Source organism: Fistularia commersonii, chromosome 3 (genome assembly GCF_037954325.1).
Source record: "Fistularia commersonii isolate RoL2024-O1a breed Wild chromosome 3, RoL_Fcom_v1.0, whole genome shotgun sequence".
Lineage (NCBI taxonomy): Eukaryota > Metazoa > Chordata > Actinopteri > Syngnathiformes > Fistulariidae > Fistularia > Fistularia commersonii.
The window spans coordinates 14,648,047-14,769,942 of NC_141286.1; the positions used below are offsets into that span (position 1 = coordinate 14,648,047).

Genomic DNA, 121,896 nt, shown 5'->3' on the forward strand with positions numbered 1-121,896 from the left:
ACTGCAGAAAACCCCACTTCACAAAGGTGTTGGACGGTGCTCGGTCTCCATGTGTGGAAGCGGTTTTGAGGGTTTCATGGCTTAATTCCCTGGCTGGTCTCCATGTATCAACCATGTAATATGTAGAATGGGTGTGAAGCATATTAAACACCTGTTGCGATGAACCCACAGTTTAAGTGGGACTCTTTGCATTTACTATTGAATGCCGCTTTCTTTTTGCTGGCACACTGAGACCCCTCTGTCGTCTCATCATTGGCTCTTTTGACATTTGTTTGTGGGCCATTTTAACGAGAGTTACCTTGCAGACTTGCTGATGCGTGGAAAAACCTTACAACCGAGCCAAGTGCAGAAGTGACATGCTGGTGGAAGTGGCAATATTTCAACATAAAAGACAAATTAATTTAAAATATATGTAATTTTGAGCAACTTTATTCTTATTTGCATCCTGATGATGGGCCGCTACTGGTCTGCAGCCAGGTAGCAGGGGACCTGTGATGTAAACAACTACCTGGTCTAAGCATTCACACCTAAAATCATGCACACACTCACACACACACACACACACACACACACACACACACACACACACACTCACGCACACATGCAGAGTGCATACAGTCGTGTGCTCACAAACTTGAACCGCAAAGGAGAAGCTGTCGGTCGATTGAAACATGGTTGGGTGGTTGCATTATATGCATTATATTTTCTGAAGAATTTTACGGTGTGAGACAAGCTCATTACACAGGGTTTCAGATTGAGACCGCGAACAGTTGACAGAAAAACTTGAAGAGAAATACAGAACTGACAATGCAGTGTGAAGATATCTGGAACGTAACAGAGAAGGAAGCAAAAAATAGGATGTGTAAAAATTTATCTCCAAAATAATATTGAACTAGCCAGAGATTTCGCTCCTGTATGATGTATTAAAGCATTCTACAGTTTCATTTCATTTCTGACCCCATCAGAAATGAAATGAAACTGTAGAACGCTTAAATACATCACATAGGAGCCAAATTTCTCCTTTACGTTTTACTTTCCATGGGATTTTTCTGGCTTTACAATTTATCTGCTGCTTGTTTCACATTTTAAAGTAGTAGTTATCAAAGTGCAGTGCAAATTGTTGCTTATTTTTACATTTAATTTCTGACCCTATAAGACTCCAATCACATGAAAAGTAGTGAAAACCTCACATCACTGAAAATTAGCATTTGCAACATTTCTATCAAAAATTGTTATTTGAGAGGCACATTTATTTGGTCATCTAATTGACAGATATTAGAAAGTGACTTTTAGAATTGCATTTACTCTATCTTTCTGCATCAAGTTAACCATTACAACACGTGAATCTGAAAAAAAAAATCCCTTTGAAAAGTTATAAAATTGTGGAATGTTGACGTTTATCTGCTGAATGCGACTGTGATGAAATGAGTTACACAAACGCTTTCAGAGACATTTCTTGCACAAACGGAGAGAAACACCTGAGTGGCGGTGTATGGCGGCGGCAGTAATGAAGGAAGTCCAGTGTGGTGAGATGTTATCAGCGGCTGCAGATGCTGAGCAGGAAACCACCAATCCAGCCGGGAGGCCAGACAAGATGAGCAGGAAGAGACGCTCGGTAACTGAAGCGACTTCCTGCAGGAGGCTGACGTCGCCTTATCTGCCTTACATAAGGACCGCAAACCCACACACGCACACACACACACACACACACACACGCGCGCACACACACCTGAATGCATCAAGTGAAACTGCTCCCTCTCTTTCTTACAGTTGCACAACTATTATCAGACTGGTCTTCATCTAAAGACTCAAAACAAACAGATGACCCCCCCCCCCCCCACACACACACACACACACACAAAAAGAAGTTGAATTCACTTGAATCCACTTTGAATCAATCAGATGGATGGAGAGGTTTCTCTATTTTTTTTTTAAATTACATAGCTGTTAATTTCTGGTTGAGTTTCTATTATTTTCAACATATTTTGTTGACCACTTTGACCGACTAACCCGAGAATTCCCGGGTTAGTTATTGAAAACATCTTGCAGATTTGTTGTTTATTTCATGTTAATGTTGTGGCAGTGTTGTACATAACTTCTTTCATACATTCTTTTACTTCTTTAGTACATCAATTTATAATTTTACTCAAAGGAATAGTGGGGCGGCACAGCGGTGCAGTGCTCGGCGCAAGAAGGTCCCTGATTCGGTTCAGAGAGGGGCCCTATCGGTGCAGCATGTTCTTTCTGTATCTGCACAGGTTTTCTCGGGATTTACCCCACAAATGCAGGTTAAGTAAAGACTAAGTTACCAAGACGTATGAATGAGAGTGTATGGTGGTATGTCTCTTTATATTATACACTTTTATTAACTAGGTGTACGCAGCCTCTCTCCTGATAGCAGCTGGGATTGGCTCCATCCCCCTGCAACCTTGAGCAAAGGATACACAGTACAGATAGTGAATAACTGAATGAATAATGTATATTTATCTTAGATGTTGCTTAATTTGTTGTCAACGGTTATTTTAAGAGATTCTTGCTTAAATCTGAGAACCTTTAAAGTTGACATGATTTCTTGGAAATGTTTTAGTGGTATTAAGGAACATCTCTTCATTTTGTTGCTAATCTCTTGCTGAAATTGTCTTCATTTTCTTTTTTGGTTATCCTGTACTCAAAGTTGGAGCTGGATCCTATCCCAGCTGTCTTTGGGTGAGAGGCAGGATTCAGCCTGGGACGGTCAGCCGCAACCATGCTCTTACTCATTCACACATCTAGGATATTACAGATCTTCAGTTATTCTACTGTGGGTTTTTTGGGGCTGTTGGAGGTACTCTGAGAACCCAGAGGACCCCTGCAGACACAAGAAGAACATGGAGACTCCTCACAGAAAGGGCCCCTGTCAGACTTGAACCAGGGACCATTTCGGTGTGAGTTGGAAGCCTTTACATAAAGACATTACCAAAAAAATTATATAAAATAAACTCATTTTCAGTTTTTGGACAACAATCACTTGTTGTATTCTTGCTTGAAAGAGAGAGCCTTGCATTATAACAATAAAAGTATGAAATCAGCTCTTTGATTCATATCAATATGTAGAATAAAACATTGCCGGCTTCGTTAAAAATCTAACAGAAAGACCCTTTAAAAGCAGCCAATATAGACAGAATGTATACTATCTGCTGGTGTTTCTCTGAAGCACCTTTAACTGTCTGTCTGAGCTTTAAGTGACCTCCAGAGCTGATGTTTGACCTTCAAGGTTGCAGTCATTGTACAGAGTTCGCCGTTGAACTGACAAAAAACATTCATGTAACATCCAGAGTCAAATGACATTTGGGAGAAAATAGTTGAATCCGGTCTATGAGTAAACAGGGAGGGAAAGGAAAGTGAAAAAACAGCAACAAACAGGCAGCAGGCGGAGAACTGAGATCCAGTAAAAACAAAGAGAAACAAAAGAGGAGAAACACAGCCAGACAAATAAGAAACAGAATGAGACAAAGGTGACATCATCAGACGACAAAGGTAACCGGACAGGCAGAAGACACACAGAAACAAAAGGAAAAACACAGTGTGGTTTGGAGTCATTTTTACTCTCGGTAACTGTTGTGGCATTGTGTTGTTGTAAATTGTAAATAGAGTGTATTTATATGTTTCCTAGCTGACCAAAGGATCAAAACACACTCACACATACGCACTAAGACACAAACGAACATGCACACGCACACATTTAACTAAGACACAAACTCAAAAATACACACTCATACACACACACACAAGCAGACACATACACATCGATATACAAACACATACACGCACCAAAACCAACACACACACACACGGACACAAACACTCAAACAATAACACACGGAAACACAGTGCACACATATGCACTGTACAGGCACATACATGTCAACACAATTGCAAACACAAATTCACACACTTACATACACACACGCACGCACATAAGTAGACAAATACACACAAACACACACGCGCACACTCATACACACAAACACATAAACACACTCATACAAAGCAACACACACACACACACACACAAATCAAACACACACACATTTCACATACACACACAACAAGACACATTCATGCCACATCCATACACACTCATATTATCTATTATCTACTATTATCTATTACTGTTATGTTTTTGCTTGAAACTCCGGCACAACGGTTCGGGATAAATAAAGTTGTTCTCATTCTCTCATATACACACAAACACAGATAAATACACTCCAACACTCACACAACCTCACACACTTCGGCAGACACACACAAGCCAACACACACATGTAAGCAACACACATGCAGACATATTCATACACTCTCACTCTTATTCAAATTGGTGCAAATCTGATCCCACATGAATGAAAAAAAACAGATGCAGATGTGCACAATATTTTAGAAAATGCTTTTTTTGACATTTTGATCAGCTGAGTCTCCTGACATTCTGACCAACTTCCTGTCGGAGTCACAGATGTGATTCTCGGGATGTTATGGACCAATACATGGCAGCGTTTGTGGGGCAACCACATAGGTGAGGAGTAGAAGGTGTGTTTTAAGGTGAAATTGCGCAGGATCTGTTCAACCCTGTCATGATGGAGAGACACAGAAACAGAAATAGGATCATACACCTGCACTACCGGCATAGCGATAGCGCAATGCGCGTTTGGTCTCGAAGCGCCACTAGGTTTCCATGCTGTTAGCGAGCAGCGCTCTGGTTGATCAGTTACAGGCGGGTAAAGTCCGCTGTGATAAATCTGCTTATGGAGACGCTGGACTTTCGTCCTGCTGGGCCCGACATCTTACATAAAACCTGAATAGATCTTTTCTTCTCTTACATAAGCGGCGCTCAGCTGCAAAGCCTGAAGCAGGAAGGTCAAGAGAGGTTGTGTCTTCCAACATGGTGGAAACGTTTTCTGAATGAATCCTTTTTACAGACCGCAGCATCTTTTTGATCTTAAACTTAGCAGCTCTGCACACTTTGTTTATTCACAGGTCAAGGGTCAAGAGAGGATCAAGAATGCGTTCGAGTCTGAGGGCCAAAGTCTCAGTCTTGTTTGTTTTCTCAGCAAATCCACTTAATTTGTCTCCAGAAAATGAAATGGGAGTCCAAAATCCTCTTGAAACATTCTGCCTGAAATCCCCCTTAGATGTGCGAGAAACCACCTGATAATTACAATTTCGCAGATAATTGGTCAATCAGCTCCAAATTTGTCAGCCACCATAAAAAAGTTAACAATACTTTACAGCAATATTACAATCTGAAACTCAGTAACAACTCGGAAGGCAAAAAATGACCTGAAATTTGAAAGCTGTAAGAAATCAGAAGGAATTAAACCAGGAAAAAGGACATAATCTGAAAATTCCAAGAATGAAACAATGAGGAAAACCTACTACAGACATTGAAACTCTGTATCTAAATGTTATATGAGACGTTATCAAGTTTTGCTTTTACGCTTCTCTATTCTTTTTTTAAAATAGCTACTTGAACTGTCTGCTGTTGCACTGCAAGGTCACTTGAGGTCTCGAGGAAAATGCCATGAAAGAAGTTGCTGAGCCTTTGACTGGAAATGTATCTTTAAAATGTAACAGAAAAAGATAAAGAAAGTTGGGTTGTGAATGTGGATAATTGAGAACCTTGTATGGCTTGCCTTGTATTTGGAATTATTGAAACAGTCCTTTCAACTTTCTTGACCCTACAAGTTTGGGACAGACGTCTGAAAGACGCTGCATTTAAATCAAAGTAACAATTAAACTTGTCATCTTTTTCAATGAGGGACCATGAAACATAAAACCTGGCTGTGATGGTTTCAGACTCCAGCCGAACAACAAGTCGACCTGCTCCTTTCCGCGTCTCAGTTGTTTCCTTCTGGACAAACTGGAGCCTGAAATGAGACCCAGAACCACAGCGTCCCGCCGGCTCCTCCACGCTGTGTACATCCCACATAAATACACCACCGCTCTAAATACACGCCCGAGAAAACACAGACGCACTCGCAGACACACAAACAAATACACACACAACACTCTGATTTCCAGGAAAAATAAATGTGGCATCAGTTGATTCTAAATATGTTGCGAGTTTAAGTGGAAGTAGAAGTGAGTGCTTTCAGGTAAATACTTGCTGTCACTGCTTTGCAGTATGTGACGCCACACACACATTATGGGACATTATATATGATAACATATCATATTTTAGAGTATATAACTGAGAGTGCACTGGAAATTGGATTTACTAATCAGTTTGATCCCAAATTAAATCTCAAGACTCCAAAGTTTCATATCAAATACTTAACCCTCATATTATGTTAAGGGTCAATTTGACCCATTGGGTCAATGGGTGAAATGGGTCAAATTGACCCTTAACATAATATGAGGGTTAATCTAAATAATAAAAGTGTCTTTTATCTGTAGTTTGATCTGAAGGGGACCTTAATGTCCCTGAATTATCCATCCATCCATCCATCTTCTGCCGCTTAACCTGCATTCAGGTTCGCGAGGAGCCCATCCCAGCTGTCATCGGGCAAGAGGTGGGGTACACCATGGACTGACCGCCAGTTAATCGCAAGGCCGCATATATAGACAGACAACCATTCATTCACTCACTCATTTGGGTCAATTTTCCCAATTTTTTTCCATTTAACCAGGGTTCTTCGTGCTGTGAGGTCGAAGCGCAAACCACTGCGCGCCCTCCTGAATTATGTTGCTGGCAAATATCTTGTTGTATAATTGTAAAAGCAGAGGTCCGGCTCAGGTTAAGATCATGAGTCACACACTAACTTTTAGTTTATGGTGGATCTATGTTTTTTTTTATAATCAGATAATAGATACAAAGTATTACACATTGAGTCAGGATTATTTGATAAAAAAATGGAAAATAAATGAAATGCCATTTTATATGAGATCAAAAGTTTTTAGCTTTTTTAGCGATATTTCAAAAATGTTTGAACTAATGCTTTACCGGCTGACATTGTGAGATTAAACGTCAACAATTTACACAGCACTCATTTACAGTGAATTCGTGAGCAGATTATTACATATTTCCACTTTTATTTCTTCTTATGTGAAATCCAAATAATTATCCAGATGATGAAGTGGTTGGTCTGAGTGTCACGATGAGGGAACGTGCTTTTCAAGCTTTTGAAACTCATCAGAAAACCAAAACAAATAGAAAGAACACAGGAAGTTGCTGCCGATTCCAGAATCATTCATTCCATCTGTGTCCAATCTTATCAGCAGAGCCAGTCTCCACCCGAAACACCCAGCCACCTCCTGCTGGTTCTGTGGTCAGTTAGCCCGACAACCACCCCTCTTCTCCCCCCTCCAAGGCACAAAGTGACCTTATCATTCCTCCAAGATGCAAGTTTCTAAGATGACAGAGGATTCTGTGGAAGCTCTTGCTCCAGGTTAGTGTCTGCCCAGCTGTTAGTACGGGGGAACCAACTGCCATGTCATAGGTTCAAACATGCCGTGTTACTTTTCGTGTTCATTGTTACAAAAAGCTAGTCTTTTTAGTTTCTTTTTAAGGTGCATATAGGATTTAATTTTCACAGTATAACCTTCTAGACATCATATCTTCTTTCATTTTGGGTTAATCCATTCAGTGTAATCTGATGACAGTGTTTTCGTTATTTTTCCCACAGGATGTCCCATCTGACACACAATATACGTCACACTGAAACCTACATAATGTATTGTTTTTGTAGCGTTACACGCAGAATGCACGTTACTTTCCAGATCACCTGTTGAATCAATCTTCAATTTCACAATCGAACTCACAAAACGTGCCTCTTTTTTTCTTAAATTGCAGCACAGCAATAACTTTATGAACACAGTATCTAATCGTTTACGGTTAGGTTGTTTGCCATGTTCTTCAATGAACCCTCCAATGGTTTCCACGGCAATGGCGCCGTCACACCACATGACTGAGTCATCAAACTGCTGACTGGAAAACATGGAAACATCTGGTCGCTTTCACTTCTGGTTTTAACCATCTGTGGAGGACAGACTCGCATGGCAGAGAGGAACGTGCCAGTCAGCGAAAAATATATGAGCAACGCTTTCTATTAATGAGAGGTCAACCATGTGTACCTGCTAACCAGGACTTAACCACTTTGTCCCTGTCTAACCTGAAGTGCCACTCGGTGGCCTGTGAGAGGGAGATTGTTGGTCAGCCGATGGCGACGGCAACATCAACATCATGGAGTCATCTGCGAATACGATTGTCTCTATTTCAACAGATACCAGTATCGTTACATGAATCGGAAATTCAATGCAGAACAATTAAGAAGATATTCCCCTTTAGATTGCTTTGTGTCCAGACATTGCATACATGACATAATCATGACATCATCCTTCTGTCACTTTCTAGACACAGACACCCATAGATGTGCGAGTGAGTATTATCTTGATTCCTTCCCCTTGAAAAGGGGCAAGAAACTACTGCTATCAGAAATTGGTCAAAAAATTATGTAAGCAATGTGCAAGACGGTTCAAAAGTAAGTGAGGACTCATCCAACAAACAACATAATACATCTTAAAATGAGTTTGAAATGAAGTATGAGACTGAAAAAAAAATGAAAAAAAAATCTTGGGGCAAAAGAATTTTAAAAAACCTTGCATTTACAACAATAAAAGGGGGTGAAACCGGCTGAACTTGTACTCTTCTTGTCCACACCTTGAAGCGTGATTGTAATGAACCGCTGGTCATTGGGACTAACTATTCTTCTGTGTTTTCTTTGCACTCATCCCTCCACACATTTTGGGATCCTTTCATCGGCCCCCACCCTGCAGCCTCACAAACACACTGTGAAATCAAGAAAACCACACACACTTCAACATTCCTGCCTCTGTTGACTGTCTGATACTTTTGTCATAGAAAGATACACAAACTTGTGGTTAGACCTCTTGACTGACACGCACAAACGTCTGCAAACACACACATCATAAACACAGCTACTTCATAGACACACACACATACACTCACATAAATCACTGCCAAACACACACAGCTGATAAAACACTTCTCATATCAAGATAAGAGTTTTATTTACATTAATCTGTCTCACTCAACACACACACACGCAGACATGCACGCACACATACACACACTAAAGTCACTGTGTATCCACACAGCGATAGCTAGAAAGTTCCAGCTGGCTAGAAAGTTCTATCAAAATAAAAGTCCTAATATTCACTCACTTCGAGTTTCATCAAGCCTCCGAAAATCTGGAAACTTCTGTTCATCCGTTCATTTCCTCTTATTTCGACTCCATATTGGAATGTACTGGCCTCTTTCCTGGTTGACGGTGAGCGGAGATGTGAACCCTCCTGTACATGAATCCATGGTTAAGCCCTGTTTAGTTTGGTCAATTCTTTGTTTTTGGTGATCTTTTTCACCTCAGTTTAAGGAAATTTGTACATTTTTTTGTTACTTTCCTGATATGGCCTCGATTAGATGATTTCTTCCAGATGTTTGGTAACTCTTGTAGTCACTTTAAGGCATTACTTGTACATTCTAGGTAGTGCTTGTTTGTTGGTTTTGTGACATCTGGTGAATTTTCTGGTGGTTTGTTTTCAATTGGTGAGGGTTTGGTGGCTACATGAACTCATGAAGTGATCAGTCTTGCAATTGTTTTTTTTTTTTTGTTTGTTTTTCTTGGGAAATATTCAAACCAATCTGGATACAATCTAGATACAATGGCCGTATCCCACCTCTGCAACCAAACCTTCTCAAACCAACAACGATGTGTCCTGCTCGTCAGCTTAGTTCAACCAGCTGTTAAAATGACAATTTTCTGAATGAACTTCTGAGACAATCGGACGCAAGAAGTTTGATATGGCTTCCTCTTCCCCTTCTGGCTTTTCCCTCCAGGGGATGCCACAGCGAATCAACCTTCCCGATCTAACCGTAATCTCTGTATCCTCCTCTCTCACACCAACTACTTTCACATCCTCTCTCAGTACATCCATAAATCTTCTCTTTGGTCTTCCTCTAGACCTCCTGCCTGGCAGCTCCAATTCCAGCATCCGTCTACCAATATTTTGCAATTTTTTTGTGAGTCACTTTGGATAAAAGCGTCTGTAAATGATTGTAATGTAATGTAATGTAATGTAATGTAATATATTGACTATCTCTCCTCTATACATGACCCAACCTTCTCAGTCTGGCTTTTCTGACCTTCTCTCCAAAACATCTAACATGTGCTGTTCCTCCAAAAAAATTTGATATGGCACTGATCCTAATTTCTCCACCAAGTTAAACTTGTTGAGTCACATTACAAAAGCTGGCATATGTTCTATTAATTTTACCCATTGCAGTTCATTTCCTGCCTCAAACAGTGGATTGAAACTTTGGTCCTCCCAAAGATGTTAAAACAGCACATAAATATAGAAACACACATATTTGTAGCTCCATCTATGATATAACTCATCATCCCTCTGCCTTGTCCTGAAGTGAACCACACACACACACACTAACACTCACACAAACACACACGAACACACACACACACAGAAACACATGCACACACTCACGCACACAAATGCAGTTGTTCATTCTCCCAGATCTTCATCATAGTTTCTATGGTTCACAGAGAGTTTACAGCTGGAGGTAAAAAAAGTACCTCCCCCCTCTTCCTCACACTCCTTTTCAATCTCCAGCCCCCATAGACCCCCCCCCCACACACACACACACACGTACACAAGTGCTTCACCTCCTCCTCTTTGTCAGGCATCAGCTCATCATCCATCACCAGCTCAAACACCTTCAAACTTACCTGACTGTGACCATAAATTCAATATTGTTGTCAAGCGACAACTGAGTGTTTGCATGTGTGGTGTGTGTCAGAATCTCTGTATGTCTGTGTGTGTGTTTGCCTGTGTGTGTCTGCACACACACAAATATAACAGACTCACAGACTGCCCTATTGCAGTCAATGCGAGGACATTGACTGACTGCAGATCCTCAAACAGAACTGGAACTGATCTGCACTGAATTCACCATATTGAATTTGAGTTATGTAAACTCATTCTGAATTGGGATCAAACCAGGATCTGACCTGGATTTTAATCTTGAAAAAAGGGAACATGATCCGTTCTCATGTGTTTTCACTAATCATTTACCAAATGTTTTGAAAAATTGCAAACTGCCACGCTTTCAGGTTCAGCGTGTTGTTAGAGTGCCAATAAGGACCTTGGTTTTCCTCCCTGCCTGGGTTCTCTCTAGGTTTTCTCTCTTCTTTTTCACAGTCTGCAAAGTCATTTTGTTAATTTAAGACTAAATTGTTAGTGGGTTACAGTGAGCTCAGTTAATGGCGGCACTGTGATTGAGCAAGCTAAGATCGATATGGCTAAGATCGGTCACCTGTCAAAGTCAGTATAGATTTGCTCCAGCAACCATCAATGTAATTTGTGATTTTTGTTTTGTCAACCTGGATGACGTAAATATCACAGAAGTTGAAAAACGCAAAATAATTGACTGATGTCTGTTGATGCAGCACAACAGAGGAGGAAAGGGCAAAGATAACTGCCTACTCAAACAGATTTAATTAAATGAAGCCTCTTATCATGATAGAGACACACACTAAATGGGGAACAATTATATCAGAGTCTAATATTTGGACCATCCTGAACATCCTGGCTGTTTCCTGAGCTGGGTAGAAGGGATTTCAACCTATCAGAGGGTAAGGACCTCTGACAACAGAGCGGCCTCCCTTCTGCTCGTGCAAGGATACAGTTTTTTTTTCCCCGAGTAGCCTGATTCCTGGAACGTCTTCTTAAAGCGAAGAGGAATAGACCGACAGTTGAGACCGCCCCCACCTTATTTGCATGAGATTAAGAATAATACACAAAATCTGAATGCATCAGATTTCCCCACTCCTCCAGACCTGCGAACTGCCAGACTTTACACTGATAGAGATACTTTTAAAAACAATAACACTTCTAAGATACAACAAAAATACAAAGTTGACACCGATAGACCTGTTGAACAATTTCTTACCTTTTTTATACACTTGAAAACGACACTTTTTAAATCTTTGAAATTATTCATTGGTATATTTCCTTAATTATTTTCCCAATTTTCATAGTTTTTGTAAAACTAAAAAGTTGTGTAATTGTTTTTTTTTGTCAGTTTCCAAGATATTTCTTTGCACTTTTTTGACAGTTATCAGTGGAAAAAAATATGAAATTGAATCCTGTGTTGATTTGATAAAAGATTGAGATTTTTCTTGATTGTCAGAAAGAGCCTCCAAAACTGAGGTTCTCTATAGACGACAGCGGCTCTAGATGGGCTCTGAGCCTGCAGACCGTGGCTCTGGTCCTGGTCTGAAGTCCTCGGGAGGAAGCCTCTAGAGAGAGACGGCGTCTCCTGCTTCACTCCAAGTCAAATAGCGTCTCTGGTTTCGACGAGCCTCCAACACAAACCATCTGCTCTATTTTTACTCTGGAACTATTTATAGTGTCTGAGGCGGCAGGGATGGCCGCACAAATGCACACACACAGGCATGCATGCATATACACAAACACACGCGCACGCATACAGCGGTCTGCCGGCCGGCCTGTGGTGGGACGCCGGCAGCTGATGACAGACCGCAGACTGATCCTGCTGCTGGCAGATGTGATACAGAGGAAGGAACACAGACTGGACCTACTTGTCAAGAAAGCTAAGTACATTTTTACTCAAGAAATTAACCAAAAGTTGTTTGGAAACTTGTAATCGGCATGTAATGCATCCAAACACTCACAGATAATTGATCGTTTTTTAAATCAGCTAGTTACTAAAAAAATATGACCAGGAACTTACTTACAATCGGGGGGGGGGGGATTTAAATGTTTGGATGTTCAAAAGAAAATAATAGAAATAAGAAACTTTATAATGACAAGGAAAGTATATTTCTCTCAGTTGAAAATTACCTATTTAAAGGTCAGACCAGCAATTCTCTGTAAGAGTCATTCACTTCAAATTCAATCTCGAAACGGTCCCTCTTTAATGCTGCCATTGATATGTCCAGCTGCTATAGTTGAAAGCTGCACAGGAAGTTGGATGAACATTATGACAACAGTCCCTTGACCCGTTCAGCTCCAACACAAGATGTCACTTATTCACAAGGTTGGCCATCATCTGACTTTCCAACCTCATGGAGATTCATCGATCAATCCAGGACCAAGTCCGTCAGCCAAGACAGTCCAACTTAAGTCTGTGTAACCAGCCATAGTTGTCGTTCTTAGTTTATATTCCTGAGGCTTTAAAAGCAAGCGACTGAAATAGGATGAGGCGGTGCTTTGTATTTTTTTCATTTTTATCAGCAACTCCTTGAACATTAATTCCGTTGATATTTGTGTATGTTTTTCTTTTTTCTATATTTCAGTTTCACAACAGATGTATGACCATTGAACATATGATTGTGACTGCTCATGTGTACGATATGCAGATTCTGCAGCTTTTTTTCCAAGATTCTTTTTTTTGTAAAGTGCTATCCTTGTTCCCCTCCATACTTTTAAGCAACAAGTTCAGTAGACACCTTTCCATTATCTGTGAGAAAATAACTAGAAATATGCTGAAAGGGAGAAATTACCTGAAAAATTAGTAAGGATTCACTCCGAAAATCAGGAGGAAACTAAATGAGAAAAATAGTGTTCCCAAATAACAAATATATTAGATCAGTTATTATCAGATAAGTTTATCAGATATGTGACAAATTGCCTTAAAGTGGGAAATTAGCCATCGGGGGGTGGTTAATAAATCGAAACTCAGAAAATACTATGTTATCAAGGGGAAATCAACAGCTTTTGTGTTGTAAAGGAATCTTCTCAGCTAGTTATCTGCGTAATTATTAAAGGGATCCCTGGTTACCAGGACGTTATTGTCCTGTTTGTCAGAACATATCAATATTTGTACCAGCTACATAAAAACAATATTAGAATCTCTCCGCAAATCTTAGTTTGAATAAAAAATTGTAAAAAAAAACTTTTCACTCATAGGTAACCATGGTTGTTTACGTCGCAATGCTATCTGGGTAGTGACTTGATGGGGTTACATTGGTCTCGTCCCCATTCATTTTACCCGACGATACGAAAACAAGTCATCTGTGCAACCCCCCAAGGAGGATAACGCTGAAGACAGAAGTCAAAATAAGCTTCAAGTTGAAGACTAACAAAGAAGAACCAAGAGTCTGCCAAAGTCGCTGGTGCTTGTGCCGGGGCAGCAACTGCATTGCTATGCCAAAAAAGAACGAGCAAAGGTTGGACGGAATTCAAATTTTTGTCAATGGCTGTACACTGTAGCATTATGAACTGCTGTGTTGACTGACCAGGTGACTCCGTGATTGTGCCAATGCCTGGTCTTTCATCATCGGATGCTACTCCTGCAGTGGCAGGCTGTTGACATCCTTATAGGAGAACATCCAGCATCTCTTGCTTGTGACATTTCTTCGAGAGGGCTTCACTTGATTCCAGAGGACCTTTTGTATGCCCGTGAAAGAAAACCGTAGGCGCAGAGTTTGCCTTTAGTGTCTGTTTAAAACTAGCAGCACCCGTGAGCGCTTTCAGCCGCTTAGCTCTGCTAAACGTAATCAAACGCATCCGGAAAGAACCGGCAAGAACACAGCTGTGGGTCCTTAGGAAGTTGTGTACATTCACAAGCAATTTCCCATTCTTTTCTTTTCGTCTTGTCCCTTGGAAAGCTGTGTAGAAGAACATCACTCCCTTTGTTTCCTTTGCTTTGGACTGAAATTTACTCCCAAAATCAGCAAAATGTAGCATTATTACCGTATACATCGTACTGTACCAAGTGAATCTTAACAGAATGGAACCGGTTTGCATCATCAACCCAGCATGCATTGTGCCAGTAAAACAATGGCTGCAGCCATAGGTTGAAATATGCATTGTAAATTGCAATTTTTAAATAAATAACTCTTTGTGCTTTTGTAACACTACAGTCTAGTAAGAGATGAACATTAAAGCATATTTAAGAAACCCCCCTGGGAGGGGCTCCCTTTAAAATGAAAACTAACAATATTTGATGCAATAATTAGAGTTTCATGACAGTTGTAAGTTAGTATTTTAGTCCCCAAACAATCTGTTTAATCTGTTCTCAGAACTGTCTGACTGAAGTTGTAACATTTGCAGAAAGAGAGTTCATGCAAATACACAACTCAACACCTGTCAAAGCTTCGAGATACTCCATTGTCCAGCAATGGACTTCGAGATAGTCCATTGCTGGAAAGGAGACAAGGTTTATATAGTCACTTTTATTCCAGCTCAAGTAAAAGCTATCAGTCCAAGCCAGTGGGGAGGGGGGCAGTATAATGTGAAAGAAAAGTTTAACCTTTGACCTTCAATCCCATCCCGTTGCTGAATGTCTGTTCAGTGTTGTGACTGAATTCGGATCCAAAGTATTGTTGCACGTCCTCTATGTGCAATTACAGTAGGACAGTCATTTTTGGGGCAAGGTCTGTGGTCTTTATGTCTGTGCATGTGTCACTGTGCGTGCATGCGTGCGTGCATGTGTGTATGTGTGAGTGTAAAGAGTAAGGTTAGTGTAAGTATAAATAAGAAACCTTGAAACATTGTACAAGGAGACTATGGCTCGGAGCCAGGTAATATGTATTTGTATAGTGAGTTATTACCGTGTGCATACACATCTGTGTGTGTGCGCACGCATGCCTGCATAACAATGACTCTCCCTGTTAAGAATGTAAACGCATCGCGGTAAGGTGTGTTTACACCCACGTTCAGGTGCCCAGCCCACCCCAGGTAACACTTGAAGTGTTTACAGATACACACACAAACACACATGCACCCTGTCATTCACGGTTATGAACATTATGTGAAGAATGTGTGAGTGTGTTTTGTGTGTGTGTTTGTGTGTGTGTGTGTGTGTGTGTGTTGGGGAGGGTCTTTATATTAATGTTTTGGCGTTTATGAGTACAGTTTGGACTGAATACCCACATTATTATCTGTCTGGAACAGATCCAGGCTGATCCAGATCTGGTCCAAACCAGACTTATTTATCTCAATCCTGTCTTTTTCAGATTGTTCGAAATCAATCTATTCTAATCCTGGAAGATAAATTTAGATTTAACAGGTCATTATTAACTGTGATGAGCCCAATACATTGATCAAATCTGATGGTTCCAGAATGGCCCAGACTGATCTCACTCATCATAAAAAAAACCATTGTATCATGCCATTATAAGAATATGAAATATTTTCAAAGAATAAATGCATTTTTCAAGTTGTTTTTTTTTTTTGGGGGGGGGGGGGGGGGGGGGGCTGAGGGACATTTGCATTTCAGCAGAATCAACAGATATATCACAGTTTCCATTTTGAAAAGAGCTAAGCTATGATTTGCAGGGAATTAACAATAAATATGGATGTAATTCCTCAGTGGTTGCAAAAAAAACCACCAAGTTATCATGAAAAGTGATTCCTTTTAAAATGACAAGATAACTACTTTTTTTGTGCATAAGATAAATGCGTTTGACTGTCAGATTCATTTTGTCAAGAGCAAGAATTTAAACAAGAGGGATTTTAGACTTCTCTGTCAACACAGTAAAGGAGGGAAAGATGTTAATCATTAGTGAACCTCATCTGCGTGGGAGGATGTAAACCAAAACACTTGATGGTATAAAGACAATGTGCTGAGAAGCTGATCTGTAATCCCTAAATAAACCTGCTTCAGACATGTTTAATCTGGCGTCCTATTCTCCACCATGACGCTTGCAAAACAAATCTGAGTGCAGTGAGGCGGCGTCCTGCTGCAGGTATCAGTGTGTGTTACTGTAAACACTCGGTGGGAGGAAGGTGTTGGTGATAAGTTTACAACACGTCCCGTCACGTTCTGTGCAGTTGTGTGTTTGTGGGTGTGTGTGTGTGTGTGTGTGTGTGTGACAGCAGAATGGCACGCAGCCAGGACGACTCAGCAGAGCAGCCAAAAACACTTTACAATGCTCACAGAAACATTCCAGCTCTCAAACCTCCCTATCAGAGTCATCCAGTTCAACAGCAACCTCATGTTTGTATTAGCTTAGCATCTTTAGCACCGGAAGGAGCCCAGACAACAAGACAGTGAATGAGCTGTCCTTGCTTTCAGTTTTTTTTAAGTCTGAACACATCAAGAAAGCCTGAACTAGTATGGTAAGAAAAGAGTAAAAGTGACATTTAAATTGAAGAAAATAAAAACTGACAAAAAAATTACAAGCTTACTAGAAAAGTTCAACCTTGATTTGTATGAAAAATTGAAAACAATAGAATAAGAGTAAGTATTTACCTTAACATAGCTTTATCAGGAAGCTCCTCAAAATTGTTTGGAGGAAAGGATCCTAAAAAGGGGAATGCAATACCTCAACATTTGGAACAAATAAAATTCTTCAATGAAAAAGTTGAGAGAAATGACCTGAACCCTTGCCTCCATAGCATCATCCTCACAAGCATTATCAACTTGTGAAATATAGTTTTTAAAAAACGACCAAAAAAAAAAAAATTGAAATGAGTAAGTGTGAAAATATGCCAGGAAGAATTTGACTAGAATTTATCAAAGTAATACCTCTGAAAATCTGAAAAGAAAAAAATCCTTCAATTAACACGCAACTCAAAGTGAGGTCAAATGTAACGACTTTCCGTGCTGCCCAGGATGCACTCCGGAGATTCATTTGCACTGATCAAAAACAAAAAGGACAGTAGGAGTTCTTTTTAAGCCCCTGGTGGTCAGAGGTCACTGGCTGCATTAATTTATATGTTCCTTTTAAATGGCCAAATATTGCTAACAGGGAGGTGAACCCAGTAATCGGGGAGATAATTTCCCAAAGGTCATTTGTTTTCCCTCTTCTGTTCACTGACTTGAAACCGTCCAGATGCTGTTGGTCTTCCCCACTTGGAGACTGCAAGAGTTTATTCCCTCGTGCTTGTCAAACAAGAGGCTGCTCGCGGGTCATCTTCATCCAGCGATGTTTATGCAGGAGAAGAATACTCGTCGGGGATGATCCGCCTCAGACAGGGAGCGTGTTTGGTCTGCACGGTCAGGAGGTCAGCGACCTCACATAGGAGGTCAGCGCAATAACAGTGATGTCAAGCAGACAATGACAAGATACAAGGATGTAAGGTAATCATGACAAGAGATTAGGGGTTAATAATGACATTTTTAAAAGACAACAGTATAATAAGGGCAGCGAGCAAAAGATGGCAGCAGGCTAAAATAGGCAATGAGACAATGAGGCCAAAGAGACCTTAAAAGGGCAATATAATCATGAAGGGGACAAGATGCTTAAGCTAACACATTGCAGTAATCAAGGTGTTAATGTAGACAATGGGATAATGAAAGCGACAAGATAATGACAGCAACGTGATAATAACATCAATGAGACGATGACAAGGTGATGACACCGGTTCTTACATAATGACACTCACGGTATAATGGAACCAACACGATAAAGAAGCGAAAGGAGATAAGGGGGGGCCAACGAGATCCCACTGCTCTTCGGCAGTTTCTCTTTCGTTCACCGCCGAAAAATCGGACTTTGAAATAAGCAGCGGTGACATTCGACCTTGAAAGGGAGACGCGGAGCAGTAAGTTTGTCAGCTCGGAGTTGTTGAAATGTCTTGTTGTTCCGTTGCCGCGCAACCCGGTGGCTCGTCTGACATGCGACTCGGGGGGGGGGGGATCAGTCTTAAGGAGGATCAGGCTGAATGAGGAACGCCTCGCCGGTCCAGACCGAGGGCGGGATCTTAATCCACCAATTATCCCTCTGCCTCCAATTAGATTGTCTACACGCACACACACACGCACACAAAAACACACAGGTATGCTGCATTACTGTGGGGGCGGCAGCGTTTTTGTTGATCTTATTTATCTCCTCAGTCTGGTTTCATGTTTTTTCAGGCAACGGCTCATGACATCATCACAGTTTATACCTGTGCAGTGACGGAGATGCGCCCAGTCACATGACAAGTCAGGAATCTTCCCCTCGGAGTTGAACCGTGAAACTGCAGTTTCTCAGCTTCCTGTTTCCTTCTACAAATCTTTATTTTACTCAGCCCACTGGTGTTCCTAGCCACTCATTAATGCCTTATTTTCATTAACCTTATCTTTTTATTATCTTTTCCCTCATCATCGTCAAATCTTTTGTCCTTTCTTATCTCCTCTATTGTTTTCTCTCATTTATCACCTTGCATTCATAACCCCATTCTATCATATTTTTTGCTACTCATTGCCTTTTTTAACTCAGTATTAATTTTCTTTCTTCAGTATCAGTTTTCCAACTTTCCAACTTTCCAACTTCCAACTGAGACTCTTGCAAATTTCTCATGTGATTCACTTTACAATCATCTTCCTGTGACTGCCTTCATGACCTATGTATCCATCTAGTCGGCTTTCGTTTTGTACCTCCTTCTTCATTTCGCCATCTTTATTGACATCTGGTTGTCCTCTTCCCTTGCTGTTATCAAAGGGTTCTTCCTTCAGTGCCTGAATCCTGTCACTTTCTTCTCACCTTCTTTGGAAGATGTGTATTTTTGCGGCGGCTCCGTCGTGGTCCGTCGATGGAGAAGGTGTCTCCAGAACCTTCTGGATTAGAGGCTTCATCTCAGGAACATTCAGGTCTGATAGTAAAAACATAAACTTTAATTACAGCGTATTCTAACATTTCAGAAACATTCATCATTGGTTCTGTCTGTGTCTTGTGTACCGGAGGTGGGAAAACGTTCCCATCCATCAGCGGGACGAAGCAGAGCTGCAAAAACATGCCTCTTCCCTCCGGGGGCCGTGGCGCTGGTTGAAGCTGATGAGGCCCCCGGGGGCCACGCTCGCCATGCGGTGGACCACCAGTCAAGGCCCACGGCGCCGTGCTCTCACTAAACTCTCCCTGTGGCTTCACGGCTGAGGGGGGTTGGGGTGGGTAACAATATCAGAAATCCTGTGGTCGAGGGGAGAGCGCAAGGGGGGGCTGCAGGTCCGAGGGAGGCCCCGAACATCTTGTAGGAATAACAGAGGAGGCCTGGACAAGTGCCATGTTTGTGTTCTTTATTTTCCTGCTCGGTCCCCTGACTGTGGGGGGGGAGCGGAGCGGAGGAGTGGAGGGGGGGCACGGTGCTGCGATTGGCAGGGAGGGCAGAGGGGGTGAGCTTCGGTGGGGGTATGTCCTTTGGACATGGTGCAGCTTGGCAAGAGGACTAACCCCAGCAGGACCATATCAGCTACTCCATCACTTACTAAACACAAGCTTGCTTTGTTGTGCTGCTTCATCCTCCCTCCTCCTCCTCCTGCTCTCTTGCTTTTTTTCCATTCACTCTCTTCCTCAGCTCCTCATCATACTTAACCACTTCTTCTTCTTCCTCCTTTCCTTTCTCCCTGTCCCCTTTCTTCTCCTCTTCCTCCACTCTCACCTCCTCTTGTTCTCCTCCTCACCCCCTTCTCCGCCTCCTCGACATTTTCCTCCTCCTCACTCGCCCCCCCCCTTCCTCCTTCCTCACCGTGTTTTCCTAACAATCTCCTCGCCAAGCAGAAACAATAGCAAATCTCTCCCCGGATTTAAACACGGCCATCAATCACAGAGCAGCAAGTTTAACTCTTCATTGCCTGAGAGGCAGCGATGTCTGAGTGGAAATACAGAGGCTAAGCCTGTGAGTCGTAGCGGGATGAATTATCACACACCATCAGAGCCAAGGAGCTGGACTCTCCCCAAATACTCTTTTAAAGCATTTCCTCATGGCTGCATCCCTTGGGGCTTGTGTGTGTGTGTGTGTGTGTGTGTGTGTTTCTGTTTATGTGTATGCTTGTGTGTTCAAACTTTATAGGATGAAGCAGATTGTTTATTAATCTATTTTCTATCAAATTTATGTTTAACCTCTAGGGTCCTCAGAAGAAATGAACAGGTCACAAGGAGGTCATCCAGAAGAAGTGCTTGATTAAACTTTGCACACACGTGTGCTTAATGCAGGTCACAGGTTGGAGGGGAAAATTTTAATGCTAGCAGTGATGTTTTTTTTCCTGAAGTATCTTCATCTGTCTAATATCTGTTGATCCTGGGGTTAAAGGTGATGTAAGGGAATCAAAGTTATCAGCGACCGATGACATAATTGGGAATCATTGCATGGAGTCAGGTGACCTGCTGACATGCTGAAGGACTTCAGCTCAGCCACCATGGTGCCCCCAAATTTCATATTTGTCTCCCAAACCTGCCAACGTCGAGCCCAGGGGTCGGGAACCTTTTTGACTGGAAGAGCCATAAAAGCCAAATTTTTCTGAATATATTTCATTAAGAGCTGTATAGTATTTTTTTCGTTTTATAAATTAAATATGTCTTGCGTTTCATCGATGCAATTTTATCGTAGCATGTTAGACATACCGCAGATCCAAATGCAAATTCCTCCGTCCACGCAGCCTGGAATGCACAGTAATCATCGTCTTTTTTTCTTTTCGCCATCTTTTCCGTTATGGGAGTTGACGCGGATAAACTAGTTGGCTATCTGATGAAATAAATTTTTTCACCTCCACAATGATCCGGACGTGCTCGGAAGCCAATGGCTCCCGACCCGACAGACGGGTAACCCGTGAAATTTATCTTCAAAACTAATTTCTGTTTACTTTAAAATGACACAGTATTATGAAGAAATATCACAAGGATTTAAAATCAGTTCCAAACTGATTTTTTCTTTTTCAACTCAAAGTTGTCTGGGAGCCATATGCCGTCACCGGAAGAGCCATATAAGGCTCGCGAACCATAGGTTCCCGACTGCTGGCCAATGACAGCTATATCCTACCATTTCCCTTATTTTGTTTTTACATTACATTACATTACATTGCATTTGGCATTTTATCCAAAGCGACTTACAATAGAGGACATAGGGACTGCAAATACACTTGCAAATACACGATACACAGGAAATATACAGAATAGTAAGCTTGGGTTAGTGTTTTTTTTTTTTTTTGTTTTTTTTTTGGGACAGAGACACACAAACGTACACACACACACACACACACACACACACACACACACACTGCATAGCCTAGCAACCTAGCTAGTTTTTCCAGCAACAAGGTGAAGTGACACAGTGATTTCACTTTAAACATTGATGTCACGTTTTGTTTCATGAACACATAAAAATAAACTCTTCCTCGTGAATGGTTTTGCCCAAACTTGTGTCAATGATTTTATCTTATTCTGATTTCCTTCTGAACTTTAGCTTTGACCCCGACCCCACCCCCAACCGACCCCACTGTGTGGTCATTAGGCCCCGCCCAGGTCAGCGGGTCGCAGTGGCTGGACTCTGCCCCGCAGCCCCCTATCGGGACAAGCAAACAGACACTCCTCGCCAATGACTCGCTCTGATGTCAGGACTTTAACCCCGCAGGGGCTTAAAAAGAGCCCCCTCCCTGTGTCAACTCAACATGTAAACTCTGGTCATCACACACACACACACAAACACACTTACTGACACACACGCGTCAGATCTCAGACTCTGGAAAGAACCTGAATTTATGGAGTAAAATAAATGCTAAATTATGTTTATCGAATGTGTGAAAGATGCCAAAAGAATGAATATACAAGTACACATGTTACATTTGCTTGTGCCTGAATTGCTGAATTTAAACTTACATCAAAGTTAAAAGCTATCTTTAATTCATTTGACAGTTGTTTGTGTTTAAAAATTAGGACAGGGATCAAATATTTAGATATTTTTCTATTTAGCCATTTCCTCATTTTCTGGAAAGTTTTGAGTGAGTAGTTCTTTAAACTCAAATGTAAATGGGGAGCTTGCAGAGAACATCTGGAAGTTACTTGACGCGTCACATCACAATTTCCTAAATTTTGAAAAGCAACAAATAAATTTAAATACAAATTGTAATTAGTATCTACACAAACAAAAAGTATTGAGTTACTTCATAAATATATTACATAGAGTACATGTGCCATGGTTACAAACAACAAATGACTTTCACTTTTATGGGACAAGGACTAATCTCTCCTGATTTATACAACATTCCAAAAAAAATAAAAGAAAAGAAAAAATAAATAAAAATAAAATAAAATAAAATAAAATAAAATAAATAAAATAAAATAAAATAAAATAAAATAAAATAAAACATATTCACTGAAAAATAGTTTAAAATCAATTAACCACGACAGAAAAGGTGGAAGAGTAGAACAACTTGGTTTGTCGATTTTTATTCCTGGAAAGTGACTCCTGTTTTCAGTTTAGTGGATTTAAGCTCATGTTCTTATGAAATATTCAGTGTCGTGAGGCAGGGGGCTCCGAGTGTGGTCACTGGGTAGGGATCAAACTGTGCTCAAGCCAACATGTGACTCAGAGACCCCACGTCCCGTCACTCTCTGACAGCGACTCCATCCTTCACAGTTCACCCTCTTCTTCTTCTGTGGTTTTGGACCGACCGCTCAACGTCAGACTCCGTCACACATAATGGCATAAAACGAGAGCGAGCAGCAACAAAAACCAACGTCTGTTTCTATTCCCGCTGGCAGGGTATGAAATGACAAATGATGCTCCGACATGTCGAAACTTCAACTTTTAAGTCTTTGCTGGAACCAAAGGTGTTTCATTTCTTCTGCATCAGAAAAGAAGAGTCTTTCTTCTCAAGTGTTGACACCTCGTTTCACCAACAACCTCACAAACCACACTGTTAGCTCAGTAAGAACGCTTCAAGCTTAGCTCGGAGGCTAATATGAGGAACCCATAAACTACCTACTCTGTATCTCTGACTTCTAGCGGGTTATTTGTAAAAGATCCCATAATTTCAAATATATTTGAATGTGAAGTGTTTTGGGAGGGTTTTTCAATTATAGGCAATTTCTGCAAGATTTTACAGAAAATCAAGGGAATTCAGTTAGTTAGTTGTATAAGACTACTTAACAAAGCTGATACTTGTTTTTCTTAGTGTTATTGTTACCATATAATGGGTGAGAAAAATCTACTCAACTACACCTATGAACACAAATGACTGACTTAAAAATTCTGTAAAGACTTGAATTACAGTCAGAGAATTATCTAAAGACGCCCCCTTTTATGTGTCTCGTGACCCCTGCCCGAAGAGCCCCTGCATCAGATAATATCAGGTCAGCAAATCACCAAAAGCAGACTGAAAGTATTAATCAAGTGTAAAGGAGTAACTTTGTCTTGGCGATGAATTAAGCAGGATTGATTGAGAAAATTTATATATAAGTGAAGTTTCGTTTTTATTTTTTCTCCAAAAACATCTCGTTCCGAAAGGTGTCGATGATTTTGAGGTCAAAGGTCGAGCGTCTCTCACGTCATAATAAATCAGATGAGGTTCCTTCAGCCAAACACAACACACATTTGATGCAGAGGAATCCGACCAGTGTATTAATATCGCCGTATCTCCGTGCCAACTTGGCGTCATGCTGGCGTGGGGGGGGGCAGCTCTCAGCAGCCTGCTGGCAAGGGGCTGCTGGCAGGGGGGCCAAGTGCTGTGGTCCAAACTTTACTGTAAACACTGATAAGATAAAAACCCCTGAGGAAAATTCCTCTCTTTCATTTCTCAGGCAGTTTAACTTGCACACAGTCTCTCCGCTGTTAACCATGAACGTGAAACATGGCTGCCAGTCTCACTGAGGGTGACCTCTGACCCCTGGCCAAGGGATGAGTATGGGGGGTGGGCGAGTTGGATTTAGGGGCATTCACCCAAGAAGAGGAAGACATTTTTCTTGTTTTCCTGGTACTAGCAGAACCACAGGTCTGTGTTTGTACGAGATTTTGATCTATCAACTAAATTTCAACCTGCTGGTGGATGCTGAGAAAAAGGAAAGTTGACTTTTGTTAAAGTGAGTAAAGACAATAAATGGGACTGACTTATTCAACTTAAAATTCTCATGATTGGAACCAAGGACTGCATAAAGTTTCTCATATCTCAGTTTGCAGTTGTGATCTTTTTAAGTATTTATTGTCAAGATGGTCTTGTCAGTGATATTGGATCAAACATGATGGTAAACCCTCATAAACAACATAAACAAGAAAGAAAAAAACATGTGAAGCTACAATGTATGAAAATATCGCTTAAATAAAATCGCTTATCACAAAAAAGTGACCTAAAATTTAAACAAATATAGAAAAATCAGAGGGGAGACTGAACTTAGCACCTAAACCAAGTGGTTATTTGAAATTGTGCAAAAAAATGATGTTAAAATCCATAAACATAATAAAATATGAGGGCTATAAATCCACAAAATATAGACAAGACTTGCTGCAAGAAATTAGTCATTAGCAAGAGGGACAGTTCTGAGGAAATAATAACTATGAAGATAAATTAGAATAAAATCAGAAAATGAAAAGTTGTTCATTTCAAGCACCAGAGTGAAACGTTATGAGTCTGCAAGCGTTTTTCCACCAGAGCAATCTTTGTGTTGGACTGGATGAAAAGAGCCAGTTAATTTTTAAACCCAAGTCAATACAAAAAGTGGATGGTCAAACAGACACACACACTAAGACACGCACAGGTCCACAAACACACACTCAGAAACACACAGGACGCACATGATGCAAAGTGAAGTTCTTTATTCCTCACATTCTGTCCAGAATCAGAGTTAATTGATTCAATGGAGATTTTATTTACTCTGAAAGTGATCAGGAGGAACAAATACTCTTATCTCACACCGACCTTTGACCTTCAGGGCCTCCACAGCTGGGATCTGACAAGTAGATCTATTTCAAATTCAACCATTTTTCTATTCAAAACACAGGCTGGAGCGAGGATTTAAAAAAAAAGGCTCTGGCATTTTTGCACTGGATGAACCTCTTGCGACCAACTCAGCGCCAGCCAGTGATTCATCCTCCCAGTGCTCCCCCTCAAATCTTCGACAATGTTTCTCCGAACAGACTGATATCGTGCAAGTGTTCTTCATTTTTCATTCCTTAAAACCTTCAAAACCTGCCCTTTTCAGCAAAGTGAATGTGATATAGACCTTCAGTATCTAAAAACACAACTGTTTTACACTGAAACATTCAACTGTAGTAAAATGAAGAAAAATAAATACATTTGTGAGTGTGTGTCGGTGTGTGTGTGTGTTTGTGTATGTGTGTGGGAGGGGGTCTCAATGATATAATGATATAATCAGGCAGCTCCAGAATTGTGAGATTCCCAGATAAGGAGACAATATACTGCACTGCCAAAAAAAATAACTCAATGCAAGTAACGGACAAATTGTATTTTTCAAATTCAAATGCATGCATGTCTATGTTTAATATCACACATAAACATGGAGGGAGTTTGAGCTGAAAGTCGTCAGCTGCAGACACAAGAAAGTTACATCTAATAAGATGTCATGGATTTGTTGCCAAGCTCCTCTTCCATGGAACCATCTTCCACAGAACCCTGTCTTTGTTCAAGGCTAGGCTTAAAATCTTGCTCTTTGAGAAATGTTAAAATTAGTGCTAGGCTAGTCCTGTTATGCTGCTATAAGCGTACTTTGCTGAGGGATATCCCATCATGCACCTCTCATTCCTCCGTCTCTTTCAATCCTGTCTGCACTCACGCCCCTTCATCAATGCAGGAAACTAACCTCTTGTCTTTTCCAGAGTCCTTGGGCTCGCTCATTTCACAAGTTCCCTGGGGACACGGCTTAGTTTACTGCTGTGGTCCTGCCAGGCGTCCACCATTGTTACTTCTAAAAATGAATATTAAAGCTATTATTGTATCATTTAACCTATTACCGCGAAACTGTCAGCGCTACCGTTATTAGTAATATGAGATCATTTGTGCCTGTTCCTCCCAGCCCTTACTCCCCCTAAGTCTTTATCACAGTCTTGCTTTCTATCTCCGTTTCTGTCTCTCTGTCTATATTTTAACTCATTCTTTGAGTTCCTTGTCAGGTCGTTTTAAGCTATGTAAATAATATGCAGCTTTGCCAATAGTCTTCACCATTTCAGTTTTCAATGCTAAGTTAGGCTAATATAAATGAAGGCATACCACCAGTTCGGACCTTTTTTCCTTTCCGCAGTTTCAAGACTTTATGCTATGCTAGGCTAACAGTTTCTTTCCGGCTCCAGTCTAAGAACCAGGCCGGGATGGCAATATGAAGGTGGGCTAACATTTTCCCCTCTATTTCCAGTCTATGTGCTGAGCTGAGTATTCCTTCAACCCTATAAGGTTCCTTCCTTACACAGGTAATCTATCGGGAAGTTCAAATGAATCATAGCAGTTCAGCAGAGTATTTGGGTTCTTCCACAGGTCAAAGGTCATTGATCAGACCTGGGGTTTTAACATGGATCCTTGAATCAAGCCACTGAATAAAGATCTTTTCTACGAAGCCAACATTCTATATTTTTTAACGGCAGTAAAGATGACATGCAGTATTTTGCGAGGCTGTACCTGATGGTTTAGAAATACGTATTTTTCACTGTTTGACATTTCTCTGGCATGATTTTAAGAATTTCATCGTTCATATTTATCATATTCTTCTAAAATTTGCAAGAGGATACCTAAAAAATTGCAAAAAGATAGCTGAAAGTACCTTTTTGAAAAAATCAAAAAATGTTCTTTGAAATAAGAAGAAAAACCATAAAGTTTAAAGCTTCCTGATACTTGCAGCACTTTAATAGTGTCATTTTTTTCTAAATCTTTTTTCGTCTTCTTTCCTCTTAGAGACTTTGTATTCACTTTTATTTCCTCAGAAATCACAAAGAGGTTTTGACTTATGAATTTTGTATTTCTATATACATTTTCGCAAGTGCAAATTACAGGAGCGCCACTGCTTTGGAGAGGAACCATGACATCACAATCATGACAAACCACTGACTTTGATAAAAGAAGATCTTTTATTATAATAATTCTGACATGTTTGTTTTTTAATATATATATATATATATTTTACAAGGTTAACTTTGACAAACATCCGTTTGTAGAAAAAAAAAGACAAAGTGCTACCTCTGTCCTCGCCAATAGTCTTGCTCCACAGGGCGACGAGGAGGTCAAAGGTCGTGGAAGGGATAGAAGGCACTAGTATTTGGCGGATGTTTGTATGTGTGTCTGTGTGTGTGAGTGTGTGTGTGTGTACTGCACCCTTGCTTGTGAGTATTTGCATTGAAAAGATTCTTTGCCATCAAACGTGTAATGGGACAATACATGTACCACAGGAGGTTTGTTTGTGTGTGTTTGTGTATTTGTATGTGTGTGTGTGTGTGTGTGTGTGTGTGTGTGTGCGTGCGCACATGTCTCATCACTGGTTGAAACAGGTTGGAAGAGGAAGAGAAAAAACCTGCATGGGTAACACATTTCCAGGACTTTCTTATAACATTTCAAAATTATTCCATAACATTTCCAGGCCATTTCCAGAATTATACAGTGCTTTCATAGCATTTATGGGTCTTTTACATCACATTTACAGGTCTTTTCCAGGAATTGTTTCATAATCAGTCTGAAACATCTTGAAACAAAATGCAAATGTTTAGTTGGTAGGTTTGATGATAGAATCTTCTCATATATCTGAACTTAGCAAAAGATATTGTTTACATATATGAAGCAAAATTCCAGTAACCACACAGCCCGTGATACCAGTTGACTTGTGAAAAAATAGCATGAAGATCCTTGTCAGACCTTTTTAGAGGGAAATATTATATATATATATGATATATTACCGAAATGACGGATCTGAACCGAAACTAATATGGCTTGGGGAATATCTTAAGAAAGTTTTCAGGATTTTGGAGTTAATTTTCAATGTTATACATTCTGTTTTCCTTGTGAAGAACAGGAAACAAAAGTACCACAGAATATGATGCAGGATATCTAATTAAAATTAATGACAAACTGGGTCATTTGATGAAAACATATATTTATTTTTAAATAAGATTTTCTTGTACGTACCAAAAATATAGTTCAGATGCGTCAAGAAAATGTATTCCATGATTCTTCCAGTTTTGGGGAGTTTCGTATGTGTTTGAGTGCTTATGTGCATGTGAGTGTGCATATGAGAGTGTGTTTGTGTGCGTGTGAGGGTGTATGTGTGCGCAAGTGCACGTGTGTATCGTTAAATGCAACTCCGTCGAGGAGATACAAGATTTTTCGACCATGACTGAATAAATTAGTTGCCTTTTTTTTTTTTTTGTACGAGTAAAAAATAAACTTGTAGGTCACGTGACCTCCTCCTTGTTGACATGAAGAGTTTTGTCCCATCGAGATTCCGTACCATCAGCTGGACTGTACCGGTAGAGACTCATGGATGCAAAGATCGTCTCTACAGTAAGATGTGTGTCTCTGCAGGAGAATGAGTGTCTCTGCGGGAGGATGAAGATAGAGACTAGAGTTCCAGGCGACTCCACCTTTAGCTGCACTGAGATGTGACATGAAGGCACAGGACGGTCCTCGTCTGCCGGAGCTTATCAGCCTTAACAATGTCTGTTTTGTTTTGTTTTTCTTTAAAAAAGGCACACGAATGTAAAAACATTTTGTTTCATTGGAATAAAATGTTCTGCGGTTGTTTTGTATATTTTGTTGTTGTTTTTTTTTTTTTGCTTTTGTTATTTGCTTTTTTACACAAACGCTAGTGACAGGAAAGAGTAAATTCCGTGAACACTTGCGTGGAGTTTCTCACAGTCCCGGGTGCGTGTTTTTATCTCCTGAAAGCTGCAGCGATTGACTACTGACCTCCTTCTACTTATCTATTTGTTTAAATGGTTGATGGAAGTCTGTTGCACATGTCAAGCAAGAAATCCGATGCAGCATTTCGCATTGTGATAACACGGTTTTTTTTTTGTATTTTGGACGACGTGTACTCACGAACATCCGATTTCTTGCTTGTTTTGGTTAATTTCTGGCCAATATATCGGCAAATTCTAAATTATTTGCCTCTTTTCGTACTGGCATTTGGTTTACCTGTGGTAGATGTGATTTCTCCCCGATCTCTGGGGCGGGGGGGGGGCATTTTTGCCGTTGATTTGAAAGCGAACCAATGAATTGGAATGGGAAGATTTGCAAGAGAAATGCAAATTGGAAATGACATCTTTATGAGGCTGGATCAGATTCCATGTGGTTGAATGAGGGTGGGAATGGGGCCCCCCCCGGGGGGGGAGACTTGGGGGAGAAGTGAGAACGTTTTTTTTTTTGTTTTGTTTTGTTTTTCTGACTAAATCTGCAAGTCGTTCTTTCACATAGTTTAAAGCGCGTTCGCGTGGAAGTCCTTGCCCGCGGCTCGGCGCGCAACCTGTAAATCCAGTCCGGCTCCAGCTTGGGTTCCGGGTCTCAGCTGGGCTTGAAGGAGCCGTCGGGCAGCTGCCTGAAGATGCCGCGCAGCGTGTCCAGCTCCCGCGTCAGGTGCTCCACGCGTCGCCTCAGTCTGTCGTTGTCAGTGGTCAGCTCCACCACCTTCTGCTGCGTCTCCAAGTTGCGCATCTTGGCCTTGTCCCGGCTCTTACGCACCGCGACGTTGTTGCGCTCCCGCCGCAGCCGGTACTCCGGGCTGCTTTTGTCCACATGCTTCTTGGTCTTCCCGCCGCCGCGCTGCGCGTCCAACAGCTTCAGCCCGCCGTGCTGCTGCGCGTGTTGGTGGTGTGCGTGCTGGTGCGGGCTCGGCACCGGGGTTGGCGGCGGGGTCGGGTGTCCCGGCTGGAGGTGCATGGTGGTTTGCGCGCAATGCGCTATCTGGTACTGGAGGTGCGGCGGTTGCTGCTGCTGCTGCGGCGGCGGCAGCGGCGCTTGGTGCGCGTATGGCTGCGGGTGGTGTCCGTGGAAGGCCGGCGGAAGCGCGGGCTGCAGGTCCTCGTCGTCCCGCGGCTCCTGCTTGATGGCAACCGGCCGGAGGCGCTGCGGGCTGTGCTCGTACAGCGGCTCCAGCTTGGACTCCATGTAGTTGGACATGTACAGCTGCTGGGGTCCCGGGCCCCCGCCGCACGGACCCGACTCGTACTCCCCGTTCATGATGCGCAGCTTGTCCTGCCGGGAGCCGTGGTGGAGCAGGTCGGCCAGGAAGTCGTCGTTGAACGCGGCCGGGTCGATGTACGCGCTCAGATCGATGGACGTCTCGTTGTCGCCGATGTCACCGCCGAAGTCCGCCGGGTCTCTGTATCCGGACAGGGGCTGCTGGCCGTGGGGGTAACTGCTCATCAGGGGCCGCGGCGCCACCTCGTACAGGTTCGACAGCTCCATGGAGAACCTAAACCCGGGCAGGCATGGCGAGGTGCTCCGGGAATCCAGCGTGCAGTCCTCGGCGAGGGAGGAGAGGCGGCAGCGGGGGGGAAGGCGGGGGTCAGAACCTTGCGAACTCGCACCGAGAGCCGCCGCGATAAAAAAGCTGATGAGTCGACCGGCAGGTTGTGTGTGGGTATGTGTGTGTGTATGTGTGTGTGCGTGCGTGTGTGTGCGTGTGTGTGTGTGTGTTTGGCGCTTCGCGGTGACGCGGATGAGTCCGCTTCTTCCTGCTCAGTAAAGTGCTAGCTGTCAAAATGAGGTTATATAGGAGCACCAGGCAGTGGGCGGGGGTACCGTACACGCGTGCACGCCCGCGCACGGACTCACACACACACACACACACACACACACAAAAACCTGGCTCACTACTACTGCTGCAAAAAAAAAGAAAAAAGAATTTCATGGAACGCGGACTTTTTTTCACTGCAGCTTTTCAACCACATCGCGTTTCAAAAATAAACCGAATTACCTTTTAATTTTCCTCTTATACCAACAAAACGCACAAATCGGTCGGGCACTTTTCATGAGGAGACGTCAGTAAGGGAATCGGCCAAGACAAAGTCATAAATCATCAATCCCCCCCACCCCCAACACACACACACACACACACACACACACACACACACACACACACACACACACACAATTTTAACTCGTAAATTGCGGATTTTCAACCTCGCAACCGCACCCCTCACCCCTCACCCTCGGGACGAAACATGACGGGATCGGAGTAAAGTTTTACCGCGCTGACGAATATCCACGTTAAACATAAGCCACACACTTTCAAATATACCCTTCTCCCCCCGTTTTTTTTTAAACTGACGTAAAACCGCCCGGTTTCCGGTCGGAGTTTGGCATCAACTCTCAAGGCTTGAATGGATCAATAATCCGGATAAGTGTTCAAACCGAGCAGGGAACTGTCATTACCCTGCCAGTTGATGTCATTTCATTCATTGTGAGCCTGAATTTGTGGAACCTGAAGTTCTCTGAACGACTTTCTTATCAACTGGCACAACAATTTCCTTCGGGATTAATAAAGTTGTTCTCATCTCTCATCATTTAGTTCTGTCAATAATCAGGTAAATAACTTGCTATTGATTATTCAACTTGGGTTGTATGTTAGCAGAAGGATTAATCGTTTCACTGCCAACTAGTGGTTTTATTCTTATTTGATTCAAATCACAGCTATGGATTGATCTGTAATCTGCGCTGTGCACGGTGCACGTGGAAAACTCGGGGGGGGAGAAGAAGCGCTCATTCTGGATGTCACTCGGGATGGGATCAGAGTAGAAGTTTAACTAGAGCGCCCTCTGTCGGCCATTCTGCGTGCGCCTGTGTGTGTGTGTGTGTGTGTGTGTGTGTGTGTGTGTGTGTACACGCGCGGGGCCGTCTGTGAACGCTTTTGACGATTTCTGGCAATTCTTTCGTAATCTTGTGTAAAACTACTCGTATTTTCAACTTTCTATTTCCACTTCTCCAAATAGCAAAAAAACTATTTCAAAAATAAATAACAGAAATAAGGAGAAGAATCGTAACTATATTGTACTATGGGGATTTAATAGAAAGTAACTCGACTTTTACCAAATACTGTGCAAAAAGAACAATAAAGACAAAAAAGGGATTTCCAACATTGTGAAAAAAGCTTCTAATTAAGAAGAATATGAGGCTACTGTATATCAAAATGCCAGATGGGATGTGAGATGTGATTTCTTGTTTTGCAATCCTTCAGAATGATTAAGAAAGACAGAAAAGAAGCTTAAATGTTTATTTCACCAGAAATAAATATTTCTGGTGAAATGCAGTTCACTAGAAACAATGCAAACTTGGCTTTTTAAAAATTTCATTGTATCAATATAGTTGTCTTCCCCCTGTGTGGGCTTTCATCAGCCATGACAAGTGATTGCAGATGACCAGGAGAGGTGGAGAAGCGACGCATATATATACATATATCTATGACCACACATAAATATATGTATATAGATAAAGATAATTTGGTCGTCATCCTAACAAATAATGTTTACGTGGGTTTGTTGCTGAAACAGTTGGTTTTCTAAAGCAGCAAATCTTAATACCTTAACAAATGTCTTGATGAAATCATCTGAATTAATTTGCTGCTGAAAACAAAAGTGTTCTTCACTAAAACGTTGCTCAGGGTCTGATGCCTCTAAACAATGCAATCTAAATATTTGCAATTTCACAACCCCCGCCTGATGCTCTGTATGATTAGATATTCAAGGAACTTAGAATAGAATGAGTGGTTAATACAACAGGAAACAAACTGACTTAGTCCAATGACACTGAGCTAGATGAAAAAAGCAGAGCAAATCAGCAAAAATGAAAATTAGAAAATGAGCAAAAATGGTGCAAAATATGACGACAAAGTACCTAAAGGAAACAATCAGTAAAACATTGGAAAAAAAATGCAAAATGATAGTTTAATTGTTGTAGTGATAGTCACAATAATCATTATAATCATTACAATAAGGTGAAAAAAAAATCTCAAACGAGCTGGAATCTATGGAAATGAATGATGTAGTGAAAAATTGACAGAACAGGCAGAAGCTGAATCTTCAGCTTTTAGCAAATGTGAGCTTTTTAGAGAAATCAAAAAAAAAGAAAAAACATCAGATCAAAAACTTAATGGTTAAACAGCGTAAGCTTCCTAAATGCTTACAAAAAATTCTCAAAATATTATCTCTATATTTTGAAAAATTGAATGGCTTGAAATTTATCGTAAAATTACCTGAAAATGAGCCAGACATTGTTTGATGAAGAATGTATTGTTTAGCAAATATTTAAATTAAAATAACATGTTAAAATGTAAACCCTGTGTCCATTTTACTTTGAGCCATGTGGGAGATCTGAAGGCTCTGCAGGCTCAGAATCTGACACTTTGATCAGTGGATGTAAAAACACACTACACAAACTCTTTGGACACAGTGAAGCTGGAGAAAGAATATTCAAACCCTTTGGCATAAGTATCGAAAACAGCAAACGAGTGGCATCATGTGTTTGTCCTTCTCAAAACAGTGCAAAGATTTCAATTTCCTTTGCTTGTGTTTTTCATCCTTTTTTATTCATGTATAATCAGTACCTAACTTGTGATATAAAATTAATTTTGCTAAATGTGTTCTTTTTTTTCCCACTTAAATGTTAGTTGGGATGACTTTCGTAAGTCGCTTTGGATAAAAGCGTCTGCTGAATGACTGTAATGTAATGTAATGTAATGAAAAGCAAAGTGATGAGTAACAAGAAGAGTTAAACAGTTCCCATTGGAGATCAAAATCACGCTAATGAACGCTAACAACATAGCTGGAATCTGTACAGAATCTACATTGTTGTAAATGTTATCTTGTGGCTCCACTTTGGTGTTCTTATATTTATTTTTTCAATGTTTAAGGGTTAAACAGGATGATGTAACCAGTGCATGACTTTTACGTACATATACCTTATTTGTGTGTGACGATTTAATATAATTCAAGTTATTTTCTTCGATTCCTTTCATTATTAGATTGTTTTGGGCAAATATTGGGATAAAATATTGGTGCTTGTAATATTTAATAGTTGAGATCTCCGTTTTGAAATGAAGTCATGCATGTTTGAACTCATTAAACCAACCCAACATTACATAAACCAAGCGGGCAAAAAACGCCGTCTACCATTGGTCGAAATACCCGTCAATCGTCTCATGTATTGCATCACTTACGGCTAACTCAAGTGTGATTGGTCGTTTCCTCGCTTCGCTGAGTCGTTCGCGATTCTGAATGGTCGGTCCGGGACACTGCCGTACATGGTAAAAAGATTTCGCAATCGGCTCCTCTCCGTGTTCCAAACAAAAACAGTCGCAGCGCCACGGACGAGTTTTAAGCCGAACTTTTGGTTGGAACTTTCTTCAGGTTTACGGCTGGTTACGTCGCCCGCCGCTAAGCGGAGGTGAGTTGTAGTTTCGTCTGTTTGCGGCCCTGGGGTTTTGTGGTAATACTGTTACCACTCGTTAGCATAGGAGGCTAACTAGCTGGCTAGCTGCCTAACTGAACGGACAGGGTGTTAGGAAAGAAAAACGAAAACATACCGTCTTTGGTGGTAAGAGGGTATAACAGTACACAACACTGGTTGATGTCAGAATTCAGGGCGCTAATATTACATTTCAAGGTAATTAGTCGTCCTGTCGAAGCTTCAAATGCAAGGGAAAGTTGTATAAACTAGCCGGAAATTCCTAAATTCCCCCACTCGGAGCTGCTTGTGTGGTTACGTCAGCCTCAGCGGGACAAATGTATTAAATATATATATTTTTAAATGTATTTGAAACCGTTTCACGTAGTAGTGAAACTGTAGTTTCAGCGTAGCCCCGCATGACTCCGGAGTTCCCCTCTCTCGGCACAAAGACGGCCGATGGTGATGATGCAACAGCAAGCAACGGCCGGAGCTGCTGGTTTTCACCCGGAGCGCTTTTGCCTGAGCACAGCTGACTGGATGCATAGCAACCGTCCGGCCAATCAGGGGTGCGCTGCTAATTGTACGAGCATCACGTTTAGAACAATTACAGCACCAGAAGAGCTGAGGAAGAGGAAGAGCAACATTTTCACTCATCCCACCCGAAAATGCATAATTCACTTACAGTCATGTTTCTTGGCAATATCCTTTTATTAATTAAATGTTTTGAGATTGATGTTTCTTACCACAGGATAATTGGCAGATAATGAATGAATGAATTTCTAACCATCTTACTAAGTAGATAAGTTTTTCCTCATGTTTAAGCATTTTCCCCTCAAATTTTATATGGTTACCCAAATCACATTGTTCTCTTTTGCCTTTGTCTTATTTTGGGGACTTTTTTTCATTGTTGAAATTTTTATTTATATCTATCATTTTTCACTCTCTTTCCATGTCTTTCCAGTTAGTAGTTGTCATTTTTTGATGGTAGTGCAATTAGAAGATACAAAGTCAAGAAAGCCTACAGTATTACAGTTATAGGCTCAAGAGAAGCTGGCTAATAGGATGTGTTAGAGGCTTTTTTTTAAGTGTAAGATAAAATGAAGCACTTGAGCTGTTGTAAACACAATTTTTAACATATATATAAACACTTCTATATTTTAGATGCATATTTCTTTAGCTTGTTGTTTTTTGTTTACTGGTTTTTTTTTTGGACATTTTTTGTCACATCTTGCTTATTTTCATTGTAATCACTGGCAGTTTTTGTCTTTTCAATTTTTTTCATTTTTTTTCCAAAATAGCCCATTTACTAATTCAATTTTGTAAACAAGTAAGTTGGCATATGTTGACTGTAAATTATACCATTGGCTGGAAATATTGACTCCCCCTTGAGCCATTGGCTCAAGGATAAAGTCAGAGATATAACCACTTCAGGATTTTATCAGCGTATCTAAGTTTGTCTTGCTGTCATCTGCAGGCTCCTTGGGGTCAGAGCAGGTCACTTCCTATGCTGGTCTGAACTGAGGCAACTCAGAGATCCTCTCCTGCAGACAGCACATCCAAATGAGCCTGACGCCGCAGCAGAAACTCACCACATCTGACCACAACGGCGTGAGCGTCATACAGAGTCAGGCCCACGCAACATCGTCATCCTCCCTTCCGGTGCAACTCACCGGACTCCAACAAGTCCCACAGCTTGTCCCAGCCAATCCCTCAACCGGAGGTGGCAAGGCTCCCCCCCCCAGCAAAATGAAGAAGCCCCCAGCAGACAAAGACAGCGAGGAGTATCGGCAGCGGCGTGAACGCAACAATCTGGCAGTGAAGAAGAGTCGCATGCGGTCAAAGCAAAAAGCCATGGATACGCAGCAGCGTGTCAACGAGCTAAAGGAGGAGAATGAGCGTCTTGAGGCCAAGATCAAGCTGCTGAGCAAGGAACTGAGCGTGCTCAAAGACCTCTTCCTGGAGCATGCCCACAACCTGGCTGACAATGTGCAACCACCCACCACTGGCGCCCCCGGGGCCAGTCCCGCCCCCAACAGCTCTGCCAGCAATGGCCAGTGAAAACAAAGCTTCTTAGCACCTGACATCTCATCACTCATCCCCTCATCTCTTCTCCTCTCCCCACGTTTTCGGAAATCACTGGTTCAATGGAAGGGTCCATTCCATATTGGCTCAGCCTTTTATCTCCACATCTGACCCCGTCATCTTTCTGCTCCAACCACGCTCCATCCATGCCTCCACCGGTTATCAAGAGGAGGGCAGAACCTCAGGGAGCGTTTCTTCAGAGAAACTGCTGTAGATTTCCTGGAATATGGGTGCTCTTCTTCACTGCCCCAAGCCACTCTCCTCCATGACCCTACGTTTGGACCTCCCATCATCTGCCGTCTTTTTTTGTCCCTTGAAACATTATGACTTTTTAAAAAGCAGTTCAAGACAATTTGAGTTATCATCAGACTTTGTGACACTCTGGGCTTTCACCATGGAGATGGTCGAACACTGATTGAACATTGATTGGAAGAAGGAAGTCCATGCCCCTACCAAAGAGGATGCAATCTAGTCAAGAGGCATCTGTAGGAGGCACTTCTTGTTTCTTCCGTGGTCAAATGATTTTCTAAGGATGTGTATTTTCGTGAGTGAGTCACTACATGCTGCTGGATGTTCAGATACACCACCAGCTTTTATCCTGATGTCTGAGTTGCACAGATGAATCATGGAGGAAAGCGGCACGTGGTGTGGGCTCCGTGATCACCTGATATCTCAGGTTACTCTTTGTGGGTCATGCAGCCATGGTAACAAAAAGTGCCAGCAGTGTTTTTACTGCGTAGAAACTAAAGTCTCTTTCTGATTGGATAATTTTTCACATCAGCAAAAAGCTTCCTCTATTAAAGAAGGTAAGACCTTAAAACTTATGGCGTTTATATTTAACAGTGACGTTTTTATATGAAGTCATAAATAAGATATTTAACATTTAAATTAATGCGTAATGAGATGTAGAGGATACATTAGGTGTTGGCACCATCAAGTAAAGGGAAACAAAGCAGTCCTGCTAGTTTGTCAGCCAGGATTAGTTACCATGGCGATGTATCCACCCGAAGATCTGCGGTGCGAGTTATTGGCATGTCCCACTGAAATTCCCAGGGTGTATCTGTAGTGACCTGCTGTCCCTCTTATTCAGACCCCAGTTGAGGCTAAACGCAAACTTTGTGAAACAAACTGTTTCATCTTGCAGCAAGCATAGGCTCGGATCCTGTGATGTTCAAACAGACCAATCAGATTGACTGATATCTCCTGGGTATTGATCGATGAGTCTGAGTGTGATGAAAATCGTGTTTGTCGTGAAGATGTGAGGCACACGTGTATGTGTGTTTGCGTGTGTGCGTGAATCTAGACACATGATCTGCAGATTTAATAAAATCCTGTGTTGACAGTCTTTGGTCGTTAGTGGTCACAGCAAATCAGAACGGGTCCTCGCCACCACAGCCCCACCCCCCAGCATGCCACAGGTGGGTATTGGGGTTAGACAGGATAATTACACAGCTTTGTGTTTCTCTGGACGTGTTGCTGCTGGAATGTGGTTGTCTGAGTTGAAGACAAATGTTCTGTTCTGTCGAAATTTTGATTCATTTGGATCATTTTATTGTCATGAATATTACTACACAACCATCCCAGCAAATTGAATTGAATCTTAAAACTACACACCGTCCCAGAATAAGTCTGACATGCATTATATTTTATGTTTCATCGTCAAACAAGAAAAATATGTCACCGGTTATAGAAACAAGACTTGCTAAATAAATCACTTATTGGTCAGCACTTAGATGTCACACCTTGCTTCATGTTTCCAATCAGAATGTGTCTTCATACTAAAGAGGTTTCACGAAGTCTAAAATATTCCGCCATTATAACATTTATTTATGAGGAATGTTGTTTTGTGGCTGTCGTTGTAGACATTCTTCTGATCAGAACTTCTTTCTAAAAAACAATGATGCTTTTAATCGTAGAATTTCATTCTTCACAATCTTATTGGAAGACTTTTTGTGTATGTCCGTCAAAGCATCTTCAACAATATACAGGAAAAACATGTTTTGCAGATTTAAAAAAAAAAAAAAAAAAAAAAAAGACTTCAGGGCACATCTATCCTCTAACCAACTTTCTGATTTAACTCAAAATTCTATTCACCAAACCAGCAATTTCTCAGCTTTTCTTGAAGTTATGGCAACATTTCCGCAGATGTTCTCATTTTGAGTTGATCCCAATGGGAAGTAGCATCACCAGCTCTTGGAGATGCTGTGTGATGACATCATTGACCCAGACACAGTTGATTATCGGTCATATAATTGATAGTTTCTGAGCTCTTGACTATAAAACGACCCGTCTGAATGAACACTAACTGTCTGCCCGACGAAAATGCTCCGCAGACACAACAAGAGCATATTGTGTTGATGATGTTTGTTTGAACAAATGTTGTGTAACATTGTGGGAAGGTTCTCGCTCGACGCTGCCTCCTTCTGTGGACTTCTGTACGTAGTTGTAGTTCCTGCGTGGGCATGTGGTGTTTGCATGAAAAAAGAGACCAAGCTTCTGTTTGTCCTCAATGTTGCTGGGCAGCATTTTCTTTTTCTGTGAGCGCTCAGCTTTTTTTTTTTATAACAAACAAACCTTTTAAATTAAAACTGATGCATCAGAGTGGCACGTCTGCCTTCATTCATCCGTCCCCGAGTCACTTCTCTTTAATTGTTTTTTCGATAATTCTATAAACTGAGTGATTCTTTTGTTTTTGGATCACAGTCTGAGATATTCATTCAATGCTTGAGCTACTTTCAAGTCTCAACCCACCAGTTTGTTAATTAAGTAAACTGAGTTGTTTATCTGACACTAATGGTAAGTGTAATAGTTTTGAGCTTTTTAGATTTTTTTTTTCACCAGTTTCATAAGTAGAATGTTAATTGGAGGGTTTTAGTTGATTTAATTGCTTAATTAACTTTTTGTTTTTGTTCAATTGCAATTCTCAGGTAATTTATTCTCATCGTTGGGTTTGTTTTTTCTGCCTATTTCAATGCGGCTTATCTTCAGCAAGGGTAATTTTAGTTTAGAAATCGTTTGTAGCAATTGTCTGAAGATGTCTTCCAGGTTAAAACATTTTTCTTTGCAGTTTTTGCCTTTTTATTTGCAATATTGCTGTTTTTTTTTTGTTTGTATTTTTAAATAATATGAAAAACATACTAAAGAGGAGATTTTTGTTGACCAGATTAATAGCAAGGAAGGGTTCTGAAAATTACAGAATAAAATCTCTCAAGGACCACCTGATTTGTGTTAATGTCATGAGCTGTCATGAATTGATTATAATGAACAACAGTCTTTGGCTTAATCTACAATCGATAATCAGTATCAATAACTCCATATTGGCAACAGAAACCTAATCACACACAATGAATAATATAAATAAAAGGTTTTGTATTGTATCTTATGTACTTGTGTTTTAAGTTTTTAAAGTCACTGCTGCTCCTAGAAACATTGGAACATTTGACAAGTCCCCACGAATGTTTTCCACATCGCAAAACCCAGACTCTGCATTCTGGCTCTATTGTGTGTGTGTGTGTGTGTGTGTGTGTGTGTGTGTGTGTGTGTGTGTGTGTGTGTGTGTGTGTGTGTGTGTGTGTTCATACACTTAAGTACTTGTGGCCTTTGACAGGTTATACTTGGTCACGCTCAACCATTGGCCTTGAAACCAGACAGACAACCTGATGTAGGTGAATGATTGACATGATGATGTCATCACCTGAGCCAATCAGACAGATACAGTTTACTTCATCAGATGTGGGTTAATGGGGGATTAAAGTTCTAAAGAATGTTCTAGATAAGAAACCAGCATAGAATAGAACCATGAACTTTAAATTAATCGTTTTTGTCATTCGAAATTAAGCGTATTATTTTCACTCTGAATGAATCAAATTTGCAGAAAAGCAGGTAAACCTCCTAAATATTTGCACATTTTCCCCATGTCTTGATCAAATCTGATGAAATTTTCTTGCTTGCAGTATTGACTCTTATGATTTTCAAAAGATTTGTTTCCATATAAAATCAGATGGTCTTGAATGTGTTCAGGCAAATCTCTCATTTGAATTTTCTAATTAATTGATTTGAGTTTATACTATAATGTATTCTTCATTTAGAGGGTCATGGCAAGGCTTTGCAATTTCACAAATATTTTGTGTTATGCAAGTATTTTTGTTCCATTAATTTCGTGCAAGATTTATTTAGACCAATCACTTTTTTTTTTTTTTTTTTTTGATTTCTTAAGAAAATTTCAAGCGTTTTCCTGCAAATGTCCAGGTAATTTCTTGCACATTTCCAGGTAGTTTGGAGCCAATCTGTTGAGCAATCTCCTCAAATCTGTTTTGGATTTTTGCCTTAGGTGTTGAGGGTCCAGGGTTCTGACATGGAGTCGAGGAACCTTGCAGCAGCTTCATCAGTTCCTCCCAGATGTTCAAAGGTTGGAGAGCAACAGGAACAGGCGGTCGAGGTCTCATTGGCTCCAACTCATACTTCGCCCGCCTCTTCATGGGTGTGCTGAACGCAGATACATGTAGCCACATCAGAATGTAGTGAAAACACATCAATGACTGCATCTACATAAATGTAAAAACAAAAGCATTAGATTTGCTTAAATCTGAAAGTGTCTTATCATGTAGCAGGATATAATGGTTAGGGCTTAGGAGGTGAGACAAGTCTATTAGCTAGCAATAAAGTCTGCAATGTACTTTTATAAATTACACACAAAGAAAAGAATAGTGAACTGAATAAGAACAAAATATTCAGATTTGATACAGAAAAATAGAAATTGCAGCAAAATTAGAAAGGAAGAGAAGAAATTCAGGGCAAAAATCTGTCAGGGAATTTGCCACGCAGTACTTTTTTGGAATTTCTTCTTAAGTAATATCTAGGTCATTATGAGCTAATTCTCTTTGTGCTAATTTATAAACAAGTTCTTATAGATTGGTAATATGTTTTGGTGATTAAAACCTAATCTGAATAAGGATGAGATTCAAGGTGATTTCCAGTAAATTTCTTGCAAATGTGAACATAATTTTATGCTGACGTTTGTTTAATATGTTTGACTTATTTGTTGATTTTCAGTTAATTTTCTCATTCAGTTTCAACGTACTCCTTTTTGTTGTTCTTCTGGTGACTTCTGATAATTTGACCTGCAAAAGAAGCAAAAAAATCCATCCCAAATTATTTATTTCTCAAGAAATATTACATTAGAGAATATGAATCTCTGCGGTATTAATGTTTTCTGTTGGTTTGTCTTGAACCAGACAAAAAGAGAAAGATAGGTAAAAAATCAGATAGTACAAATGGATGTTCATTATCAGGTTATAACACTGGCGCTGTCCAGTCAATATACTTTTATAAATAGCAGCACAAACGCAGATACAGTGTCTGATTGCGAACCTTTTGTGTTCGTTGCACAACGAATCCTCGCTAAAATCGGGTAAAATGTCACGTCAGCGTCTAAAAATATCGCCGCGTCTGTTTGCTGGACGACGTCACTGAACCCGGGGCCCAAAGTCCATTGACTGTCACGTTTAGTGTCTGCTATCAGATCCTGTTCCAATAACTGTGTCCATTATGGAAACAAACTCCCTGCTCCATCATATCTAAGAATCAAAACAGTGATATACTAATTTTACTTGAATACATTTTAAACAAAAAGAATAATAGGTATAGAAGCCTATCCAAATAATTTAGCAGAAATGCAGAGCTAAAAAAAAAAAAACAGAACAATTACAATTTAGTCTTATTTCCATGTCGTTCAATCAGTATTTGAACCTGCAGATTCTGTTTTGTCAAGTCTGGGTCATTGAACATCCAACATGTACAAAAAAGGAGAGAAAATAATGATAATGATAATAATAATGTGATGTGATCAACTGGTGCCCCATGATGGTTGGGATAAGCTCCAGCCTCACCGCAACCCTGAGTGCAGGATAACTAATATAAAAAATGAATTGATCAGAATAATAATCATTATTATTTTCATTATTTGTATCGATAGTTTAATTTCACGATTGCCAAAAAATGTATAGTTGATTAAATTAAGTTTTAGACATTTACAAAGTAAATAAATCATTGATGGCACATGTTATCCTTTATTTATTACCTTGCTGGTTTAATTTTTGCTGAAATTGTTTAATTTTTTTTTCCCTTTCTCAGTCATCTGTTCTTGTCCTTTGCTGTTCTGCTTCTCTAGGCCATTCCATTGCAGTAAAATGCATGTTGGAATCCAGATGGGACTTCAACAAAAAAGAGAAAGATGAAAAAAAAAAAACAACTTACACATCACATGACCTGTGGAACTATAAAGTTTTCATGCACATTCTTTTGATTTCGTGTCTTTGCAGCTTCACTTATTGTCCTAATAATGGCTGATATGAGCGTCTTGGCTCCGTGTGTGTGTGTGGGGGTGTGTGTGCTGGGCGGGGGTCTGTGAACACTCCCTCTTCCCACGATTCTTGAAAACATGGGAGACTTCAAACATAAAAATGAGCGATGGCGAGATGTTTACAGTCGTCCTCCGGGGAGAATCTGGCCGAGACGCAAACATCTGGAAAACATCTTCCTTCCCTCCGCTCTGACGGAGCAAGACACGATGCTGCCGTCAAACCATTCACATCAACCTTCACCGTGCTCGGACCCCTGGGTTGACCCTGAATGAGCTCCGGACCCCCATTTGAAGTGCTTTCACTCAGCAGGAACCCCGAGATCTAGACGTTCATCTCAAGATTCAAATGTCACTAATCCCGTCCAGCAGGTTCAGCAATCTGAGCGGGTGTTTGTAGAAAATCAGAAAAAGAAAAATGAAAAAAGAACAAATTCAAAAAATAAAAATATTTTAATTTAGGGTTTTGGGCTATATTTTAAAATGAGAGACTGAATAAAGGCAAGAAATGTTGAAACATCAGATGGATATTAACAGAAAATATTTTTTCAAGAGGAAAGTGACAATAAGTGGAAGAGATATTTTGGTGATTCAGCATCTTTGAAGACTCCCCTGAAACTCAGCAAGAGATAAAAATAAAACAGAAAAAAAATAATGAGAGAGAAAACAAATGACTTTAGTTTTGATATGTGATTGATGATGGGGGGGAAATTAGAAAAAGGGTTTGAGAAATGTGAAAAATGTATAAAGTTAACAGTTGAAAGGATGATGAAAAAATACCAAAAGGTCAAAGGTGAAAAAAGGGAAATGCACATTATATTCAATATAATATACATTTTTCGGAGATATCTGGCTTTATGTCAACACATTATTCAGTGGAGTCAGACAAAAAAAAACCCTCTATGTAAAAATTCGAGTATGGTGTCACTAACAAAACAAAACAATTTATTTTGGAAAAAAAAAAAAGTTTGGAAAAAAGAGGGAGAAAAAATGTAATGTTTTTGTATCATTTGAATTTTGGAAGTAACACTGTGGTTGATTTACACTCAAAACCGAGATCCAGCATCTCTTACTCGCCCCCTGGAGTTACCGCCATATGATGGGACTAAACCGCGGCGTTCTCCTGCAGGAGTTGCAATGTGGATCAGCGACGCAGCAGAACATCTGACTTTTTTTGCTGATGGCCTCTTCATATGGAACCAGTGGCACTCTTGACCCGAGGCGACCTGCTTGACGATCTCCATCCAAGCCTCTAAGTTTTGGTGAGTCATTTTCGACCCTCCCGGTTCTTCAGATGAGGAACGTGGCCCCGACAGGATCCAGTCGATCCAGCTGACGGTTTCTCAGCTGCGTGACACTTTCAGTTCTGATTCATCTGGAACCAATCAGCTTCCAGCAAATCTCCTGGAGCTGATGGTCCCTCAGAGGAGAACAACTCTTCTTCTTCTCCTTCCTCTGGCGTCCAAGTCTTTGAGCTTGTTTTCAAAGGCGGTGTCAGACTCTCAACTCTCAGCGGAGGCTCGAAACTGCAGCTGATGAGGCTCCGGGTTCCAAGGGATGATGACCTTTGACCTCGTAAAGTGTGTTTTCTTTGTCTTGGCCACACTTTGTGTGTGTGATCCTTCCTCCTGGCCTCCCGTCGCCACAGTAACCATGATGTGTGTCCAAATAAGTAACTGTTACAGATAATGCAAACATCTAGGTCTAATTTAAAATATGAAACTTTGAACCTTTATTGCAGCTGAACTCAGAAAATAATGATGTGACATTATGCACTGATAATTAGAGTTATTACTGTTCGCTTCCAGGGTTATTTTCTGTGTTACTGTGTAATAATTTAAAAATATTTGGCTGAATTCTATGGCATTTTCTTGCAGTGATACATTTCTTCCTTATCTCCATTTCGTTTTGTTGTTATTTCATTTTTAAAATCGAATTTCTCCCTTTTCATAGCATTTGTCCAAAAAGTTTTTATTTTAAGTGAAGTCGCAAAGAAAAAAGTTCATTCCCAAAGCAAAAAAAAGTGATTCGTTTTTGTTTTTGTTTTTTTTTCCAATTCAGGCCTCTTTAACTGCCATGCTAGGATTTGCAAACCAGCACATGGCTAAATACAGATGGCCAGATGGTTTTCAGATGGTCTTTAAACAGAAAATAAAAATCAACAATACACGTAATAATAAAAATTACAAGATGAAGAATTTGCAAAAATTATATAGGGTTTAAGGAAAAGAGAAAGTCAGAAAAAGAAGTTAAGGAAGACACAAATAAAGAAACAAAACTTTGCATCGTCCTCTTGTCTCCAGGCCAGCTGTTGGATCAGATTCAAGCAAGATCTCAAGATAATCTGTTTAAAACCAGACGAAGATGCCAAACTTCAGTTACATTCTTACGGCTTCACAGGTGCACATCCAATCACATGATGTTATCTTGAAAAGGCTGGGTTTGATATGAAGCGTGGTCAATCACTACTTGGGATCAGGACTCATAAAAGCTGACGTCCGCAGCTGCAGGGAACTAGGAGGATAGTTTGGATACTTATAGACTATACTTTAAGATTATATGTTTGTAGGATACTTTATGGACTTTACACAGCAAAGATAAATCTTTCTCTGAGGAGGAACGCGTTGGTTGGATGATGCTCTGGTCTTCGGTTTGGAGATGAAAATCAACCAGAAAATGCTTTTAATTAAATGCCATTTTCCGTAATTATTAAGGGAGGATAAATAAGAAGAAAAATGAAAATGTTAAAAATGGGGGGAGGGTGAGTCGAGTCATTTAACAGTCAAATAATTGTATTATGTCAAAAGGCCTAAAGAAATAAGCCAAAGAAATACAAACACACCTTTTATCTCTGGTTTTAAATCATGAGGAATAGACATGGAAACTGAAAAAAAAAAAATGAAATTCCCAGCAAATTGCAAGAAAAAAAAAGAAAGCATCTGGTCAAATTTTCCAGAAATGACCGGACAGCTCCGATGATTGAAGATGAATGTTCGAGCGGCTCTCAGGTTCAAATCGAGGAGAACCAACTCATTGTTCAGTCTCTTCATTCAAAAGTAGGAGAGGATACTTCACCTTTCAGTTGGACTCTTCCACGCCGAAACTAACAAAGGTTTCCTGGCTCTTCCGATGATTGACGGTTCGTCCCCTCACCTGCCAAAAATTTCTCCTATCGTGTTCCAAGGCGGAGCCTCCAGATGCTTCAGGATCAGCTGACGGAGCCAAAAAGTACCGTTAGGAGTTGGATGGACATCCCGGAGCAGATCCAGGATTATTTTTCATTCTGGGCTCGGGAGTGTGAGAAGATGCTTCTCTGCTCTAGAACAATCCGGTTCTCACCGTTTTTGCCCCGAAACATATTTCGCACGAAGGAACTTTATAACTAGAGTCACATTTCTCTCCTTTAACCTCTGGCTTTATTCTGAAGGTCCAGTTTGGCCAAGGGGTCACCTCAGGATAAGGCAGGACCACTTCTACATCCACATATCCAGCTCCAGGGAGGAACCCGAATCATAAACAGGACCGAGGGTGGGCGTCTGCCTCAACCAAACAGCCACCCATGCTGTGTTTTTCTGATTTTAACTCACAGAACACAATTTCTCAATTAAACACCAAGGTCAGTAACACAAGTTCCGAATAGAAAACCATTATACACCTACAGTATGTGTCTGCTTTATAACTATATATATATTTTTTTTTTTGTTATTATCATCTAATTCCTTGCTGACTGCCAATTTTCTCATGACATTCTATCAAAATTCAAAGTTTTTGAGAGTGAAGAATACAAAAAAAAAAGATTTTTGAATTAGTGAAGAATGTCCAAAGACAAACAACAAAAAACTTAAAAAACAAACAAACAAAAGAAATCCGATTTATACCAGATGACCAGCCAGGTTTTGAAGCTTCCTGCATTCCTGATCCGTCCTGCCTCACGAGGCTCCTGTGTAAATAAAACCTTTACGGAGTGTGTGTGTGTGTGTGTGTGTGTGTGTTTTTGTGTTGACATGTGTTTGCAATGAAGTGAGGCTGAAGTTGGGCGTCTTCCTTTGACCCTGCCGAGGGTCAGAGAGTGTTTCCTCTGAGGATCCTTAAGTTGTTTGAACCTATCGATCGATTGCTGCACAAACCATCCAGCTATCTGCAACCAATCAGGGCGATGTGATGGACGAGGTCACTCTGATCCAACAGAAGTGGTTAGAGCTAATGGTCTAACGCCTTCTGAGGTTCCTGAAGATGCCACAAGGACTGATTTATTCCAGCTTTCCCAGCTTACAAACAAGATCGGTAAAGTCGAGGGTGCATTTGAAAGGCAGGACATTGGAACTGCTCTTCTGCAGAAGCCATGACCTTTTACCTCAATGGCCAGATGCCACTAAATTAAATGAAATTGGACTTAACAATTCTGTGCTAAAAACTCATGCGTCAGAGGGCCAAGTCATGACTGGGGAACCCAAAATGACGACAGTGTTCCAAGAACTTTTGCACTGTAATGACCTCAGTGACAGATGATACACTGACACATTATTGTAAGAGGACTTTAGTAATGACAACGAAATAAGGCCGATGTCAGTGCCTTGAGAGACACCACAGAGGATATATGACGGTTTAATGGATCCTCAAAGTTTACTAATTGTCACGTTGTCAAGAGACCCTCATTCATTGGAATCCCGATGGAAAAAAAAACAACAAAAGATCACATGTCTTTCAAAACATATTTTCAATATGTTTTTAAATATGCTAGAGACGACTCTGGCAACCGAAGGATTAAAAACAACTTGCAAAATAATGAGCAAAAATCAAAGGAGGCAATCCCTAAAGAAACAGAACAATAATCCCCAATAATTAGAAAACAATTGGTAGAAATTATAGAAATGAAGAAAAAGCTGATAGCTCTTCCAGAATAAAAGCCCCCCCCCCTCTCACAGAGCTCCTTTGCCAATCATTAATCAGAGTAAACACTATGTGTTCAGAGCTAAATATTAATCCTGATAGTGTCGCCTGACCTGGATTCACGCACAAAGGCAGTCAGATGTTGGCGAGACGCCGCTTTGTGTTTCCTGTGTGCTGTATCGCTGCCGCTTCCCGCGCCGATAGGACAGAGTGTCTTTGCACAGCGATAAGGAGACGCTGACGCACGTCTCTCAGGTCACCAGATCAATGAGGCCAATCAGATCCAGATTAGAGCCGTAACTTCGTGGGATGTAATTAAGGCGTTCGCTCATTCATTTATTATGCAGCCTCATCACACTTTTACATCCCGGTGATCAATGACTGTGTCTCAACACACGCTGCACACTCTGCACGTTCACAGAACCGACGGTGGAAAAAAATTGTCGCCGAACCAAAAAGCCGGACGTCAAAGTGACACATACTTTATTTAAATTTTTTTTTTTGGTTCTATGTTCTACCCACTTCACAAATGTTTGCCTCACAAATTTGTTGCTCTTTCCTAAAGGGAGAAGTAATTTTTCAGCGTTTTTTTTATGGAGAGCGCCATGAAGATCGAAATGACTCGAGAGTGACGAAGAGACAAACTTGAAAATTCTAGATAAATGACCGAGAAATTGAATAACAATTTCTTAAAATCGACAAAAATCACCACCAAATTAAGCAGTTTGAAGGACCCCTGGAGGTTGAAGCCCCTTAGAGGCCCCATGGATGATGGAGGCCCCTGAAGGCTCCTAGTCCAATTGACTAAGGTGGTCTTTTATACTGTATCTTCTCATGATCTGTCCATTAAATTTCTTAATTGCAATCCAATGTGACGTTCCTAGTGTGTTGCTGCAATGTAACTTAGTACTTTTGTATCGATGGCACCGTGTAGTACTATTACTGCAACAATGTTGAGTACTTTATGTGACAGATGAACGCGTCCCTCCTCCCTTTTTATTATCTTCCCTTTCTTTTATCATTAATATGGACCTCAGCCAAACCTCCGTCTCCTGGGTCACAATCTGACAGGAAACCAACCAGCACCCCCATGTGGCTCCATGTATACACTTTTACAGGTTATTTATAACATACTGCACAATTAGCTGATAGAATCTTGGGTTTGCATTTAAAAAAATCAAAATTAAAATGTATTTTGCAGCGGACTGACGTGTTTTTTTTTGACAGAACCAAGAACCAAGTCACCATTGTTACATGGTAAAAATAAATTCAAAACCCATAATTAACTATATAATAATTATATAATATTATAACTATAATATTAACTCCAAAACTAACATCACAGTGGCTGTGGCTCAATTAGAAATCAGCTAAGGAGAAGAAACAAGGCAAACACTAAATTTTAAATAAACAACAAATGGTTGAAATCAGCAACAATAATAATAATTAAAATATCAATATTATTTATAACAATAATACATTTTATTTAAGGTGCCTTATTCAGCACTCAAGGACACAGTTCCGGCGTTTACACATATGAAAAATAAAGAGCCAAAAGAAACAAGAAAAGAAAACCATATGTACATATAAACACATACATATGCACATAGATACATATACATCCATAAATATGTGCATACATATAAAAATAAATGACAAAAATATCAGCTAATTACCTCAAAATTATCAGAAAATTTACTTAAAATGGCCAAATAATAAGCAGAGAAATAACTTAAAACTACTTGTAAATTGTAGAAAAAATTCAGGCAAGAAATGACTGGGCAATCAAGGCAGTTGGCAAAGGCAAATTGATTGGATATCACGCACAAATTAAAAGTAAAAAGGTACCCTGAAAAGTCCGAAAGTGCAAGTATTGTGTTTCTGGGATTATGCTACGGTCCTTCAAACTCCTGACCTTTGACCCCAGGCTGAAGGCCAGGCTGTCTGACCGCTGCAGATAAAATTGCCATGATTCATATCTGACCCTTGGCCTTGGCTAGGATGCTGTTTGGCTAATGAGCAGGCTCTGATCAGTCACACACACACACACACACACACACACACACACACACACACACACAGCAACTACCAGCCCACCACCCATGAGCTTTGCTCCAAATATGTTCCTCTCAAACACTTTAACTCATTGAGACTGAATTCTTCAAACCGGGAGCTCCACTGGACCTCTATCGCCACCACCAACTTTTGCAGAAGAAATACTCCAAGTTTTACTTTCTTTTTATATTGATTTTGCTGAACGTTTTTAAAGGTAATTCTTTAGTTCGCTTAAGTCTTCTGATGGAGGATCTTTGGAGGAATTGCGAACAAAGAAAAATCTCAGCTGAAATGTTTTTTTTAAGGTTATTCAAGTGATGTCGACGAGGACGTGGCCGTGCGTGCAGAGCTGTGTCTGCAAGCTGGAGTCTCACCTCTGTACAGCTGCCAGGGCGGGGAGATGGGGGTGAATGTCCCCCCCGAGACCTTTGAGCAACTCTGGAAGCGTGTCTCCCACATGATCCCCCTCCACCCCCACTGTCTGGTGTCTGGCTGCCACAGTGGAATGGAGGCAAATGTCACCTGGGGTGGGGCGGGCGAGAAAAAGGGGAGTCATCAAAAATACGACAGGCCTCAGACAATATGGCTGACGCCCTCCGTGGACAAGACTTCTAATATTATTTATGATCTAAGTATTCTGTTATTTCAAGTCTTTACCTCATTTTCAAATACGTAATTTTTGTCACATTATTTGGAATAAAACAATATTATTATTCACAACTTTTTAGATTCAACACGCCTCTATATAGCTGCTAACAATTTGTCATGTTATTATTATTATTATTATCATTGCTAATAATATTATCATAGTAATAATCATCAAATGATAAAGTACTTTAAAGTTATGATCACTTAATGGTCAATTAATCATTGTAACGATATTAAGGCAGTTTATGTGAATTTTCATTTCTCTCCAGCTTTCATTAAATGTTGACAAATTCATGTCAAATTAATTTCAATTGCATCACATTTTGCAGCTTCAGAACGCAGGCAGTCTCATTTTGAAATCTGAATGCTGTGATGTCATCAATCAGGACGAACTCCCTTGCAGATGGCATGTTAACCTCTTAACTCTCCAAGCCTACAGCGCAGCGTGCGAGAACACCTGACCCTCAAAGTACAGAGAGTCCTGGTCTGGTTCGGTTCTGACACCCCGTCTGTGGGAGGCCACCGTCGGGGGAAAAGGGATCGTGTTCGGTGTTTAATGTAGCAGAAAGGAGCAGCTGATTCAGCCTCCCAGAGTCTCCAGGCCTGGAAACACTCACACTGTCCAGCTCAGGGGGGGATAAAGAGGAAAGGTGAGAAGGAGATCCTCCCTCCTAATTGCTGTCTCGTGATTGGCCAGACACTCAGTTTTCCGTAAGAATTGGTTTAAGTAGCTATCCATCGTGCAGCCACGTCCTGTATCTGGAACCCTGGGTTAACCCATAATAAGCAAAAATGTGGGAGCTAGATTTGGGGCGCTTGACCACGGATCGACCGCTCCCCGCATATTCACAAAGTTCCTGCATTGTAATTAATTGTCATGTAATTTCTTGCCTTATTTGGTTGGTTTTGTTTTCATATATTTTATACATTTTTATATACAGGACTGTCTCAAAAAATGTGAATATTGTGATTAAAGTTCTTTATCGTCTGTAATGCGATTAAAAAAACAAAAATTACTTTTTCATGATATTCTAATATTTTGAGATAGAATTTTTGAGTTTTCTTAATATGTAAGCCATAATCAGCAATATTGAAATTATAAAAGTCTTGCAATATTTCAGTTGATTTGTAATGAATTCAGAATTGTATGACATTTTTGTTTTTGTAATTGCATAACAGAAGATAAAGAACTTTACCACAATATTCTAATTTCCTGAGACAGTCCTGTATATCATCTGATATCATTCTTGCAACCTTACAATCAAATCTTTTTTTGTTGTTGTGTCATTTCTTTTGCATGTGAATGGAATATCAGAGAACATTTTGGTAAAAGTGTGCTGAATTCCAGATTCCAGGATTTCCTGGTTGATTTTCATTTAGAATATGGATTTTTGTTCACATTCTAATTTTTCATGCGCTGATCCCACCTACAGGTGATTAGTGATAGATTAGCCTCGCAGAGCATAAAAACCTTTTTTTTACAGCATTACATATCACACTAGAAGAACTGTCGACCCTCCTGTGTTTCATTCTATACTTGAATGGGTTTTTGGGGGGTTCTTCAGAAAATGCCTGGAGCTGCAGAATGACGACATCTGAGTAAATGAAGACAGAAAGTCTATTCGTCCCACTTTAAAGTGAGGTCATATCAAGGGAAGCGATCAAGTTCCTTTTTTTATTGAGCTGGTGGCTGGATGTTCGCTGGATGTTCGCTGGTCGAACCTGAAGGGCCAGATAAAAACTGTCCCTTTTCCCCCTTTAAACTCACTTCACTCAAAATATCAAACTTGTCAGCATTTGCCAAGAAGCTGTTTGAGGAATTTTAATAGAAAAGAGTTCACCCAAAAAGGTGAATGTGGAAAAAAAATCAAAGTTGACAATCTTTGTTTAGCTGTTGAAACGTGATTACCAAATGTTCCTGTTAAAAGTCTTGAAGCCCCGCCAACAGGAGCACTGCAAAACTGACTCCACATACGTTTTTACCAGCAGGGCTTTGTGTTTGAAAGCGTCAGCAAGTCTGATGTGATGTGGGCGGGATAATGTGACACCCCAAAATATTCACAATTGATTGTTTTTTTTCAAATGTCTAAAAAAGTCAAATATCAATCAAATAATTGATAAAAGGGGAAAAAAAAAATGCTGGAATAAAATGATGATCAGCTGATGTTTCTCCCGTGATTCATCGTGTTCGCAGGACGCATTCCATCAATTGGTTCCCAGCATTTATGTACATTTTTATTAGGGGCATTAAAATTGGAGCAGACAAACCAAACAGGACATGTAACAAACATAAAGTGCAAAAACTGCTGAAATAAAATAAAATGAATAAATCAAATTGATGCTTGGCAGTGGTAGAAAACACAGCATATAATAAAAGTCTGATGATGACAATTCCCCCGCTGAAGATGGAAGCAATAGACATGTTGGACATAATACAATTTCTTTGGAGTGAATTTCAAATAAAATTAAATAAAAAGACATGTTTCTTTGTTTTAAAAAGGGGAAACACATGTGACAGAACTGATTTGAATTTGAAGTTCTGAGACTTCATTAGTTTAGCATCCAACAACATGTGAATTAAAAATGTTGGGCTTATGCGAGCGCTATATTTAACGGTGATGGCGGAATCGGACTGTGCAGCTGGATGGAAGGGACATCCTCGAATTGCATCCCGGGATGGGTCGCGGGAGCAGCGGATGTAGAGGAAGACCCCTGAGTTTTGAGACAAGCTGCATATGTGATGGTGCACCAGCAGCACCTTATTGACTTTTGACCTTTTCTGGGAACTTTTTTCTTCAAATCCTGTTTGCTGACTGGAGACTGTATGCTCACAACAGAAACACAAATCTGTTACACAAAGATACACAGATACACTTATTTGGAAATGTAAACACTCTTGCATACTCACAAAATAACACAAGCAGTCACAAGCCATACACACACATATCCCACACACACACACACACACACGCAGAGACAGCCGCACACACTGACACACACATGTCCCAAAAGACAGACTCACATTGAAATACATCTATAAATCAGATCTTGACCCATCCGCGTGGGTAGAGGGGGTGACCTTCCCAGTGTTGCATGAATCTTAAAATATCAAACCCTGCCAGTAACGTCCCCCCCCTACAAACCCTACAAACCCTACCCCTCCTCTGTTAGACCTCCGGAGCTGCTGCATCAGCAGGTTTTGGCCCACTGATCCCCCCCCCCCGCTAATCCACCGCCCCTCGCCCCCAGTGAGCCTTGAGCATGCAGAGCAAGACGTCGCCGCCGAGGAGCAACATCATCTTGAGCAACAACAGCAGGCCCACCCTTCACCCAATTGGTCCGCTCTGTGATTGGCTGACGACACGAGCGACCCCCGCCGTTGGATGACCTGTGTGGGAGTCAGGGGTTGCAGGTTCAAATCCCTGATGTGTTGTATATTAAGTGGAGCAAAGCGCCAAATCTGCCGCTGCTGACACAGACTGGACCACGGGAAGAATGACTTGACTGAGACAGCTGCTGGGGTATGACGTCATCCGTTAAACTTTATTAACAAAAGCGACAGTGTGCGAGGAGTTCAAATAATCCACACAAATACAATACCCACGATTAATTTTAGATATAATTTATTGTAATTATAATAATATGTTGTTATTTACAAAGATGGTTTACTGTCTGCTGTCTTCCCCTTTTTTGATTTCGCAGTAATTTTATTTGACTTCCATGGCACAAAATTGCTCAAAACAACAACAAAAAAAAAAAAGAATTCCGAACAGATGATTGTTGAAATAGGGAGACATTTTGTCGGCACAGATGTACAAATATTGTTTCCTGAAAATTGTGAAAAAGGATAATTACAATTTTAATGGTTGATTTCATGGTCCCCTTTTTTCTCAGAGGATAACAGAAAGTCTGCGCACATGTGCAAATCTCTGTGTTTGTGTGTATGTGCATTTTATCAGTTTATTTGACTATACATGTATTTTACTTCCTTTTCAGAGGCTGACATTATGAAATGGCTGTTATTTCTCTCCAGTTGTTTCTTACCTACGAATTCACGCACTCATCCCAAATCCGATCTTCATTTTTGTTCTTGACTACAACATCCAGGACTACAAAACTTATCTTGTGTCCCTGAGGTGGTCCTCCTCATTCCCTCTCTCTTCTTCTCCTCTGTCCTCATAATCTGTCACCCTGTCTCCGCTTTCTTCATTTTCTCTGACATCGTCTCCTCCCTCTTCAGTCCTCATCTCCTGTGTCAGCACAGTCCGTCTATTGCCTCATCCACCGTCTTCCTAGTCTTTGTTCTTTCAGTCTTTTCTTGCCATTAAAAAGTCCTTGACTCCTTGTGCCCTCTGTCCTTTTCTCCTAGGCTGGTATGTTGGAATTACTACACTACTTTATTAATATTGGATCAGACCAGGTCCCGTTTAATACTAAAGTCCTGGGCAGGAAGCAGGCTTGGAGAGTCCATCTTAGCCTCACAAAAGAGTCACTGGTTTCAAACTAAGTGAGTTGATCGAACCCAATCAATGAAATAATTGATCTCAGCTAAAAAATTGCAGAGTTATGAGTTGTTGCTGATTTCTGCTTCAGACTCCATAGGTTGTGTACGCCTTGCCAAATCCCTCTTCCTCCGCCTTTTTTTCACCCTCATTTCACCCTCATTACTTCCACGAGCAACACATCTGATAGCACTTGTCATTCAGTGTTGAAGTGTCATTGTAATGGTCAATAGTTATTTGCTTTAACCTCAAAACCGCAGCATACAAGCCTCATTGCCAAGTAGAGTTTCAGTGGTTTTGTTCTTGCCGCACACACACACGCACACACACACACACAAACATTCACGGACACAGAAAGAGAGTACACGAAGAAATCTTGCATCTTGATTCACAGAAACAAATATTCACACATAGATAGCTGGATAGATAGATAGTTCTAAATAATCTTGATGTAGAAATATAGTAAACATGTGGGACATTTACAGGACTGTCTTGGAAAATTAGAATATTGTGATAAAGTTCTTTATCTTCTGTAATGCAATTACAAAAACAAAAATGTCATACATTCTGAATTCATTACAAATCAACTGAAACATTGCAAGCCTTTTATCATTTTAATATTGCTGATTATGGCTTACATCTTAAGAAAAATCAAAAATCCTATCTCAAAATATAAGACTATCATGAAAAGGTAATTTTTGTTTTTTTTGATTGCATTACAGAAGATAAAGAACTTTATCACAATATTCTAATTTCCTGAGACAGTCCTGTATAACAGACAGTGATAGAGATGAATTTCTTTGTAATAAACAAATCTCTGATCAGTGAAGTCCCCTTCATCGGCTGACTGTGACTTCTCAGTGAGGCGATCCACGTAATATTGTTTTGTTGCAATTATCATACAACAACTCTTCATCGTAAAATAAAAATAACTGGATTGGGAAAATTGCCCAGATGTGTGAATGACTTACTGAATGTTTGCTTGTCTCTGTGTTTCGGCATGCGATCGACTTGCGACCGGTCCAGAGTGAACCTTGCCTTTTTCTCGATGATAGCTGGGATTGGCTTCGGCATCCCTACAACCCTAAGTGCAGGATAAATGGTAAATAATGAATTTATGAAACATAAAAGGTTTAAAAAACACAAAAAACACTGAGAGTGGGAGCATATAGAATATACAAAGAAAAAAAGATATTGTTTTCCACAAAGCTTGTTTGGATGAAAACTCTTCTCAATCACCTCATTGACTCTGTTGTCATGGAAACACATCACCAGCCCTCCATCAGTGACCTGAAACTGTCTATCACTCTTCTAATCAATAAGCAATCCATTGATCAGGCGGTTGTTCAGTATGTGTCTTTACATATTTATATATATGTGTGTGTGTGTGTGTGTGTGTGTGTGTGTGTGTGTGTGTGAGTGTGTGTGTGCCCCATGTGCATATGTTTCAGGCTGTTTCATCAGTCTTTTACTCTTCTTATGCAATCTGGTTGTAACCGGACAGACACATCTTTAGGGAAACAGCGCCCCCAAGAGGACAATAGATGAACCACAATCTAACCTCAGAAAAAAAAAGGTAATCTTTGATTTATAATATCTTTACTGCTGTCACTGTCTTTAATGGAGCCTCAGGGCGGCATGGTCTCCCTGAGCCAGTCCAAAGCCCGGCTAAATGCAGAGGGTTGCATCAAGAAGGACATCCGGTGTAAAACTTTTGCCAAAATGGAACATGTGAATCAAACATAATAACCAGATCATACCGGATCGGTCGAGGCCCTTGTTAACAACAACTGCCATTGGTACCGATGACCTACAGAGAACCAATGGAAACTGGGCTTCTGTGGGTCAAAGAAGGAGAGGAGGACGCAGAGAGAGAAGAGGAAAACAAGAGCCTGGGACTGACAGTAGGGACTTTGAATATTGGGACTATGACAGGAAAAGGTAGGGAGTTGGTCGACATGATACAGAAAAGGAAGGTGGATATACTGTGTGTCCAGGAGACCAGGTGGAAAGATAGTAAGGCTAGAAGCTTAGGAGCAGGCTTTAAGTTGTACTATTATGGTACTGACGAGAAGAGAAATGGAGTAGGAGTTATCTTGAAGGAGGAGTTTGTCAGGAACGTCTTAGAGGTGAAAAGAATATCAGATAGACTTATGAGTCTGAAATTGGAAATTGAAGGTGTGATGCTCAATGTTGTTAGTGGCTATGCCCCGCAGGTGGGATGCGAATTTGAGGAGAAGGAGAAGTTCTGGAATGAGTTAAATGAGGTGATGCAGAATATCCCAAGAGATGAGAGAGTGGTAATTGGTGCAGACTTCAATGGGCATGTTGGTGAAGGCAACAGAGGGAATGAAGAAGTGATGGGCAGATTTGGTTTACAGAATAGGAACACAGAGGGACAGATGGTGGTAGACTTTGCGAAAAGGATGGAAATGGCTGTAGTGAACACACCCTTTTGGAGTGACCAGGATGGATAGGATCAGGCATGAGTCTATTAGAGGAACAGCACGTAAGATGTTTTGGAGAGAAGGTCAGAGAAGCCAGACTGAGATGGTTCAGGCATGTACAGAGGAGGGAGATTGAATATATTGGTAGACGGATGCTGGAATTGGAGCTGCCAGCCAGGAGGTCTCGAGGAGGACCAAAGAGAAGACTTATGAATAGTGAGAGAGGATATGAAGGTAGTTGGTGTGAGAGAGGAGGATACAGAGAATAGGGTTAAATGCGGAAGGTTGATTCGCTGTGGCGACCCCTGAAGGGAAAAGCCAAAATGAGAAGAAGACTTCTATCACTGTCTTTGTTTATTCTCATTTTACTAATGTAACACATTTTTCTGGACTTGTTCCTATTATGAGTTGTACCACTGAGCTCTTATTTTAAAGCCTTAACAGAGAGCGGAAGTGTGGTATGTAGGGTTTACTGAGTAGAGATGGTGTGAAGACAGAAGAAAAATTGGAACGGGAACGTTTTCCGTGAGAAACTTGAGTCTCCGCATTTGTTATTTTGTAGTTGAACGCGGTATAGGCGACTTTTACAAACCCTCAGTTACACCTTTGTTATCATTTTTGACTTCTTAACCACCTGAAAACTATTAAAAACATTTTCTTGTATTGGATTTCTCACCACAACCTCGGGAGCCCGTCTGAATCAGATGCTATTTATGCATTTCAAAAACCTACACACCAATTCCAGTGAAATGCAACTTAACTTATCATGTTCATGCTATCTTTCAAGGCAACGGTTCCAGGTGAGGGTGTAAGTGCTTTAGAAGACCTATAATGATCTGTATTCTGGGGCAGCAAGACATTTTACCTGAGGATCCGGCCACCTTCCCGTAGCCTGGAAGGGCTATAGGACCTTCAGCAGGTACTTGGGCGGTTTGCGGTCATTGTCAAGCAATCAGGGTGCAAGTCAGTAACTCCAAGTCAGAGGTCAGATTTTTCGGGTTTTTGCAGTTGACACAGTCCATTTATGTTCCAATTGTTGCCAATGGCCATGAACTTTGGGTCATAACTGGATGATCAAGCGATCTGCTGAATGAATATCCTCTACAGGCGGACAGGGCTTAGCTATTACAGATAGTATCAGGAGGACAGACATTCAGGGGGGCGATTTAGATGGTTTGGATATCTGATTGGGAGTCTTCCAAGATCCACTTATTCAAGATGTTACAAGCTTGTATGGTACAGGGAAACCTATGGGTCCCCCAGGAGGTGATAAAGTACCTTGCTAGAAAGGAAACGTCTAGAAATTTGCCAAAAAATTAGTATGACCTGTAATTAAAATAAAATAAAAATCAACCTGGAACTAAAATAAATGAATAGATAAATTATGTATCAGACACTCGCCAATAAGTTACTAAATAGAATCAAACAATGCAAACACAACATTAAAACTTGGCAACAAATATAGAAGGAAAACTAATAATGATAATCAGAATGCCACGACCAACATTTTTCTTTTTGAAATAACCTGAAAAGGATCATTAATTTCATTCAGATATGTCAAGTGATTGCTAGTAATTTAATTCTGGTTTAAGTCATCGGTTTAAATAAATATCCTGTACAGAATTTGTGTTTCAGAAAATGTTCGAGAGTCTTATCTACGTCCATCTCCGCCTAAAATATATATATATATATATAGAGAGAGAGAGATAGATAGATAGATAGATAGATAGATAGATAGATAGATAGATAGATAGATAGATATAATATGATATAGTATATGATTATATATATATATATATATATATATATATATATATATATATATATATATATATATCCCCTGACGTCATTAAAAGCACCGACATCACTTGACCACTAGATGGCGCTATCGTGCCAAAACCTGTGTCGATGTCCATGCTGCATCAATGGACCTTCATGTCAGCGCTACTCACAGCAGTCACAAAGCTCGATGACTGTGCATACAAAATAAAAGTGTAATTATGGCCGATCAATAGCTCGGGAAATGGTAAAATGTAACCTATTAGCACAAAAGTGCCTCTTTAAGACAAAAAAGCAAGTATTTTAACTAATAATTCAAAAAAGGCAGTTCAATAATATGATCTAAAATATCTACAAAATGGTATTGTCATACAGAATTTACTGTCATAAGTTCATGAGGTTAAAATCATATCACTGTTGCCGTGTTATATTCTATACATTTAACTGCTAAAAGACCATGTCGCCTCATCATTAAAAACAATTGACGATGCTCTTATTCTGATAAGCCCAACATAAGTTTCCTGTATATATTACCAAGAACTTGACGGATCATTTAAAAAACCTCCTCAGTCGCGTTTGGACCATCCGCGGGAGTGTGTCAGACTTGCAGGTCACAGTTCGGCGGCGGACTCAGGGCCATGGCCTCCGTCATTTGCCGGGTCCAATACTTGGAGGATTCGGATCCCTTTATCTGTACTAACTTTCCAGAGCCTCGGCGACCTCCGACGGTCACTCTAGAGGGGGAACAGCCGCTGAGCGAGCAGATCGCCGGGATTCACAAGTTGCTGGAACCACCTTTGAAGGTGAGTAAAAGTCGGGCAACTTTCTGGAGCGGCGATCGGAGGGGGTAAAACCCACGGCTCGGGAAATGTTATTTCTTCTCGGCGTCTGTCATGATCTCAGAGAATACTCCTGAGGTCAGAGGAACAAAAGTTGGATTTCTGGTGGAACCGCTGGCGTGTGTGTGATGCGCCAAACTCTGTTCCAAATCATGCAATTTAGGCTCCTTGTGTTTATTTGGAAGAGAATGAATTATAAGCCTCTGAAATTACAGTGTTGCGTCTGGGCCCGACGTCTGCTGCGGATTTTTTCATAATTAAAAAGCAACTTTTTGCGTAATGTTTCCTGTCACTTGCACGCAGAGATAAGTCGTCTCGAAGGAGGTCATTGACTCTGAGCTTATCTCCTTGTTTAAAAGCCCCCATTTTCAAACCAAGGCCGATGTGGTCTCTCTTTCTTTCTTATTTTTCCCCCCATGCGCAATTTATTTTCTCTGCTTGTTGGCAAACATTGTTTTTTTTGGGGGGGGGGCTTCTGCATGCCCTTCAACAAGTATATAAATAGACAAAATGAAAATATCAAGATAAAAAATCTCAACCGTATGTTACCCATGATGTGTTACCCATGCAAATATAATTTGTAATTGTTTCCATTCATAGAGTATAGATGTTATTCTATATTCTATGAATGGAAACCGACCCACGGACCCCCTGGCGATCCTTGGGAGTCTCTGACGCTCAAAATAGGAGTTAAAAGTCTATTCTGAGAAAGGGAGTAGCATCACTGATCCAAACTCACATGTGTTGTACAGTTAGTAATAGATTCCCCTGACTCACCATTTTTTCCCTTAAATTTTAGGTCATTTTCGTTTGACGTATAAAAAATCTCAGTTCCCATTTTTTCCCATTTTTTGAACCTGAGATGGAAGGAAAAAATAGTTCACAGCAAAATATTAAGAAGCATGACTTGCAAGTTGGAAAAATGTCAGCCACAATGCCCCTATACATTGCTGACCTAAACCATTACAGGTTTCTTGATCCTACAGATAAAGAACAAATTGTTTTTTAAGGGAAATGTGTCAAATCCTTCATCCATCCATCCATCCATCCATCTTCCCCTGCTTATCCAGAGTCAGGTCGTGGGTCGCAAATCCTTCATGATGATGATAATAATGACAACAACAACAACAAAAATAAAGTAACCGACTGTGTAGATAAAAACAATATGGAGTAAAATTGTGAACTGTTATTCTTTCTGAATAATTAGAAACATTAATACAATGTAAATTAAAACCTTTAAAAACATTAATATAGATGCACTAGTAAAAAGGTAAAGGGTTCTGAAATGATCAAACTGAGGAGGCAAGGTAGATAAAGAGGGACTTTGCGATGCTGCTTCAATAAACAAAGACCTGGAGTCTGTTTTTTTCCCTCCTTCATGACGTCATCTGAGATTTCCCTTTAATAAAATAAAAGTGTGACACATTGGATTCTTCAAGATCCCCCCACACACAAACTGCTGATCATAGCTGAAATCAATGTAGTGAAAATGAGGCCCAGTGAACCAAAGGTAGCTGATGGACTGGCTAATTTTTTTGGTACTTTAGTTCTGGAATGTTTTATTTTTTTACCCTATCAAGGTCTTTCCCACTAAATCAATTTATTCTAAAATACGTGTTTTTTTTTCACATTTTGAACAATTCTCTTGCTAATTTTCTTGTTAGATGTTTTTTGACAGAAGTTTGATTATTTATATATTTTTTTTTACTTTGGGCATTTATTTTTGTTCGACTTTTTCCCATTCTCGTTTATATCAGAAAGCATTTAATAATTTCTAATGTATTCATTATAATACCACTTATCTGGCTCCCAGCAATAGAAGACTGAGTTGATAGACCTGATCTCTTCTTCCTGGGAAACCCCAAGGCGTTCCCTGACCTGATGGGAGATACAGTCTCTTCAGCTTGTCTGACTCCAAGACCTCTTACCAGGTGGACACATCTGTAACATCTCTTGAGAGGATGCGCCCACAAGGCGTTGTTATCAGGTGCCTGAAATACCTCAAAGAGGTCAATTGAAGGCGGAGGAGCAGTGTTTCAACTCTCAGCTACCCCCAGATTCCTGTCCTCCTCACCCCCTAAGGCTTAGCTCAGTGACTTTTTGAAGGAAACTCCTTTTTGTATCTGAGACCTCGTTCTGTCAGTCATGACCCAACGTTTATGGCCATTGGTGAAAGTTGGAATATATAAAAACAGGTGAATTGTTTCAGCTTTCCTTCCCTGAACCAAATAGCTGGGAACAGGCCCTGCTTCACTTTCCTGAATTGTTTGTATTAATTGTCTGACAGTTTGCCAAAACCTCTTGTAAACCAACTGAAATCCCTTCTCCATAGTCTTTCCATGGTTTTTGTTTGTATGATGACCAAAGCTGCAACCATTCTTGGCTGTGCGGACTTGCCAGCAGTATGAGAAGACCTTCTTCTGTCTACGAATGTCCGTTATCGCTGGGTTCCTCCGATAGGTTCTCAGGTTGCTTTTACAACGTGCATTAATGACCTTCTGACCACAATTCTGTGAAGCTGCTTTGAAAGCAGGTACCCTGATATTTTTCTTCGTGTCCCTGAATTGTGTCAGAATGCTGGAAAAATACCTCAAAAGGTTTGAATTGAAGACCTTACGGACAAGGTCTCACACCAAACATCATCAGGGTACCAGAATCTCCCGTTTTTGGTTTGCCGCATGTGTCCAGGAGTTTTCCCACCACCTGATCCCACTGATAACTGATCCCACAGCTCTGCTCCATCCTTTTGAGTCATTGTCTAAAACCCTCAGCTGCAGAGCTGACGCAACTATAGAGTCCATCAGTGATCATTGGCTTCAGGTGTTTTGGTACCAGGTACACCTATCTATCAATTTCAAATGGTTTCGTTTATGACCAATCCATACTGTGCACGGATGTTCAATAGTTTGATTCCTCGTGTGTTTCAATTGGGCTCATCCTCCCAATAACCGCCCTTCAGGGTTTTCATCATTACCCACATGAACACCAAAGTCTCCCAGCAGATGTAAAGAATAATCAGGTGGTGTCCCATCTAGGACCCCACCAGACAATGGAGAGGTTGCAAAGAAGGTAGGGAAACCTCCAGCACAATGACAGTCAGTTTTTCTCAGCCTATCAAAACTTAGAATCGACAGGTAATTTTTCCTCCTCATTTTCAGATGCTGTCTTTTTAGTTCGGTAATTATTTTGTTTCTTGCGAGCAACTCCTCAGTATCAGCCGAATCAAGCAGATCAATTGTGCAAATGACCTTTGTTTTGTGGATTTTGAATGATTTTGTGATGCTGATGATTATCATGGGATGGGGTCAGCCTGCCCCTCACTGCTGCTCAGGGTCTGATGGGTTTGTGGCGCAACAACAGTACCTTGTGTTGTTGTTGTAGAGGAAGAATGTGGCGTTGCCGGTTCAACACGTGATCCCCGCAGTTTTCCTGCACCAGGCTCTGACTCATTGCCTTCGACCACAAGTTGTTCTGCCAGCCACTATTAATAGACCCCGCTGAGGGGGGTAGGGTCTCTGGAGGGGTGGAGGGTAGAGTGAGGGTCAGTCTGAATTCTGCTCAACGTGGACCCTGAAATCCAGAGAGGTCTTTGATTGAAACTCAGAAACCTGATCCTGCATCTGATGCGGAACACATCCGGGAGAGTCATGTGACTTTCAATGATAAACCACAATAAATACATATGGCGTTTCTTGAGGGTCCAAGGTTGTTTCATTTTACACACTTGAAAAATGGCAGTGGAAGTCTTTATTAAAGATGAAGTTTGAACGTCATATTTCGCTCCTGCTGTTGCTGCTGGAGGGAAAGTGAGTGAAACTGGTTTTATCAGTTTCTTTTCGTTTGTGTGTCACTACTTCTGCTCGTTCTAAAGAGATTGATTCAGACTGTAATCTGATCCCTCACACATTTGCACGTTCACACACACACACACACACACACACACACACACACACACACACACACACACACACACACACACACACACATAGAGTAGCCTGTTTGACAAAACCAAACCATGTTTATTATTGATCGTGTTTATGACCCTGTTTCTATGCCATTGTGTGTGTGTGCGTGCGTGCGTGCATGCATGTGTGTGTGTCTGTGTGTGTGTGGTGGCTTTTTTCTCATGAAATTTCTTAAAGTAATTTAATTTTTTGATTCTTAAAATGAGTCCTTCCTGTTTAATAATCGAATCTTTCACATGTTAAAAAAAAAAAACAACACAGTTTTGCATGCTCCAAATTAACTTTTTTAAGACATATATTTTTCTCATGTTTTCCTTTGGAAATTTCTTTTTATGTAAAGAAAAAAATTCAAAAATGCACACATTTTTTTTCACATTATTGGGAATTTTTTCTAAATTTCAGGCTTTTTTTCCACCTAAAAACAATTGGGTTGTCATTTGCATAAATTACACACAGTCAATGAAATGAAAATCAAAGCTTCTTCCTCAAAACCCTTCAAGATGACAATCCCAGAATGCTCTGCAGGATCTTTGACAATGGTGGGATAGTTGAATTTCACTAAACTTTTTTACTTTGTTTTTTTTAAATATCAATTGAAGTGACTCCCACACTTAAGCATGACTTGCCTTCAGCTATTGGAGATTTGTCCCTGTCAAGTGATTTTTCTAATGCACTGGGTCACTCTGTGTCTCCTTGTTTGTCAGTTGGAGGACTGCACCCTCCAGGTTGTCCCCCATGGAAACTACCTGGACCTGGACTCGTCTTTATTGGAGCAGAGAGACGAGCTGGAGGGCTTCTATGAGGATGTGTCGTAAGTTCCCGCACCCATTATGTCTATCAGACCATGTGACCAAACCTGTCACACTCTGCCTTTTGGGCCGTTTCATATTTCCATTAGTACATTACACTAGTAACTCATCCTTACACCTAAAATCTGTTAGAAAAAAAGCTTCCTACAAGTAATGACCTAAAATATCTTTTATAAATTATTATTAATTATTAAAAATATTTGAAATTGGCAAGCAGTATCAAATAAAATCAAGCTTATCAGGAATTATTTTGTTTAAAGAATTTGAAATATTAGACTTTTGTCATATAGGATAGATCAGTGCTGTGTTGTTTGTTTTCGCTGATTCCTGAATTAAAAACTTCAAACAAAAATAATAACTTTCACAAGTATTTGAATGGGGGTGGAATTTCCCTCACACATGTTATAGACAAATTGTATGTTTAGTCATGATTTACATCCTCCATGTTATTTTCCCATACTGAAGCAGATATCTTGGTATACATAGCTAAAAAAAAGTGCTCTCCTTAATGTTGAGTATTTTCCACATGGCTCAGCTCTAGACAGTCTTGAAAACGTGCAGCAGCAGCACGTCTGGATTTTCAAGTCCAGTATTAATGAGCGAAATGATCTGCTGCAGAGACGGGGATGGTAGAAAATAACATTGCCTGGGACTGAGGGTCCTGAGGTCAGTCTGAGGGTTCACTTTATGGACACACAATGTCCTCAATTGGTCAGAGGAACTACCGCCTGAGTTTGTGTGTATGTGTATATGTGTGTGCAGTGTGAGCAGTGTGCAGAGGTGATGACGTCACTGAGAAAAAGTTAAATGTTCCTTTTTTAGTCTTCATTCTTTCCGAGCGTCTGTATGTTTCCAGGCCGAGATCCCAGCAGGCCGCAGGCTGATCCGAGATCAGTTTTCCTGTCTCGCTTCATATTTCAGCCTGAGCTACTCCACTGGAGGCTTTCTTTCTCTTATAGAGAGCTTTAACTCCTATTCTGACCACCAATGCCCCAGCAAAGACCACGTCTTTCACCTGCAGGCATAAGGCCCGTCCGTGGCAGCGTCAGTCGCACATTTCAGTTTTATTTTTTTGTTGGCCTCTTTTGCTTCTGACTCTGAAACATTAAGCTGCTGAATCAATATGGTGCTATTAAACTATGTGAATTAAAAAGAAAAAGATCAGAGCAAGACCAGTTGCTTGCCTCATATATAATTAGTTTTGTTTTTTGTTTTTTGACAGGAAAGGAAAGAAGCCCATCCTGATCCTGAGGACGCAGTTGTCTGTCCGCGTCCACTCTATCCTGGGTAACTCTCCAGCTAATGCTCCCTCCTTATCTCCCTCTCCATGTGCTTTGTATGTTTTCGTCAAGGTCTTGCCCGCAGTCATGAGTCAGGCCAGACTTTCCCCTCGCAGTGAAGTGACACACACTCGCACAATCAATGATGGAAAAACATTGCTGTGAGAAGTTTGACTTTCACCATCTTCTTGCTGCGTCTTGTAGTTTGAGTCAGTCTTGCTGCCTGTCAGAATTTGTTGGGGGGATGGAAAAAAACCAACACAAAGCATGTTTGTTGTTCCAAAAAAAATTAGCAGGAATTTATTGAGAAATTGGTGAAAATTCAACAGAAAATGAGTTTGACTCTTTCCTCACCACAGTGACATGCTGCTACATGTCAGCTGGAGGATTTCCGCTTCCACTTGAAACTCACACTCATGCACAACATATAAGGCCTGATGTTGGAAAAACACTTTATTTCTGTGAAATTCATGAAGACTTTCCAGGAGTCTGTTTCCTTATTCAGCATTTCCCCATTTTCTTCCACCGTTTTTTTTCTGCTTTGTCTCTGCAGTAGCAGTTCGTTGGAAACTCGTGGTTATGTGTATGTATGTATGTATGTATGTATGTATGTATGTATGTATGTATGTGTGTATGAATATCCAGTTAAACAATGGGCATGGTTCTGAATCTACACCCCAAATGATATGTGTTGATCATGTCCGTACAGCGGGTCTTTCAGGTTCAAAAATTGGAAAAGTTTGAATTTAATCTTATTTTACAGAAATGTGCCTGAGCATTCCAAAGTGTCAGAAATATGATTTTCTTTCTTTTACATTACATTGCATTTGGCAGACGCTTTTATCCATAGTGACTTACAATAGAGGACATAGGGACTGCAAATACACCTGCAAATACATGATGCACAGGAAATATACAGAACAGACAGGAAATATACAGAAATCTTTCTTACTGATTTCCTGATCATTTCCTGTTTCGTGTTCTCAGAATATTGTTATTGATTGATAAAGCAAGACTTTTACGTAAGCTGGCAATAAATGAGATTAGGAGAGAATTACCGATAAAGCACGGTACAACCAGACCACTTACAAGACAATTATAGACCAACTGTATTTAGTTTTAACGTGACAAGATGATCTCAGACAAACGATTAACTCTACAATAGCGACACAAAATGAAAATCTATGATTATCATGTTGAGACAGGAGATCTAGCTTCACCTTTCCTCAGACACTAATATCTCAGAGTTCCACCCCCACACCCAGCTGGCATGACCCCGCCCTTTCCTACTGTGAGAGAATTTCCCCTTTCAGTCTCTGCTTCCTCCTTCGGCTCAGTGACACTCGTCCCACTGCGTCATCGTCGTCCGAATTCATGCTGCAGTAGCCCTGCAATACCACAGGTGCTGCAGGGCTACTGGGAGTAGGACAGGATTGGAGTGTTGATAACTCTTAATGCTTATTGAAGGGAAAAAAAAAAGTATGCCTCCTTACAAAAGGATTAACATTCTTCTGATTCAATGGTGGATCACATGTGTGTGTCCTCGCCTGAAGCTGTCCGTCATAAAATCCTCATTTACAAGTGTGACATAACATGATGAATGAAACTTGTGTGTTTGTACTCTACTCCTGTATCGTGTGTGTGTGGGTGTGTGTGTGCGCGCGTGCGTGTTGGCTAAGTCAGTGATGACATCGTCCACCAGACTGTGTTTCCGGCCTTATGGTACTTGTTGTTGATTTGACTATGACACATTTTGAGCTCGTGGATTCAAGTCTGGAGACTCTGTCCAATGACGTTTTTATCACGAAGTCATTCTTATCAGTCTGGACAGGCTGCCCCCTGATTGGCTCGAAGACTGATGACACCCTTCAATGTTCCCTCTAATTTTTCATACGTCTGTGCATGCAGACAACCTCACTGAGCACACTGAGGACCACTGTGAGCAACGTTAGATGTACATGCTGAGGCCACACATCAGTATCACACCTGGGATCCTAGCTTCCATTTAGTCCATATTTTTCCAGCAGAAAAATTGCTTACTACTTTAGCTTCGCTGCATGTTTTGCAGAGCAGACCTTTCTCACTTGAAAAAGATAAAATCTCACCCAGTTTCACCGCTTGTTCTTCTATTTGTGTGTACTCCAGCAGCCATTCCAACTTAAAAGAACCACATTTCTTTTTTACTTTGGTTTGGTAAGTGGACTTGTCACATCCATTAGCATGTTAGCATTATAGCATTAGCGTCACTTAACCCCGCCACATTGTTATTATTGTCATATAGCGTGTAAGGGCAGAGCACACGCGCAAGTTCTGTCACTGCCGTGATTGGCTGCGTAGCATGATTGCATCGTGTTGTATGATTGGCTGGACACCTGTCACTCACTGAGTTACACAGAAAATGATGCAGACAAAAAAGTTATTTATTTGATTTATTTGCAGTGTGCTCACTGCTGGATAGGTTTTCTCTTGCGCTGAGAGTGTGCGAGCAGTGCGCAATTGAGCAGTTGCGCAGCTTAGAGGGAACATTCACGCCCTTTAGCTGAAATCTAATGATGTTACAGTCAGTTATTCGTAAAAAAGGTGGATTTATTGGTTTTAAGACACAATAACTGGGACTGAATATCCCTTAAGGGTTTCTGTCAACCTTCCAGTCATGGTTCCTCTGAGCGTTCTTGTGCTGGCATGATTGGTTCTGCAAAAGATGTAGTACCATTATGTAGAAACCCAGAGGGAACATTCCCGAACATCCCAAGTGTTCTGCTGATAACCTGCCCCTAACCTGTAAAGAAGCGCAGAAACATGTCAATGCCAAACACACAATTAGATACACTGTACATGCCCACACTGATGCTTCTAGTTGTCCAAGACAGAATTAATATACCGACAGAGCATATCTTAAAAACTCGAGAATAATGTTCCTTGGAACAAAAAGCAATGTCTCAAGAAGTTTCTGAGGAAACCATGACAATAAATAGAAATCAATCTAAAATTAAAAGGAATTGATTTTATAAGCATGATAAGCAAACAGTGTTTCTACTTGTTTATAGCTAAACTTTTTTAATGGAATTTTATTTTTTTTAGCAAGAACAGTGATTCGTCTGGCTTGATTGAGATGATTGATGCAATGGCAGACATCTTTTGAAAGGATGAGTTTTGATAAACATTCTCCGTGGAAAAAGAAAAATGCAAAACAAAAATCCATAGTGCAGTTCATCAAGAAGTCTTGGTTATTTCATTCAAAACAAATAATGTATTTTTCCAAAATAAAAGATCCTTGCTGATAAAGAAAGAAAACTGAAGATGCAAATTAAGTGTTTGCATTGATGTTGTAATTACAGCTTCTTGAGCTGCAACATTCATATTTTAACGACAGCGGCGGTTTCTTTTTTTCCCCCTCTAAATAAAGCCATCGTTCCTCCTCTAGAGTTCAGCACAATTATCAGCTTGGCACTAACAGGAAATACCTCTCTAAGTTTATCTGGAACACTTCCTGTCTCAACACAAACAGGAATCCTTCCTTCTGCCATCCGTCCTCTGTCTGTCTATCAGACTGCAATAGACTCGAATCCTCTTCCGAAAACACACAAAAAATACAAGTCACAATAAATAAGATCTCAGCATGGACTGATTGAGGGAAAAATACTCTCTTGAACCTAGAAGGAGTTATTTTACCATGAAAATACACAAAGGAATATCCAAAATAAAGTTAGCCTTGAGGATTTCAAATAAGCAACATACCCATATCAGATATCTATCAAAAACAGGGGACGAGCAAAGGAAATAACCTTTAAAATTGCCAGAACCAGTAATAACCAACAAGAAAAACAATTCAAAATAGGTAATTATTTTTTCTAAATCTAGTACTAATCTATTTAAAAGAAATTGGGCAAAAAAAACTTCTAATTAGCTTCATCAAGCAAATCTGCTTGATTCCATCAAAACTTGTGATAATAGCCATAAGATAATTAGGAAGCTTTTAGTAATTATTTACAATAAAATACCAAAGAAATTATCAGGAAATAAGTAAAGAAATTGTAAAAAATAAAAAAAATACAAAAATTTAGTCGTGTGTTGAAAGGCCCTTATAATTGTACAAAGGATGTGCTCTGGAAATTACCTGCTAAATTGGAAAATGACTGCAAAAACCAGGCTCCTAATGATTAGTAATGTTGTGATCACACCTGTTTTGAAATCCTACTGTAATCTGCTTCTGGAACTTGATAAAAAACATGGGTTTGTTAGGGAAACATTTTGAAAATATATTTTTAGATTATGTCCATCCTGAGGAGTCTGTGAAAAAGAGTCATTGGATTTGGGGCTGCTAAAAGGGCAGACTTGTGTGTCACTGCAGGGAAAGACAATGTGTTTTTTTCTGAAAGACAAGCTGGTCGTGTCTCTCCTATCCGGCCCGTGTTGTGCTTCACATCTTCAGATGATCATCTGCCACCCAGCATCATAAAACACTTAAGCTGCCCGTCATCCTGCTGGAACACCCAGCTGTCGCCATCTTGGCTCAAAGTCCAATGCCAGTGAATCATGTGTTCTCAGAGAGGAAACACTGACTCCCGGGGAAAATACTCAGAAATGTCTGTTTTACTGGAAGGAGTGATAGATCTTTAAGTGGTGAATGATTGTCACTAACAATTAAAAACATTAAGTTTGTCCTTGTAAATTTTAGCTCCCAGCTGTTTGTACCTTTGCCGTTGCTATTGATTGTTTCTTTTCTTTATCTTCCACCTTAGCTTTAACATTTTTTAACCTCTATCAGAAGTTTGTCTCTTACAGTTTAGTTTCTGGCTGTTTCATGTCACTCTTAATTATTTATATTTCTTTATTCTAACTTATATTTCAGTAGTTAATGTGGAAAAGCGTAAGTGTCATTCCCATTTTACATTGATTGATGGTTTTGAGGATACTGAGGCAGTTTTGAGGATCCTCTGGCAGAGGTGGTAAGGAAGTATAAACATCTATAAAATACATCTAGCAAGGTGTATCTTGTCTAGTCTTTCTTGGAAAGAGGTAGCCCAAACGGTGTGCAAAGAGATGAGCCTGTCTCAAAAGATCCCAAGGAGTAACCCAACATCACTCTAATGACCTCAACTCCTTCTTCACTCACTTTGAGAGTGACAACAAATCCCAGATAGAGACCTTAGTAAACCGGACTGCCCCACCCTGGTCTTCGACTCCGAGTAAGTGGTGAGAGCCCTTAGGAGAACTCAGGTCTCCATAGCGCCTGGTACAGACGGGATCTGCAGATATACCCTTAAGCTCTGTGCCGAGCAGCTGGGGGGAGTTTTCCATCTCTTTTTTTTTCCATAACTCCCTGTCCTGCACCTCAGTGCCCCAGATGTGGAAACACTCAACGGTGATATCCATCCCAAAAATGGCGACCCCAAAGGCCTTGAACCACCTCAGGCCAGTGGCTCTCACCTCACTGGTGATGAAGGCCTTTGAGAGAATTATAAAAACTCATATCACCAGAGTGACTGAAACCCTGGTTGATCCTCTCTAATTAACTTATAGGGCTGGTAGAGGGTTGGATGATGCTAAGATATCCTAACCGCTTCCATACACAGACACCTGGAAAAAAAAAAAACATAACAAAGCCAGGCTCATTTTGCTGACTTCTCCTCATCCTTTAACACCCTGCAACCATGCGTATTGATGGAGAAGCAGTTGTCCCGTTTTCACCTCAAGCACCGGCTCATTCAGTGGATCATCAGCTTCCTCACCAACAGATCCCAGGGGGTACCGGTGAACAATGTCCTCTCCGACACCCTCTTCACCTCCACCGGCTCACCTCAAGGCTGCATCCTGTCTCCTCTGCGCTTTGTCCTCTACACAGACTACTGCAGGTCAACCCAACAGGACTGCCAACTGGTAAAGTTTGCAGACAACACTGTCCTCCTGTCCCTGTTGGCCGATCCCTCACTCCACCATGGTTCAGCCCTTCAGGACTTTGCGCTCTGGTGCGAAGCTTCCTGCCTGAAGCTGAATGTGAGCAAGATTAAGGACATAAGGAGTACAGATACCAGGGCACCTCCTGAAGTTCTTCTCTAACACTGAGGAGATCATCAGGAAATGTCACCAGTGGCAGTACCTGCTCAGGAAGTTAAGGTCATTTGAGGTTAGCAGCACAATCCTAACCACATTCTATTACGCCTTCATTGAGAATGTAATGACCTTCTCCTTCTCCTGCTGGTTCCATTCCATCACCCACACAACAGGAATTGCTTGGAGCACACCACCTTGATCTGCTCCAAAATAATTGGCTACCCCTTCAGACTTCTCTCCCGCTTCCATGGCAGTCAAATCTTAAAAAGCAAAAAAGATCCTCCAAGACCAGTCCTATATCTTAAACCCAGCTTTCCAGTGGCTCCCCTTAGGTCACAGGATCCGTTGCAAAACCAAGAGGAAAAGAGCAACCTTTGTCCCCTGTCCAATTCCTCAATTCCCAGCAACCCTGCAAACCCCTCATTGCCATACCAGCCCCCCTGCAAAGTGTAATGCCTCTCATGGTATAGTTATTATATAAATGCAGAGCTCAGCTTACTTCAGTCTCTTACCAATGGTACAATTTGCACAATTCTGTAGTTGTGTGTGTGTGTGTGTGTGTAATCACCCATATATTGACTGATGTTCAAAATTTGATGCTGCTACCCCATGTGCCCCCCCAACTGCCCCTAGGGGTCGAATAACGTTTATTGTGATTCTAAAGATGGCGCTACATTCGCCACAAATTTGCAAAGACCAAATCGTGTGAACAAATAGAGTGGCTGGAGAAAATCAATCCTAGCACTGCACACCTTATTGCATCTGCTCGACAACCAACAAACATGACTGTGTCTCTCTGCCTTTGTCACCCTAAGTGACTGTGCTTTCGCTGCATTGTTGTCATTTCTGTCTGATTCCTCAAATGCTTAGTACGTGTGTTGGCATGTGGGCGGGGCCTATAAGAACTTACCCTGGAGTTAAAAAGTTGGCTCTCTCATGAAGTATGAAATGTCCTGGCCAGAAAGACCTTTGTTATTGTTGCCGCAGCCCTGGGTGAAAGAATACATTTTTTGCTTCTTGTGGAGAGTGTATAAGGCTTTACTTAAACTCTTATTTTTTGGGGTATATTTCCAGCCTCTTTCTGTTTCCTTTCTCTTGCCATTGCTAGCTGCTTTTAGCTTGTACATGGCTTTAGCTCACATATTAGCAATTTAGCTAGTAGTTATTTTAGCCTCATTTACTTACATACTTCTGGCTGTTTCTTGAATTTGTAATTTTTGTAATTTCCAGTTGTTTATAATTGAGTTTGTTGTTGCTAGTTATAGCAACAACAAATGACTGCTTGTAGTCATTTGTTGTAAATTAGCTCCTGCTTGTTTTTTTTTTTACTTATTTCTTTAGTTTCTACTTCTTTACATCCCTGGACATTTTGCATTGAAATATGGTTTGGAAATAGCTAAGACAGGGAGAAGGAAAGGACATGGAAATTAGTAGAAACAGGAGAAACAGGACCAAAGCATGTTTGTTGTAATCATAAGTGTATGTTACAGGTCAGATCAGGGCTTTTCTGAATGTTTTCCTTTTTTTTTATACACCATGTTTGTCCATCTTCTGAGGAGCCTGGTGACGTCACAGATTCTAGCGGGGCATGCTAGCAGCTGAAGTGTTTTGACATGGCGGCGGCTGAAAGTTATCGACAAAAAGGCGACAGAAACCAGACTCCTTCCAGGTCTGCTAATGTTGGATGGTGAAGGATTGTGAGGTCATTGGAGGCTTCTGCTTTCATTAGACCCAGGGTGGCAACAGAGGAACTCACAATTTATTTACTGCCATGGTTCAGTTACCAGTATTGTGCTAGGATAATGTGACCTTGTTGTTTTTCCTAGTTGATATAAATAACTGACCCTTCTCATATGTGCTTTTCAAACTGTGAGTCCAAATTCCCATTGATGCTGTACTCCAGATAGATTCTTTTCGTCCCTGATTGTTCAGCTAAAGCTGTCACTGATCCAGCTTTATGACAGAAGCTAGAAATAAATCCTTCTATTTTTAGTTAAACATTTTTGGATGTTCCAGACACATCTCTGTATGACATCTGGACAAAGATCAGCATGATCCACTCCCTTGAGATGGAGATGAATGAATTACAATTTGTGACCCTCTGGTTTCTCTAACAGCCTTTAAAGATCTCAAAAGGTTTTAAAATAATATTAATTTGTACTTACTCTTCCTATCAGTCCTTCCTGCTTCAGTTCTTATCAGTTCAGGATTTTAACACTTTAAATGTGAATGTGTTAACACAGTGCCACCCTTGTTATTGATAAAAACCCAAGTATCCCTGGTTTCACATCCATTGATTGTACTGTAGTTTATCTGTTTAACTTCATTCCCTCTGTCAACAACTTGTTACTGACAAATTGTGGATTGATTGTAGGGCAAAGGCTGTCACTGATGACTACCTCCCCCATGAAATACCATACCGTATCTGCAAGATGGTTACCTAAGCCGCTCAGTGGTTAAGGGTCAAGCTCAGCCTGTGTGTTAGTTTGTGTATGTCAGGGAACCTTGGAGATGTGTGTCGTCACCGGTATGTGTGAACTGATGACGTTCTTCACACTCACCTGATTGTTTGGACAATCAGAAAAAGAATAAGGTAGCTATCTCTAGAGGTGGATTCATAGTCAAGCTGACAGGATGCAGAGACATGAGCTACCTGCGGACATCAGCTCTATTATTTTAATTTTATTATCTTGCACCACCTGGGCAACAGCCTCATCAATTGCAGATGTGACTGTGTTGAATGTTGCAGTGAGATGTCTCTCCAGGGTTGAATGCATGACTTCTGAATTTAAGCTGCTATTTCTGATGTGTTCCATCAGTTTTATTGTCAAGCATTGTCAGATGGAATATCTCTATGACAGAGATGGTTTTCCTTTTAATCGGCGGATCACTGTTTTAAGGTCTAAATGGAAACTTTGATTGGCCTTTTTAATTTATTTATTTTTTACCTCGTCTAAATTTGATGCCTCTAACATATTGCATAAATGTTGTGTGACAGAAGCCTGCTGGCCACTGTGTCACCAAACCTTTTCTTTGAACTCTCTGTAGGCGTTTGGGAACAGAGGACATTATTGGAGTTTTGTAAGTAAGCTTTTGTCCTGTTCTTCTATGATTAATGCCTTCAGCCACTCAAAAGGTTGGAGCCCTCTATTACTATATTTCGCCCAACATAAAGCACTGATCATATCCATTGTTAGAGATGTCTTTCAGTCTAGTATGTGATGTGTTCTACAAGCCCCAGTTTTAATAGCTACAGAATGCAGATTGACATGGGCTCACTGTCCCTATGAAAATAATGATCTGGAAGGCAACATATAGTCTATGTATCTTTTATCATGGTGCCTTCAAAGACGTGTAAGTGGCCCAGTACTGACAAGAGATGCCCCCAACCTGCCTAGATAGAACTTGGAAAAAAATAGTCTATTAGTTGTTTGTTTGGTTTTTTTTGTTTTGTTTTTTTACATTGTGTTCTCTACTACTTGAAGTATTTGGGCTGTAACTTAACCAAGAAAAATGGGAAAATTCTGACTGCAAAATTATGATGTTAGATAATAATAACAACCAGATCATTAGTTAGTAGTCAAGTTCAGGTGTTTCTATGTAGATTTGTATTTGGCTAACTTTTATAAAATCTCACAACAAGGTTTTAGCTCAATATTGAAGATATCCTCAGTAATTTTTAGCCAGACATAGAGAATGCAAACATCCTGCTACAGGGTGACTAATCTGCGCTTCTTTGTCTATGGCTATGACAACAAATGTCCAATGCTGAACCATCATCTGAAACCTGCTACTATAAAGGATATAGTACATATAGATTTGTGTTGCCATGATTAGTGTCCATGTTGATGGCCTCGACTGAAAGACACACGAGGACAGTTTCTTCTTCCTGAAGAGATGCTCCTCCTAATTCTTTGCAAATGGCAAAAAAATTATTCAAAAGGGAATTGGGCCTGACTGTAAGGAGCTACAACTAGGCGTTAATGCGAGCCTGCTTGCTTTTGAGGTGATATGGACTTCCAGTGCAGATGTTAACCTCCTTTCTCTGACTTAAAAGTCTGCACAAAACAGTTAATAACTCGATATTGAAAATGCCTTTCGGTCCTATCAGCTTCTCCTGCTGTTCTTTCTCCAGGCGGCTCTGCCTCCCCTTCTTCAAACACAGATGAAAATAGTCTGAAACCGAGTGGAAATGGAAAATTGAACATTCAGGGTTGACTGTAAAGTGTTAGTGAAAGTAAGAAATACTTCTCTCTCCCTTTCTTTTTCTCCTAGTCCTACAAATGTATGTCGTGTATGTGTTGGACCTCTGTAACCCCCTAAACTGCCCTTATTCTTGGTGGTATACAAAGAACAAGATGCAGCAAACAGGATTTTGGTCCAATCTTGCATCACACAGCTGCTTTTATTATGGTGCTTTAAATTATCTATAGCACCACAGTAAATCAATGGAAATACACATTGAATTATTCATTTAAAGACCAGAAAAATGTGGCAAATGGCGCATGCCGGCCTCCGCCAGGGATCAGAGGTCACCAGGCTTCTTTAGGAGGCAGGAGGCAGGAAGCTTGAGGCTGATTGTTGAGTCAAACTGCTAGATGTTAATCAGTCGTCAGTGAGTAGGAGGTTGTGACCCGCAGCAGAAACAAACAGGAAGCAGAAGCAAATGACCAGTCGTCTTAGAAGACTGACGGAGCTTTATGTGTCTTTGAAGCCCTTTTATTTCACAGACATTCATTATCCAAGACTCACTTTTGTGTCACTCTGTGGTTTGTTGTTCCAGCGTTACACAAGAGACTAGACTAGAAATAACACAACAGCATGAAAACATGGGATAGACAAGACAATGGATTTGATCCATCTGGCTCCTGACTATGGAGGCCTGTGTGTCACAGTCGGTATCTGAGGAAGAAATTGGCTATTTATTTGAAGGGGGTTGGGATGGGTGGGGAAAAGTGTTGGGGGTACTATGTGATAGAAGACTATCGGCAATGATAGGGATGAATGAAGAATGAAAGGAGAGGTGTACAAGACAGTGGTGAGACCAGCAATGCTGTATGGCCTTGAAACAGTTCTAATGACAAAAAGACAGGAGGCAGAGCGAGAGGTCACAGAGATGAAAGTGCTATGGTTCTCTTTGGGAGTGACCAAGATGGATGGGATCAGGCATGAGTCTATCAGAGGGATGGTTCATATAGTTGTTTTGGAAAGAAGGTCAGAGAAGCCAGAATGAGATGGTTCAATCATGTACAGTTAGTGAATATATTGGTAGACGGATCCTGGAATTGGAGCTGCCAGCCAGGAGGTCTTGTGGAGGACCAAAGAGAAGACTTATGAATAATTTTCCTAAAAGGAAAAGCTGAAAGGAGAAGAAGAAGAAGAAGAAGATTTTAAGGAACAAACTAGGTCTTTACAGATGTGACCCCTTTTAGGAAAAGAAGAAACGCATCTTTCTAGTCTCTGTGCTGCCAGACCCTCAGGCTACCACTGGCTAGTTAGCATAGCACAGTCAGTAGTAGCTTACTCTAAGTGCTAGCATACAGGAACAGGCATTCCAATGTTATCATCATGTTGTCAGTTGTGAAATTGTCAAATGTGAAATTATTAAATGCAGTTGCTGGTGATGAGGTCTTACTGCCATTGGCATCCTAATAGGTTTTGTACCCGGTCTGTTCCAGCAGTCTGTCATATTTCAAGGAAAAGCAGCCAGAATTATTCTCTCGTTTGGCACTGGACATCACAGGATTATGTCACATGGTGATGTCACATAGGACTTAGTGTGCAGAGGGCCCACTGTTAAAATCAATAGCTGTCTTCTTCTTTCGGCTTTTCCCTTCAGGGGTCGCCACAGCGAATCAACTTTCTCCATCTAACCCTATTCTCTGTATCCTCCTCTCTCACTACATCCATATATCTTCTCTTTGGTCTTCCTTGAGACCCCTTTCCTGGCAGCTCCAATTCCAGCATCCATCTACCAATATATTCTCTATCCCTCCTTTGTACATGACCGAACCATCTCAATTTGGCTTCTCTGACCGTCTCTCCAAAACCTCTAACATGAACTGTTCCTCTGATGGACTCATTCCTGATCTATCCGTCCTGATCACTCTCAAAGAGAACCTCAACATCTTCATCTCTGCAACCTCTAGTTCTGCCTCCTGTCTTTTCGTCTTTGTAACACTTTCTAGGCCATACAGCATCACTGGTCTCACCACCATCTTGTACACCTTTCCTTTCATTCTGACTGATAGTCCTCTATCGCATAGTACCCCCGACACTTTTCTCCACCCATTCCAACCTGCTTGGACCCGTCTCTTCACCTCTTTTCTTCACTCTCTGTTGCTCTGGACTGTTAAAGAAGGGGCTCAGAGCTGATCCCTGGTCCCACCTCCACCTTGAACTTCTCTGTTACCCCCACAGCACACTGTACCACTGTCTCACAGCTAGCATACATGTCCTGCACCAGTCTAACATACCTCTCTGCCACTCAAGACTTCCTCATACAATACCAGAGCTCCTCTTTTGGCACCCTGTCATATGCTTTTTGTAGGTCTATGAAAAGACAATGCAGCTCCCTCTGGCCTTCTCTGTACTTCTCTATCAGCATTCTCAACGCAAATACTGCATCTGTAAGACTCTTTCTAGGCATGATGCCATACTGCTGTTAAAAGAATGCTGACTTCTGCTCTCAGTCTAGTTTCCACTACTCTTTCCCATAACTTCATTGTATGGCTCATCAATTTTGTCCCTCTATAGTTGCAGCAACTCTGCACATCTCCTTTATTCTTATAAATAGGCTCAATAACACTTTGTCTCCATTCTTCAGGCATCTTCTCACTCTCTAAGATCCTGTTGAATAATCGAGTCAGAAAATCTACCGCTTCCTCTCCTAGACACTTTCACACTTCCACGGGTATATCATCAGAACGTTAAAATCAATAGTAGTAAACGAATCAAAATGATCTTGAACAATTGAATGTCCCGTTTGAATCTTTGTTTCTTTTATACTATACTTTGGAAAAAAAAGTAATTATAAAAAAAATTTATTTATCTTTTTTTTTCCCCAAATAATGATTTGCTAAAATAGCATCAGTATTTCTAAGTCTATATGGAATTCCCCCCTGAAAGGGGGCTTGTGTCTTTGAGGATGTTTTGTTACATCAGCAGATCAATGACGTTGAAACAGAGAAATAAAATATGAGTAAAAGTTTCATGGTGGAAAAAAGCATCCTCTGTCTTATGACGTGTGATGCCGATGTTGCCGTAGTTGCCATGGCAGCGGTCTGACTTTGTGCATTTCTTCTGGGTTTCAGAGAAGTTGTATAACTCCCAGGGTCCAGAGCTCCGGCGCTCGCTATTCTCCCTCAAGCAGCTCTTCCAGGTAAGACGTTTGTCCTCCGATCTGTCTGAAATGTCATCTTTCCCTGGAAAGTCAATCCAGGATCATTGACATGCATACGTCATGCCCACGCTGGGGGTCGTTTTGTGTCTGCAGGATGACAAGGACCTGGTGCCAGAGTTTGTGGCCTCTGAAGGTCTGACATGTTTCATTAAAGTGGGAGCGGAAGCCGATCACAACTACCAGAACTACATCCTGAGAGGTCAGCCCCATCCTCTATCCCCCATGGCTGCAAACTGAAACATTACTGTAGATCTTATTGAATCAGATCTGTGAGACTGTGTTTCCCCCTGGTGGTGGTTCTATGATTTGATCATGTTTGTCTAATGCAAGTCTCAAAAGGTCAATAACACGGTCAGTTGTTTTTAAAAAAAACCGAAGGCCTGCAGGATGTTGACAAGAACAAAACCGCTTTTCTCCTACATGCTCATATTTATTTGAGATTCCGCTGTTTGACATTTTCAAAACTTTCAAGCCTTTTATGAATCTCTTTAAAAGCTTGTCAGATGACTCACTGATGGGATCATTGTTTTCAGGTTTCTCAGTTATATGAAGTATATTTTTAACTTTGAGTTATTTACTAAAGTTATACTATTTTTCCCATGATTTTGGCGACTAAGCAAGTTACCTGCAGAACAAAAGAAATGATCTGCAGCCATGCATAAATGACTTGTGGTAGATACTTTATGGGGGCTATGGGTGGTTGTTGGGGTGGTTGTGACTTGTACTCAGACCCCCCCCTTTGCCCCCCCCCCCCAGTGGGTCATGAGTCTAGCACTGTGAAGCCACAGAGGATGGAAAGAAAATAGGAGCGCTGAGTCAGCACTGCAGATTATAGGTTGATCTGGAGGAGCTGGACGCCACCATGGAAACCAGCAATGATCCTTGTGTTTTGTGTGTCTCCCTCTCTATCTATGCATGTGTGTTTGCATGTGTGTCAGCACTCAGTCAGATCATGCTGTTCGTGGATGGGATGAATGGTGTGATCGACCACAGCGAGACGCTGGAGTGGCTCTATACGCTGACAGGAAGTCTGGTCAGTCCCAGCAGCTGCTGCTGATTTTACACTGTAGGTTCTTTATGGGATGGAGGAAACCGTTTGTTTCTTTAAAGAATCTCCACGTGGCAGCAGACGGCTTTTATCTGTCAAAGTTCAGTTGCTGCTGGAGGTTTTTAATTTGAAAGAATGATGAGATAAGTGTATGGAGAGAAAAAAAGAAGGAAGGATGGAAAAGAATCATGTGACAGCATTTTATCCACCGCAGAAGAAGACAGGAAGTGGGTAGCGGTCTGAACTAGCATTCAAAGCCAGTTGTCAGAGGCTGGTGCTGGGACCCCTTTGGGATCCTGAAGTATCTTTTAGACAGTCCTTGGCAAAATAAAAATACATTTGATTTTACTTTTATGTAAATACAGTTGAAGCATATAAATATATAATTTCAATTGGTCAAACCAAACTTCTTTCTTTTGTTGTAATTTTTCCTCACTATTTACATTTTACCTTTATGGCACAGTTATTAAAAATCTGAATGGATACAAATTAAAAACATCAGAGGAATCACTTACTGTAAAATTAATAGCGGACAAAGCTGTAAAACATTCCAGAGTTGCAGCAAAAGCTTCTTGACCAAGATTTTTCTTGATGTGAGTCTGTGTCGCCTCCCGGTGGACAAATATTGAACATCTCCCACCTTTTGAAGTGGTTGACTGACGTTTCCCCTCTTTTATAAACAATGTCATTGATGAGCTTAACTAAGATTGGATGGATGGTTAATATGATATTATACGCCCTCAGTCTCGTCTGGTGGTAAAAACAGCTCTGAAACTGCTCATTGTCTTTGTGGAATACAAAGAGTCGAACAGTCCTCTGCTGATAAACGCTGTCAACAAAGTGGACACCAGGAGAGGTACATGTATTGTCTGTTTAAAAAATATATATATATATTGTGTGTGTGTGTGTATATGTTTGTATTCATGTTTTTCTCCTTTGTTTTTCAGGGGAAAAACCATGGTCCTACATCATGGAGGTCCTGGAAGAGAGGAACGGCTCAGACACGGAGCTGCTTATCTTCACCATGACACTCATTAACAAGGTGAACTGGCTTCATTTCTCAAACTTATTCGAATTATCCTCTGTCTTCTTCTCGAATTTCTCCAATGGGGATCAATAAGTGTTATCTTAGTGTCTTGTTTTTTTATTAATCAGTTTTTAAATTGTATTATAACCCCGCAATTAGCATTATGGAGTGGATGATTTGTAGAGATTTTGCTAATGGGCTAATAGATACATATATGAATCAAAAATCATTTGTGGCATGTAGGTCGAGCAGTCACCCCCACAAGTCTGGGTTCTCTCCAGGCTCATCTTCATTCCACAGTGCAAAATCTGTGAGCAGGTTCACTGGAGATTGTCTGTAGGTGTAAATAGTTGATTTACAAGTGACCTGTCAAACCCCGCTTCTCAACCAGTAACAGCAGCGACCTCTTCCACACCTCAGCTCTGTGAGCATGATAAGTCGTATTGACAATGAATGAAGAAATTGAGGATGTAAAACTGAGATTAAAGGATAAAATAAACTGTGAAATGTATTCTTATTTTCATTTCATTCATATTATACAATAAAAGTCAGTTGCAAATGAAAATAAAAATACCCATATAATTTGTGGTGGACATGAAGTGCAGTGGCAAAGTATGCGTACCGTAAGATAAATTCATGAAAGAGATGCTCTTTAATTACATTAAGCTGACTGCTGGAAGCAAAGGAAAAACCCGAGTGTCCTTAAATGCATGAACACTAACTCCTGGCACAAGGACCTGCTCACACAAAAGTTGCAGTAATCCAGTTAAACTAGTATAAAAACACTATAACATTCATTTGTGCCTGCAAAAAATCCACATTTTTATAGATTCTAACGCAGTTATGAGCAAACAAACTCAAGGTATGTAAGAAAGCGCCATCCACTTTATCAATACAATAATGACATGTAGGGCTTCAGTGTATCAGTGTATGAAGTTGTGTATGATAGCTTGACTTCTTTCATTTATACCTTTCATAGATATTGTGGTATTGATTGGTTTATATTGTGTGTGTGTGTGTGTGTGTGTGTGTGTGTGTGTGTGTGTGTGTGTGTGTGTGTGTGTGTGTGTGTGTGTGTGTGTGTGTGTGTGTGTGTGTGTGTGTGTGTGTGTGTGTGTGTGTGTGTGTGTGTGTGTGTGTGTGTGTGTGTGTGTGTGTGTGTTCAAGACTCTGGCTGTCCTGCCTGACCAAGACTCCTTCTATGATGTGACTGACTGTCTGGAGCAACTGGGGATGGAAACATTAATCCGTAAGCACATGAGCAACAAGGGGACGGAGACCGACCTGCGGGCCCAGTTCTCTATCTACGAGGTAATGGCCTTTGACTCTTTGTTATTCTAAGACATGAATCGGTCAGCCTGACATACATGAAGTTGCAATTAATGAGTTGTTGAGTGATGAGGTGAACAAACTGGGAGGACATGTAATGCAGCTCGGAGGGCTGTTGTGTCATTGGCATCTCTGTACTATGTATGTTCAGAAGACTAGGGAAGATGAAGGTCAAGGAGTATAAGAAGACTGATGCAGACACTGTGGAGCCCTTTTCCCCATTGTAATTACCCTGCAAAACATGGGTAATTTGTTAGAACATGCTTTTGTATACTTTCTGATATTAGACTGGATTAGATAGCCTATAGACTTCATTGTCTATGTGAGAATTAGCATTGGTCGCTGCTGCCCTGACTGAGCTGGGACAATTCTGCAGGTGTGAGTGGAGGTTTATTAAATATAATGATGCAAAGGGTGTCCACAGACTGCTCTGAAGCATGAGGATGGCGAGCTGGATGACTCTACCCCCCACCTCCGTAAAGAGCGCAGGAAATCGTCCAACGAACAGGACAATCGCAGGAATCGCCGCACGTCTGCTCAGAATCTCCCCGACCTGCTGTCCTCCTCCGCTGGCTCTTCCCCCTCTGTTTCCCCCACCCCTCTAGCCACCGTTTCCCCCACCATCTCCTCCCCAGCCAGCCGGTCATCATCCCCTTCAACCTCTGACCTCGGCAGTCCTGTCTCTAGTCCCTCTGGGTCCCAAAGGGCATCTCCTTTACCCCCCCACGGGTCCACAAACAGTGACTTGATTGAGCCAGAAGGGAAGACAACATCCAGCCAGTAAGTTCAGCATCATCAGATGAGCCTCAAATTTGAACCACTTACTCTGACCGTCAGTCCAAGCTTCTGTGATGAATCAATCCCCACTGATCACCTAAGTCTGTCCACTGGTTTCTGATCGGACAACATTTTCTGCAAAAACATTTCAAACGGCTCTTGACTCCATTTTGTATTGATCAGTCTTGGGTCTGTCCTGGTCAGTGACAGAGGTCAGTGAGGTACGGTACACTCAGAAGGTTCTCAGTGCAGTAAGGAGGTGGATTTCTTATTATATTTGATGTGCTTACAAAAATGACAAACATACATTTTGTAATAATTTGCTCCTGATTTATAAACCTTTTCTAGTTTTTTTTTTTTTTTCCAAATAACTAATTCCCATTTTTCCCCAGAAATATAACATTATAAGGAAAATTTCAGTGAAGCCAACAGTGAATTCAATACCCTTATGTTTAAACAACAGTTTACAGTAGGTAAACATAGATTTGTGACTGTTGATAGAAGAGGGGAAGCTGACATTTCAAAGTAACCATAAAATACCTCTGTAAACTTTTAGAAGTAGAATAATGTATTTGAGCAGGAGGGTAATGATTGGTGTTCATGCTCTTACTGTGGTGGTGATCAGCAAGAAGTTAGAGGACAAAATAATGTCTCTATGGCAATGTGGTCACAACCGCCATGGTTTAGATGGACAGACTGTTTCACTTGGATCGTTTAGTCAGCAGATATGTTTGAAGTTCAGGCCCAGAATACAATGGAATCCTCAGATATGGCAGAAAATTAGATTAGATTCATTTTTAGCAAGTTTGACCCAGTTTCCAGGAACATGAAAATGTTTTTGTACTTTGCTAATCCCCCTCATCTTCCTGCAAAATATTTTTGTTTTATAATCCTTTTTTTGGAGAGGGGGCATTAATATAGCAACGCATTTGCAAAAATGGCAAAACTTTTACTTTTATCTTTGCCAGGTTTATCAAAAAATTAACAGGGCATCTCAGGAACAAAAGACAATTATTACTATGCTAGCAGATATTTTGGTTGATCTTCATATAAACACAGAAAACTGATCCAAAATGTCATGAAAGAACCTGTTGGCAAGAAGAGAATGACATGAAAATAACTAATTTTAAGATGATGTCATATTTACTTAGAGATAATTATTTTTATTTCTTATCAAAATAATGAAATAAAATTTATTCTGTATTTCCCCATTATAAGACCCATGTGATCTGGACTCCCTTTGAGAGCTGGTCTTGTGATGTGAAACCTAAAACCTCTGATGAAGCCTGAGGGGAAACCGGACGTTTAAACAGGAAGTTTAAACAAATAACAAAAGACTGAGAAATGAAAATAAAATTTCCACATAAAAACACAATAGAAGGAGAAAACAATTGTGTTTTATCAGGACAAAACTAAATCCGGTGACATTAAGAGAGAAAAAAAGAGACCGTTGCATGGAAACACTGCTGATAACTGGTGTGTAAGAAAGTTCAGAGATGTGATCTGATGAAGGTCTTCTCAAAATCGGATTTTAAAACAGAAACTCTCCTCTGCTGTATGGGCTTTTTCTGGGTTTTTGGTTTTGGGTCTGTTTGGTGATGCTTCTTATTGCTGCTTTAAATTCTGGTGTTTCTTTCTCTCACCCTCTCACCTCCCTGCTTTGGCGTCTTCCCGCCAACAGGAGTCGTTCTTTCCTCAGTCACCACATGTCTGCACTGGGTCTCAGCAGGAAATCAAGGCTCTTCTCCAAAACCAGCTACATCTCAGAGGAGCCTTCAGCCTGCAGGTCTGTCAGGCCTAGGGGTGACCTCTGACCCCTGGGAGTTTGTGACCCTGGAGGTCTGAGCACTTGAAAATTTGACTAACATTCAAATTTTATACAACTTCTATTTGAATCATCTGCGCATGAAAACCCACTTTTCACTTTTCCCAACTAATAGTCAGGAATGATGCCCTCGTCTTCTCCTGAACACTTCTTGAAAAAAACGCTTCAGTCAAGTTACTTCAGATTTGATACAAATCTTCCCTTTAACTAGATCAAGAGGTTTCTCCAGTAAATCTGTGCTTCCAAAATTTTCTGTTCCTTCATTTGGTTCCATAACAGCATCATTCTCCCCTGATGTTTTTGTAGAGATTTGTCTGCACAGACTCTCATTAGATTTAATGGAGTCCTATTTATTTTTAAATTGCAGTTATATCTCTCGTTCCCCACTTTGTTGTACTTAAATAACAGAAAAAGTTCATGCATTTAAGTCACTGAGTTTGTGTTTTTTCCCTTTGGGATGGAGGTTTCGTCATCAAAGGGTAAAAATCCTTTGACATGGGTGTTTTATTTTGAAAATCTGGCTGTTGTTGAGTAGTTTGTCTGTCCCGTTAGATCAACTGCATGGAAATTGGTCTTATTTCAGATGAAGCGGCACCTCTGCCCAAACTAACCGCAGTGCTTCTGATGAAGCCTGAACGTTGACTAGAAAGCAGGAATGTTTCTGTCTGAACTTAAGGAGCTCAGAACTCCTGCAGGTCCTTAAAGTCTTAACGGCCTAAAGTCTTAAACCCATTAAGCTAAAAATAAGGCCGTAATTTGTATGAAAATGTCTTAAATCAGCCTTTCCAAACTCTTAAGAATGTGATGGTCCTTACACAGATTTAAAATGTCAAAGTACGGGATAATGTCTCCAAGTCTGACCATCTGACTTTCAAGTGTCTTCCTGCCTGTAAAAGCTTGTCCTGGTTTCACTAACAGTCACCTCGTTTCTGCCATCAAACCGTCCGTTTTTGTTTTTGAATGCTGAATATTTGGCGTTTAGTCTGAGATTGAGATTGTGATGTTCAGAACCTGGAGAGGCGAGAACAACAAACTCCACCATTGTTTTGTTTGTGACCAAACTCTGACGAAAACTGACAAAGATTTAGAGCAAACATCTTCATTTTGCAATAACTTTGCGTGTATGTGTGTGTGTTTGTGCCTGTGCATATGTGTGTGCTGTCTCACAGCTCGTCAGAACCCTCCTCCCAGTCATCCCAGCTGAACTCAGATCAGGTGTCCAACAAGACTGAGAACAAGACCAGCTTCAAGTAAGTGACACATGGGTGGTAACCATAGTAACTGTAGTTTGGATTCCCTTTCTTATTTCTCATTTGGACACTTTTCTAAACTGGTCGTTCAGTTCATTTGAAGGTTAAACCCGTTGCTTCCGTGACAACTGATATTCAATCCGTTGTTTGGAGATATTCGTCACTATTTGACTGGTGTCTGTGTTGGACAGTGTCATCTTTTACTCATTAGCCAATACTAGTATTATAATATTACTAACTATTCTATTCTGTGGTGGACATCAGTCACATACTGACTTCTTTAACAATTATTTATTATTTTTGTAATTAGAAAGGATTTGTCCCCACCTGAATGTTTATGATGTTTCCATTATTTTTTTTTTACATAAAATTGTGCCTCAATTTTTTTTCTTTAATTCAATTTTCCCCTGAGACCATAAAGAGTTTGCCTCTTCTCTGTCAGGTATTGTTTTTTTCATGATTATGCCCCCCAGGCCCCTCTCTCCTGCAATTCTTCTTCCCAGCTTCTCTCTTTCCCATTTTGTTTGATTCTAATCTTTTTCTCTCTTCTGTCTCTTTCGCTGCCTCCCTGCCCCCCAGCTCTGGGGTGGCCGACATGCCCGTCTTCTGGTGAGTACACGCCTCCCTGCCTAGGACCGTGTCAGTCTGGTCATGATAGTTTTTTGATTAATTATTCGTATCTGGCTTCACCGCTTGGTTTCCCCGCTCCACTCTGTTTTTTCTAGTCTATCCTGTACGAGTTTCCCATTTCCATCGGCGTAATAAAGTGCCTAGAAGGAAGTAATTGTTCACCTACGATGGCTTCATTTTTCGAAAACCTCTAGAACATTCTACATTCACAAAGTGTCAGTGAACATCTCACTGCTGTTGGTAAAATTATCCCTAGTTTTTTTTCTTTTTTCATGGTAATTTGGCTCAATTTGAAAAAAAATTAAAATAAGCCTGTGAGGCTATGGTCCTTATAAACTTATAAGAAATGGCTTAGTTAACATGCTAACACCTTATTCTATAGTTAATCACCTGTATTTCCTGTACCATAAGATAATACTAAAATCACCAATTCAAAATCATGAATATTAAACTAAACAGTATCCTTGGAATTTTCAGAGTGAACATGGCCGTGAAAAAAACAAACCCAATAAACCATCTAGAGGGAAACTTAACCGTTTTTGAAGTTGGAGCAACACTACACTTTTCTTTGACTTCAGTGAAAAAAAACTTGTCTGTGTTTTTCCTCGCTGATATTGATGGTCCATGATCTCCAATAGAACTTGTCGCCATCTACTGGTCTGGTAGAAAGAGTGTGCGTGGTTGTGTGATTTGGCTGTGTCCATTGATGCTCCAAGTCCAGCTGTGCGTAGCCATGGTAACAGCCTCGCTCTGTGACTCTGTCCCTCCAGGACTTTTCACTAACTGAAGTGTCACATCCTTGAGGTCAAGTACAAAACTTGATGACATTGCAACTATTCTATTTCTTCAGAGAGAAATAGAACCCGATGTAAAAAGCAAGAGTGAAATCTTGTTTTTTATGTTAATAATTGAATTGCAGTTACATTTATGCAAATTCATATCCTTCCTGTGGCAACTGAATGATAGTGTTAATGACCAGACATGCTCAGAAAAACAAATTCAACCACATCCACACACACACACACACATACACACACACACACCGCTGCGTCTTGACAGATACTGTGTACCTGCTGTTTGGGAGGCTCTGATTGGTTACATTCACAGTAAAGTACGCCTCTGACATCATATTGATTGATGTGACATTGTGACTTCCTACAGGGACAGACATCAGGTTAGAGCAGGACTCTCAGAGTTTATGTGTTTCTGTGTGCGCGTGCACATTTGTTTCAGCAGCTCCAATGACTGTAGTGCAAACCCAGACAAGCCGGTTCTGAGGAGGTTTGAGTAAGTATTGCTGCAGCCCCACTGCATGATGGGAGCTGGAGAGGACTACCAATCTGATGCGTGTCAGTGTGCGTGGCGGAGATGAAGGATCTTTGGGTCGTTAATGGGGCTGGTTGTTTGGTGTTGATCGATGGTGTTGGTTTGCTGTGATTTCTGAAATCAGTGGTCATCAGTTGATTGGTTGTCTCTGTGTCATGTGGTCTTTGTGATGGAGGGAAACACCTGCTGGTCTTCCTTTCGTGAAGCTGATCATGGGTTGAGTCCACCAGTATAACAAACTCACCTGACACACAGTTATAAGTAAAGAACAAGCTGTGTTTCTCTCCATCCGCTGCAACAAGCCTGATAAATGAATGTTTTTGTCTGCCTTGATATCTCTCTGGATCTCTACTTGGATGGAGTATTTTTCTTGTTTTCCCAAACAAGTTCATGGAATTTCTTTCAAAGCTAATTTAGGAAAGTAGGAAGAAAAAAAATCCTGGAAGTAAGAAGGACCAACTTAAATTTAGGTATTGAAAATTAGTTAAAAACACTGAGAATAATCTGAAAGTTAGCCACAGAGAAATAAAATGGAGAAAACATTACATAAAATATTTTCAGAAAATCTAAAATTTGTTGCACAAAATTTTTTCATAAAAAGTGTTGATGAGCAAGACACTGAACCCCTAACTGCTCCCCTGGCGCTGTTCCTTAGCTGCCTTCTGCTCATGGTTCATCCATGATGGGTTAAATACAGTGGTCAAATTTGCTGATGTTGTGCTCTTTGCACTACTGTATGTGATAATAAAGACATTTCTTCTTCAGATTGAGGAATATTTTCTGTACTGCTTGGCTAATTCAATAGCATATTGAGCTGTTTTCGTAGTTAAAATGAGAGAGAAAAGATCATGATTACACATGCAATCAATAATTAAAAATATTGAAATAAATTACCACAAAACAATCCAATCCAAGGATTTAAATGTACAAGAAATCACCTTGAAATTAATTCAGACCTCCAAGTCGTTTCTCTGTGATTGTTGATTGCTGGGCCTTGATTGAGTTTGCTCATGCAGAGCAGGTGCCTCCTTTGTGGATATTGTTTGATGGTTGGTGATTGGTTCCACTCACAGAGATCACACCTTCCCCCAAATGTTAACTTACTAATCTGTTCTACCCCTAGAGACACCTTCCTGCGCAGCCTTGCTGCAACCCAGTGGGAGAAGAAGAGACGCAGTAAACGCCTCAGTCAGTCCCACGTGTCTTCATCTGATGAAGTCATTCCCCTGAGCCCACAGGCGGCGGACAACAGTGGCATGTCTGGAGCAGACCCGCCTGCAAATGGTAAAAGTAGACACAGTAGTAGTCACAATGAGCTGCCACTTGGTGAAAGTGATAAATGTATTCATCCCAAATTGGTTATGATGTGTTTCAGCCGTCACCTCCAGCAACTCTGAGGCAGTCAAAGACTCAGGTAAGAGGCAGTACCCACTATCCCTAGAGGGAACGAATGTGTAAAAGTGCCAGTGGACGTGTTTAGTGCTCTAACTGATCAGTTTCCAGACGAATAATGTGATTTGATTACTGCGTCAACAAAAGTGCCATGGAAGAATCTGATCCCAGTCACTGGTGTCACAACCTGTACTTTGTGTGTCAGTGTCTTTGCAGCGTCAGGGCAGCAGTACATTATCTAATGACAAGAAGTTTCTGATGGACATGCTCTTCTCCAAAACCTCGCCTGCCGCTCCTTCTGACACCAGCGAAGAAGAAGGCCACTTCCAGCCTGGTGAGATGTTATGAAGGCAAAGGTCTTCTTCATTTGTGGGAAACAATTAATTTTGATCATATCTCTTTTTTTTTCATTTTTGAAAATACAAGTTAAAATATAGCTGTTTTAATTTGAAGGTAAAGGTGGAAATGACCTGATCTGACTGTCAGACCCCGGGAATGTTAAGTGTCAGAAAAGACAAATAAATGGGATTTCCTTCTCTTTCTTGTCTGCAGAGCTGGGAGGTCGAGTCTTGCAGCGGCTGTCCAGCTTCAAAGCTCGCTCAGAGGAGCCTGTCCCCCTTAGTGAGAGCAGTGCCTCCCGCAGGGCAGAGCTGGAGGGGTTGGAAGGCTCCACTCGAGTGGCGCTGTCACGACTGGCTGAAGAGCAGCAGGTCTATATATATTTTTTTTTTTGACATTTCATGTAATTAAAAAAACAGAAAAATCTTAATTTGCCATTTTTTGAACAAGGCGGAACATGGCTCTTATTGGATATATTTCCATTCTTTTACTCCACATTTATTTGCCTTGTGTAGTTCCCTTTTTTTGATGTGCAATTTAGAAACCTGTCAAACTGGTGCTCTGAACCTTCATAACTATTTAAGAAATTCATATTGTATTTTATATTATACATATTCTATTCTACTCTCAGTAGTATATAAGAATTATTCCTTCAAAAGTCATATTAATTTTTTTTTAGCTTTTTCAGCTCAATTATCTATTTCGTGACACTTAATAGTTCAATTGGACTTTGTAAGAAAACTTAACAAATTTCAAAAAAATCTTGGAAAATGGAAAATCACAGAAAACTATCTGCTTGAGAATTTAACTGTATATAGAAGAATTAGAACATTTTACCTCCTCATTTATTCTGTTTCAATATGACTGCCTTGTTATGTTTTTTGACTCAAAGAAATATTCTGCTGATTCAACCAAATACAGGTGCTACTAGTTGTTATGTTAATTAGCTGACATTTTCAATTGAATTTTTTATGGACATGTGTACTTGTGAATCCTACTAGTCTCACCAGCTGCGGCAGCAGAACAGCGTGGATGTGGAGAGCCCGGCCCGTCGCTTAGAGAGCACCCAGATGACCCCACTGGGGCCTGGATGCCCTGCTGATGCTTGGGAGCAACTGCAGCCAAGTGCCGCTGCACTGCGTATCAAAGACCTGGACTTCTCTGACCTTCTTGATGAGGAGGACATTGACGTGTTAGATACTGACACCTTTGAGTCAAAGCCCGCTTTCTTATCTGGTGCCCCACCTCCTCCTCCTCCCCCTCCCCCTGGCGTTGGCCTTACTGTGCCACCGCCTCCTCCGCCCCCACCACCACCTGGAGGTCTTGCACCTCCACCCCCTCCTCTCCCTCCCCCAGGCACCCCCCAATCTCCTCCCAGTGCAACAGCTGCACAGAAGAAGAAGAAGACCGTGAAGCTCTTCTGGAAGGAGCTGAAACAGGCCGACGGGCCTAAGAAGTGCCGGTTCGGCCATGGAACAGTGTGGGCGTCGCTGGACAAGGTAGCCGTGGACACTGCACGACTCGAGCATCTGTTCGAGTCCAAGGCCAAGGAATTGCCCGTCGCCAAGGTAACCACATATATATTACTTAAATTTCCCTTGATGTAAATTCCATTTCAAACACGTACTCTTTTACTCATCACTACTTCTGACACTGATCTTTTGCTAAATATCAAACATTTGTTTTTACCAAATTGCTCAAAGCACTTTCCAGCTTGAGTTATATGTGGATGAGAAGGCGATCAATTCAGTGCCAAATTAGTGGAGGAATGACAATATGAGGACGAGATGCTTTCAGACTGTAAACAAGTTCAAAATATTAATTAAAAAAATTACTGGTGCAATTATTATCACTGGGAAAAAAGTGCATCAACACTAAACATGTAGTATCTATTTGTAATCCTGCCAAACTCAATGATTTTTTTTTTTTCTTTATTGCCTGAATTCATTACCAAATGGGTGAGATGCAACATACTCAGTAAACGGACTTGCATTCCAAGCCTTCTCTAAAACGAATATTTGACATTTTATTATCTTCCCTGTCTTAATGTTCAGAAGGGGCCGGAGACGAAAAAGTCTGAGATTCTGGTTCTCGACCCCAAGAGGAGTAATGCCATCAACATCGGAATGACCGTCCTGCCGGCTGTCCACGTCATCAAGACTGCCGTTCTTAATTTTGATGAGTTCGCCATGAGCAAGGAGGGAATCGAGGTAGGGACATGATGTCAGCCAGACTGAAGGCCTCTGATTGGCTCTCTGAAGAGTTCAACAATCTTAAGTTTATTTATTTTCTTCAAAGATTAACACTTTTGTCATTTTCTGAGAAAAACTGTATTTTCTGTTTACATATTTCCCTAGTCTTAGCATCAATATTCCCCCTAATTTTTCATATGTCTGGGCATACAGACAACCTCGCTGAGCACACTGAGGACCACTGTGAGGAACATTAGATGTGCACGCTGTGGCCACACATTGGCATCACACCTGGGGTCATAGCTTCTATTTAGTCTATATTTTTCCATCAGAAAACTTGCTTACTACTTTAGCTTTGCTGCATGTTTTGCAGAGCAGACCTTTCTCACTTGAAAAAGAAAAATATTTCACCCAGTTTCACTGGTTGTTCTTCTATTTGTACGTATGATATTCACTGCTCATTTCACCATGATAAGGGGTTAGCATTAGCATCACTTAATCCCACCACACTGTCATTATTGTGACACACGGTCAGTGCCGTGATTGGCTGCGTAGTGTAATTGCATCGTATCGTATGATTGGCTGGACACCTGTTACACAGCAAAATGATACAGAAAAAAATGGTATTTATCTAATTCATTTGCAGTGTGCTCACTGCACTGGATAGGTTTTCTTGTGCGCTGAGAGTGTGCGAGCAGTGCGCAATTGTGCAGTTTCGCAGCTTAGAGGGAACATTGCTTAGCATGAAGCTGCAGATTCCTATTAGTATGCAGGATTGGTTGTCCTATCACAAGTTCCGTATCTGATAGGATGTTGCCTTGTTACGCCGATTGTTTGTAGGTCTTTCCAGTAATACTTGATCTGTGTCTGTTTTTTATTGCACACTGAAAAAATTACTTAACCATTTGGACCAAACTTACAACCTGTATTTCCTGAGCAGAAGATCCTGACTATGACTCCCACGGAGGAGGAGAAGCAGAAGATCCAGGAGGCCCAGCTGGCCAATCCTGATGTCCCTCTTGGGACAGCAGAGCAATTCCTGTTCAGCCTGGCTTCCATTAGTGCCCTCACCCCCCGCCTCCAGCTCTGGGCCTTTAAGGTCAACTACGAGTCTCTAGAGAAGGTAAGATATCACAGTATTCTGCCTGTGATAGAGGGGGGTCCAACATGTTATGCCCCAATCCTCAAGGGCTCCAACATACCAAATGCTGATATTGTGCTTATGTCGCCCCCTGCAGGAGATTGCAGAGCCCCTGTTTGATCTGAAGCTGGGCATGGAGCAGCTGGCGTCAAATAAGACCTTCAAGAGGATCCTGGCAACGCTGCTTGCCATTGGAAACTTCCTCAATAGCTCAAACGTGAGAACAGACACACTCTCTCACCTGTTATCTCATTTTATCTCCTCATTATTGCTGCATCATCATCTCTAACCCACAACTGACCAGGACATAAACACACAGCCTGCAGGTCGGAATCTGAATCTGGCTGAATTCTGTAATCTGTGTTTGGAGGGAAAACAGAGTTAATCTCTTCTCCTGTGCCGATTACCCTGTTTCTAACTCGGGTGTGTGTGTGTCTTTTGTAGGCTAAAGGCTTTGAGCTTAACTACCTGGAGAAAGTGGTGGAAGTTAAGGATACGGTCCACCGTCAGTCTCTGCTGCATCACACATGCAACCTAGTGGTAGAAAATTACCCAGAATCCTCTGACATCTACTCTGAGATCCCTGCAGTCACACGCTCCGCCAAGGTACTTTGTCCTTATTTAATTTATTTATTCAATGTTTGTTTTATTATCTGGCCCTGGTGAAGGACACTTAAAAAGACACAGCTGTATACTCACCGTCCACTTATGTACCCCTTGCTAGTACAAGGGTTTTACCAAATTTTTCCTTCAGAACTGTGTTAATCCCTGACTGTGGAGGAGGTTTAAGTGTGGTGGCCTCTGTATCATGACTGCAAAACAATCAGAGATGATTCAAGCTTTGGAAGATGGTCAGTTATCCTGCAGAAAGTAGCCATCAGAAGACTGTTCTCTGTGGTCTTTCAGTTTGGGCACGGTCAGCAGTAACACTCAGGCCGGTTGTGGTAATTAAAAGAAGCTCAGTTGGTAATAAGGGGCTGAAAGTATACCCCCCAAACACACGCACACAGAATTACACCATCCGCCTAAGCTGCAGATACAAGGCTGGATGGATCCATGCCCCCATTGTGTTTATGCCTTGTCCTGAACCCACCCTCTGGGGGCCACAGCAGAAATCAAGACACAGTGAATAACCAGTCTTTTATTTTGGCGAGCAAATTCTAGCCTCCGTTTGGTGCTCTCAGGGGTGAAGCCTCTGTCTTCAGAGACTTCAGAAGTCTTTCTGTGCGATAACCCATCTGCTTCAAGATTTTTGGCATCACCAAGGCATTTTCCCGAGAGAATGCAACCTGCTGAATATGTTCTCTTTTGCAGACCATTCTCTGTAAACCCCGGAGATGAAAATCAAACTAGATCAGCAGTTTCTGAAATACCTAGAAAATACAGCCCTCTTGGCACAGAGGACCTTGCCACATTCAAAGACACCTTTCCTGCCCGCTCTAAGTCTTGATTTGCATTTCAGCTGGTGGTCATGGCCTAAATACGCTGAGTAGATGCCAAGTGATTGGCTGAATAGATATTTGCATCAATGAGTTCTTGCAAAGATGCACATGATATAGTGGCTTGTGACTGTCAATCTAATAAGTAGTTTTGTCGCATAAAGATCAATGTATGTAATAAGGTATGTAGTTCTAAAAGGGAAACTGCCCATCATTTCATTTCAGAAGAAAAGGACCAAAAGCAGCTGTGAGCTCTGTAGGGATTCAAACAGAAATTGAGCTATTTTGGGCATGTGAGGGGGTAGATTATCTGGGTTGTTGTTTAGTCATGATGCACCGAAGGAATCCATGGTTGTTCAGGGTTGGAAACTTCTTCTTGCCAGTATTCTTTTCAGATTACTGGCCAAAAAATGTTCACGTCATCCAAGTAATTCTATCCTGAAAGGATGTTTTTGGTAGACGATCGGTATCCTCTAGCTTTAGTGATCAAATATGTGATCCAATGAAAACATACTTGTGGAACTTCACAAATAACTCCGCATGGAGCTGTTACTGGTTGAATTAACAGACTGAATATGATCCAATAAATAGGGTTTTAAAATGGCTAAGAGCAGCTCCTTTTATGCCAATTGTTAAAGGTGGACTTTGACCTACTTGCTGAGAACCTGGTACAGCTGGAGAGACGCTGCAAAGCATCATGGGATAACCTGAAGGTGGTCGCCAAACATGAGACCAAAGCCGTGCTAAAGAACAAGATGACTGAATTCCTGAAGGACTGCACGCAAAGGATCATCATCTTGAAGGTCGTCCACCGAAGAGTCGTTAACAGGTCAGAAAAAACACAGACAGGCACTCAGATTTCAGATGTTTACAATCATGTGACTTTAGACTAGGTCGACCCAGCGATGACCTCTGGCTGCACGTGTGACCTCGAGCCGGACCCCATGTTTGACCCTTCATCTGATCTCCTGATTGAACTTTTTGATCTTCTGTGGAGCTTCTGTCTGACCCTCTGATTCCTGTTTGACCCACCAGAACAGTTTTGACACAGAATGTTTGAATTTAAAATGACTTAAAATTGATTAAAGTTGAAGAAGTACCTTGCTGCTGGTGTTATAATGCATTTGATATCAGCTGACCTCAGAGGAGTGTGACCCCAGCTATCTTGATCTCCTCCCGACCCTGAGAACCTTTGTTTGACCCCCCTTTATTCACCTACGATCTGAACTACTGTCGTCTGTAGGTTCCACTCTTTCCTGCTGTACCTGGGCCAGCCCTCGTCATCTGTGCGGGACATCAAGGTCACCACTTTCTGCCGCATCATCAGTGAGTTTTCCCTGGAGTACCGCACCACCCGAGAGCGAGTCCTTACGCTCAAACGCAAACGGGCCGCCCACAGAGAGCGAACAAAGACCCGAGGCAAGATGATCACTGAGGTATGGCAACATCTCATTTCCGTCTAACTGTCTGTTGAATTCTGAATCCTGTAGTTTTTGATCGGGTAAAGATTTGTATTTTTGCATGAAATCAAAGTGGCAAGAAAATTAAAGGTACCTACTACTGAGCCTTGTGAGACATGGTGCAATTAACTGGGAGGTTTTATTCAAGTAAACTAATCTCCATCATCGTCCTCTCAGACGGAGAAATTCTCAGGGGCGGTGTTTCGCCCGGACAGCCCCTCCCCCGTGTCCACAGCAGGTGAGGTGGACGCTGGCCAGGAGGAGGAGCATGAGAACATGAAGAACCTGCTGATAAGCAGCAACGACAGTCTGACTGTGGATCAGAGAGGCCTGAGGCGCTCCAGAGCCGTTCGCAGTAAGACCTTGACTAATGTGACGTTTGACCCCACCTACCTTTACACATGTTCACCACATTCAAGGTTCAGGGTTCTCTTAAGGTCCAATTCCCAAATTAAATAAATTTGGCCCCCCAGGGCCAGGTGTTACATACTGTAAGTAGTTACATAATGGGAAGTTCCTGCATCCTTTTGAGACAAACCAGACAAGAATTGTTGTGTATGTGTATTGGATTTGAAACAAACTTCTGTATCAACCAAGTTCAGACAGTAAAATATCCTTGCTTTCCATTCACCTCTTTGAACCAGAACTCCACGTGGTGTCTGTTTGTAGTAGATGCACCAGCTCAGGGTTTGATCCCTTTTCTTGATGTAGTCCTGGTCCTGGTTGACCTTGTTCCCTTGTCCCCCCCAGGTCTGGGAAGGGTTAGTCCATCTCAATTCTCTGCTGCCAAAGAAGACGGTACCAGCTCACAGGATGACGCCACAGACGAGATCATGGACCGGCTGGTCAAATCTGTGACACAGAACCCCTCGGACCGACCGTCCAGCCCCAAAACACGCAAGAGGTCTCGCTTGAACAGGAAGTCGTGTAAGTCCTCTTCGTGGTTTGTGGAGGTTACACTGTGTGGATGGTTCTCCAAGCTTGTGTTAAGGAACAACAGCAGACATGTGTCCTAAACACTCCTATCAGTGTTGTCGCTTCCCGTTTAAATCCTCTGTGATGTTTAACTTCAACCTGACATTTAAAATCTGATGCTGCTGTTTGAGGGTCAGATACATTTGGTCCAGGACCGAAGAACCAGAACCCCCTTAGCAGGAGGAATGTCTCATGTTTAGGTCCTCGGCAGGAAGAGTTCAGCATTTCTGTCTGTGATGTTTGATGGTAATTTGACCAGATGTTAGTACAGGTGCTATTTTCAGTTTCAAATGCTTGTTGCTTTACCTTGGACACAGTTTGTAAACAGACTCCTAAAAAACCTTAGATTTCTCATCTGATGGAATTTATCTCAATATGGTCTCTGATTTTAATTTTTGATTGACTGTCATTAAAATGGTACAAATTGGATCAAGCATTACTAATCATGAAGCACACTGAGGTTGGAAGAAAAGTCACATTTTCTTCATTTTTTTTTTTTGACATTATATACTCAATTAAAGTCATCAAGAGAGTTGCATATTTGTCACGAGATGATCATTCATTGGACCTTCTTTGAGAACCGGTTCCATTCAATATGACCTGTTCTTCCCTGTTCCAGTGCGGAGAACTCTGAAGAGCGGCCTCAGTCTGGATGTGGTTCAGGCTCTGGGACTCAACAACAAGGCGGAGGACAAAGTCTGACACCCCCACCCCACATTCATCCAATGTTAGAGCCAGACAGGAGCAGGTTTTTCACAGAAATCCCTGTGTTGTTCTATTCTAAACCTGAATGGAACAAAAACCATTGTGGTTTCAATGTGCTATACAGATGAACTTTCCCTTTTAAATGGATACATAGAACTGTGGTTAAGAAAATGAAGGTGATGAGGATGATGGAAGATTTAAAGGTAGAGGTTGCTTTATTTATTCATAACTTTTTTAATTCATTAAGAAGCTGGGGCTTCAGAAATCTGAAACTCCTAAACGAACAAGGGGCGTCTTCAGCCGCATCTGTTTCATCACCTCTCTGAAGGATTTGGAGAAAGTCTGGCGTTTTCTCAAGAGAGTCTGGTCTCCCTGTCAAAATCAGAACAAATGTGAGACTTTTGTGTTGTGAGGTTTTCTATCAGCAGTAGAAGCACGCCATGCCCTCCATGTTTGGACACTAAACTGTTAGTTTAGTGACAAAAAACTTTCTACCGACAGCAGGTTTCAGTCAAAACACTCCAATTCAATATGGAAACATTTAAGGGGTCAAGAGACATTTATTCAATTAAGGATTAAAACCAAAAGACATGTTCTTGTCCTGAAAGGGATCGGGCCTTGAAAACGCTAGAATTTTTTTTTTAAGTTGCTGTCTTTTGTAAGGGGCAGAATTGTAACGTGAGATCATTTTATAAGCCAAAGTTCAATCACCTTGAAACCAGTGTTTCAAAATGTTCTCATCTTTGTCACATGACCTTCCTCAGATGTGGAGGAACGTCTGCCACCTTAAAACTTCTTTTTTTCCCCACGAAGATACACAAGGTACTTTAAGGTTTTTGATGAGTTTGGAAAGTTCTTCACAGAGTTAAATGTCACGGAATAAAATCCAAATCACTTGTTAGAAAGAGGAAGAAAAAAAAAACCACCCATTTGGTATAAAAGTGTTGTACACATCACAGGTGCGCATGTGTGGGTTTATGTGAATGAGCATAAGGATGTGGCACAGATTACTTGCATGTGTTTAATGGTTGTAATTCAGGTTTTTAAGGTTTTAACTTAATGACTTTGCTTTATTACTGACTGTTTCAGATTGAAATTAATAAAGTTTTGTAAAAAAAAAAAAAGCATTCATCTCTATTGATTTATAAATGTTGCATTTGGGCTTTAATGCAGATGTAAAGGTCTAAAAACAGCCTTTCACTTAAACCCTCATGCAGAGCCAGTTTATAAATAAGAAATGCATTAAAAATAATATTGCACTTATGGTATAAATGAAGAAACATTTGTGGGGGCAGGGTCATTAAAGATGCAGCGGCTGATCATTTAAACTAAAAAAAAACTAATGACAATCTGAAGATAAGCTACACACTTCCATTATTACGTTGAATATTTGAAATACCTTTTTGATTAATTAAAGATATTAGAGCACCTGAACGAAATAAAAATGTAAAATATTTCAATCTGGATCAATCAGCAGGCTGCGGCCCATCGGCCTTTCTATCATCAATTACTTCTTGACTGTTATTCAGTCCAAATCATGAAAGAAGGGGTGGAAATGTATTATCTACTGCTTATCTTAAACTCGGGGCTGCAGGAGATGCTGGAGCCTATCCCAGATGTCATGGGCAACCGGCAGGGTACACTCTGGTCCGGCCACCAGTCAATCGCAGGGGGACATAGAGATAAACAACCACTCACTCTCATTCACACATTAGGGCAAGTTTCCCAACATTACATTACATTACTTTACATTGCATTTGGCAGACGCTTTTATCCAAAGCGACTTACAATAGAGGACATAGGGACGGCAAATACACGATGCACAGGAAATATACAGAACAGTAAGCTTGGGTTAGTGAGGGTTTTTTTTTTTTTTTTTGACAGAGACACACAAACGTACACACACACACTGCACATTTTTTGTACAATTAACTTTCTGCATGTTTTTTTGGACTGTGGGAGGAATTTGGATGAAACATAGGCAGACACAGGGAGCGCAAGCAAACATTGAAAGGCTCCTTGTGCGCATCGAACCAGGGCCTTTTCTACTGTGAGGCGAAATGGCTAAGCATTAAGTATCCCATTAAATTAAATGTTAACATCGGGAAAAAAAAAAACTTGATAATATAGGAATAACTTGTATTGATTAACTGATCATAGATATTATCATCCAGTTAGTTTTTCTCTCTTAAACTTTGTTTTGGGCCTCTATTCAGCTGGTGGGTTTCCTTCCATCCCCTGTAGTATCAACTTGAACCAACCGCTCATTTCACAGCTTCCAGGTTTTAACCCGCCAAATAAGCGGAATTTCTCTCAACCTGGCAACCACCGGCTCCCTTCACTGCTCCGGGTGAGTGATAAGGAACTTTCTAGGTTTTTTTTTCCTGCCAAATGAACCCGGTACTGTGAGTTTCAACCGGAATCCGGCCCAGTTCACATCTGTTGTACCTGCGCGGTCGCCGTCGCTTTAAAGGAGCCTGGGCGGGTCACATGTCTAGCTCCGGTGTCCCCTCCTCCGTCTTACCGGAGCCTGAGCGTTCTGGCTCCGTCCCGTCGGTGTGTCCGTGTGTGTATATAACCGGGGGGATGCCCGCCCGTTGAGCTCCGGGGGGAAGATGCTGCTGCCGCCGCTCGCTCTGTCGCTGCTGCTTTCGCTGCTGCTGGCGGCGAACGCCGCCGCCGCCGACGCGCCCGGGAGCCCAGGGCTCGGCTTATCCCCGCCGGCGCCCGCCTCTTCCTCCGCCCCGACGCCGGTCCTCCACCGGCGAGTCGTCGCGGGGTACGGGGAGCCCGGCGTCGCCTCGGCACGGACCGGGGAGGAGGAGGTTGAGGAGGTGGGGGAACACGAGCATCACGGAGGCGGCTACCGGATCGTGAAGTGGGAGTGGAGCTACGTGCAGACCCCCTACATAATCGCCGTGTGGCTGCTGCTCGCCAGCGTGGCCAAGATCTGTGAGTTCACCTGCGGCCGGGGAGGGGATGGGGGTTGGGGAGGGGGTCCAAACATACCGATATAGAGTTAATGTATATTTACTCTATTTCTAAATAAAGATAGAGACTGAGAAGTAAACACAGACGCCTGACCTGAAGTGGAATTTCAAACTACTATCAAGCTGATTCTGTGACTTTCAGTTCATTTTCTAAACATTTTTCTCCCAGGAGATTTTCTTCATTAAAAACAAAAAGTATTTTCTAATAATTTAATTTATTATAGAAAAAAAAATATGATGAAGATAATAAGAATGAATAAGAAGAATAAATCAGCTGGTCCTGAATTTGAGGCTGGAAACTGCAATGTGACCTTCCTGATCACGTTTTTGATCATAATGATGATAATAATTTATCCTTTATTAATCCCCATGGGGAAATTCGTTCTCTGCAATTAACCCATCATGGATGAACCATGGGCAGTAGGTTGCCATCCACCAGTGCCAGGGGAGCAGTTAGGGGTTCAGTGTCTTGCTCAACAGCACTTTGACACTCTAGGAGGAGCCGGGAATCGCACCAGGAATGTCCCAAAGATGATTGCTCTACCTCGTGCGCCACACCGTCCCTATGATGCATGAGGTCCTCACGAAACCGAGGGGGAACCTCACGAGTGTGGGTATGCGTGTGAAAAAAGACACGATCATTGCGCTGTTTCTTGAAACTTTGGATAAAGTTTTTGAATTATCCAGTCCGAGACGCCCTCCCTCTCCTTCTTTCGACCTCCTCCATCTTCTTCTCTTGCAGAATGAAAAAAGGGTCACTTCATGTCTGTCAGATTAAACCCTCTGGCCTCAGATTTCCTCTTTGATTTCTGGATTATGTCCCACCTTCATGAGAAACGGTTGAAGGTCACCTGATCCTGAACCTGCAGCTCCTTCATGTTCACTTAGATCACAGAATCCGGACCTCTGTGTGAGACTGCTCCAGGGGTCTTCAGATCCTCAACCAGGGATTATTTTACCCGTCTGCATTTCCCTCCTCTATCCCCTTGCGTCCTCCTTATTTCTCTAACATTCTTGTGTCATTTCTCTCGTCTTTTCCTCCTCCTATAACTCCTCATGTCCTCCACTGCCCACTCAGTTTCTCCCCTACCTCCTCATGACCTTCACTTATGCCAAATCTCTTTTTCTGCCTTCTTGTTGCGTTACCTGACTAATTTCTTTGTATCCTTTCCTGCCTCCTCATTCTCCATTGTACTTTCCAGTGTCGTTCTCTGACTCCTAACTGCTAACTGTCCCAAAGTGAATCTTTATTTCCTTCCCTTTTATCATTTGCTGCATCCTCATTCCCTATTCAAATTCCTCATGTCCTCCTCTGCTTGATTATTTAATCCCCTTCCTTCTCATGATCCTCCCTGCCTCCTTATTGCCAACTGTCTTGTCCTTCACAAAGTCCTAATTTCCTCCTCGTGTCCTTCACTAACTCGTTTCTCCCTTAACCTTCTCATGTCCTTTTCTACCTTCTCTACATCCGTATTTCCTCCTTTCCTTCCTCCTCTCCTCTACCTCCTCGTTTCCTCATCAACGCGCTCATGTCCTTCACCAACTCCTTATTTCCCCTGCCTTCCCCCTCCTCCTGTGACCCCAAATGACTAATGAAACAGCAACACAAAAGTGACTGAACAACATTCAGGCACAACACTTTGCAAACTGTTGAGCACTGTTTTAAACAACCAGTCTGGTCCTTTAAAGGACCACACACACACACACACACACACACATACATACACAAGCTGACACACCCACAAAGCAAGGGCGCAGACTGACAGACTTGGGCACACAGATGTACGAACAAAATGGACACATACAAACAAAGTCATGTTTGTGGAGCAGCTGATGACTAACTTGCCCGTGGGATAAACTCCCCTAATACAACACACTCCTTATAATATTAATGAAGTGATGAAACCTACACACACATGCTGTTCATCCTCGCTGTGGACAGCTGTTTTTCTGTTCTGTTGAATCCTGAATGAGATTTACATTGTATTACAACTATTACAGCGTGTGCTTAGACTTGACCGCCCTTCTGTTTAATTATACTTTTATTTATCTACTTGTGAAAGAATCTTTTCTTATTACTGACCTAGATGTATGACCCCATTTCCCAATATTCAAAATCATTTTTTTTTTCTTTCCTATTCAGCAATTTCCCGTAGTTTTATGTTGGATTTTTTTCTTTCTATTATTTCTGGAATGATAAAACACGGCACATTCAGATCCAGAATTAAAAAAAGGGGAATAATGGGTGACAACCATGAAAACGAATGGAAACATTTTCTTGAGCAGCTGAATGTTCTCAGTGTTTGTGTCACTGCTCGTCTGCTGAGTGGGAGGCTCTGTGGTGTGTGTGTGTTTTGGTGTGTCTGTGTGTGACTGCGTATCTGCGCGCTTGTGTATGTCGAGTTAGGAGTTGAAAACCCCCTTCATCCCCTCAGAGCAGGAAGTGTCTGTTAAGTTCATGTTTGGGTCAAAGCGTCTCATGGTGCGTTCAGGTCTAACTCTGGAGATAAGGAAGTCTGAGTCAATAGACGCCATTCAGCAGCTGCGCTCATTCAACAACTTCTGTTGTTTCCCTCCTACTTCACTTTAACTCCTCTTCCTCTTTGTATCCTCTACAGTCTTCATGCCTCCTGTCCCTTACTGCTACTTTATTTCCTCCTCTTCCCCCATGTGTCCTTCACCGCCCACTTATTCCTTACTCCAGAACTTCTAAAGTTCATATCCTATACTTCCCTGTTTTTTCCTTTGTCACCTCTTTATAGTCTCCTTCACCTCATGTCACTAATCATCCCAACAGTAGATCCCCTTTTACTTCCTCATGTCCTTAATCACCTCCTTATTTACTGCTTGATCACCTAGTGTCTTTTGTTTCCTTCTTTATCTCCTCATCTGCATCTTGTCTACCAAAGCTCCTTTGTTTCCTCCTGGATCTCCGAGTATCTTTCCCAGCCTCCGTGTTTCCTCCTCTTCCCCCACATGTCACGGACTTGTTGCATCCTAAGCGGGATGATGTTGATGGAGACTTTTTCCATCCCCTTGAAGCTGCACAACAGACACACACACGCCTGATTGTAAGAATTGTTTGATGTTTTTAATTCATGAAGGGATCGGGGGAGGGGGGGTGTCGTCATGGTTACATGAGAACAAACCACCTGTTATCCATCACGATCTAAACAGAAATGGATGTGGCTCTGCCTCACTCTTATTAACACATGCTTATAACTGTTTACATAAAGCGAGAGGTTTAAAGTCATGCTGTAAAATGGGAATCTGATGACTCATTATGTTTTGCTTTTTTAAGCACAGTAACAATATATAAGTTATATTTCATTATATTTTATTTAATTTTAAAACAACTCCACTGACCTTTAAACATAAACTTTATACAATAAGAAAATCGTTTTTATTTTACTGAGTGATTATTATTGTACTGGTAATAATTTATGATTGCTGACTTGTGGTCATTTCTGAATATATTTGATGAAGGAAGATAGGTGTTTTAAATATTATCATTATAATATTAGAATAAATAATATTTGTTACTTAGCACTTAAAGAACATACAAGTGTCAAATGTACGTATCATTAGATGTTATTCTAAAAGAGTTTAATTTCCACTGAGACCTTGAAGACCCATAGGGGAATCTGTATCTCCATTGGATGGGGCTTTACATGAATTGTAAACGATCATCATTTTTATCTAGAATAAGTCGTTGGCGATCTGGGTGAAGTAGTTTGAAGGCTGGAGGTTCTAAAGACCTCTGGGGGAAGTCAAATAAATAAATAACATTTATTTATTTATTAGCAACATGTCTTTGATCGTTTTTAGAATTTATTTTTAAAATGAAAGGAGTATTTTTACTTTTTCAGATCTGTATTCTTTACCTTTTTTCAGACTTTCAGGTGGGTATCATTTTGGCAATTTTGTTTCACAGGGCTATTTATTTTAAATAAGCAGCTTTCTCCAGCCAGTGTAATTCCAAGGTGTTGTAATAAATCATTTCTTGCCACTGGCAGGGTTCTTCCTGGCTGACCCATGCCAATTGGAGGAGTGACAGCATGCTAAAGATGGTAGCCTAACATCTCATTTCTCCGGCAGTGTTCCATTTCTCTCAGCGCTTTACCACCGTGGTGCCCGAGAGCTGCATGTTGATCCTGCTGGGTCTGGTCCTGGGTGGTGTCGTGCTGGTGGCCAACAAGAAGCAGCTCTACCAGCTGGAGCCCGCCCTCTTCTTTCTCTTCCTGCTGCCCACCATTGTGGGTGATGCTGGCTACTTCATGCCCGCCCGTCTCTTCTTTGACAACCTGGGTTCCATCTTAACGTATGCTGTGGTGGGGACACTATGGAATGCCTTCTGCACCGGCTTCTGTCTGTATGCTGCCAAGCTACTTGGAGTCATAGGTCAGTCGTAGGTCACTGTCAGGTCAATTTTGAGGTCATTCAGCTGAATAAACATTATTTACATTGTAACCAGTGAACTTATGATTTGTATCAGATGAAGGTGCTTATTAATTGTAATGGAAGAAAATGAAAACGGTAACTGTATAACATGTACAACACTTTTTAAATGTCATTTAGGGCTCCCTTTTTCCTAAAATCTGGACAGTATTTCACTTATCTTTAAATATTTGACCTGATCTGCAGCAGTTAACTGATGAATCCAAATATTCAACTGCTTTCAGTATCAATCTAGTTTTAATTGATAGACAAAAATGTCAAAATAGTCTTATTTCAGCTGATTGAAATAGTAATTAATTCCCTTATAGATTTGGAAAACCAACGATCAACATTTGAAACTCTTTCCGACTAAAACAAGAAGCCAAGAGTTGTTTTCATATGTCAAAAGTTTGATGCAGAAAATGATTCAACTATATTGTGTGTGTGTGTGTGTGTGTGTGTGTGTGTGTGTGTGTGTGTGTGTCAGATGAGCGCGTACAGGCGGAGCTGATGGACTTCCTGTTGTTTGGCGCTCTGATCTCAGCTGTCGACCCTGTTGCAGTACTTGCTGTTTTTGAGGAAGTTCATGTTAATGACATGCTCTTTATCATTGTGTTCGGAGAGTCACTACTTAATGATGCTGTCACTGTGGTGAGACATTCAACTTACACACACACACACACACACACACATATATTGTCACTGCTTAGACCTCTTAACTCCACTCATCAGTACAAGGAACAAATTCCCATGACAACTTGTCTGTTTCCATGGTGATAGAGAGGCTTCATGATCACCAGTATGCCCCTTCAAAACCTAGTGTTTTTGCTGAGTGATGAGAGAAATTGGTCATTTACTCGCTGAGTGTTGAGCTGCTGAGAGCAGATTAGCAGATTAACCTCATTCTAATCCTCTGCAGCACTCAGAGTGAGTTGATCCTGGGGGGGGCAGGACTATGGGGCAGGGGGTTGCTGAGGAACATATTGGGGGACCAAAAGAAAATGCAGGTAAACCAAGAAAGTTCAGAGTAAACAGAAAAACACAAGAAACTTAAAGTGCAACAAACCTGGCGAGGAACACAAAAACATGTGTCTCTGCACTGTCATCAACTGAAACACAGAGAAAGAAGGGCACCAACATTAAGTTGCCACTCTTGTTCTTCTTGAAAACAGTAGCCACAGTTTACCTACAGTGATGCAGCCAGGTGATGAATGGCATGAGCTGTTCCCCAGCTACCTTCAAAAGTTTTCAGACAAGCCTTGATTCAAAACATAGAAAAACACAGAGAAATGTTGCGTTCTTTATAGAGAATCACATCAGTAGCAATTACAGATATGAAACTGGCAGCACTATGAAACAGTGAAATGATAATGTATTGTAATAAAGGTTTTATTTCATTCCATCAAGGACCTGAATAACTTAAACTACTGAAGTCCTTAACAGCTGATGAGTGAAGGGTGTGATGCCTGTTTCTGTCTCCTAGCAGCCACAGAACTTCTGATGTTTCTACCTCTGGTCTATTTCTAGCGTTTGGAGAAGTCTTTAGAAGTCTGTATGTTCAACAGAGAAGCATTTTTGATAAAACACAATGTGATTAGTTTAGATATTGCAAGTTTTATATATTTTTCTTTGCATGAATGGCATTTTTAAATGTAATGATGATAATAATAAAGATGTGTTTCTGTATATTTCTGTGTGATCACACAGGTCCTGTACAAAGTCTTTATTTCTTTCGTCGAAGTCGGGGTGGAAAACGTACAGACAGCTGACTACTTCAAAGGAGTTGGTGAGTTAATAGCAAACCATTGCAGTCATCACTTGCAAAAGCAGTTTCTTAATTTTGACCATTTTGGTTCCTTAAAAATACTAAAGAACAACAGCTAAGAAGCAAATAAGAAAAAATACAACTTCAATAAATGTAGATAGTCCTTAAAAATCTGACATTAATTACCCAAAAATTCCAAAGAAATTCTTCATTTTTGAACTATCAGAAATATTTTCAAATCTCACAAAAAATACAACACGCTAACAAGAGGAAAAAGACCCTACGTGAAATACCAGAAATTAATTCCCACGTGGGCATGTGTCTAAAGTGATTTACTTACGAATTTGCAGGAAGATGACCCTCAACGAGGAGGATGATTAAGTAATAATGCAGATAGAATGGTGTATTTAAAAGTCAGAAAAGTTATATTAGTTCCTTCGCTAAATGCTCTTCTTCCTCTTCCCCCTCAGCATCCTTTCTCATTGTCAGTATTGGTGGGACCCTGGTGGGTCTGGTCTTTGCAGTCATCCTGGGCTTCACCACTCGTTTCACTAAGAAGGTTCGGATCATTGAGCCACTCTTTGTCTTCCTGCTGGTCTACCTGGCCTACCTGACTGCCGAGCTGTTGTCTCTCTCCTCCATCTTGTCGTGAGTTTAACTTCGCACTTCCAACAGTTGCTGGACTATTGATATTCAAGTCCCGTATAACAGGTAGATTGGTTCGATTGTGAATGGTGCACTCTGAAATCCAGTCATAGTGAAATTTATCTTCTTATGAAATGCCCCGTATCGCTCTGTATTTCTTTGTCTCTTTACTCTCCAATACCAAGTATGCAAACCTATGACTCATACCAGATTGATCGAAGCCAGGATGAACATCTGCTATTAGTGTAGACAACTAACACAGTACCAGTGGACATTGAGCTACTATGGGTTGAAGAAGAGAGGGAAGAGGAAAAGGCATCTTGGACTGAGAGCGGGGACTTTGATGACAGGAAAAAGAGTTGCAAAATGGATGGAAATGACTGCAGTGAACGCTTTTTTCCAGAAGAGGCAGGAACACTGAAAGAGATCGGTGACTGCAAAGTAGTGGTGGGTGAAAGCGTAGCCAGGCGGCATTGGATGGTGGTTTTTAGGATTAATCTTGTGACAAAGAAGAGGAAGAGGACAAAGGCAGAGCAGAGAATGAAGTAGTGGAAGCTGAAAAGGGAGGTGTTGCATGGTTTTCAAGAAAGAGATGAGAAAACTCTGAGTGGTCTGGGAGAGGAAAGGAGATAAGGAGACGTGGTGGCGGAAGGAGGATGTGCAGGTGTATAAAAAGAGAAAGAAGCTAGCAAAGAAGAAATGGGACACTGAGGGGACTGAAGAGAGCAGATAGGAGAAAAGTGTAATGGGTAATGAGTGATAAAAGAGTATCAGCCAGAATGAAAGGAAAGTTGTACAAGAGTGTTGAGAACAGCAATGCTGTATACAGCGGCATTGAGGAAAAGACAGGAAGCAGGGCTGGAGGTAGCAGGAGTGAAGATGATGAGATTATCTTTGAGAGTAGGATCAGGAATTAGTCCATCAGAGGAATAGCACGTTAGATGCATTTTCAATCCTCTGTATGTGTGAAACATTTGGCAGTCTTCTCCTTTTGGCTTTTCCCTTCAGGGGTCACCACAGTGAATCAACCTTCTCCATCTAACCCTATTCTCTAACAATAAAGTAAAAACATGGAATGAATACAGTGGACTATGTGCTAGTGTTTCCAGGTTCATGTTTGCTCAATCAGGATACTAGATGATGATGATCAGTAGATCCTAGATCTGTCTTAGAGGATTCTAGACCAGGCTCAGAGATGACCAGATCAATTCAGTGGATCCTGGTGGGTTGAAGATCAGATTCAATGAATCCCAGATCAGAGCTGTTGTTGACGGATTCATGTTCAGTATGTAAACCTGTTGAAGTTTGTGACCTCTGACCCTCAGGATGACATTCTGTGGGATTGGAGCCAATAAGTATGTGGAGGCGAACATCTCCCAGAAGTCTCGCACCACGGTGAAGTACACCATGAAGACCCTGGCCAGCATTGCAGAGACCATCATCTTCATCTTCCTTGGCATATCGGCAGTGGACAAGTCCAAGTGGGCTTGGGACACAGGGTTGGTGTCCTGCACCCTGATTTTCATCTTCATCTTCAGGGCCATGGGTCAGTACCACACAAATTTTCATAGCAATAGCCTTATGATAACTCACACAATCAGAGAGACATTAGCATCCCTATAAGTTAGAGATTCAAGATTCTAAAACATCATTGGGCTGAAAGGCAATAACAAATCTCAATGGTAGCTTTAATGGAATGAGTTTGAATGGTCATGAGGAGAAAATTGATCTTGTATTTCTGAGTTTGACATTGTCATCGCAGATTTTTTTGAGCAGGTGACACAATCTCTTCTTCTACAATAATTACTCAAAACATGAGGAAATAGAATCATTAAAGTTTTCCACTAAGATCATTGCAGAAATAAAAAAAATAAATTACCATTGTTTTCAATTTTTCTATTGCATTAACCTCATGAGGTTCACCAAAGTGAAATTATAATTAATCATTCATCATTACATTAAACATTTGGCCATTGCAGAATGTTCGAAAAATGTGCATATACTTTGTATATTTGTGCAGTGTGGCTGATAAGGAATGCCATATTGGGCAAATTAGAAATCAGCAAACAAAAAACAAGGAAATTGTCTTACCACCTGGTTCGATTTCAGGCTCAGAGGGTTAAAACATGCAAATCATCCAAACATATACAAAAATATACAAAAAGGCATTTGAATGATACAACATAAATCATAATACACATAAAATAAAATGCAGTCCCTGTGATATTAAGACATGCAAGTCATTATTAACTCATTCAAGATGAAGGAGCCTCTCAGATAAGAGATGAACCACTGTAGTCATTGATAAGATCGTTTCTCACTTGGCCGCTTGGGTAAAAGTCTTTGTCATACAACTTTACCTCAGTATGTGACCTCTGACCCTGACACAGGTGTAATTGGTCAGACCTGGGTGCTCAACCGCTTCCGCCTCGTCCCCTTGGATAGAATCGACCAGGTGGTGATGTCATACGGTGGCCTACGGGGGGCAGTGGCGTTTGCCCTGGTGGTACTGCTGGACAGCCAGTTTGTCAAAGCTAAAGACTATTTTGTCGCCACAACAATCGTCGTTGTCTTCTTCACCGTCATGTTTCAGGTAGGAGGCATTTTTCTCAGACGACACCGTGGGTTGACCTACAAACTCATGTTACCTGGACAACATACTCTCAGATGACAATGTGACCTGTCACACAATGGTCACAATGTGACCAACAATTTGTCACTTGACCTCACCAATGAGTGTTACAGTTAGCATGCTAATGCTTCTAACGACCCATGCTGGTAGGACATGATAGCGTACCCACATTTTGCATATAGACAGAAGTAATAAAGTATTAGTGTCTTAGCCACAAGCCCCCTTAACACCAGCTAATTCATTACGTCATTCTGGATATTTGCTTTCTTTGTAAAAATGTGTCCAGCTCTGTCATGTGAAGACCGCGACCTGACAGGAATGTGTATTTTTCTAAGTGACCAACCATGTAAATCTCCTCTGAGTTCATGTTGAGTTCAGCTTCTTCTTTCCCATCGTGAATCAGCAAATTGTTTCCTGCCACAGAAACTTAAACACTTGGACACTGAATTATCTTTTGGGGTTGTTACAGGTTATTTGGATACCATTTTTATTAAAAAATGGTGTTTGAGGGGAAAGAGTAGAACGCTTCTAGCAGCTGTATGTCAGACTTGTTTTTTCAAAACTCTAAATCTTGTCAGCAACCAGATAGGAAAAAGAAATGGGGTAACGTGAAAGCAAAACTACCTGATGAGATACTGGAAAGGAAGTAACAATGACAAAGACAGAGCCCTATTTAGACATAGCCCTTGTTCCGAAAGAAAAGAAAAAATGAATTTTAATTCAAACTTGAATGTGTCTAAGACATTTAATCTTCTGTTAAGAAAATCATATGATAATTTGGTACATATAGACGAAATTCAAGCCACAGATTGACATGCGAATAAAAGTGAATAACCACAATGTCTGTGTGTGCGTCTGTCCACCCATATATCTGTCCATCTGCTCATCATGTATCTGTCAGGGTCTGACCATCAAGCCTCTTGTCAAGTGGCTGAAGGTTCCTCGCTCCACCAGCAGGAAACCCACCATCAATGAGGAGATTCATGAGAGGGTGGGTCACTTGTTTTATCGCGGAGACACTTAGATTCAAACTGTCAATCAGTGTCATACTCTGCAACATTAAACTGAGTAAAACCAATAAATTATACCTAGGTGAAAGGTCATTCTGATGATAAAATTCTTATGTCAAGTCTACTGATGATAAATAACAAAGATGTTAGAGATGTAACTTTTATGTGAATACTAAATTCCTGTGTAAGCTATTGACTTGGGTGTTTAATGCAGACAATGACCTAGCTTGGGGTGGCTAACAGACCAGTTTGGTCCTCATGTTCAAGTGATTTACAGTATATAACTTGGATATAGAACCAAGGTTTATTTTTACTTTTCACATACTTTGTTGTTAAATTTGAAGTAATTTCCTTGCTGCTTTTATCACATAACTCAACTAACTCTTATTAAACACACTGGAAGAAAGGAATTGAACATTTCTCTGCTCAGAATGATTAGTAATTACTCAAGAGACAGTTTTGTGTGTGTGTGTGTGTGTGTGTGTGTGTGTGTGTGTGTGTGTGTGTGTGTGTGTGTGTGTGTGTGTGTGTGTGTGCGCATGTGTATTTTCAGGCATTTGACCATATTCTGACAGCAGTGGAGGACATCGCTGGGCTGCAGGGTTATCACCACTGGAGGGACAAGTGAGTACTGCTGTCTCACACAAACACACGCACAAATAACTAATCCTTGTGATTTCAGTCAGTTAGTCAGTCAAGGAACATTAACACACGTGACATCTACATTCCACTAAAACTTTCTTCTTGATTTCAAGCCCAAAGATGATTCTCAGTAAGCTTAAGGCACTATCATCAACATGGGCTCTCATCCATCATCAGTGACCTGACTTGAAAAACAATACAGTATCTTCATAATTTCTACCTGCTTTTATGTGGCCAATAATCAGAATAATTCAAATTGTATTGTATTTATTTATGTATACTGTGTATGCATGTGTGTGGTTGTGTGCGTCTGTGTGTTTATGTGTGTGTGTGTGTACGTGCATGTATTTTGTGTGTGCCTGTGTTTGTTAGTATTGTAAACACTGTATATAAATATGTATGCCTTTTGTCTTGATTCTCATTTTTTTTAAATAGATGAGATTAGTGTCATGAATGAACTAGCAAGAATTTAACCTTCCCCTGAAAAAAAAAAGCCATAGAGAACTCCATGATCTGAAAATTGTATAGAAATTTGTCAAAAAGATATATGAAAAACAAAAAACCTTAAAAGCAGAATTATTAGTTATTTTATGTTTTTATTATCGTTCGTGTTAATGTCGATTTAGAGAAGCTGCTTGATGTATATTGGTGCATTCTGATTCTGACTGCCTAACAATTTTGTTGTAAGTTGTAGTTGTAATTACTAAGAGAGCTCAACAGGGGGAGCCGTCCTCCTGCACAATGGACACAAAACATCGGAGCCCTCCTGATGTAAAATATTGTGTGTGTTTGTGTGTGTGTGTGTGTTTGTGTGTGTGTGTGTTTGTGTGTGTGTGTGTGTGTGTTGTGTGTGTGTGTGTGTGTGTGTGTGTGTGTGTGTGTGTGTGTGTGTGCCTGCCTGTTAGGTGGGAGCAGTTTGATAAGAACTACCTCAGTAAGCTCCTACTGAGGAAATCCGTCTACAGAAAGAGTGAGCTTTGGGAGGCGTATCAGAAGATAAACATCCGGGATGCAATTAGCGTCATTGACCAGGTGGGAGGTCCTGCACCACAACACACCACCAGACATACTTTTCATCATGCAAGCTGGGCTCAGTATCAGTTGGGTCAGATCTCCATCTTTGAGAGATTTAAAAGCTAACTGCTACCTCCCCTCCCTGGTCTGATGGTGACATCTGTCATAAATTAAATATTTTATGTGAATTCATATGACTTGCAAATCAGCACTTAAGGGACAAAGTAAAACATGTTGTCATGCCGACGAGTGAACAATAGTCTGCATTCTGTTTGTATCAGATATTGTGAATCTGAAATAGTGTGGCTTTTTGCAGGGTGGGAACGTCTTGACCTCAGCTAGACTGTCTCTGCCCTCAATGGCTAGTCGAGCCTCATTCCCTGAGGTAACCAACGTCACCAACTACCTGTAAGTCACATTATGAGCTAACTGTCTTACCAGGAAATGATTATAGTTCATCTGATGGCTGCAGATTAATTCTCATTTGACTGTATGTACATTGTTAACTGACATTAATCTTTTACAATTACCTGAAAACTCTTTTGTTTGAATCTGTCCACTCATGTTATAGTAAGCTGACTACCTGTTAGTAGTTTCCTGGCGCATTTCCAACTTAATACTTGTAGGTGGTTGCATGGCTGTTGTTAGTCCTTACCTGTCTGTAAATGCTTAGTTATCATAAACTCAGTGGGTTAACCTGACCCCTGGCCAGTGGTTACCTAACTGCTGGTTTGAAGTTACTTGACTGCTCATTAGTTGTCACTGAATGTGCAAATTGGTTTTCAATGTATTTTCTCATTGCAGGCGGGAAAATGGCAGTGGTGTATGCCTAGACCTGCAGGTGATCGATAATGTGCCAGGGGCCAAAGTAGAGGAGGACACTGAAACCCACCATGTCCTCGCTGAAAACCTTTACAAACCTCGGAGACGGGTAACAAACACACACACACACATTAAAAGCGTAGCACAACTGTTTTGATTACTTACGCTCATCACCTAAAAGCACCATAGTCAAAATAACTTGACAAGAGGGATACAGACCAAAAATTACAGATTTTTCTGTTGTTTCTTTTCAGTATCAGTCCCATTACAGTCGGCACTTCATGCCTCTGGGGGAGAAAGAGCGACAGGACCGCGAGGTTTTCCAGAGGAACATGAGGAGCCGTATGGAGACGTTCAAGTCCACCCGATACAAGAGGCACAAGAAGGAGCGCAGCCTCAAGAAGGCAAGGAGACTTATAGCCCTCCTCCTGCCCGCCTTCTATTATATTATGAACGATGATGAATGATGAAGGCACTAATTGATAGCCGACTAACCTCCAGCTGCAAATTTCACTAAAAATTTGATTGTTTCTTGCTTGTGACAGAGGCGAGGGTCAGACACCAGGGACGACGGGAATGAAAAACCCAGACGCAATGTCAGCTGGCAGGACAAAGGTGAACAGTTAGCAAAGACAAAGGTCAAATCTGCTACTGAACAAAAAGTCAGAGAAACATCCAGGCATTCATCAATTACATTATGATCCCAAAAAATATTCGTACAGGAAAATGCAAAGGAATATTAAAGATAATACATGTACATAATACATCTCCATTTTTTATTTTCTACTTATTTCCAGGTATTTTTCTTTAATATTTCACTTGTGATATTTCCCTAGGGCTCTTATAGTACATAGTTTATGGCCAGAATTTGGAAAACATCAGCAATTCGCTTCTTGTGCTTCGTATGTTTGTGTATGTGTGTGTGTGTGTGTGTGTGTGTGTGTGTGTGTGTGTGTGTGTGTGTGTGTGCGTGTGTGAGACAGATCCAGTGGTGGTTCCAGTGGAGTCAGAGGAGGAGAAGGGCAACCACTCTGACCCCGATAAAGAAGAAGATGTCGGGATCACCTTCATCGCTCGGAAGCCCGAGACACCAAAACAGCGACCCAAATCAGGTGATGTCAAGAGCTGAGAGCAATATTTCTTATTGGCTGTCTAGACTGATGGCTTATCGTCTCATCAGTGATCTGTTCATTTCTTCAACAAATGTAAACAACAAAGTTAGTGTAATGACATACCTTAACTTCAGATAAGAACAGTCAGAACATATTGAGACATTGAGTACTGTACCATCGCAACTCTGGTGGTTTTCTTGGGAGTGAGATCGCTTCCGCTCGGATCATAGTGCTGTAAAAATTTGCTTCAGCTGCTAAGAGTTAATGACTGGCATAAACAAAGCAGACACAATCCCCGGTAACGCTTCTGACGTCAGGGGGACCTCTGTGCTTCCTCCTTCAGTGCCAGTGGCTCTGGAGGGCAGTCAGAGTCCCCCCGTGGCACCGCCCTCGCCCACCAGTGGAGAAAGCCATTTGCCATGGAAGGGGGGCATAGGCCTCCTGCCACCATGTGTGTCAGTGGAGGCGACAAAGATCATCCCCGTGGACCTGCAGCAAGCTTGGAATCAGAGCATATCATCCCTGGAGAGCATTTCGTCGCCACCAGCCCCTGCAGAGCCAGTCCATCCCCGGGTCAGTGCCTTGTCCCGTCTAGCTGCCCCCCGCCCCGCCTCCTATACCCCGCCAAGTGCCGCCACCTCCATCGGATCCTTCCGTTTTCCTGAGAAGAAGCAGGAAGAGGAGGAGGATGAAGATGGAGGTGCAGCACAGGAGATGCAGCCACTCATGTCATCTCTGAGGCCTCCCAGTGCCCCGCCTCTACCCGGGGCTGCCCCTGCCTCTGGCAGACGGAGGAACCCCTGCGTTTACCTGAAGAGCCTGGTGACTACGCCACCTACAAGTGGCACAGAGACGCACAGCCGGGGCCCAACCCAGCTTTAACCAGGAACATCCCTGTCTCGCACACGCACACACACACACACACACACACACACACACACACACACACACACACTTATACACACTGCACCAATCGACTTGCGTCCACACTGAAATGTATTTGAAGTTATTTATTTCCAAGAGCTGCTAGAAGCGTTCTACTCTTTCCCCTCAAACATCAGATGTTTATTCCGTCCATGATGCTATTTTAAATCTTGAAACTTTTTTTAAAGCTGCAGATATACAAAATAAACTGACTTTATTTTAAGAGACCAAATTGTATAAAAAGAGCAGAAAGAACATTTGAACATCCAGTCTGTAACTGCCTTACTGGGTCTGCTGCTGTGTGTGTCTGTACATATTCTTATACATGTGTGTATTTGTGTATGTTTGTGTATGAGTGTGTGTGTAGGAGACTGTCCACCAGCAGCTGAAGAAAAAGAAGTCTCTGTGAGTCACCTTCTGTCATGTCTCCTGTGTTTTTGGCTTCATGTCCTGCAGCTTCTGCAGCCATTTGACCTTGATGTTTGACTTTGGCGGAGGGAGGAAAAGGTAGCCGACTGTATGACTCTAGCCCAGTTCCCATCTAAATTGACCTGAATGTTGGGCCAGTATTTAAGTGATAAGAAAGCAAGTAACTTGCGTAAATTTTTCTCATTCCAAAAATCTCAAAATAGATCAGTTTGAGGTATTTGTTTTCAGGTAGTTTCTTGCTATTTTCAGGAAGTTTTGGAAAAGTTTTTTTTCCACTGATCTTAGTGTGTTTTTTACACTGCTTTTCATTAAAATCGTCCAATTTTTAATAATTAGCATAGAGCTTTAAAGATTGACCTCTGGCCCTGAAGTGACTTGACATGTGACAGTCCTTTCTTGTCCTTTTTAAATTGCCTCAGACATCATATCCTTTGGCAGCATTTAATTACTCACGTCCCCTGTTGTACCCGTCCAAAATGCCCATGATATTGTTTTTAGACTGAAAACAAAGGGATTTCTTTTTCTGGACGTTTTAAAAACATCCCTTACAGTTGTAGGCTTCATGTTCTCTGTCTCAAAGACATGGATGAAAATGGTGATTGAAGGCCTGGGTTGAAACGGGGCTGAGTGTCATGGAGCCACAGACAGTAATCTAGGTCTTTCAGTGTTCAGGACTCATTACTAACAGAGAAAAATGAAAGTATTTATCACAGAATTGCACAATATATTTTTTTGGTGGGACTGAAAATTAAAAGTTTCACCCAAAATGTTATTCTCTCCTTCACTTCGCTTCATCTGTGTCAACTGGTGCAGATTTGTGCCTCAAGGCAACCTAAACTTCTTGATGAACCATACTTTGCACAGTTCGATCACAACGCTGATAAGAGGCTGAATAACCTGAGGGGTTGGTGTGGTCTGCCTTACAGTGGTGGGTGACATGGTAGTTTCTTGTTAAATTTTATGTAATTGCTTGAAATTTTTTTTTTTCCTAATCTGTAATTAATGCATTATTTATTTTTAGGTAATTTCCTATAAACTATGAGAAATTTCCCCTTCAAATTTTCAAGGTGTATTCCCTTCCCACATTAGTTGTTGACCACTTTCCCATGGTGACGATGACAATCCCACAATTATTTTGACCAAATAACTGAGGGAATTGGCAAAAAGAAATACAAACACACGTCAAAAAGTTGAAATGTTATGAAAAGAATGTGTGCACCTCTTATGTGTCACCTGTCTTTAACTCTGCTGAATGTAAGAAAAACAACTGCAGTAGCTGCAGGACGTCCTGTCCCATGTCTGTCTAGTTGACTTGCCCAGCAGCAGCTGTGCTCACAGAAAAATTGAAAAACAAAGGTGTAGTTGCACGTTGGAAGGCTTTCTGTCATCCGCAAACTCAAATGCTGGGGAAGGAGCTGAATCAGACATGTCGTCAAACACCGTTGACCACCTGATGAATTTACTCTGCTTTTCCTGATTTGAACAACATTTTGTCTTGTGTGATTCAAGTTCTCGTGCCGTTTGTAACAAATGAAACCTCTCTGTGCCAAATGTTTGTCAGCTTCTCGCCAAACACATCAATAAATGTATTTTCTGCGTGAACGGTGCTGCCGTGAGTCTGTGGTCATTCTGCAGGGAGTTGTTTCCAAGGAGTGGGACAAGATTCCAACAACTCCAGCAAATATCACAGAATATTGATTATAATTGTCATTTTAAAAGAAACCTGAATGCCTTTGAAAGCATTAAAATATATGTAGGTGTTTTTGTTAGTATATAATATCTAATCTCTGTTGAATTATTGAACCGGTAAATGTGTCAAATAAATAAGTTGTTTGGAAAAAATACTGTCATTTAGTTTACACCACATATACACTTTTATTAAATAGTGATCTTATGATTGATAATACAACACATTTTTCACCAGTGTTGACCCGGAAACCTGTGGAACAAAGTCGTGTTTTCTGACAATTTTATTCTGTATGCTGCACTGTGGGAAAAATCTATAAGGTGGTTGAAAGTCACACACAGCATGTTAGTCCATGTTAGGGGATTTAAAAGAGCAGAGGGAATTGCATAAGCGATCTGAACCCAAAATTATACATTCCGAAATGCATTTTCATAATGATTTAAAAATGCTATTCCATTCAGATATTCAAGACACTAAACAGTAGTTATATGCTGTGTTTGTGCAAATTTCTTATTGTATTCCACAAATATTCAGTTTTATTTGAAGGTTGCTACTACGATTTTGAATAGCAGAATATTATCATCTGTATACTTTTTGCCAAGAACATCTTTTGACAACTCACTCTGACCATTAAATAAATGATAATATATACACTCTATAATTTAAATAATTTGGAAAAAGTATAAACTGGATTATATTTCTTCAGATATGTTGCAGAAGTGAACAAATCCCGACAGCTTCGAAGATCACAAAAATCTTTTTAGTAGAGCCGTTGAACGTTTTCATCAAAAACGTTAACGCTTGTTGCGTGTGTTGCTGCTCTCTTGGAGGTTTCTCCCACAGTCAGCTCTCGCCGTCACTCAAGTGACCACAGCCCGACAAGGGACCAAGATAAATTGAGGGTTTTTGAAATGTCGAAACACCTACTGACCTAAGGTAACCGTGATGACTTTCGAAATCATTTCGAAAAAGGCTAGATAACATCATAACGCCCGGTTCAGTTTTACCTGACATTTGACGGTAGCTAACACCTGTTGTAGCATCGTGGGGGCACTAACTTAGCAGTTGAGGCTTTATATTTTTTGATTTATTAAGAGGTCATTTAACTGCTGATTTACCTTCTCCATTATACCTACTGTAGTCTAGTCAAGTAGCAATGTCTCATTGGGTCAACAGTAGCTTCTAACTAGAATAAGGTACTTTAGCTTGCTCAGGTATTTACATTCGGTCTGCTAACGAACGCCATATCGCTACTGGCTTGGTATTAGCATTGACCGCAGCCATTGTGGCGGCATGCAACATCCATTTAGATTTACTTGCGTTATGCCTGCATTTGATATTATCCTAAGAGCAACAGTGAATTGGAGACGTTAATAATGAGTTCAGTATTTCCAAGATTTTGGTTTCTGGTGTCAATTTATATTATTGTTTAATAATTTATCCTTAATTAATCCCTGTGGGGAAATTCGTTCTCTGCAATTAGCCTATCATGGATGAACCATGAGCAGCAGGCCGCCGTCCACCAGCGCCAGGGGAGCAGTTAAGGGTTCAGTGTCTTGCTCAACAACACACTAGGATGAGTTGGGAATTGAACCAGAAATGTTCCGTTCCAAAGATGATTGCTCTACCTCCTGCGCCATGCCGTCCCATAGTTCCTATTAATAAGATTTAAAAAATCAGAGGATGGCACAGTGGTAAGCACTTCCACCTCACAGCACAAAGGACATCCCCTACAGTTCAAAAGGATGCAGAAAGTTCATTTTGTTCAAAATTGGAAAATTGCCTGGATATGTGAATGTGAGAGTCAACATTTGTGAACAGTATGGCTTCATGCTTAGAAAGAGTACTACAGATGCAGTATTTGCTTTGAGAATGCTAATAGAGAAGTACAGAGAAGGCCAGAAGGAGCTGCACTGTGTTTTTGTAAACCTAGAAAAAGCATATGACAGGGTGCCAAGAGAGGAACTCTGGTATTGTATGAGGAAATCTGGAGTGGCAGAGAACTATATTAGACTGGTGCAGGACATGTATGCTAGCTGTGAGACAGTGTGCTGTAGGAGTAACAGAGAGGTTCAAGGTGGAGGTGGGACTCCATAAGGGATCCACTCTGAGCCCCTTCTTGTTATCAGTGGTGATGGACAGGCTGACAGATGAGGTTAGACAGGAATCTCCAGGGACCATGATGTTTGCAGATGACATTGTGATCTGTAGTAAGAACAGAGAACAGGTTTAGGAAAACCTAGGGAGTTGGAGGTATGCTCTGGAAAGGAGAGGAATGAAAGTTAGTTGCAGCAAGACAGAGTATATGTGTGTGACTGAGAAGAACTTGGGTGGAACGATGAGGCTACAGGGTGTGGAGATCAAGAAGTTGGAGGATTTCAGGTACTTGGGGTCAACAGTCCAGGGCAGCAGAGAGTGTGGAAAAGAGGTGAAAAGATGGGTTTAAGCAGGTTGGAATGGATGGAAAAATGTCAGGGGTACTATGCGATAGAAGGAGGAGGGATAGTGGATATATTGGTAGATGGATGCTGGAATTAGAGCTGCCAGGCAGGAGGTCTCGAGGAAGACCAAAGAGAAGATTTATGGACGTAGTGAGAGGATATGAAGGTAATTGGTGTGAGAGGAGGGTACAGAGAATAGGGTTAGATGGAGAAGGTTGAGTTGCTGTGGCGACCCCAGAAAGGAAAAGCTGAAAAGAGAAGAAGATGTGAATGTGAG

The 121,896-nt window shown here is 41.0% G+C and overlaps 4 protein-coding genes across 10 annotated transcripts; 3 read left to right on the forward strand and 1 right to left on the reverse strand.

Moving 5' to 3' along the window:
* Window positions 1-27,782: 27,782 nt before the first annotated feature.
* On the reverse strand, window positions 27,783-31,398 carry cebpa (CCAAT enhancer binding protein alpha). The gene has a single exon (XM_086143764.1). It carries the CDS (start codon window positions 31,124-31,126, stop codon window positions 30,224-30,226), a length of 903 nt encoding a protein of 300 aa, XP_085999890.1. The 5' UTR covers window positions 31,127-31,398; the 3' UTR covers window positions 27,783-30,223.
* Window positions 31,399-34,942: 3,544 nt separating this feature from the next.
* Window positions 34,943-44,854, forward strand: cebpg (CCAAT enhancer binding protein gamma). Of its 2 annotated transcripts, XR_015105921.1 has the most exons (4): window positions 34,943-35,101; window positions 36,579-37,992; window positions 41,517-41,666; window positions 43,356-44,854. XR_015105921.1 is itself a non-coding variant. In XM_086143765.1 (2 exons), exon 2 carries the CDS (start codon window positions 36,665-36,667, stop codon window positions 37,160-37,162), a length of 498 nt encoding a protein of 165 aa, XP_085999891.1. In that variant the 5' UTR covers window positions 34,943-35,101; window positions 36,579-36,664; the 3' UTR covers window positions 37,163-38,911. The 2 variants fall into 2 exon arrangements, 1 of the variants encoding a protein (XP_085999891.1); XM_086143765.1 differs by lacking the exons at window positions 41,517-41,666; window positions 43,356-44,854 and having other exon boundaries at window positions 36,579-38,911.
* Window positions 44,855-60,439: 15,585 nt separating this feature from the next.
* Window positions 60,440-100,193, forward strand: fhod1 (formin homology 2 domain containing 1). 6 transcript variants are annotated; one of them, XM_086143767.1, is made up of 28 exons: window positions 60,440-60,668; window positions 65,374-65,480; window positions 66,701-66,765; window positions 80,126-80,193; window positions 80,308-80,413; window positions 81,153-81,247; window positions 82,007-82,118; window positions 82,210-82,304; window positions 83,457-83,600; window positions 84,043-84,398; window positions 86,077-86,181; window positions 87,390-87,470; window positions 88,050-88,079; window positions 89,334-89,387; window positions 90,550-90,710; window positions 90,802-90,840; window positions 91,024-91,152; window positions 91,371-91,528; window positions 92,159-92,725; window positions 93,212-93,367; window positions 94,290-94,472; window positions 94,588-94,707; window positions 94,935-95,096; window positions 96,568-96,758; window positions 97,173-97,365; window positions 97,567-97,744; window positions 98,140-98,316; window positions 98,984-100,193. In XM_086143767.1, exons 1-28 carry the CDS (start codon window positions 60,504-60,506, stop codon window positions 99,064-99,066), a joined length of 4,080 nt encoding a protein of 1,359 aa, XP_085999893.1. In that variant the 5' UTR covers window positions 60,440-60,503; the 3' UTR covers window positions 99,067-100,193. The 6 variants fall into 6 exon arrangements, with proteins under 6 accessions (XP_085999893.1, XP_085999894.1, XP_085999895.1 ...); XM_086143768.1 differs by having other exon boundaries at window positions 89,337-89,387; XM_086143769.1 differs by lacking the exon at window positions 88,050-88,079 and having other exon boundaries at window positions 89,352-89,387.
* Window positions 100,194-101,563: 1,370 nt separating this feature from the next.
* Window positions 101,564-119,090, forward strand: slc9a5 (solute carrier family 9 member A5). The gene is made up of 16 exons (XM_086143773.1): window positions 101,564-102,021; window positions 106,158-106,460; window positions 106,984-107,147; window positions 108,204-108,282; window positions 108,732-108,909; window positions 110,232-110,452; window positions 111,297-111,499; window positions 112,440-112,529; window positions 113,102-113,172; window positions 114,096-114,222; window positions 114,521-114,612; window positions 115,009-115,135; window positions 115,281-115,430; window positions 115,572-115,641; window positions 116,010-116,138; window positions 116,482-119,090. The coding sequence occupies exons 1-16, from the start codon at window positions 101,685-101,687 to the stop codon at window positions 117,018-117,020; spliced, it is 2,880 nt and encodes a 959-aa protein (XP_085999899.1). The 5' UTR covers window positions 101,564-101,684; the 3' UTR covers window positions 117,021-119,090.
* The last annotated feature ends 2,806 nt before the right edge of the window (window positions 119,091-121,896 follow it).

Coding starts and splice junctions, on each gene's coding strand:
- cebpa (XM_086143764.1), bottom strand. CDS start 31,126: ATGGAGCTGTCGAACCTGTACGAGGTGGCGCCGCGGCCCCTGATGAGC.
- cebpg (XM_086143765.1), top strand. CDS start 36,665: ATGAGCCTGACGCCGCAGCAGAAACTCACCACATCTGACCACAACGGC.
- fhod1 (XM_086143767.1), top strand. CDS start 60,504: ATGGCCTCCGTCATTTGCCGGGTCCAATACTTGGAGGATTCGGATCCC. Junction 86,182..87,389: donor GAGGAGCCTTCAGCCTGCAG/GTCTGTCAGGCC, acceptor GCTGTCTCACAG/CTCGTCAGAACCCTCCTCCC. Junction 92,726..93,211: donor AGGAATTGCCCGTCGCCAAG/GTAACCACATAT, acceptor CTTAATGTTCAG/AAGGGGCCGGAGACGAAAAA.
- slc9a5 (XM_086143773.1), top strand. CDS start 101,685: ATGCTGCTGCCGCCGCTCGCTCTGTCGCTGCTGCTTTCGCTGCTGCTG. Junction 106,461..106,983: donor CAAGCTACTTGGAGTCATAG/GTCAGTCGTAGG, acceptor TGTGTGTGTCAG/ATGAGCGCGTACAGGCGGAG. Junction 112,530..113,101: donor ATGAGGAGATTCATGAGAGG/GTGGGTCACTTG, acceptor GTGTATTTTCAG/GCATTTGACCATATTCTGAC.